The sequence below is a fragment of the Oreochromis aureus genome, linkage group 20 (assembly GCF_013358895.1).
Source record: "Oreochromis aureus strain Israel breed Guangdong linkage group 20, ZZ_aureus, whole genome shotgun sequence".
Classification (NCBI taxonomy): Eukaryota; Metazoa; Chordata; class Actinopteri; order Cichliformes; family Cichlidae; genus Oreochromis; species Oreochromis aureus.
This window is the reverse complement of record NC_052961.1, coordinates 32352710-32478821: the sequence shown is the minus strand read 5'-3', so window position 1 is coordinate 32478821 and position 126112 is coordinate 32352710. Positions and strand designations below refer to the sequence as shown.

At 40.4% G+C, this 126112-nt stretch overlaps 3 protein-coding genes and 2 long non-coding RNA genes across 7 annotated transcripts in view; all 5 read right to left on the bottom strand.

Annotated features, from left to right (window-relative positions):
* sdcbp2 (syndecan binding protein (syntenin) 2) overlaps positions 1-16994 on the bottom strand; it is a 24163-nt gene extending 7169 nt beyond the window's left edge. The window contains exons 1-5 of the mRNA XM_031728766.2: positions 16837-16994; positions 9571-9622; positions 8700-8796; positions 3100-3200; positions 2154-2318 (exon numbers count right to left, since the gene is read on the bottom strand). Of these exons, the coding sequence (XP_031584626.1) occupies positions 2154-2318; positions 3100-3200; positions 8700-8796; positions 9571-9621 (414 nt within the window). The 5' untranslated portion in view covers position 9622; positions 16837-16994. The remainder of the gene's footprint in view (positions 1-2153; positions 2319-3099; positions 3201-8699; positions 8797-9570; positions 9623-16836) is intronic.
* A 4325-nt stretch (positions 16995-21319) lies between these two features.
* Positions 21320-24011, bottom strand: LOC120435127. Of its 2 annotated transcripts, none has more exons than XR_005609540.1 (3): positions 23874-24011; positions 22957-23072; positions 21320-21963 (listed from the first exon to the last, which is right to left on the bottom strand). It is a non-coding gene; the product is annotated as an uncharacterized LOC120435127 (long non-coding RNA). The 2 variants fall into 2 exon arrangements; XR_005609539.1 differs by lacking the exon at positions 23874-24011 and adding an exon at positions 23472-23561.
* A 13188-nt stretch (positions 24012-37199) lies between these two features.
* Positions 37200-46600, bottom strand: fkbp1ab (FKBP prolyl isomerase 1Ab). The gene is made up of 5 exons (XM_031728767.2): positions 46439-46600; positions 46285-46332; positions 42900-43012; positions 40151-40314; positions 37200-38548 (listed from the first exon to the last, which is right to left on the bottom strand). Exons 1-4 carry the CDS (start codon positions 46473-46475, stop codon positions 40186-40188), a joined length of 327 nt encoding a protein of 108 aa, XP_031584627.1. The 5' UTR covers positions 46476-46600; the 3' UTR covers positions 37200-38548; positions 40151-40185.
* A 2708-nt stretch (positions 46601-49308) lies between these two features.
* Positions 49309-58928, bottom strand: nsfl1c (NSFL1 (p97) cofactor (p47)). 2 transcript variants are annotated; one of them, XM_031728768.2, is made up of 9 exons: positions 58772-58928; positions 57995-58095; positions 57796-57873; positions 55005-55170; positions 54783-54878; positions 52710-52819; positions 52457-52594; positions 50879-51049; positions 49309-50507 (listed from the first exon to the last, which is right to left on the bottom strand). In XM_031728768.2, exons 1-9 carry the CDS (start codon positions 58871-58873, stop codon positions 50345-50347), a joined length of 1125 nt encoding a protein of 374 aa, XP_031584628.1. In that variant the 5' UTR covers positions 58874-58928; the 3' UTR covers positions 49309-50344. The 2 variants fall into 2 exon arrangements, with proteins under 2 accessions (XP_031584628.1, XP_031584630.1); XM_031728770.2 differs by having other exon boundaries at positions 57796-57870.
* A 12305-nt stretch (positions 58929-71233) lies between these two features.
* Positions 71234-74314, bottom strand: LOC120435302. The gene is made up of 2 exons (XR_005609628.1): positions 74196-74314; positions 71234-71329 (listed from the first exon to the last, which is right to left on the bottom strand). It is a non-coding gene; the product is annotated as an uncharacterized LOC120435302 (long non-coding RNA).
* Between the last annotated feature and the right edge of the window lie 51798 nt (positions 74315-126112).

Here is a 126112-nt window from a genome sequence, read left to right as displayed (position 1 = left end):
GAGGAAGAGACAGAAAACAGATGCAGGTAGTGGAAAGAATACAAAGGAAGGTGACAAGGACACAGAAATGGGCCATAAAAAGGTAAACAGGATGTTTATGCTCTAACTATCCAATAAAAATATTTTGTTTGGTGCATATGCGATATAAAAATACATAATAATCTCTATTCTTAGGTCTCTTCTCTGGATTCTATGTTAACCTGAATGCAAAGCAGACTATACTCCTTGGTGCAGAAAGAAATCAAGAGTGGTTCATTTCAGGTCCACATTGATCCCCAACACACTTATTTCAGCTTACTTCACATAGGGCTCATTGTATCAGAACACAAAGTACATGATAACTTAACTACATTAGGAGCCTGTTAGCACTTTCAAACTACCCGAGCTGACACTCCATCTGTGGTTTGTTGCTGACTTTTTTTTTAGGTTTAGATATTCTAATAATTCACTCACAGCATCCCATCATGCCCATAAAAATGGTTGTCTTAAAAATGAAACAAGCACAAAAGCAGGTGGTTTCAATAGAGGCTTTATGAGCTTTATCAAAACACATAAATGCTCTGTCCAGTAGTAAGTTACTCATATGATTTCAGGTAGCACAGCCACACTTACAAAGTAAATGTGTAACTAGACCTTAAAAAGAAATACGAACCTATAATTTTTAAAGGAACTGTAACACCAGACTAAAAGAAATCAGCACAATAACAGTATTACCCAACAGACACAAGGCACCAGTATCCTGTATCATAGAGGTGATGTCAAAACAAGACTCATATGACAGCTTCATAAACACGCTCAGGGCAGATGACCGACACTATCATCTCTGTGTTACTCACTGACATGTTCAGTTATTTTTTATTTTTCTGATGCAAAGTATCACACAACCCTGCTCCATGGGACCCTGCAAGGTAAGAGCAATTCAAACATTTCCCTCTGCAATGCTGAAGAATTCTATGATTACCTCTTATCAATTCATATTACTTGGGCAGAGAACAAGACCTTGTTCCTTTGAGCCTATAATAATTATTTTCCATTCAATCATACAGTGTCAACACTGACCTTCAACCTGACCTAAAAAATCTTGATAAGCCTCACAATGTTCTCTCAGAGAAGCCTCCCCAGCTTCCAGGTTAAATCATTTCAACTGGGGTCTGTATTACAAAGCAAGCCCAACAAACCAAGGACATCTTTTCCCCATTTGGCCTCACTTACCCTAAAAAAGGGCACTTCAGCCAGGGTTTTCCAATCTGGCTATAAACATGTTCACATGAAAAAATAAATGCAGAAAAGGGTAGAAAAACAACAACAACAACAAAAATAGCCCACTGCAGAGTAGTCACATGGTAAAAGAGTAATTATTCATTTAAATATTTTATGTAGCTATTACTTGAAATTAAAAGTTAGCTAAAGTTATTATTTCAACCCATTTTCACTAGTAATGTTGCTAAGTTCACAAGTTTTATGGCTCCATGCAGATTTCTTTGGGTTGCTTAGAAATGGTTCTTTTCACAGTAAAGGTTGGAGACCCCTGATTTAGAGTGACTGCTGCCTACTCAGCACACACAAACACACACACACACACACACACACACACACTGCAGTATTTCTTTGTGAAGACATTGATTAGCATTAATCTATTGCTAAGCCTCTTACTTCCCAAGTTTAACAATCATCAAGAGCCAAACCCAAATCCTAGAGAGAATTCTTTAACATTCCCCTTCATGTCTGGATGGAATGCTGCAACTCATAGTCTGGCCTTCTGGCACAGCCACATTTCTGACACACAAACAAGCATTCACCAAGCGTTTCCTTACAGCTTTCCTCTATTCAAAACACTATTTATGAGTACCTGCATGTGGCACACTTAGGGGACATCTGCTATAAAAAATATTCAGAGTTACACTGTCCCTGAATAAGCTCTGCTCTAGTTTAAGTAGATCAAACAGCTGACAAACCACTAGTGATTTATTTGCTGAAAGGAAAGATGTTTCAGACAGAGTTTGACCCACATCACAACTGTGATTCTGTGCTTAAGAACGCAAGACGTTAGTGTGGATTTCCTCAGTCACTGGTATGGTGTCAAAGGGCTGTTAATGACGGTCAGCCTGTGCTGAATAATTCATGAACGAGTTGGCTTTTGGCTGTTGACTCACATTGTCGATGGCCCTGAGCCGGAGTCCAACCTTCTTGTCCTGGTCTTTGCAGAGGATGATCTCCCGCAGTCCTGGGCGGATTTCTGCCCTCCTGATGCCGACGTCTGCTCCGGTCACCGGCCGCACCATTCCTCCAACACCTGAGCCAGAGGGCAGTGCCACTTGCTGGTAAGGGCAAACAGCAAGGAAGGTGAAAAGGTTGAAAGACATGGGTTTAAAAAAAAAAAAAAGAACTAGCAGGGGTGATTTAAAACAGATTTAAGAGCAAGGCTACATTAATATTCAACTCAACATAAAAAGGAATGCTGCATCACATAGAGTGGGAGGATTCGGTTTCATCTCCTCCTCCACCAGAGAATGACACGCTTTAGGCTTTTCTTTCGAAAACTTCTGTCGTTAATATGCTTTGAAATTAATTTTTAAAAAGCAGGAAAATAACAGTGGAGGTGCAGAGAAGCAGCAAATGGCAAAGAACTCAGATGGTTAAATGCCAGATGACAAAACTAAGCGGAGTGTGTAGTCGTCCCCCCACTCCTACACACACACACACACACACACACACACACACACACACACACACACACACACACACACACACACAGTTGGAGGGGAGTGAAGAGCTCACACCCTCCCACACAGTGCTCCGGGCCTGCAATGAGTCATTCAGTAATGTGGAGCTCCAGGAACACAGTACTGTTGCACTCTCACAACTCCTACATCCAATAAAAGCAGGTTTTGAATCTTTAAACATTGCTGGTTTGATGTGAGATTAATTATGAAGTTTTAAATTAAATGTGACCTGAATTTAGTGTAAATAAAATGCCAAAATGGCTTCTTTTTTTTTAATCACAACTGTTAATAAATAAAAAGAAGTAACACATGCCATATATCCACACATATTGGGGTAGGATGAAGATCAAAACACACACACAGTTATAATGCTTACATTGTCAGCAACAGGCACCAGGGCCAAGTTCTTCTGCACTTCATCGCTGTTGAGAGCCAGCCCCATGTAGTCTCCCAGTTCCTCCAGATTTGGGTACAGGCCTGGGAGAACAGGCGGGACAGAGAAGGAGGTGAGTGGGTGAAAAACAAGGTCAAGAAGGAACTGAAATAAAGGGAGCAGTTGGAGGCAGACAAAGCAGGTAGAAGGAGGTTGATGTGGTTGGCAGGAAGGAAAAAACGAGCTTTCTACATAGTATGCTACCACTTAGCCACAGTATATAGAGAAATAGCATCTTGATCCATTGGTATGGCTGTGACCACACCTGTAAGACCACCAACACAAATCTGGTAATGTTGTGTGATAAAACTAACTCAAAATGAAGATGTCAGTGGTTCTGAAACATCCTAGCATTGGGACCTCATTTGGTCCTCATTTAGAGATTAATGTTCAATCAGTGGTCAGAAGTCTGTTTGGTATGATATGGATCTCACTTCTGAGAAACAAACAAACAAGAACATTGAGGGAAGATCGCTGTAATACAATCAATAAAAAGTTTTAGTGTCACACTCAAGATCATGTGTGCTTTGCTTTTAATAGGTATCGATCAGAAATCAATTAGTGAATTCTACATTGCCCAAAACGTGGCAGCAAGATCTAGGAGAACCAGGAAGAGTGAACATAATACCTCAATTTTGCTCTATCTTAGTGCTTTTAAAGCCCTTCAATTCCTGGACCCAGACTACACTATACTGGAATTGCCGTCCCTGTACCCACCAGTGTACAGCCTGCTAATTTCTCCCACTTCATGCTTCTCAGTTGCAGAATGATATGCCTGGCATACTCCAGCTCGCTTCATCTGTATCTTTTTTTAAAATCCCCTTTTAACGACTTCGGAGCAGACCTGCTTATAAATCATTTACACTTTTTTAGGTTATTTTATTGTTGACTGTTGAGTCCCACTATAATTTATTCTGGACACTGCACTTGACTCTTGCTGAGACACTGATAACTTATCCTTGAAGTTTAAATTTTTGCTTTTTGATCATTTTTTTTCTTTGATTTTCTTGTTTGTTTTCTTGTTTTGGTTTTTGCCAAAATGATTATAATGTGCACTGTGTTTTGTAGCACTGGTTTTGGTGAAATCCCATACAAATACATTTTAATATTTTTCTAATTTATGCAAAAAAAAAGTAAAGAAGGTAAAGAAGTGCTTACTGTACTTCTACCCCTAAACATAACAGTGAAGACAGGTTTTAATCTCCCTCCCGCTGTCACAGGTTTACAAACGATTTAAGTTTGTTTAGCCGACCACCTTCTTTCCAACACTTTATGTTTTATTCATGCCATCCATCACTACAAGGCCACAGCCTAGCTATTAAGCTTTCTGCTGAAAAAATTTGATAATGAGCGGCCTGTGTTGCTGTGCAGTACAACCATTCGGACATCAGCACTGAGCTCCGTGTTATGACATCAAGCCCTCTGTAACCTGCTATGGAAAGGTTTGCTTGCCGCTTGTATGTGTCCATTGTGTGTTCTTGTTTTGCCTATTTAAATATCCCAAAGATATAAAAATATAAACATGTCGTTTCATGCAAAGTGATGATACATGCCTGCCTGAATTTCTTTATTTTGGAAAAAGCTAAAGGAAGAATGTGTATGGTAGTATTCAGAGGAGGGAAATAGGTATCAGCCATGTGGCTAAACACCTATGAAAGTAAGAATGAAAGCCACTTAATTACAAGTTAATCCCCATGTATGATGTTCTTATGTACTTTGAAAGCACATACAACCACACCCAGAGTGGATTGCCAGCAAATTAAGTCATATGTCTATCTGTTCTGTAGCTAAAATTAATAGTAGATTAAACAGGAAAATAATGAACAACTGGTAGCTGGTGGTGTAATTCTTGAAGTAATTTACTCACTGCTGACATGTTACCCAGTTACCAGAAAAGCTACAGCTTCAATTAGGAAGTGATTAAAGAGATTTAAACTGTACTGTCTGTGTGGGGGCAAGAGCCTTTTCTTTTTATTAATGGTCTGTGACCAGTTGTGTTTGACCCTATAATTTATCAGGAAGGTCTGACAGGAACTCATTGCTTTTTTACCTTCTCTGTCAAAGGTTGTTGCTATTGGATTCTGACTTCTTGTTTTACAATCACAGAAACTTTGTTGAAAACCAGTGAGGTCGCTTTTCAGAGGACAAAAGTGGAAATGAAACAAACTAAGCAGTAGATAGGCGGTATGTGTTGAGTGCACCAGAGAGTATGACAGGACAGCAGGAGGGAGTAGTTTAATGATTCTGATCTATTAATAAATCACTGAGACATAATCTTAGTATCATATTCTTATGTTAACATGATTTGAATATGCCACTTTAATAAAATATACACTCCACCTACACACTCAGAAATCCCCCAAGGCACACTAATAAATGACAGGTCTGATCATGGTATGGAAGAGAAGCATAGAGACAGAGAAGCACTCACAACTCGTTGGTCAAGTCTTAAGCAAACAACAAAATATGCTAATTCAAAGTGCAATCCTACAATAGGTCCTAATTAAAATCACTGAATGTGTTCTGTTATATCAGAAAATGAGAATACTTTGTCATAACAGTTGGCCTGTCCTCTCTGCTTTCCTGGTCTATCTTCCTATGCTCTCTTTTTTTTATCTCTTTGGTTCACCTCTCCCACACATGCCTGCTCCACATGTTCCCACACAGCCAAGTATTAGGAATAATTTCTCCTTTTTTATTCAATTCTATGATGTTCCGTTGTTCTCTCAAATTAGCAAAGCAAAGAAAAGACTACTGGGGTGAAGTATCAACAGTAACAACCTGTGAGCTCTGTAAACAAGGATCTGAATTCAAATCTCCACACTCCCAAGGATGATTAGGATGAGGATGAAGGATGAGTCCTGTTTTACTATAACTAGAAATCTCCTGTCTCAGAGAGATGCTGAAAAACTATTTTACGAATTTATAACATCTAGGATTGACTACTGTAATAGGGATAGGGACTAGAAAGAGAGAGCATCCTGTTAAATCCAGAATCGAATTTAAAATCTGTCTCTTCACATATATAAGTGATTAAAAAATAATCAGTCTGATACTTGGTTATTTGAAAAGTAGAATGTGAGGCAGAGCCTTCAGCTTTCAGACTCCTCTTCTGTGGAATCAGCTTCCAATCTGGATTCGGGAGAAAGACACCATCCCTACCTTTAAGATTAGGCTTAGAACTTTCCTTTTTGCTAAAGCACATAGTAAGGGTTGGATTAGGTGACCCTGAACACTCCTTTAGTTATGCTGCAATAGGCCTAGGCCAGGGGTCGGCAACCCGCGGCTCCGGAGCCGCATGCGGCTCTTTAGTCCTTATAGTGCGACTCCGCGTGGTTTGGGAAAATAAATTAGAAGTATTTCGCTGAAGTGTATTTTATTTATGTTAGTTCTTTTAAACTTGTAGTTCTAAATTGGAAGATTATTGTGATATTGAAATATAAATATAAAATTATATTCTATTATTTTTTAAGATAAGATAAGATAAGATAAGATGGCCTTTATTAGTCCCACAGGTGGGAAATTTGTTAATGCTTTGTTAATTTCCTTGCTCAATATAAGCGTCACACTCGCGGAAGCCGGTATTCCCGCCGAAACACCGTGCATTTATCGAGACTTTCAACCCCAGGTAGGCCAATTATGGATCTTCGGATCCACATTATGTCAGCAGCTCCACCGTGAACTATGTTAAAGACAAACACTGCTCACGCCTCACAGACGACAGATGACAGCTTACAGTCCTGCGTAAACTGACTTCGCACAGCACCGATTAGCAGACGCTGTGAGCAGAGGTTCAGGATCAGAAATCTCATTGTAAACACATCACGGCAGACCCGACGATGTTTGCATGAACGCGCTTTTCAGCATCTCTTTATTGACCACTTTTCACACACGGTTGCTGTCGCGCATACAGCCGGCTGTAGCCGCAGCTCACAGCCCGACACACACCACCAACAACAACAGCAGAGAGCACAGACTTTAAGGCGGCGGGCGTGATTGCGGTGCCGCTCAGGTGCGTCCGCCTCCCCTGCAGCGGCGCTGCAGACCACGCCCGCCGCCGCGCATTAACCAGGTAAAATACATATTTAGGCAGAATTTTGCAAATATCTATTTTCATTTTCAGCAGCATAGTGCTTTTTGCCAATTATTTTTTAAAAGTCAGGTCAAGGCTCCAAAAGCCCAAAGGAGATATAAGGGAGGCGGCTCACAACAGTTTTTGTTTGCTACATGGATCATTTTAGTTCAGCTGGGTGTCTTTGCTTTTGTTATATTTCTTTAAGAGTTCAAAATGTGTTGATTACATAAATAAAATGTAATTTTCTCTGTAGCACTTCATGGATTTCATAAGCAGCACACCTTAGTTGTTCACACAAAGGTAGAAAACAATATATACAGTGTTATCTTCATTTTAGATGTCAAAAAGTATTTGCGGCTCCCAGTGTTTTCTTTTGCGTGGAAACCGGATCCAAGTGGCTCTTTGGGTGTAAAAGGTTGCAGACCCCTGGCCTAGGCTGTTTAGGGCTTCCCATGATGCACTGAGCACTTCTTCTTCACTCACCTCTTTTCATTCTCATTTAATAATTAGTTATTATTAATATTACTTACTATTAATATAAATATGCTTGCTCAAAAGAGGTCATCTGATTGTTGGGAGTTTCTGTCTATTATTGTACGGTCTTTTCCTTAGAATATAAAAAACCTTCAGGGGATTATTGTTGTGATTCCGTGGTATAGTAATAAAACTAAATTGAACTGAAATGTTTCTGTTCAGTTTGTTCAATCGAAATGACAAGACACCCTGATATTGTTATTGAACAAAATGAGTATATCTAACTAGGCTTATCTCCATCATACTGCCCCCTTTTCACCTCCTCCTCTTGCTCCCTCCTTTTCAACTCTGCCTCCTCCTCTCCCTTTTCCCTTCATGCCCTGTCCCAGTACTGCCAGAGCCAGTCTCCATGGTGACTCACAGACAGCTATGCTGAGGTAAAAACAAAAGACAGAAAAGCCCACAGGACTTTGCATCCAAGCAGAGAGAGAAGAAATTGAATGAGTGGGAGAATGGGATAAGGGGCAGTGAAAATAAGTGGTTTTCTCTAATCTCCAAAGGCCCTTTTGCCCACTTTTAATCTTTTGTGGGGTCGTCATTTCTCTTGCCTTGCTTCCACCTAAGTCCAACCCACTGCACAGTTCAGGCTTACATCCAGACAAAAACACAGAGAAACAAAAACAAATGCACAACAAAACAGAAACAAGTCACAAAAAGACAAATAATAGAATGTGTGAGGCCCCTTTACTCTAGTTATTTTCCTAAATAACTCCTAACACCACTCCCAGGCCTTTATCTTCCCGTTATACAACTGCAAGGTTCTTAACTAAAAGCTCAGAGACACAGGCCCCCCACACAGAGACACAAACACCAAGCAACAGAAACAAGAGAAAGAGAAACCAAAAGACAAAGAAAAAAAAGGTGGTGGTGAAGGTTTTTAGGTGACAAAACAAAAACACTTCTAAAGATTTTTAACAGTGTAAGTGACACTCACTTGATCCTGGCATCCCAGCAGTGGCAGCCTGGGGCTGGTAGGTTCCCTCGGTGATGGCTGGCATGGGTGTGGTAGTCTGGGCGAACTGGGCCTGGGCCTAAAAAGGAATCAAACACACAGTGATTTTTAAATACTGAATTAGAGATAACTGGGCTTAAACCAATACATAAGTCTTTTACTGCTGGTAAGGAGACTGACTGAAGGATTTCTTCACCTACAACAAATATCAAATGGCTTTGGTGTGCAAAAATTTCCGTTACTGCAAGTAGTTAATTTCCTGATTTCTTTCAATGTTCAAACTTGAACAACATAATTACTGGGCTATACAGCTCAGCTTGACCTCTGCGATTCCTGCTAACTTAAAAAAGTTAAAAAGAATTATTAATTTTTAGCCTACAACCTTAACAGAAATTTTGACCAGGGGTTCTTAAACTTTTACACTGCCCAGAACGTCTTCTGTGGCAGGCAGGTTTGATGCTGATATCACAAAGTTATTTAGCACTCAGTGATTGTGATGCCAAGTGAGTGTTATGTTTATTATTATATGTTTTCTGTTCTCTCTGATTCCAGTGCCAAGTTAAATTAAAGTCAGAGGCACAAAGGACAGGTTAAAGGTTGGTGAATATCCAAACCTCCTGAGGAGGGACAAGTTATACAAACCATTTTATTAAATTACCTCCAAAAGGGTCCCATTCACTGCTTTAGAAGCTGTGGTGACTAAAGCGAGTTTCCAAAGAGGCTCTACAACATCAGTAAGACTTCTAATTTTGAAAATGAAAACCACATTGGGACCATATTTGTATATTTTACATCACCTGTTACTTACAAAGCCAGCACCACATTTAATATAGATTCACTTCAAAACCCTTACCTTGATGACCTTGTCGACCTTAAGGTCCTCGAGTGATGGGTACAGGGACATGCTGTGGAGACAACACAAACGGCTGTGAGTGGAAATAACAAGATAACAACCCAACCAGATAAGCATCACCCGCTCCTGACGAAAACACTGTCTTCATGTTATCCATTACAATTCTCTAATGGAATTTGGATGCTAGTGTTTGAAACGAAGAGTAATAACACAGATTAAGAGTGAATGATGCACACAGTCAAACACTCAGAAAGCCAAAGTAAGAAATTCTGCTCTTCTGCACTTCACCACAGAGTAAAACTGTATTTCTGGCAACTTTCTGGGGCAACATGGCATGTGTGTGTGCATGGGCAATAGGAGGAAAATCCATGCTTTCTAAAATAATGAACTAAAACAACACTACAGATAGTTAGAAGCACATAAAATAGTAAATAATTGCATAATAACCAGCTGCTTTTCCATTGAGTCCCTCATCGTGTGGATGGTCTCCATATATTAACTCAAGTTCCCAGGGAGCGTGGCACACTCAGTGAGCTTTTTACATGTTTTAAAGACTTCTTTTAGCAACTAATTCAACTGTTGCTGTATATCGAGATGAAATAAATCAAATCAAATACATTTTCTTCACCCTCAGAAAATAACTGTTTAGCAACCTCACACTTTGTATTATCATATTGCCAAACCGTAAGCACATTAACACGGATTTAGAAATAGCATTTGGCCAGGCGGTGAATAAATCCAAGATAAGGTGACCTTTTGTCCAGACAGTCTAAGTCAGGGGTCCCCAATCCCAGTCCACGAGGGCCGGTGTCCCTGCAGGTTTTAGATCTCACCCTGGGTCAACACACCTGAATCACATGATTAGTTCATTACCAGGCCTCTGGAGAACTGCAAGACATGTTGAGAAGGTAATTTATCCATTTAAATCAGCTGTGATGGACCAAGGACACATCTAAAACCTGCAGGGACACCGGCCCTCATGGACTGGGATTGGGGACCCCTGGTCTAAGTACATGGAACAGTTTTCCATAGTTTAACATTAGCACCAAAGCTCCAGAAATGAAGAACCTGACAACTAATGGGCAGGTGAACACACAGGCACTGTCAATATATGTAAAGGAGCATAGAAAAAACAAGGTCACTTATTCCAATGTGTGTCACCTAGGGACACAGTTATCTTCTTCAGTCTTGTTCTAACACTGGATGAATGAAGGTGTGCACATGTGTGTGCTGACTTTGAACTCACATTACCGTAAATGACGTATTCTGGACAAAGTACAGATGACACAAGGTATTTTGGTAGAATGTGTACAGTGCACAAAAGTAGGACAATATATAAGAAAGTCTTTTAATCATCTCCTCTAAACTGTGCTAATGATGAAGGTCTCTGCTAAGGTTCAACAACATTGCACTGAATAACACTCAGGTCTGTAAATATAAATGAGTTGTGCAGAGCACAGGCTGCTTGCCACACAACATAATATTGAGTCAACAAGGGTGGAGGAAAAAAAACTTATGGAGAAACACATAAGCAGAGTATTAGCTCTCAGCATCCTACAATGGCAAAACCCATTATAATGCAACCTGGACTCCTTTGTGGTTTTAGTCTAAACAAAATTCAGGCCAGAAGACATCATGAACACAAACAAACAGCTGGGTGCAACAGGAAGAGGAAATGAGAGGTAGTAGACAGTCAACAGTCCAGCAGAACAGGCTAAGACATGCAGTGGCATGGTTACACATTACAAGGAAGCATGTCTGCATCTGGTATCTGTTACTGTAGAACCTGCTCGCTCATTTGCTTTGTAGTTTAGTTTTAGATAATAGAAAGCAACCAAATGATAATCAAACTATGTTTGTCTCGTCTTGTGTTGTTGTTTGGTAAATTTGTCTTATTTTTATTTCCTAATTTGTGAAGTACTTTGATCAAAACTGTTGTTTTTAAATGTGCTATATAAATACATTTTGATTTGATTTTGATTTGATTTTGTTATACAATAATGCTCATATTTTCCTGTACTCTGGCGCCTGGTAATCTGACACAACAGTAAGTTAAAGGATGCTTCTACAGGACAACACCTTATGTTAAAAAAAAAAAAAAAAAAAAAAAAAAAAAAAGTTAATGTAAAATAAACCACAGCGTCCTCTGGTTTTATGCTCAGGTTGCATGTTGACTCAATTACTTGCACTGTCACTGTACAGGAAGGTCCCGGCTTCAAACCAGCAGGTTTCTCTGGGTTCCCATGCTGATTCATCTCACCAGGACATCACAAAACAGATTCTCAAGAGTTTCCTGGTAAAGTTTCCTGCTGCTTTAATTTATTTTATCTATTTGTTCAATGTTTTATCCTTATTATTTTGTAAATTGTTATGTTTGTTGTTGTTATTGCTTGTGTACAGAGTCCTTGAGTGTTTTGAAAGGCGCTTTCTTAAATAAAATGTATCATCATTATCATTATTATTATTAAAGTAACTGGTCACCTTCACCGTATATCAACCAGACATTTTTGACCCATTCTTTTCAGTTTACTATTATTTCAACCTAAAAGCAAAAGATACTTGTATAAGTTAAAACCTGAGCATCTGTCCCAATGTTTCTTGTAATTGCTATTTTTCCTCAAAACAGATTTATATCTTCTTCTTAATAATATTAACATCATAATCTACTTTACTTGTTAGGCACAATTTTTCTCAAAGAGATTTTATCCAAAACCAATCATTCATTCTGTAATAATCAAACAATCTGCTAACAAGATTTCTTAATTGGAATTTGTGACAGACTCACTGCTGGAACTGTATGTTCAATAACTCTATTTATGGTCACCACTCAGCAGCCCATTCTGACCCTGGAAAACCCCACCTTTGTTAGTCTTACGTTTTTTAAATAATCCAGAGAACGCTGCAACAATTCCACTGTACTTGACCAAATGCCAAAAAAAAGAAAGAAACAAAAAACAAAAAACACACACTTACCCACACTTACATATACCCACACATTACCATGTGGGAATATATAATAGTGAAAAGCAGAGCTTCATAAACTTTATCTGCCCACTTCAGCAGCTGATTTGCTGCCACACACACCAAAAACATTGATCTAAAAAAGGACTATAGATGTCAATACCACAGCAATAGAAAAGCCTGTTTTCCATACAAAATCCATATCCTCATATTTACCTTAATTTCACTTCATATTTTATGCTTGGTCCACAAAACGCCTCCCACACTGGTTCAGCCCCAGTTGCATGAGGGCAAACGCAATCATGGATCTATATTGCAAACTTCATAATCTATCTCTTTTTAGTTGATAATTATCATTAGTAGCTGGAAAAGGTGAGCAGTAAAAAAAAAAAAAAAAAGTGTGGAAGGTGGAAGTAAGTCAGTTTTACTGAATATGTCCACTGTACCTGAACACTGAGGAAAAGCACAGATATCCTTTTTTGAAAATAATAATAATAATAATGGATTGCATTTATATAGCGCTTTTCAAGGCACCCAAAGCGCTTTACAATTCCACTATTCATTCACTCACTGGTAGAGGCAAGCTACAGTTGTAGCCACAGCTGCCCTGGGGCAGACTGACAGAAGCGAGGCTGCCATATCGCGCCATCGGCCCCTCTGGCCAACACCAGCAGGCGGTAGGGTAAAGTGTCTTGCCCAAGGACACAACAACCAGGACAGAGAGCCCGGGGATCAAACCAGCGAACTTCCGGTTACAGATGCGCTTCCCAACCCCCTGAGCCACGGTCCTTTTTCCTAATGAAGATTTCTTGGTTTCCATAACATCCACACTAAATACCCACTGCTCTCAACTACCAAAACACTATCTGGCTCTAGAAATTATTTTTATTTTATTAATGTGCAATGGCAGTTAATGGTTCATTGATGTTAAAAGGCCAACATTCACTACCTGGGGCTGCAGATCGCTGCACCCTTATCTCTCTCTCTCTCTCTCTTTATGAATGTGAGCCATAAATGAGCAGAGAGGAAAGTAAATACATGACAGCTGTGCTAAGCAGTGCTGTTCTGCAAACCTTTGACGTTAAATGAAAATGAATTAATAAAAAAATAAATAAAAAAGAGCGACTCTATGTAGGCTTTGTCAGAATAAACTGGAAAATAACCGAGCATTTGAAGAGATGTGTAACCATATTCTGCACCAGGATGTAGACGTTAGCATGGAAAAACCCAAGGCTATTGGTGCTAGCAGTGCTAATGTTAGCCAAACTCTGGACTTTCTACTTCTCTACAAGCTCATTTGTCACACCGTGACAGCTAACTGCGTGTCATGATCACAAGACATGTGGACACATATTTATCAAAACAAAACAGGAAATTGATGAGGAGGATAAAGGACAACTAGGACCAAACTAGGACCAAAACTGAAGCTGAATGGCAGAGTTCAGCAAGAAAGACAACAAAATGGAAAAACTAAATGGAGTCAAGTTAAAAAATAATGACTTGCTCTCCATCCTGCTAATGAACCCATCACAAACAACTTCCCAAAGAAAGCTTATCCACATACTACTGAGGCAAATATAGCCAATCAAAAAAGACTGGTGTTAGCAACTCGTAATACAGCACATGACTTATGGTTTAATGTCCATATGTCATATGATTCTTCTGAAATAAGGGTTACATTTTCAGTACCTGAAACTACTTTGCAGTACCTAAAATACTTAAATATATTTTCAGTATTTTTAAATACCAAACATTACATGGTAAATGCTTTGTAACTGGCTGTATGATGCATTACCAAATTATTGTACTAATATGTGCAATATATCACAATCCTGTGGCAAGACATGCAGTCAGACACTGAGCTTAACACCAGTGAATAAAACTTGAACTCAGCCCGTAAAGTAAGCAAATCACTTGACCACAATAACATCTCACTCTCTCAGCTACTCCAGCCAATACTCTATTCTCTTCCTCCCAGTCCTCACATACAAGTGCATCATTGTGCCAGTGGATACAGAGGCACATTTTTGTACCTTCTACTGTTTACTTTTCAGCTCTGTTTGTTTGCTCTCCTTATATCCCTCCTTCATATCTGCAGGTTTTAGGTATAAGGGAATAACCGTTCGGGGAAAAAAGGAGAGTTTGACCAACTTTTGCCATGACACAATCCCATCCTTGAGTCACTTCTGCATCTGCAGCTTAAAAGAAGTGGGCAGCTGATATTTTCATCCAGACCCTTTACTCCATCAAAAGCACCAAGCACATCAGCTAAAAGTAAAAGCATTTATACTGCAGGTTGTCTGTGGCTGGTTATAATCTAAGATTGTTAGATTATAACCCTTGTGAGGAGCATTTCCCCAGCCTGTATTGTGAAAGTGTCACAATTCACAAAACTTCTTTCTTTTTTTGACTCTGCTTTTTTGGGATCTTAAGATAATTTCGAAATAAAGAAACCCTGTGGGAAAAAAAGCCAAAGGGGAAATAGCTCAGACATTCATCTGAAACCTACGGGGCTGTGACTAGGCAACCATTTCAAAGAAAACTTACACAACACAAAAAGTCCATATCACATGACTTTAAAGCAAATCTTCATCTGCATACACTAGAATAAGACATGGCCAGGAACAAAGCTTATTATAATAATTCACAAAAAACACAACTCCAGGCAGGTAATAAAAAAACGTTTTAGTTAACAGAAATAATTTGAAGTAATTTGTTTTTTATTATTAACTTGTGGGCATGTAAAATTAACTATGTTTTTTGAAACTGGTCATAACTGAAAGTCAAGGGTCGTATATATTGTACACAGACTGCATATAAAAAACAGCTGTACCTTTGAAGTCTGAAAAGTGAAGCCAAATCAGGAGTGACTGAGACCTGAAATGTCTCTAATCGTCTGCAGGGGGAGATTCCTCACAATAAAAACAGACATTTAGTCGATGGTCGATCTAGTCCATGGAAAATGACCGTACTGCTGACCTAATCCATGACCTCAATAAACACTTTCCTATTTCCTGAATCCATGTTCTATATTGCTAGTTTTGAATAAAATACAACGTTTATTTTGGAAATTATGGTCCCCAAAAGAATCAAGAAGCTGGATAAAGCAGCGTATACTTTACAGAATGACTAAGCATGACAGTAGCAGCAGCCATCTTTTATATTATTTTACATTTATATTATTGTTATACCTAATATGAATTTGTTATGACTTGCACTTGACAAATATGCTCCCTCAACCCTTCACTTAATATGAATAAAAACAAAACTAATACAATACTAGTAAAAGTATATATATATATTTTTTTTAAAAGAGCACAAAACTAAAGAGCAGACCCACTGTGGAAACTAAGACAAATATTTAAAAAGAAAAGAAATGAAAACAAAAACAGACAAAATAGACAAAACAACAATAACTCTGTCCTGGGAGTGTGAAGCAGGATCGAATAGAAGAGTGCAAGCAAAGTCCAAGTTCCCCAAAAACTAAAATACTGAATTAAAGCACTTTTCATCACTTCTATTCAGCCTGATAATATGGAGCCAGCAAAGCAAAAAGCTTGGATGGATAGTGGAAAGAAAAGAGAAGGCCAACTTCAGTAAGCCTGAACGAATTGGTTCGATCTAAGAATGTGGTCTTCCTGGCAGCTTATTCCGGTCTACTGACATGGCTGGGAAAACGAGAGAGGGAGGGAGAAGGTTAAAAAAAAGGTTAAAAAAAAAAAAAAGCCCACACCCTTGCTAATGTGCCCTATTTATCTGTACCACGTTACATTACAGGACTTAAGATAGCTAGCATACCGTTATGCTTTAAGCTGTTGTTTTAACGCTATAACAACACAGGAACTGCATTTTTCAGACGACTGGACAGTAATATCAGGTTCGCCATTGCCATAATACTCTAATAATGGCTAAGCGTCTTTATGACTTTAATGAGGTCGTTCAGTTGCGTCTAAATCATATGACAATCATTAAGTTTTACGACACTAAAGTGTTGCGAATAACCGTTAGCTAACCTTACCGCACAGCCATTAAATATTAATGAGGTGCTTTAAGACGACGGGTACATTTTGGACAGTCATAACGCTGCTAAAAAAAATAGCTGAAATGAGAACACACTGGGAGGTGTGTATATCAAGAGAAAAGCAGCGGAGGAGCCGAGAAGCAGACCCCCTTTGTTCCGACATAAACAGCAGGAACGCAGAGAGCTAGCCGTAACGACGTTAGCTTGTAAGGTACACGAAGTCAGGATGTAACAGTTAATACTGGGAAGGCTTTGCTACAACAATTTGGTAAATGCCGTCTTACCTTTTAAATTTTTGGTTGAAAAGTCAGCTTAAACGCTCCTGAATTTCAGATAGCAGCGAACGCCTTTATCTTTCTTGCCTCTGCTTCGCTGTGGCTCTCCGCCGATCAAACCTGAAGGGGACTTCTGGAAAGTGATGTCACTCCTGGCTTCCTGGTCGTGCCAACCACGTCAATGAGTATTGACGTTGTAAGCCACGCCCAGTATCGGTCACATGAATATTAACTCACCAGGACCAAAATTATACGAAAACATTGTGATCATCGGTAATTATTAATAAGAAACAACAGTTCATTTTTGTTCTCTTTGGGGAGCATGAGTCTAAGACTTCTAACTCCAGCGCAATTCAGTATAAATGAATCCTACTGTACTGTGAAGAGGACATCCTGGGTTTAGCGAACAGACAACATGGACTTTTTCAGAGCGACGCGTCATTGCAGCTTATGGGAAAAAAAAGGAGGTTGATTATGTGATTATGTTGCAAACTGCTTCTTCAGTATGACACTCTTAACTTCAGGTTACAGGCATTTATTTCAAAACTAAACGTTCACTCGGAGTCCTTTGTAGTGGACAGTAGGTCTTACACATTATACTAATGTTGTCAAACAACTCAAGGATATTATACCAAGATCATATTATTGTTATTATAAGTTGAAACGCTTTATTATGCCATAGCAGTGTACTCATTGCCCTTGCATATCAGGACCTCTCCAACACTTGAGACTTTCAAAACACATCTAAAGACCCACTCTTATTCTCTGGCTTTTAAATCAAGATGACTTGTTCTTTCCATGATTCTATTTTCTCTTAATCTATATTCTATTTTATTTGGTATGTCTTCTGCTTTGACTATTTTATTGTACAGTACTTTTGTCAACAACTGTTGTTCTTAAAAGTGCTATATAAATAAATAAACTTGAAACTACTATCAAACTATAGCAACCCTACATGGGTCATTTGCCATTAATCAAAAAGTGGCAGAGATCTGGAAGAGAATATGTGATCTAAAATATGAGTTTTGGGCTTCAGTCTTCTCTGTTTAAGCACATCACCATGTGATCTTCATATCACAGATGTGCCCAAAGCAGCAGGACATGTTGGCATGTTAGATAATCACTCACAAAAGGGGTTAGGAGTCCACAGCTGGTGCAATCTTTCTGCTACTGCCAATTATTGATCTGATACCAAGTAACTGCAGGATCAATATTGCCAATAACACTTTTGATACTGATTGGTATCAATCGATTGATCCGCCCACCTCTAGCAGACTGTGGTAAAGTCAGACAATATTGTACAGAAATGAATGTTGTCAAATGAATGTTGCCAAACAACTTAAGGATATTATATCAAGATCATATTATTATTATTATAGGTTGGGATCAATTTGGGATCAATCCGCCCACCTCTATTAACTGATTTTCATTCATGTAAAATGACTGTAGGATTGACTGGTTTTGGACATGTTTCCGCTGTTCATGGAATTGTAACCTTTGGTTTTAATGCCTGCTTAATGAGAGGAATGTGGATGCATGCAGGTCCAGGTCTAAACATGCAATACTCAGATAGCATAAGGTTTTTGAATCAGGTTCTTGTGATAGCTCTTCTGCCTCGGTTAGCCCGCCTTGTCAGTCTGAATGGAGGCTTTTTAGCCCAGGGGCGGACCTAGAGAAATTTTCCTGGGGTGGCATGAAAATCAAATGGGGTGGCAAAATCAAAGCCTTTTTTTAAACACGTATGCAGGTGTTACATATGGTTAAAATGATTAAAATGCAGTAAGTCTACACATGTTTCATATAAATATTGTCTATAACTTAATTATTTTCTGTAGTTCAAATAATTAAACAATTCAGTTACATAACACATTTGAATTTAGATTTTATGTACTGTATAGCCTGTATGATAAATAAATATTTACCCAATAAGTATAAAATCCAGGAAGCTACACAACATGGGGGGTTCTTTACAAACACAAGTCTAACTTAGGTTTCACACTGTTAAATTTACACAAAATGTCAGCAATCTGCACTGTCATTAAACCTAATTTTTCATGATTTGTTGGGTTAATATTCTGAGGCCCAAAAAACAACTGGCCATTTTTGGCTACTTTTGATTTTACATTTGTATTTCACCTTCAAATTGTTTTTTTTTTTTTTTTTAAACCTTGCCTTGCTTGGTATCATTCTTTTCAGAACAAACTCACATGTCTGAATTTACAGTTACTTTTTCATTGACATACTGTATTAACTGATCTGAAATCACACAAAAACATAAAATCCTAGTAGGAGTTATATTTTCTTTTTACTGTAAAAACCGCAGACATGTTTAGTAAATTATTTTCATATCTTGAAATGCAAATATAAATGGTAAATTTTTAAAACTTATGGACAAATTTTGTAAACAATAAAATTATATATAACTATTCATCTAAAAATGCAGCCAATGCATCAGGCGCTTTGTTTTTTTGTTTTGTGTTTTATACAGCCATTTAAAAACACTACTTAACTAAAACGAGAGAACAATCAGGTGTCACAATAAGATGCCCCACAAATTATTTGTGCCAGTAAATAAAAAAATGTCCGCCACAAGACAGAGAAAAACAGCACAGGGAGAAACCTGCAGGCCTGACAGCAGGTGTATCACTCCCTCTGTTTTCCACCTGGAGACAGTGTTTACACTGCATTCTGCCTATGTGACATGCATTAGTGCCCTCACTGACACACAAAACGACGACTACACAACACACTAACCACACAAGTTAACACAACACACCAACTATACACTAAACGTCACAAATCTCTAACATCTGAAAACTCGCTCTCCCTCTCTCACTTGGTTGCTCGCTCTATCTCGCTGCCGTCACTTCCAAAACTTTCCCCTCTTCCTAACCAAATCCCACTGTTTGCCATTTTTCTTTTTTCTTTTATTGGTCAACATGATACATTTTTCTTTCTTTACTGTTTACGCGCTGTCATTAGAAAAGCTTTTATTTTTCAAACCATGACAATAGTATTTAGAAAAAAGCATGGCTTATACATATTTTTTTAATCATAACTCTGGATTTAGCAGCCTGTCATTAAAATTTAAAAACTGGTGTATACTTTGAAGTCCAAACTTTCAACACAAGCTAAAATAGAGACTCAGCATGGCTGCAGCTTGTTGCTATGTCAGCTTAAATCAGTCACGTCATTTGGAGGTGGGTGTGTCCGTGGACTCCAGAGGGTTAATAACACTCACCTTCATTCCATTTCCACAGTGCAACAACCAACCACCTGTGTGAAATTTGAAATGTCCATGGTGTTGATTCAAAATGTGCTCTTGCACAATCATAGGCATCGCTTACTACTGAAAACAAGAAAAAAAAAGCCGGTCCGCGCTATGTGCTGAATCATTTGTTAATGTTCAGTTTTAGAATTTATATTCAGTGTTTATTGTAGCTAGGCTCAAACTGTTAATGCTGCCTTATTTTAATAAACAACACTGCCATATGCAAAACTAGGGTGGCACTTGGAGTGGGAAGAGCTCATTTAAGGGTGGCACATCCCACCCTTCTTGATCTGCCCTTGGACAGGTCCTCTATAAAGTGAACACCGCGGAATCTGGTGCTCTTCACTCCGTCTACCGTGACACCAGCAATGCTGAGCAGGAGATGGACAGCCTCGGTCTTCCTAAAGTCAAAAATCAGCTTTTTTTGTTTTATCAACATTGAGACACAGATTCTTGTCCTGGCTTAGCATATGTGACAGCCGCTCCATGTCCTCCCTGTATGCTGCATCATCATCGTCCCTGATGAGTAGCACCACTGTGATGTCATCTGCAAACTTGATAATGTGGTTTGTGTTACATTCTCGGTCTACCAGTGATTGGAAAACAACAAGCGATGTGACACCCCCACTCACTCACCACCCAAGAAAGAGCAAAAACAGAGTACTTTTCAAAGTGCTATGCAGCCATTTATTTACATCGGCAGTGAGCAATGCCAAAAATAACAAACAACAAATCCCTAAACATTCCTAAGCGTCCCTAAAAAAGAAAAAAAAAATCCAACCAAAAGACAATTTACTTACCTGACCTTCTAAGTGAAAAACAGGAGAAAACTGAGTCAACAGTTAACAATTTATTAAGTTTTCAGACAAAGACACTAAGTAACACTTGGAAGCACAGACTGTTTGTTGGGTGGTGGAGGCTAGGAGAGAGGGGACCAGGGGGTTGTCATCAGTACTGGGGTGATCAACCAACTATTCAATCCCAGAACAGGAATGAATTCCATCCAATGACTCAGCAGGCGCTGGACTCCAGTAAGACACACCTAGGTGTCCACACCTGAGAGAGAGAAGAGAAACAAAAAACCCACAGCCATCCTTTGGTGGGAGGAGTCCCACATAAATCACAAACAATCACAACATTGACTCATCACATGTTGTAGCTGGAGGTGCAGTCGTGGGTCAGCAGCGTGAAGAGTAGCGGGCTCAGCACACATCCCCGGGGGGGGCTGTGCTCAGTGTGATGGTGTTGGATCTTATATTTCCAACCTGTACTGTCTGGGGTCCATCAGTAAGAAAGACCAGGATCCTGTTGCAGGTGGAGGTGTTAAGTCTGAGCAGGTCCAGCTTGCCGATCAGCTGCTGGGCAATGATGGTGTTGAATGCTAAGATGAAATCAGTGAACAGCATTCTTAGGTGGACGTTGCATTGATCCAGTTGTGATAGGGCTAGGTGGAGTGCCAATGAGATCGCATCGTCCATTGTCTTCGAACTGCGAGGCTGTAGCTGTCTTTGGTACAGGTATGATGGTGGTGGTTTTAAAGCACTTGGCACAACAGCTTGACTCAGGGAGATGTTAAAGATGCCCGCTAGGACATCAGTCAGCTGGTCAGCACAGGCTCCGAGCACACGTCCGGGTATATTGTCTGGTCCAGCAGCTTTGTGTGGGTAGACTTTAGTGAGAGTCCTTCTCACACTGGCCGTGGACAGGGACAGCACTTGGTTGTCTGGCGAGGGGGTGGCCCTCTATAGTCCGTCTTGCATCCCATTTAAAGAAGTGTGTGTTCACACTGCCCCTGGATGTCCTGGCCTCTGAGGTTAAGGTGTACGGCTCCTGGTTGTAAACTGACCAATTTAACATGGCAAAGGCTGTGGTGGAAAAAAGATAAGAGGCTGATTATAAAAATGATCCATGCATGCCTTATGACCTATACAGCATGTACAGATAACACAGCTAAATGGGTGTGAAATTGTAAAGTTACTTTTGAAATAAAGCTATTTAAAGTCAATTAACTGTGACTATAATAATAGCAATGTTAGCCAGCAAACAAAACGTTAGCACTAATTAACGTAAGCTGCTAGGTGATGTTACTGTTTCAAGTTCTCTCATTGTTTGACATGTAGGGCAGATATTTTGGTGACACTGAGATTAGCGAGACACTAAACAGCAGTGTAACATCAACGCTAGATTAGATGTTTTCTAATCCGATAAAATGACATTATTCCTGTTTATAGAAGATGTTTGCCGTCTGTTCGTTTGACTGACAGGAACAGGAAACAGTGGTTGGAAATTACTGTTGGTGTTACATGAGGGTAAAGGAGGGCTTTAAGCACCTGGGTAAAAACTGCACGCATGATGAAACAGTACAACAAGTACAAAATATTCTTCAGTTTTAATATGTGACCATACTGTGCAGACTGCTGATGAGTTACACCGTTACATTTCATTAATCATTGTTAAACTAAAGTGTTAAGCAGTTACTTTATCCTTTCACTTAAAATTTCCAGGAAAAACACTAACTTGGCTACTTTTGTGGTTATATTTGATATATGCTGGTTCACTACTTTTGCACTATAATGCTGCTGCTGACACCTTGGTTCACACTGACAATTAGAAAAAAGCTGATGGGAAAAGAAGGATGGAAAATGCCTGGAATTTAGTTACACTTGCAAATACTGCTGCCTCAAACTGCAAGCATCAATAAAATGTTACGGTATTGTTTTCTATATCTGTGGATATCATTATTGGTAGTTTTCTTGAAATAGAAGATCTTCATTAAAAAAAAATCGCTGATAACATCGATGAAGCTAGCGCCCAGCCCTACTGCACGTACTGCAAATATAAAACTGATATATACTTACATCATGAAGCAGTTGATGTCTGGTTTCCGACAAATGCAGTAAAGAGGTGCGTTCTCCCCCTCCATACCAGTGTTCTCAGGCACTGGTACATGGTCAGTGTCAGACACTTCACTGTCCTACAACATACCACATAGAACCACATTAGAAATGACATATATGTAGACATGCTAATTACCTGGCTAAATGGATGCAGTAACAAAATGTTACTCAGCTACTCTAGTTATTAGTTTCCAGTTGTGTGCAGTTGCTCCAGTCTTACTGACAGTATACTGTTTCAAACACCAGTGCCAACATTTTAGTTTTTAAATCTTAGTATGCTTCTGGACCAAGACTTGTGGCCTGTTGATCAGTAACTTATTGTCTGAAACATAAACATCATTCATTTTCTCCTACTTATTTTATTCAGGGTGCATTCCAGCTGTCATAGGGCAAAAGTACACCCTGGACAGGTCGCCAGGCTGTTGGACGGTTATTAGAGAGACCCAGACAACCACTCACACCTACAGCCAACTAACCTAACCCCGCGCATGCCTTTGGAGGAGTTCAACACCAGTCTGGCCGAATCACAGATAAGCAGGGTGTCTGGGCTGCAGAGCACAGCTGTGTCAGGGACTCTCTACATCAATGTAGCGTTAAGGATGCGGGCCAGGACACGTCGCATAAACAACTCTACTTCCGGTGGGAAAACTAATTAAAGGAAAAGTCGCACTAATAACACCTACCACTCACTTTTATAAGCATACACTATGACCACTTCCACGCAGTAACGTTGTAATAAATATAATCCCCGGTAAAGTCAGTTAGCGAACACTACTGGCATGTAATGCCAATGACGACCATTTCACAAACTGTAGAAAATGCTCAAAATGTTGTCGGCACCAAAAGTGAAGGGCTGACAGTTGAGTTTATATACGAACCGTAAGCGCTAATGTTGGTTAGCATCAGCCAGGGGCGATTCTAGGATAAGAGCTTTGGGGGTGCTGAGCACCCAGAGAGCTGCCCAGCCAGGCAAGATAAACTTTACACGTCACGATGAGACTTCTTCCCTGTCTCTGTGAGTCCCTGTATCCTTAAATGTCTCCAGTTGAAGCACCCCCAAAAATGGGCTAAAATCGCCCCTGGGTCTTACTAATACCTCCACCCATATCAATATTTAAGTAAGCTGAGGGCTGAGTGAGGCAGGAAGGACTTTACTCATAGTTGTAGAAGAGGAGTCAGACTCAGACTTGTTACTACCAGAGTACAAAGTGAGGGAGGGCCAAATAGTAATCATCAGCCAAAAAAGTGATTTTCCAATGTTTCTGTGTTTTTTATGTCTGATATCTTTGCTTATGTCCGTAAATACCCTGTAGTCAGCAGGATGTATCAAATAAAGAAATTACCTGTTTTGCAAGAGGCTTTATGACTCAGCATTTTTAAGCCTACTCTGTGTTCTACATCATAATCAATCCAGTCCTTTTTGGACACTTAAAATATCGTTTGTAGAATTTAAAATACTGTCTGTCATTCTGTCTGTCAATACATCTATGTAAAGGAGAGGTCAGAGGTCAAATGTGACAATGATGTTTTAAACTTCTATACAGTATGTTCTACATATTGATAATACACAACACACTTGTAAGAATCATAGTTTCTAAGTTATAAGGCACTTTTGTTGAATTTTGAACTAATTATTATTAAGCTGACTTTGAAGACCTCGGTTGGATGGGGAGTGTCAGTGCACAGCCATTTTAAGATCTCTGCAGAGGTTTTAAGTCTGGGATCTGGCTTGAACACTCAAGGATATTCACAGAGTGGTCCGGAAGCAACTGCTTTGTTATCTTGGCTGTGTGCTTTGGGTTTTTGTCCTGTTGGAAGATGAACCTTTGACCAAGTCTGACATCCAGAGCACTCTGGAGTAGATTATCATCAAGCATGTCTCTATATCAGAATCAGAATCAGAAAGGGTTTTACTGCCAAATGTTGAGCAGGTTTACAACATTAGGAAATTGCTGCGGTACTTAGTGCAAAACATACTGTCAGACAATGCTTAAATAAACATAAAAATAAAAATTAAAAGTGCTAAGTAGATATATATATACATGAATGCAGGTGGTGATCAGTGCAAAAATGGAATGATGCAGTGAACACAGTGTAGGGTCATGTGTTAGTGGTGCGAACAGTCATATGGTTATTGTTCATGAGTCCAATAAATTCCTGAATCAAACCCAACTAGTCTTCTAATTCCTGCTGAAGAAAAATATCCCCACAGCATGATGCTGCCACCAGCATGCTTTATTTTAGGGATGGTATTGGCCAGGTGATGAGCAGTGCCTGTTTCCTCCAGACATGACTCTTGGTGTTAAGGGCAAAGAGTCCAATCTTCTTTTCATCATTTTGTTTTATTTTTGTTTGGAACAAAATTCAAAATTGGGGCCTGTGGGGCCAGTCCTGAAGGTCCTTCAATGGCCTACCCAATTTGTGGAGGTTGTTGATGATCGACGACTGTCAAATCAGCAACCTTTCTTATGATTGTGGTTGGGTTACCATATAGGCCTTATTAATGGAGTGCTGCAGAAATGGATGTACTTCTGCAATGTTCTCTTTTGTCCACAGAGCATTACTGGAGCTCTATCAGACTGAGGATAAGGTTCTTGGTCACCTCCCTGACTAAAGCCGTTCTACCCCAATCGCTCAAGTTGGTAGGGAAGCCAGAAAGGTTCATGGTGGTTCCAAACTCCTTTCAGTCATGGATGATAGAAGCCACTGTGATCACTGTGACCTTCAGTGCTGCAGAAACTTTTCTATACTCTTCCCTAGATATGTACCTCGATCAGTCCAGTCTCAGAGCCAACTGTGGGACCTTATAATGATAGGTGTGTGCCTTTCCAAATCATGTCCACTCAGCTGTATTTACCACAGCTGGCTTCCCATCAAGTTGTAGAAACATTTGACAGATAATTAGTGGAAACAGCACCTGAGCTCAACTTTGAGTGTTATGGCAAAGTCTATGAATACTTCTGTTATATTTTTGTTTTTTCTTTGTAATAAATTTCCAAGAATGTCAAGCAAACCTTATTAATATCTGGGTAGGTTCTCAGTCATCCAGTTCATGGTAGTCTAATGAGCTTGGAAAAAGCCAATCACTTTCTTTCCAAGCTCCTTAAACCAAGCTTTTTAAACTTTATTATGTGGTTTTGTGTGTAGAACTTGGAGGGAAAAATTAATTTAATCCATTTTGAAAAAGGCTGTAACATGACAAAATGTGGAACAAGTGAAGGGCTGTGAATACTTTCCTGATAAACTGTCCCTGGAGTACATACTGGCCATGGATTGAACATAATTTCCCTGGTCGTTCATCTAGTAATTGGAAAGGCAGGGGTTTGATCCCTAGGTGCTCCAGTCTGCACCCAAGTCTGCAAGTATCCTTGGGCAAGATATGGGACCATGAGTTGCTGTTGGATGTGTTCATCAAACAGACTTTAAGACAAAGGCTAAAATGCAATGAATCTTTTAACTTTAAAAATGAAGGTGTAATGAGTTTTAAATCATTTTAAATTTTATTTAAATTTTAACCAACTTTGACTGGTGGGATTTGGCTTAAGTCACTTTGGTATTCCACAATAAATACCAATACTGATACTGCCGAACAGTTTTCCATATTGTTTGACAATCTCATGTCGTATTCTTCTGAGTTGCCTGCCTCAAATTACTTACTTTTGTACTTTGATTTTGCTTGTAAATCTGCACTGGATGTTGTTGCCCCATTGAGACTAAGACAATGTAAGTCCAAGACGAGGTTTTGGCTAACTGATTTCACTCGAGAAATTAGAAAACAATGTAGGAGATGTGAAAGACAGTGGAAAAAAGACAGGCTGCGTGTCTCTTTGGAAGCCTTAAAAAGTAGTTGGAAAAGTTATCAGAAGGCGGTTAAAGCCGACAAACATGCCTATCTTTCTCAACTTATTTCGGCCAACTCACACAATCCCCGTGTTTTATATACTACTATAAATTCTGTAATTAACATGGAGAGTTGTGACCTTCTGCCGGCCTCCAAGGCTATGTGCAATAAGTTTATCAACTTTTTTGTGAACAAGATTGCTAGCTTGAGAGCTCCAAAAGTATCTATTGCTGATTCAGTCCTGTGGTTCCCCAGATGATGTTGATGTTGTTACCCCCCGCTTTCTTCAAAAAGTATTTCCTACCATTGGACCTTACATTCTGAAAATTATCAGTATTAGTTTGTTAACCAGTCAAGTTCCTAGTGGGTTTAAACATGCAGTCATACATCCCTTACTTAAGAAACCTGGCCTAGATAGTTCTGTTATGTCGAATTTTAGACCTATCTCTAAGTTTCCCTTCCTAAGTAAGATCCTGGAGAGGATTGTACATACCCAGCTGATGAACTACCTGATTGATTCACAACTGTCTTTCAATCTGGTTTTAAGCCCTTTCACAGTACGGAGACAGCTCTTGTCAAAGTTATGAATGACATTCTTGTTGCAACTGATCGTGGTAAATATGCTGTGCTTGTCTTATTGGACATGACAGCTGCATTTGACACAGTTGATCACGATCTCCTGATTTCCCGCTTACACCACTGGGTGGGAATTTCAAATCTGGCAGTGTCATGGATAAAGTCATACCTTTCTGACAGGAGTTTTTGTGTTAAGCTGGGGTTGGCTGCATCTTCTGTGGCCCCTCTGCCTTGGGGTGTGCCCCAGGGAGCTATCCTTGGACCATTACTCTTTTCGCTGTATTTACTCCCTCTTGGTGCGATATTTCAAAAACATAAAGTATCTTTTCACTTGTATGCTGATGATTGTCAGCTTTATTTACCTTTTAGCCACCTGATTACTTCTCCCTGTCAATCTTTACTTGACTGTCTCAGTGACGTTAAACTGTGGATGGCAAATAACTTTTTAAATTTTAATGATCATAAAACTGAAGCAATTTTATTTGGCCCGTATCGCTCTATTGTTTCTCCAGATGCTGATTTCGGTGTTTTGACCTCCCATCTGAAAAGTTCAATCGTAAATCTTGGTGTGAATTTTGATTCCGCACTTACCTTTGATGGTCATGTAAATGGGGTGGTAAAATCGGCTTTTTATCACCTCAGACACCTATCGAAGGTCAAGCCTTTCCTTTCCAAATGCAATTTGGAAACTGTTATTCATGCCTTTATTACCTCACGTTTGGACTATTGCAATTCCCTTTTAATTGGGGTTGGGTTGGGCACCCTGTCACGCTTGCAACGGTCTGGCCCCTGTTTATTTATCCGATTTGTTGAAGCCTCATGTTCCTACTCGTTCGCTCCGTTTAGCTGATCAGTTGCTGTTGTCAGTCCTTAGGTTGCGGTTGAAACTCAGAGGAGATCGAGCATTCTCAATTGCTGCTCCGATGCTTTGAAACAACCTTCCCCTTCATATTAGAGAAGCGTGTTCAGTGCAGGTCTTTAAGTCCAGATTGAAAACCTATTTTTATTCCCTGACTTTTAACTCGGCAGGAAAATGACATCCCCCCCTATTATTTTATACTATGTTTTGCTTTTCTTTGTTTTTGTGTTGTTCAGCACTTTGGTCTGACTGGTGCGTTTTTAAAGTGCTATATAAATAAACGATGATAGTGATGTTGATGAAATAAATAATTAGCAAATGGTATGCATATTTACAAAGGCATACACTGTACACTCAGAGGAATGTAACCATAGTTATAAATGTGCAAAAGTATATGTCTTAGATTCTAGAGGCAAACCAAGTGACAAATGGGGAGACATTTTCTCTGGTTCAATGAACTCATCACAATCTTGAACGTTTGACTGTGAGCAGACAATATCATCAACACGTTCCCATTTATTTTGCAGTTTTCCAATAGGGCCATGCTTTAAAACTAAATGCACAAACTGATGTGTAGATGAACTCTTTTTAGTTTGAAAGATTCATGGTGAGCCAACACACATCAAACATCAGAGTACCATGTCTTCAACAGTGTGTAATGAATGCACAGTTTGTTATTATTTTGACTGGCTTTCTGTGCTGGAGCTACAGATCAGGTTATGCCATAGGTTAAAACACAGGGTCAGAAATATCTACAGTTATGACATGAATAAATCTACAGTGTACATAATATATATTGCACTTGTATTGTATATTAATCACTACTGTACTGGCTAAATAAAATCATTAGCAACATGTGTGAACAACCTTTGAGTAAGAAGTCATCTCACTTCTGCTTCCAGTGTTCATAACTATGCATCACAGTGTCAGAATGCAAAAGTCAGAATGAAGGTCCACCTCAGTACTTAAACACAGCCCATATTTATACATGGGGCACTGTAAAGATAAAAGAATGCACTAAAATGTTTATGATTTGTTATTGACTGGTTTGTCCTTGTTGGCAGCCTCTCAGCTGGTACTGTCACAATCTGGTTGTAGGACTCAGGCGCAGAGCGGTTAGATGTCTCCAAAAACAGTTTATTTACAGCACCAGTGCACAATATATACAGTGAAGGGGAATCCAAAACTCCAGGGAATCACAGGGTAGCTCTCTCACACTCACACATGTTCACAAGGCAGGGAGGTCACAGGTCCGAGGAGGAAGGTCTGAAGCAGAAGAGAAGGGAAGTCACAAACGAATCACGAATCTCAAATTATTAAGCACAGGTTCGCAGGAGCTGTGAGGAAGACTAACGTCTGTAGTACAATCATCCAGCGACGAGAGGCTCTGTGTTCCAGCCTCAAATAGTACTCCCGGTGATGACAGGTGATTGTTGTCAGGTGTGTGGGCCAAGGGCGGGAGCCCACAGTGAGCTCCGCCCAGGCAGAGAGAGAGAGAGAGAGAGAGAGAGAGAGAGAGAGAGAGAGAGAGAACCAACACAGCACATGTAGCCTTGTGGGGCCGGCCGGGCAGGCACGGAGACCATGACAGGTACAGATGGGGGCCCTGGGAATTGGATGATAGATTAGTATTGCAAATGTGCTTATACCAAGAGATAGTAACCATTTGAATTTATACCTAAAGTGATGCATGGGAAGGATAGAAGTTATAATTTAATGAGTGCCATATTTTAAGCACAAAGCAAATGTGCATCAGAGGGGTGTAGGGGAGATCAGTGGAGCTTAACGTCACAGTGCCATGAGGGCGGCTGTCTTTTTATCTGGTTAGATCACTGTGCACTGTAAAAAAATAAGATAAATAAATAAATAAAAATAAGGGGGCACAACATAAAAAGAAAACATTTTAGCAACAAGTAACAAGCTCCATGTTTGATCAACAAAGTGCTGGTCAAACATGGAGCTTCATGTTGTTATTTATTTGACACAATCTTCAAACAGATAAGTGGAAAAAACTTTTTATAGTTTAAATGAAGTTTGCTGAAATTATCTCCTGTCTCAGTTCAAGCTGGTCCAACTTTTCTCCCAGCTAAAATGTAAGTTTGCACATTTCTATTTTAAAATATTTTTATTACAAACAAATCTGCAGAAAGAAATAAAGAAGGGTATTTTAGCAGTAAACATTTATGAATACCAGTTAACACTGTATGTTAAATGATGGTGCCAGTAGAACAAAAGGTCCATAAAGACTGAAGTGTGTCTCTATTCATTTGCATATTCCATATTTTATACTGACACTTTACAGAAGACCAAACATCATAGCCAAAATGTGCTTAATAGTCAAATATGGACCCAAACATCTGGTGAGTCAGACTGATTTGTACACAGAGAACAGTGTGAGCTCTCAGCAGCTGACTTTAATAGGAAGGACAAACATGCCAGAGGAATTACCAAATGGAGGTCCCTCTAACAGTCCGCTATCCCCGTGTTGGTGTTATTCTAACAATATCTTGATTAATACTGTTCGAAGACCATCACTGCAACTGATCAATAACATTTTGTGACATCATGTGATGCTTTGTGACTCAGGGAAAGAGATGGAGCAATACTAAATGCTTAGCCTAAAACTCCAGGTCCTAGTCTCTGGATTCTCAGATACTTGTAGCTGTCCTCGATGTCTGCAGTATTGCCTTCTGGGAGTACATTCCCTCAGTTCTGACTACTTTCCCTCTCTTATTTACCATCTTGTGACATGAACATTCAGAGGTCATTGCTGTATATTCTAGTAGTGTGGATCAGTGAATTGACGTCTCGTTCACTCTTGACATACTATCACTAGTTAGTCACCAGTGATGGGAATAACGGCGTTACAAGTAACGGCGTTACTAACGGCGTTACTTTTTTTCAGTAACGAGTAATCTAACTAATTACTATTCCTATCGTTACAACGGCGTTACAGTTACTAACAAGGAAACGCGGTCCGTTACTATTTTTCAACAAACAGACGGTTGAAGCTGTGTTCAGCTTACCACATCTTATATCAGTCACACGGAAGTAGCTGTAAGTAATCTGGACGCTACAGCTTTAAGCAGCTGCGCGCTCCCGCGGACGGTAATCACGATCACTGTCTAGCACAACACCTGGAGCTAAGGAGGCAAAACAATCACATGAGTGCTGCTGTTTGACTGAGGAAGAATAAAGTAGTCGTGGTAAGTCAATCACATGACCACTTAAAGACAAAGCAACAAGGTGCCAGTTTTTAAATTGTGTTGACAGGCCACGTAAAACCAGAGTCATGATTAACAGTATATACGCAGCGTTTTTTCCTCAATAGTTTCGCCACGTTAGCGCTAGCAAGCACTCTCTGCTTATGAGCAAAAAAACAAAACAAAAAAAAGTTTTAGGAGTGACGGCGAGAGAGAGAGAGAGGGAGAGAGAGAAAGAGAAAGAGAGAGAGAGAAAGAGAGAGGGAGAGAGAGAAAGAGAAAGAGAGAGAGAGAAAGAGAGAGGGAGAGAGAGAAAGAGAGAGAGCAGGAAAAGAGAGAGCGAGTTTTGAGATGTGAGAGATTTGTGACGTTTAGCGTGTTTGGAGTGTGTAGTTAATGTGTTGTCTTGTGTAGTTAGTGTGTAGTGTTGTGGATAGTTTTGTGTTGTGTGTCAGAACAATGAGGCGACTGCTGTCTCCAGGTAGAAACAGCAGTGATACACCTGCTGCTGTCAGACCTGCAGGTATCAGGCTGTGATGTTCTCCTTTGTAGTGGACACAAAATATTTTTTTGGAGTGGCACAAATAATTTGTGTGGCATCTTATTGAAGAACAGCTGATTGTTCTGTAAATAGTTTGAAATGGTTATTTAAAAAAGGGGTAAAAAGTAAATAGATGCAAATAACTTTGTTGTTTGCAAAACTTGTGCATAGGATTTTAAAATTGACAATTAATATTTGCATTTGAAGTTATGAAATATGATTCATTAAACATGTTTATGGTTGTTACAGTAAAAACATAACTTTTTCTACTGTGATTTTATGTTTTTTGTCTGATTTTAGATCAATTCTGGTTATACAGTATGACAAAATGAGAACATAACTTTAAATTCAGACACGTGAGGTTGCGCTAAAAAGAATGATACCAAACAAGGCAAAGTAAATAGTTTTTAAAGGTAAAATGTGGAGAGAAAATCAAGAGTAGTTAAAGAAATGGCCAATTATACCCTGGACGCCAGAGGGTTAAATGTTCTTTGTTTTTTTTTTAAGTAACGCAATAGTTACTTTTCCAAGTAATTAATTACTTTTAGAATATTGTAACTCAGTTACTAACTCAGTTACTTTTTTGTAGAAGTAACTAGTAACTATAATTGAATTATTATTTCAAAGTAACTTGCCCAACACTGTTAGTCACACAACAATATATATCATATTCAGGTCAGACTTTGGGGAGCACTCCTCGTGAATCTTTAAAACTAAAAAGAGGACATTCTTTAGCGTATGCATGTAATTTTTAAGCATGACCCCAAACCATGAAAACTGCAAAGAAAATGGAAATGTGTTGGTGATATTGTGTGCTCACAGTCAACTGTTCTAGTGTATAAGGAGTTCATTCTCTACTTAGAAAATGTCCCATGTTCTTCCTGTTTGTCTCCTGTTTTGCTTCTGCAATTTAAGACCAATTTTTTTGTTACTGTGACTAAATTTTTCTGTGATGTAGTGTGTATATATGGTTGTAAATATTGAAAAGCAAGGTGACTTGAATGCCCCTTGAAAAAGTAGGTTGCTAGTACAGGTCTGCTGCTGACCCTGACTCTGGATCAGTATAAAGCATGATTCTTTTTATATAGTTTGTAAAAGATCGCTGATTTTTTTTTTTTTTTTTTTTTTGCTCTATACCAGGGGTCGGCAACCCGCGGATGCGGCTCTTTAGTCCTTATACTGCGGCTCCGCGTGGTTTGGGCAAATAAATTAGAAGTATTTAGCTGAAGTGTATTTTATTTATGTTAGTTCTTTTTAACTCGTAGTTCTAAATTGGAAGATTATTGTGATATTGAAATATAAAAATAAAATTATATTCTATTATTTTTTCATCGCTCAAAATAAGAGTCACACTCGCGGAAGCTTGGTGTACCACCCGAAACGCCGTGCATTTATCGAGACTTTCAACCCCAGGTAGGCCAATTATGGATCTTCGGATCCACATTATGTCAGCAGCTGTTCTCCACCGTGAACTATGTTAAAGACAAACACCGTTAACGCCTGACAGATGACAGCTTACAGTCCTGCGTAAACTGACTTCGTATAGCCCCGATTTGCGGACTCTGTGCGCAGAGGTTCAGGAGCATAAGTCCCATTGTAAACAAATCACGGCAGACCCGACGATGTTTCCATGAGCATGCTTTTGAGCATCTCTTTATTGACCACTTTTCACACACGGTTGCTGTACGCATACAGCCGGCTGTAGCTTTTCAGCTCACAGCCCGACATACACCACCAACAACAACAGCACAGATAGCGCAGACGTAAAGGCGGCGAGGCGTGATTGCGGGTGTCGCTCAGGTGCGTCCGCCTCCCCTGCAGCGGCGCTGCAAACCACGCCCGCCCGCCGCGCGCATTAACCAGGTAAAATACATATTTAGGCAGAATTTTGCAAATATCTATTTTTCATTTTCAGCAGCATAGTGCTTTTTTCCAAATTATTTTTAAGAGTCAGGTCAAGGCTCCAAAAGCCCAAAGGCGATATAAGGGAGGCGGCTGACAACAGTTTTTGTTTGCTACATGGATCATTTTAGTTCAGCTGGGTGTCTTTCCTTTTGTTATATGTCTTTAAGAGTTCAAAATGTGTTAATTACGTAAATAAAATGTAATTTTCTCTGTAGCACTTCATGGATTTCATAAGCAACACACCTTAGTTGTTCACACAAAGATAAAAAAAAACAATATATACAGTGTTATCTTCATTTTAGATGTCAAAAAGTATTTGCGGCTCCCAGTGTTTTCTTTTGCATGGAAACCAGGTCCAAGTGGCTCTTTGGGTGTAAAAGGTTGCAGACCCCTGCTCTATACCATTAGCATAATAAGGGCTAATTTACACTACAGAGTCCTACTCTCAAAAATGACATAGCTGTAACTCTGTCTGTGAAGCTGGATTTAATAAACAAGGGCTATAAAAGTCTTGAACATGTTTAGTGCCATCGTGTGCCAGCACAGAACTCTTGAGTGCATTGCAGCACCCAGCATACCTCCACTCTTGCCGGTCAGTTCGCCTTTGTTTTGGAGGACTAATCAGAGGAAGCGATGGAAGCTTCGTCGGCTTCATCTTCATCTTTTAGAGCTATCCCCGGCAGACTGTTCATTTCTCTGTGCACCTCGGATCTCTGGATGAGCAGGGGGAATTTTAAATTGATTGAAAATTGATTGATTTTAAAGTGATTTTTAAAATACATTTTTATTCCAGATGATCACTTCGAGCTTTTACAGCTCTTTCAAGATGATTATGATCAAAATTGGAAGAGATCAGCTCATGTATGGTATTTTTTTTTAACTTCCACTATTAAGTTTGACAAGGTCATCATTGTTGGGGACTTCACTATTCATGCAGCGGACCCATCAAATAGTATCACTAAGGAGTTCCTGAGCATTACAGACTCTTTTAACTTTGTTCAACATGTATCAGGGCCTACTCATATTGCTGAGCATACTTCGGACTTGAGTGCACTTATGGTGTTTCTCTTGACCAATTGAACATAAATGAAGCCGTTTTCAGTCACCATAAATCAGTCTCTTTTAATGTATCTTGCAATAATTCAGTTTCTTGACTTATATAATGAGTCAGTGAAAGAGGCTAAATACTCTTATTTCAATGATCTCATAAATTGTCATAATAATAATGCAATGTTATTCTTTCAGATTATCAACAGTATTGTTTGCCCTCCAACTCAGCCGTCTGATCATGATTGCAACATATTTCTCAATCACTTTGTAAATAAGTTGATGGACTTGAGATCCAAAACCTCCTCAAATGGCTCCCGTCATGAAGATGATCCTTGATGCCCTGGATCATCTACTTCTTTTTCTCCAATTACAATGAATGACTTAACTACAGTAATAGGTCAAATGAAATCCTTGTCATAATATCCTTAGATATATTACCTCCTTCTGTCCTGTCTGGGACTCACCAGCAATGGTCCCACATTGCTGTCTATCATTGACAGTTTACTGAGGCAAGGTTGTGTTCCATCGTATTTTAAACATGCCAAGGTAACTCTGAAGTAACAGAGATTCTGAATAAACACAATCTTCATGCAAGTTCTACTGTTAATTATTGGGCTATTTCAAAATTGCCAAGTAGAAGCAAATTATTAGAAAGTATTAGAAAGCAGTTGTAGAAAATTAGTTCTTGGGCAACACCATAGCGCGGTGATCAGTACTGTTGCCTCACAGCAAGAAGATCCTAAATTCAATTCCACCATCTGGCCGGGAGTTCAGCTGATGAGGCTTAAAAGACATATACTGCTGATTGTCATCGTCATAGAAATGATCAAAAATGTCATTAAAAGATTGAATAATGCCAGCTAGAGGAAGCATGTAGAAAGAAAATAATAATGGATCAAAAACTGAACTCTAACCGGCAGGTCAGGGAGGTGAACTTGTTTGTTCTAACAGTGAAGATCCTATCAGATAAGAAGAAACCCAGTCTAAGGAAAAACCAAAATACACAAGTCAAAACCTTAAGCCTATTAAGTAGGATTTTATGGTCAATAGTATCAAAGGCTGCACTGAGATCAAGCAAAATTATTACAGAACAATTCCCTGCATCAGAAGCCATTAAAAGAGCGTTATAGATCTTCAAGAAAGCAGTGTCATTGGAAAGCCAGACCGAAAAGAGTAAAGAATCTGTAATTTGCATAGTAAAGATGAGAACTGTCCATCCATTCTCTTCCGCTTATCCTTGTGAGGGTCATGGGGGGCTGAAGCCTATCCCAGCTACCATAGGGCAAGAGGCAGGGTCCAACCTGGAAAGGTCGCCAGTTTGTTGCAGGGCTAGCACATAGAGACAGACAACCATTCGCACCTATGGGCAATGTAGAATTACTTATTCACATAATCCCAAACCATGCAAACTCCACACAGATGTGAAATGTAAAATTGAGGTCAGAGGTGAAATGTGACATGATATTTAGATGCAGACTTAAACATGATATTTTGAATCCCCATATTCCAGTGTCATTTCATAAATGTTGCTAATTTCAGAAGTCCAAAGTAATGTGATATTTAGAGTCCTTTCTATATTCCCTATATGCCTTTATGTTGTCAATAACACTATAACCGGAAATGCAGAAGGGAAAAGGTTTACTCAATTTGAATTCAGGTGTTAATTCATTATCTGTCTTCAAAGATTTTAAGAACAGGTTAGAAGGTTAAGCCAACAATATGAAATGTATTCATTCAGTATTAATCAAACTGGTCTTTTTGCAGTGCAGTGACTCGTGCAGATTTTCCAGTCAGCTTGAAGCACCACATTTTAACCCCCCCCCCCAGTAAGCTCATAGATCCTGAGCAGCTTTTAAAGGTTCCAGACCAAAGGTTCCACCAAGTCGAATTCTAGGAGAGAGAAAAATATGCATAAAAGCTTTTATTTAAGATGAGCTTGTAGGCACTTGTGGTGAAATAGTTTCACAAGTTATTGATTTTTAAAGTGTTTATCTAATATTAATACACTTATTATGTAAGCTGTTCATCAGTTTAGTTGTCTAGGTTACCCCACGCTTGGCTTGCAGGTCAGTGAGCAGCAGTCAATAACCAGAGGCAGCCTCTGAAGCTATATGCTGTTGATCTTCAGCATGAAGATTGGTCTGCACTTTGTCGCGCCTCAAATGGTAATAAATCAAATACAGTGGAGTAGGAAAAACACCCCCCAAAAAAAAAACTTTCATAGGCATGTGGAGAGTACTTCTTTTATTTTAAATATGTCTTCATTGGTTTAGCCTGCATACAGTAATGCATCAGCACAGAACTACACAGTACATAGGTGGACTGCTGTCACACCAGTTGCAGCTTGGCCAATATGCAACATCAACAGTCAATATCAGACAGCCAGGCCAGCAAATCCTCTCATTTAAACTCCATTTAAAACTGCTACTTTTTTTTAGATACAAAAACCACTAGGACGCCTGTGTGTCAGCAACTTTTTTTTTATGACAACACAGACTTCAGTTAGGCAGTGTGGTACTTTACAGTGGCAAAAAAATAAAATATAACCCAAAAAAAAGAAGAGAATTTATCGTCACAGGTTGAACATCAGCCATGTTGATTCTTAGAGATAGAAAGTGAGCATCTGAAAAAATACACAATTATAATTGTTCCACAAAATAAATCAGGGAGGTCGCAATTTGATTGACACCCTCCCCTTGATTTCAAGCATTTCCATCCTATTTTTATAAGACAAAAATAACCAAACTTCCAATTGACACGTGTTCCCACAAATCCAGTTGTTGCCCTGTTCGACCTGTGTATGGCTTTAAATGGGGTTTAAAGACTTGGCAAGATGAGAAGGCAGTAATAACAAAATCAGATGCAAAGCTTTCAGCATGTACGCACTAAGTTTCCATCAGGCCTACAACATGCAGATAGGGTAAAGTAGTAACCGTGTATCTGGTGAGAATATTTAGGCACACATGAGAGCTATCTACAACTGTTACTTGTTCTCTTTTGTGCCAGCTTAAATTCGCAACTTCAATGAAAAAGTAAACACAGCGGCGTTTTACAGAAACTCAGTTCCTGTGTCGCACCGTTAAGGCCTTCCCTGACTTTCACAATAAGTAGCCATTAAGTTTAACCTTATGCCTATTTAACCCAATTTGAAGCTGGGCAGGGATAAAATGTGTGCTTTTCATATGTTTTTGTACTTTTTTTCCCCTTTACTTTTTTTTGGAATACAACAAGCTGTCAAACATATAACATCAGTATGGGTTTGACTTATAAAGATGAATGTTTCTGCTAGTGGTTCATTGGTATTGTACTTTTCAGGGTAACCATGCACAACACTTCTAAAAACACAAAGAAAAGCAATTCAATTAGCATTTTAAGATTAAGAACGTGGAGGTTTGTAAGGCTATGACCCATGGTTTTTCTAGGAGGAAGGATAGGATGGAAAAACAGAATCAACTCAGTCACAGAGACAAAATAACACAAACTGTCATAGTTTGATGAAATAAGTAGTGGAATATTGACTTGAGCCTCAAGTGCAGACTCTCCTAGCTTCTCTCCTGGTCGCCTGTGTAGGAAGTCCCCTGTGATGACAACATGAAGGAGAACATCTTGTTTAAAAACATTTTAGGATGTACAGATGGAGATACCTCTGACACTTTAGTTTGGATTGAGACTTAAGAGTCATCTTACCAAGCTTTAGTACTAATTAGTACATAGTAAGTGTTTAACAGCAGGATATACACTCAGGGCACTTTATGGAATAAGATAACCCCCCACAACAACCAGACAACCACCTATGGACAAGTATTTGGCAACTGGGAAGGAAAAACTCCCTTCAAACAGGATGAAACTTCCAGCCACGGCCAAGTCAGGGGTAAGGGTAAAAGGAAGGAGTGTAGGAAGTCAATTAAGCATAAATGCTAAATGGATGCTGTGAAAAATATTTGAATAGGTTCACTTCTTGGATCCAAACTAGATTTGACTGAGGTTGTACTTGGATGGAGTAAAGGATATATATGAACCTTACAAACAAGTATCAACTTCTAGGGTACAGAATTAAAGGGCAAAAACTGCATTTCCTCTAACGGCCAGTTTAAACTGGTTACAAACTGAGCTTTAGCTATAAAATTACAACCTGGTAATAACCTGGAGAAATGGTTTTGGTCTTTGTAGCTAATTTCCACATTAACAACACTTAGGATTAAGGGAGTGGCCCAAAGCTGTCTGCTGTCACATCCACTAAGCTGATTCACTGTCATTAAATTCTATTTCTTTGTATTAATTACACTATTTGTGGGGTATTTATGTCTTCATGTTATACCTGTAGAGTTTTAGGAGCTTGTAAACCAAGTGTTTGAGTGTCAGCTAAAAACTAAAGCTAAAAAAAACCCCCACCCACTGAAGTAGAAGAAAACAACGCTAACACTGAGGCTTTAAAAAACAGAGCCCAGAAAGAAAGTTAGAATGTAGCTATAACCAGCTAACAAGCTATCTTAGCTCAGTTTTCGACCCAGATTTAGCCAGTTGACATTCATGTGTGAACATGTTAGTACTGTAACGTAATGAAATGCTATAATAATAGGTAGTGAGTGAATTCAATACATGCTGCAGCTACAGTATCTCGTGTAATGTGAAATAATGAACTAGCTACTGAAGAAGCTAGCCAACTGTTATGCTATAATAATGTGTTAAAGTAGTTGTGTCCTGTCAGGACAAAAAGAAAAAAAATTAAAACAACAAAGGTGCAACAACAACAGCTCATCTGTGGTGAGAGGAAAGCTCTAGGACAGCCTGAACTTGTGAGTGTGCTACCAGTTATTTTCTCAATAACAACAACCCTTGTATTCTAGCCTTATGAGTTTATGGGGCTTTTGGATGGCTGATTTTTTATTTGAATAATAGCTATCCTGGTCTCCAGTCTGCATAACCAAGTATCCTTGGGCAACGTCAAGTTGCTCTCCAATGTGTTCGTCAGAGTACGAAAATGTGTGTTTAGATGGAAAGCACTTAAATGTAGGAAAAAGTGCTTGCGTGAATGTTTGTAAAGCACTCCAAGTGCTCAAGTAGAGTCGAAATGCATGATACGAGAACCAGTCCGTTTATCACTTGCTGTGCTGCCCTGTGTGTAATATGTAAGCTAGCTAAAATCTCTATCACACTGTGACTTTTTACAGACTACTTACGCAACATTAAAAAAAATAAAGGCAGCGGGTTTGTTTCACTCCAAACCCAGCAGCTCTACATCAAAGATGAGGGTGGCATTAGGTGGGATGATGCCCGGATGGCCTTTGTTTCCGTAAGCGTAGTCAGGCGAACAGGTCAGCTTGGCCCTCTGACCAACACTCATCTAGATGCAGGAGGATGAAGAGGAGGAGACAGAAACAGGACAAAGGCAACGGATTGTTATTGAGCACTTGTTCTGCTAGAAAATACAGTTAATTGGATCATAATGCAGTCTCTGCAGTGGAAGTTAGATAATAAGCCACAGGAGACAGTAAAAATATCTTGTTTACTAATGGTGCTTCAGTTTTCCTCAATCTTATCCACAGTGCATCTACTCTGACTGCTTTACTGCACAATAGCAAACGAATCTAAATGCCCTGTGGGTATATTAAAGATCACACTGAGCGCACAGAGAACTTGAAGTTACTACCATTAAAAATACAGGATGTCCACACAGGCTGCACGGCTGAGCGGGTGAGATATGGAGCTGTGTCCTTGCTGTGTTGGTGCACAGAGGAACAGAGTTAATGGAGAGCTTGGTAAGTGAAAACTCGATAATGGAACCATGTCAATAAATTTATGTGTTACAGAAGCAAAATACATCTTCTTTGAAACCATCCCAGTTACATTTGCCTCTAAATCATGACTGCTGAAGCTGCAGAGCTTTATGACTTTTCCCCCAGAATCTGATCCACTGGCATACAATACACTGCAGAACGTCCTCTGAGGACATCTGAATAAATTCACACAGCTTATAGACCAGCTTTAGATTCATTGCTTGATCATTATTTTATATGTGCTGTATTGGGGTTTCCGTATGGAGTGCTAGATACAAATTTAAGACTTTTTAAGACACATAATAAAATGTTTATTTCCTTTCCGCAATCAAGTCAGTCCATTGTAAAAACCAGTGGGAACAATAAGCTCAGCACTTATTTATAAAGCACATGAGCGGGTACATCGATATCACTGACATCACCACCTCATTTTAACCAGCTGAATTTCATAATTGACAGTAATATACGGAGCCCCTCTGATGACATGGTCCAAAAAAATAAATAAATTGTGGCCACAAAATACTACTTCGTGGGCACGAAATAGGTATAACGTGCGCATGAAATGCTAATTTGTGGGCACGAAACACTTGAGCGATAACCGTGATCCTTCCCAGGCCCTTGCAGTTGGTTGACAATAAAATCTATCCCGGCGTCCAGGTCGTACTTACGTCTGTAAAGCAACTGGGCTCTCAATATCCTGTTTAAATGTCTCTCCATAATAATGGTTCTTTGCAGTGCCAGGCTTTTCAAAATGCATTTGTAGCTCATTCCCAGCCTAAAATAAAACTCAATCATACTGTCTCTGTCCATGGTGTATAGGTTTAGCCTACTCTTATGCTTATGTCTCTACGCAGCTGTCCAGGAATTTTATCAATATGATGTGCGCACGTTATCTATTTCATTGCCACAAATGCGTAATTCGTTGCCACGTTATACCCAATTCGTGCCCACAAATAAGTATTTCGTGGGCACTTTATACTATTTCGAGGGCACGAAGTACGATTTTGTGGCCAGAATTTATTTATTTTTTTTGGACCACGTCATCAGAGGGGCTCTGTAGTAATACGACTAACTAGTTACATGACCTGGAACCAGACAAGTAGCAGAAACACAGCTTTATGCTGTTTGCTCTGGGTATGATGATGCTGTTTATAAACAGGTAAACGGGTAACAACGAACACGCGTGAACAAGCAAACTGCAAATAGTCTAAGCAGAAATCAAAAGACATTTTGCAAAATGCAATCTCAGTTGTCATTTTTTGCCCAGTAAGAATTTTACTTCACACTACCTCTTTTCATATCTCTGCTTTCATGGTGAGACTGTTTTATTTGTTTGTTTTTGTGTCCAGCCCATGCGCCGCTTAGTTAATCAGAGTCACTAAACTGTTGATTGAAATTCTACTTTGTTATTTTTTAGTCTTCAGACTAATTAGCAACAGTACGTCTACTTACCAAGCTAGCTAGCATATGGTGATAACTTGGCACTCCATCCTCGCCTGTAAATATGGTCACTTCTGGTTCCAAAAGAACTACAGAACCAGTGGAACACGTCAGCTTTGTTATTTCCATCTTCTCAGCAGAGTCGATGGTTGTTAATCTGACTGAAAATAGGCTGAATGAGCATGTATCCATGCTATAGTGAACCATCATCAACTGCAGTGAATTTTGTAGTTAAACTCCACCATCTTGGACTGCAGCTGGTGAAGTAAGCTTTCTTCTGTTGTACAGATTAGAACTGCAGCACATGAGCCAGTTTGGTGGCCTTCCAGCTTGCAGAAGATCTCCATTGCTTAGTAAGGAGTACGAACACCAGCTGCAGTCCAAGATAGTGGTGTTGGAATCTGTCCAACCACAGGACTAGATCCTTCCTACAAAGCAGCAGATGGATACTGAGGACTGCGACAACGGTAACCTACCCAGTGACTCAGCTAGTAGGGAAAATACATAATGGTTAGCAGCAAATTAACTTCCCAAATAAAAGTGAGAAGATTATGCCCTAGTAAACTGAAGGTGGGTATCACTGGAGGGATGAATATATAAAATTAAAACGTGCTAACCCACCATGTAAAGTCTATGATGGAAAAATGTAACGCTACTGATATTAACCTTTTTACTGCCTTCTCAGACCTTTTCCCAAAGTTCTCCAGCCTACCTGCACTACGCCCTCTTCCCAGCCTCGGATCACTTCCTGCTTGCCAATCTTAAACCGGAAAGGCTTGTCTCTGTCACGAGAGGAGTCAAACTTCCGTCCGTCTGTGAGAGAGCCTGCAAACAAGGAAACGGTAAGATGGAAGTACAGTGTGAGAGAGAAACAGAAACAGCTGCTGGTGGACGCCCTCATCCTGCTGTTGAAAAAGCCAGCCATTACCCCTGAACATGCACAATTACAGGACTAATCACTCACTGTTCAGGCCGGCTAATATCTAACGTGTACAAGTTGTTTCATAAAACCATCGGAAACAGTGATGTCTTCCAAGCTTCTCTGGCATCCATCATCTCTGCTGTGTTTATACGGAGCGCACAAATAAAGGGATTCTCAGCATCTCAGAAATAGAAGCTGCAGCTGTCTGCACAGTGGGTTTGAGTGTGAGTCAGGAAAACACAGGCATGGGTGCACAGAATAGCAGCCCTCCAATACCATTTCTGCCATCGTTATTACTGTTACCACCACTGTGAAAGGGTGTGTGTCTGTGTGTGTGGTTGCTTGATACAACATCGTACATGTCGATACGCAGATCAGGAGGCGAGGTGGCAAGATGCAGCCTGTAATCCCAGCGACACGGGGGGTGTCCTGTCCTCTTCTGGAAATCTAGATATCAGATTATCTGGCCTAGCTGAAAGGTCCCATTCGATCCAAGCACTGCAGTGCAAACAACCCAATAATGACTTTCTCACGCCGATCATTTCCTGGATGCAGAGCTGCTCCGAGACCCCAGACAGACCAAGTTTTGATCTTCATACAGATGTCTGCATTAAAAAAAGACTTGCTTGTGTAATGGAATATCCTGTTTCATGTCAAAATAACTTTGTAGGCTCGCAGGAAGGGAGACGGCTCAGAGAGGAAATCCTGCAGATTGTGGGTTATTAAAAAGGAGAGAATTCAGTCTCAAGCCTAAAAACAAGTTTTAAAAAATATGCTTTGCCTTGCAAAGCCCAAATGAGCTCTGACTTCATGTTACATAATCTCGAAGCAAAGAGGCTTGTGTTACAGGGCGAGTTATGTCTGTCTCACCAGGCAACAAGCTTTGCCAAACTAAAAACAGGTGCAGACAAATATGTAGTCTAGTATGCTGGGAAGTGCGCGACATGATCTACATTTTACTCTCTTTTAATACACTGCAAAGCATGCTAATGATATCTGTCAGTCTGTCCACTGCTTTTACGTCTCAACAGCAACACGAGGAAGGATTTCCATGAAGTAGCGTGCAATTTCCACAAGAAAACTCTCAATGATTTTGCTGATCCACGAACTTCATGCTCCACTATGAGTGGCTTGTAATAAATTAGCTGTTCATGTAGCACTGTCTGAGGGGAATTTTAATTTATGCAAAACTTTGGCAATAGAAAAGGCCACACATTTGATAGCACAACTTCTGTTAGCATGCAAACCTGCCACACAACAGATTGCTAAACCTCAACATACAGTGTTAGCATTGCATTGCTAGCGTTAGGGAGCTCAGATGGGAGAGGGGTCCAGAGGATAGGGCTGCCACATTGAAGGGCTCTGTCCTCAGAGGTATGAAGATTAGTGCGAGGGACAGACCCATAGCTGAAGATTGTAAGATCTGAGACAGCGTGCACGGGTGAAGGAGGTCAGACAGATACTGAGGGCCAGGATATGGAGGGATTCGCAAGTGAGAAGACGGATCTTGTAAGTGATGTGTGACTTGACTGAGACAGTATAAAAGATGGACACAGTCACTCATTGGTTAGTTAGTCACTTTTCTCTATCACCAGTGTTTTGAAACTTGCATCTGGGGGCTGCATCTGATTGTGAAACCCCATGCTTATTAGTTAATAACTCTATCCTTATTAGTCATAGACTCGTTAATATTAATAGGTCAAGTATACGTCATTAGTCAAATAAACGGCGCTACCAATTTGCTAATGTCCACAACTTGTAATGGATAAGTGTTCACACTCTGGATAATCCTTCTTTATCCACTACTGCCAACCAGTCCCTGAGGCTGGTACTGCTGGAGGTTTTTTCCTGTTAAAAGGGAGTTTTTCCTTCCCACTGTCGCCAAGTGCTTACTCATAAGGGTTTGTACTATTGTTGGGGTTTTTGTTCTAATATTAAAGGATCTTTGAATATAAAGTACCTTGAGGAAACTGCTGTTTTGATTTGGTGCTATATAACTAAAACTTAAATGAATTGAACCTTTTCCGTTTTCATCTGCACCCTGTGGCTTTGGATTATTAGTTAGACAACAAAACATTTTATGCTGCCATCAAAGTGGACTCCAGTGAACTGTAATAAGCTTCTTCCTTTTTTAAGCATTTTTGCTTAAAAAAAAAAGATAAGCTGACAACTGAGATATTAATTAACACAGAAAATAAGCCTTAGCTGCAGACTGTGCTGTACATCAGTCCTACAGCTGTATCCTGGTGGCACAAAGGAGGGGTTAAAAATAAAAGATATGACTAATATTGCTAACTCTTGTTCAGAGTGACTAAGTGACCAACATTCAGTGTCGTTCACATAACGTGCAATTCTCCAGAAAATAGTAGAGGATTGAGCCTGCTACTATTACAGTCAGCCAGACGGTTATAATCCGCTCAGCTAAACGCCACCAACCCCCCAACGACCCCAGAGAAACTCCAACAAAGACAGAAAAGCGCTGGAAATCAGACGGGATTTAAAACCGTGCTGTCTGGGTTCCTCTGGTCTGTCTGTCTGGTCCTCTGAGTGAACCCTGCGGCGGAATCAGTCTGCGTCCCCCCCTCCACCCCCTCTTTTGTTAATTCTCCAGACAAGACAAATGACCACATTCATTCAGTGATCTTCATGAGGCTGTAATGGAGCGGTCGGCCCCAGACTGAGGCGCGCATTATTTTACGCAGTGGTGAATCCAGAGCACCGTCCCCGGGACACACCACCACCTCCACCTGCTGTTGCTGATGCTGCTTTGCACGTTTTCACCTACCCAACACACCGAATGTGCGGGGAGTAGAAACGCGACGAAGGGGTTAAATTTCCACGCAGCTCGGTCGGTGACTGACAGTAATACCTCTTTGCCCTACTGAGAAATCACTGCCTGGAAAGGTCTGAGGCACAAAATATGTCTGCTGTGCACACTTTGTCCGGCTGCACGTTGCTCTCAATCCAACCCTCACAGCGTCCTTGCGAGGATTCTCATCATCTCCTGCGATACTTTCAGGATTATCACGCTGAGCTATTTTTCAGAACGGGTGTAGGAGACAGTTGCCCACAGCCGTCACTCCACTCGGACGGCCTTCCTGTGAACCCGCCGGTGTGCCTAACGTGTACCGTGTGTCCGTGCACGCACAGTTCAAGTTTGTCACGTCAAACTCACCGACATAATGCACCACGCACGTCTGTCCTTTTTTGGGGAAAGTCCGTCCTGTGGAGAAGCCAAAAGAGAGCTCAGTATAACATGCACATGACGCAATTAAGGCGCTGTTTCTATGGCTGCACCCAAGCACGTTAAAATGTACAGCAGGCTTTACCGTCACCGGGGGTGATGGTCTCGATTTCGACTCCCATTTCAGCGCTGTGCGTCCTGGAGCTGCTGCTGCTGCTGTCCCCGAACACGGCAACACTCCTCCCGCAGTCCGTCTGTCTGCGCGCTCCTCCGGCGGATGTTCCTCATCTCTCTCTCTCTCTCTCTCTCTCTCTCACACACACACACACACACACACACACACACACACACACACACACACACACACAAGGCGCCAATGGCTCACATCAACACTTCCGCCCACGACCACCAAAGTAAAACCCAATCTCAATCACTGGAACGGTCCCCTGGCGGCCACAGTGCTGGACCCGTTTTCATATTTAGATTAATGTTATTAGAATAAATCCGTTTTAAAGCGAATAATATATTGTTCGGATATTATTTTGTGATTTTAAAAAATCAAGATTAAAAAAAGGTTGCAAATAACATCAGTAACATATGTTTTAAATTGTCCACACCAATGTATCATAGTAAATTAAAACAAAAATGTTCAATGAACATTTAAAATTATGGGGAAAAATAAAATATAATAAAACGAAATACTAAACTAAATAAAAACAAACAAAAACATAAATGTCTTTATTTTTTGTTAATTTTGATCATTTGTCCAATACACAAGCATGAGCATGTACTGGGACCAAAGTTTAGTGAAAGTGGGACGTCAGAAGTGTGAGTTACATTAGGATGTAGCCTCCAGGATTGAAAAGCCATTTTACCACTGGCCAGCAGGGGCTGACTCCTAGTTGTATAGAAGTTATGAAAAAACTGTACTTTTGTTCTGTGACTTCAGTCAACACTTTCCTGATGACTTTATGCTGTCAGTCACTAGTTTGAAGTCTTTTTTAATACAGTATGATGTTCAATTTCACCCCCAACTAGTCACGAATGATGACCCCTCCTTCCCGAGTTCTGCCAGAGGTTTCTTCCCATTAAAAGGGAGTTTTTCTTCCCACTGTTGCCAAAGTGCTTGCACATAGGGGGTCAACTGTTTTCTTTCTATTATTATGTAGGGTTTTTACCTTACAATATAAAGCACCTTGAGATGACTTTTGTGATTTGGCGCTATAAAAATAAAATTGATTCCTTGGCAGTAGGCTCTAGGAAAGCCACTTTAAGTGAGGTTGACCCCTCTTGTTTCTGGATGTTGTGGATGGAGGAAATAGTGTGTTTGAGCATAAGCATATGCAAATTGCAATTCATAAGGGAAAAAACAACTCTCATCTCTCAGATTCATTGCCACATCTCAAGATTAGTCACAAAATACTCAGAAAAACAGGCCTTCAAAAAGGAAAAACAGATCATAGTGCACTGGGTTTACTCTGGGCCACTGTAGAGAACAAGGACACCAATAAGTGCTCCTTAAATGCAAAAGCACAACCTAACAAGAAATTTAAGAAGTTATGTGCCATTCATTTCTGATTGAAAGAGGAATCAGAACGGACCTGCTTCTTAGGTTTTGATTTCCCAACTTTCTCCATGGTTCATTAAACTGTAGCAAAGTAGTTGAGGCTGTTATGCTGAAGTCACTGTAAAAGAAATGCACGCCAACCAAGTCCATGTGGATGTGTGTGTGTGACCTCTGAGATACATTTTAATTCAGAATACAGTAAGTTTAAACTGTACGTGAGAACAGGAAAGGAAATATTTAAAGTGGAAGTGTTTTTTTTATTCATGAGAATGATTTTAGGTTTCTTAGATCTAAACACTAACCAGTGAGTCACTTTTTTAGTGTGAGACAAACAATAAAACACTATTAGAACAAAGGGGGCCCATCAGATCTGATCAATAGTCACATTTTACACAAAGCTTGACAGTTCCATAAATCCATCTAGCATGTGTTGCAGATTGCTCAGACCTCCCTCTTCCCACACAACACTCTTAGCTTTAAAAGGGGCACTAAGAGGATATCAAGCCAGAGACCCGACTGACAATCTCATGTCCAGCTGGGATCGTCTCCCTCCATTTTGGCATGCCCAAATCCAAGGAGGACCCCTAGATTAGAAACCACATCATCTGTCTTCCTCTCATTTATGAGGCTGTCTATTGATTTACATTTTAAAAAGTTCAACTTCACAGCAGAAATAATCATGTTAGCAGGCTGACAGAAACCAAGTCTCTACAGATATTTTCTTAGGAAGTCCTATAGAATAGGTAATGCCATTGTTTTGTTAAGGAAGGTAGCCAACTTTGAATAGCTGGCAGCTGTGTGGCAAGCTTTAACTCTCCTAATTAGAGTTGGACAAACAATAAAACCTGCTGCCAGATGCAGAGAATCTTTGTGTTTGCTTCAGTTTTGGTGAGTTCAATCCTAGTATTTGATAAGTCTGTTACTTAGTAGTTGTTAGCAGAGCTGTGTGTGTTTAATGTTGCATCCATGCAGTTCATTGATGCACCTTGCTAACCAAATATGCAAACATGCAATGGTAACTTAGGCTTCCAGCCTCTTGTCCAAATATGGTCACTCTTAAAAACAAACCAAATATTCTGACAGCCAAAACATCCAGAAGTCAAAGCGCGATGTAACTGTGACAACATCCTTCTTTTAGATACAGTCTGTGTGCCAGACTGACAATGGAAATGGGGGTATTTGGCAATAAGCTGTATACACACTGTTGCTGGGTCCATGTGTAATTTCTTTTGGGAAGTCTGACAAATGGAGGGATTTATACATTAGAAAACCAAAATGAAATGTGGTTACATCACTGATAATCTCATTGATGTAGTTTCCATAAATGTACCGCTAATGACAGAAGAAGTGAAATGCTAACAATATCTGGCATAATTATAATTCATGTTTTCTCACTTCATAAAAGCAGCAGATATCCCACTAACAATAACAAAAACACAAGACCATAATTTCTTTATACATCAACCATAAAATGGATTTATTTCACCAGAGGTCCAAACATATTTTTGTGTTGCCCCAGGATGCATAGAAGATGTCAGTGTATCTTAGGAATTCAACTTCCGCTATCACAAACCAGTGTTTACAATCTAAATGTTCTTTTGCTCGACCATTGGTTTAATAATAAAGCCATGTGTAATTGGTTTTCATATATCAAAATGCCTCTGTCTAACTGGGACAATCTTACAATCGGCGCGAAAAAGAAAGAAAAAATGAGGAGGAAGTGATGAAAGGAGTTGATTTTTAAAAAATAATTCCATCTTCATTTAAACAAATGGACAGGTGTGGTTGTGGAGGTGTGTAAAGAAGAGTAAGGCTACTGGTACAGGTTGGTTTGGAAAGAGAAAAATCCTTGATGTTTTGTTCCATCATCACCCATTTCTCTCCAACATGAATGTGTGGAGAGAAATGGAAACTTGTACAAAGCCACATCATCATGCTATAATAAACTGGCTTTGGTTATGTGGTTCTGGTCTGTGCTGTTGAGACAGAATCAAAGTGAGAATCTGTCACGGTGTGGATCTGCCAAAGCACCAGCTACTGACAGCTGATGGGCTGAGTTAAGGTCTATAGAAAAAGAAAAGATGGGTTAATGGAAAACAAACAAATCTATAGTGAACACCTTTATAACTAAACTGTCGTTCAGACTGCATCTTCAGGCTCTGACAGGCTCTTACATGAACTCTGTTCCAGTCTGGAAGATTTTTAGCTTTGTCCCCGTTACCGTCTTTCACAGACGGGGAGAGGGGGAGAATTTGGGGGGACAGGGCTGTGAAGCAGAGTGTTAAGTTTCACTTTAGAAAAACAAAACTGAGAAATTAGAAGTCCATACATAAGTCCGTTTTCTCTCCACCCTCGATAGGGCAGCAGGTTTCAAAGGGCTGCTCAGCCACGCCACAGCGAGAGGGAGGAGTGGAAGAGGGAGGAGGGCAGCTGGAGGAGGGGGACAGGGAGAGGGTTCAGGGGGTTGATCTTCCTCTCTCATCCTCACTTTAGCCGCTGGACGATTACAGCGTTGAGGAGGTTGGCCTGCTGCAGCGTCTGGCTCTCATCCGTCAGCTCCTTGTTGGGGAAGGTGGTCATCAGGACGAACTCTCTGGCAGCCATGGCGGGCCGGGCCGCCACCACAAAGTGTCGCAGGTCAGACACCCTGAGAGACACAAGGACACGGCAGGACAGGAAAAGAGGGTTACATGACAGGATGAAATCTGAATATGTTAGCTTCTACTCTTTAATACAGGACTGATTTCACCTTCTTCGATTATTTAGGCTGGTAGCCCTGACCAAGCTAAATGTTGTCCACAGACTCGTGTACCATAGTTTGTGCATCTGTTTCTTTCTCTCTTTTTCAAGAACATGGTTTGTGTTGGTGTAAAATCACAGTGTGTAGGGTTTATGAGACAGGGATTAACTGATTTACAACCCCCCCCAAACCTTGTGTCCCTAATAAGCCACTTGAAGCAACGCAATGTCTTCATATCCACATCCAGCAGAAACACGTGCAATTCAAAAAAAAATTACCTGTGGGTATGGTTGAACTTTTGGACCAGCCTGCCACCATCGGCCAGTCTGATCTGAATGTTAGTGACGGGCTGGGAGGGGTCGAGGTTCACTGAGGCACTGGCTTGGGCCTCGTTGGCAGCTTGGTCCTGCTGGGAGGTGGGCGGAGCTGAAATCAACTCTGGTGTGGCGCTGGAGAGAAAAGGGGAAAAAAACCCCAAACATGACCAAATTGAACAGGTTATGAATGAAAAAAATACACAATGTATACTTTTAAATACATGAATGTCAACATCTGAATAATAAAGCAGCTACTGATTTGGTTTGCAGTTATTTTCCAAACATTTGTCTGAAACACTTTAGTTTGGGTTTTGCTTTTCCATTTGCTGCTTGCTGTTCGATTTTACTGGGGTTTTATGCAATCAAACATTTAAATATTCAAATTACATGCTCCTGCAGTCCTGTGGACAGCAGACGATTTCATGGCCTGAGGAAAAAGTTTTCAGCTTTGAGATTTTGTATCATTTTCAGATAAACACCGGCCTATACATGGTACCACAACAATGTACCGGAAAACTGATAAAAGCATCAAATATCCCCATCCACAAATAAATAAAGAAGATAATCAAATAGTGAGGATTTTGATATATTACAGACTTCTTATTTTATGTTAAAAGCTCTCTTTAAATTTTACAACATTAGCAAATGACTCACTGAGTTGAAGTCAGACTCATCCACATAAACCAGATGAGTAAGATAAATATATTTTTTTAATGTTTTCACTTATCTTGGGCCATGCTATCATTTATTATTTCACTAATACATTACAATAAGGGTTTATGTTTGTTGGTTTCATTTTATAAAGTTAGTAAAGAACTGAACTGTTAGTTGACAGTCAGCCTGATATCGTCTTACAGGACCCCCAGTGTCTTCCACACAGTGAGGAGTGCAGCTTATTTATTAGTCTTCTGGGCTGGCCATAACCCCACCCGAATCTCATCTTGGAGAAAGTATCAGGATCATAATAAAGTATCATTTTAAACAAACATCATTTTCTAATGGACAACCACAGTACGATTTTTCCAAATAATAAAAATGAGCAAAATGTGAATACTTGTGTTTTGGTTTTTAGAAAACAACATTCCTCAAATAGGAAAACAAGTTAACATAAGACTATTTTAAAATTGTTATTTTTTAAGATTTCTCTAGTCTTGCTTTGAGCCTACATGTGACAGGACATGATCCGGATTACTAATCTTCCATTTTGCTCCAAGTATGAGTAAGTTGTATAAAAGTTTGACTGAATTATATGTTTGAAATATATGCACTTTATTAAATGTAAGAAAATTTATAGCAATTTTCCAATGTAATTACTGTCAACATGCATGACTTATGGAGGTTATTAGTAACCTTGGAGTTTCTATGACCCATAGAAACCAATAATTCATCCAGATGATTCATGATAACTTGAAAAACGAGGCAGACTGGTTCACTGACCTTTATATGAATGAAGCTTGCACTGAGCTCAGTCAGTGCTTTTTTAAAAACCATACAATAGAAACAATACGGCTACAATGTTAAATCAAACGTCATCCTCACCTCCCCAGCTTCTGTCCTTCACCTTCAAAGGCTTTGAATGCCATCTTAGGCTTGGTAAAGTCCTCATCTCTGTGGTCCTCCATGTCTAGGTTGACTTGGCCCCCTCGAGACCGTTGTCTCAGCTCAAGAGGAATCTCCCTGTGGGATGAGGATGAACGGATGAGTGTGGATCTAACATTCAGCAGAACATAACACGAGCCGAAAAGTAAATCACTGAAATTGCAAACAAATAATAGATTTCAGCTATTCTCACCCTCTTCTGATCGCTTCAAGGAAGTTGGCATTTCCAGGATCATCGTAGCTTCTGAGTTCACCGTTATCCAGACTGAAACCGGTCTTCCACAGCTTAAGCACCACATGTACCTAACACACAGACACACACACATACGCACATAGATACATACGCACATAGACACACAGGGATTATTCAATATGGATGCAATTTCCCCCACAGCCATTTTTTAAAGGAACAAAATTACCAAAGCAATACAATAATTCACTAAACTAACTACAAAGAGTCCAAATCCAGCTCGTGTTATAACTGCCACAGTTCCGACTTGCTTGAATTCTGCTGCACCCCACACTTCCTGCACGTGCTGAATGGCCCACTTGCCAAAATACACTGAGCAGAATCACTGGCTTTGAAGTTATCTGCTGCTGGCAGGTAATGGAGGCATGAACGGCTTCAACACCCACTTGACACTAGCACATTGACCTTGTCCTGTTCTTTTGTGGTCTGACAGTCGTGAGCCTTGAATCCCGGTGGAGCTTTTCTGTGTAGAGTTGCATGTTCTCCCTGTGCCTATGAGGGTTCTTCCCAGGTCCTCCAGCTTTCTCCACAGTTACAACAGGTGGCTGGTGTCTGTTACAGTGGTAATTCCTGAAACAGATAGTGGACCACCACCAGAGGTGAAGGTAGTCCATTCTGAGTTCAGAACAAGTTGCTTCTCCAACTAGACGAGTTCAAATATCTTAGCTTTTGGTTCGCCGGTGTGGCAAGTCGATTTTGATGTCACATCATGTGTCACGCGACACAGTCTTTGTGTTGTGTCGGCCATTAGTATTCCTCTTGACTTCTGTTACTTGGCGTATGTACGATCTTCTCAGTTTTTACCATGATTCTAACAATATTCCAGTACAGGAGCCCAGAGACATTCAGATATACAGAGGGAGAGGCTGGAGTTGTTTGAAAAACATGGCTTCTGGTTGTGACTTCTTCATCTCCTATTTCAGCACTTAGATGGCAATTTTGTCTGAGAGGCGACACCTATTGTTCAGGAGAATACTGTATTGTGTCTGTGAGACACGGTTGTGGCGCAGAGCAAAGCGACCATTACAGCAGGTACACTTTGAGACTGACAGACAGATTGGTGAGGGGTCGGCACTGAATGAGACGCTGTACCCACCCGTTGCTGTGAAGAGACCCGAGCTGTCCATTCACGATTCAATCTACGTTCCTAGCCTTAACTACAGTCACAAAGTCACAGAAACAAGCGTCAGAAATTAGTTTTCTTTAAAGGATGGCTGGGTGGAGCAGAGGCGCTGCTCCTCCACAAAGGAAAGGGAGCTAGCTGAGATGGTTCGGGCATCTGACTAGGATGCCTCCCAAAGGCCTCCTAGGTTAGGTGTACGATTTGCATTATTAACGCAGGACAGAACACAATGCAACTCTAAATATAGAGTTATTCTAAGAAATCTAGCGGTGCCTCTAAAATCAGCTCCATTTATTTCATACTGTTGGTGCTGCTGAAACATGCATTTGTATACTTTCAGGCAAACTGTGCTTTGCAGATTGCATTCAGGCTTGATACATAATTGCAGCATATTTGCCACAGAGTGCCTGTAATAGTGCAACATCCCTGCAGGATTTGTCTGGTATTAATGGCTAAAGAGACCTCTACTCTGCCTATATATTCTCTCAGATTTATGAGCTACTTTTAGAGCCAATATAGTTTTTGAAATACTCTCAGAACAACAAGTTAAGTGCATCATGCCTTTCAGCACTGGTATGCTTTGTGAGATGGCCGTGAGTGCAGTTTATATAACAAAGCAACAACAAAAAAAAAAATCTCAGCTTCCTACCTACAAAGTGTTATGTGACTCTACTCATGAGGACACTCTTTAGGATTTGATTAATGATTAGTTGGATTCCTGGAACAGGATTAATCACCCTTCATCTGTTACTGTCTTGTTTTATTGCTATAAACTAAGAGCCGCAAGCTTTGATTGACTGAAGTCTACCTTGGATCAGATTCAGAAACACAGGACAGGAAACAATGCAAGGACAGAATTACCCCCAAAAAGAAAGAAAAAAATCTACACTCACATCCTGCTGCCTGTTGGAAGCTTGCCTCTCACCAGCCACATAAGTTGACTCTTCCTCGGGGGCTGCTCCTAGCCTGTAACCTCCGCCAACAAACGCCTAGAATAACAAGTACAATCAGAACAGAGTAACTGATTTACAGACACAAAACAAATCTGCTAACAAGAGTAACATAGAAGACAAGGAGCCTGACATGAACAGCTGCTTACAGTAGCTATACTTCACCTTAGCCTTGCTGGGCTCTCCCGGTCCTCTCCCGCTGCGGTCCAAAGGCACAGCTCCATGTTCCTTTGCCCCCTTGAATAGATCCTCTACCACTTCATTGGAGCTCTTTTTCTTAGGAGGTCCCACAATCTGTTGCCCACTGCGCTCTGATCCTCCTGCAAAAAACCTGAGAGGGTGGGAACAGAGCTAGTTAGAAGTCTTTTATAAACAGAACAACAGACACTCTGGGGAAAAAGAGAGAGGGAGAAAGAGAGAGAGAGTGTGAGTGAGAGAGAGAGAGAACAATGTTCTACAGGGTCACATGTCACAGTGTGAGAGTGGGGATAATAAAGTCATAGTAGCAAAATAAAGATTGGTATGAAAAACAACAGTGTTTCTCTGCAAAAACTAAAATCCTTGTCCTTTTTGTCCAATAAAGACTGTTTACAGTGAGTCTCTTGTCCTGCTGATGGACAGCTGGCCGCAGTAATCCTTGTTCTGTGCTGTAGCCTTTATAAGCTTGGAACAGCAGCACAGGATCTGGTTAGAGTGGTCCTCCAGCTCTCAGTTGGGTGTCCAGAGCAAAGGTACTGTCCACTATTAAACTGACTACAGATGGTTCTGTTCTCTTGAATGACAAATAAACTAAGTCTATTGGTGTATGCATAGTATGTGTGTCTATGTGAATGTTATTATGATTTTTAGGAGTAAGCTTATTTGGGTAGACCAAAAAACACATTTAGCTATTTATCTTTACTTTTTCATCCACCTGAGAACATGAGGCAACTGACTGATTATTCAACAGTCTCCTGGCTTTTATTTTGAAAGTCCACTTGCTGCTAATCAGCTAGCTCTGGTCTTTCCTGTCTATCCTTTCCCTTACAAGCAGGCTAGTCAGGTAACTCCTACATCTTGGACTATAAAGTGTACATGGTTTTACTTAATAATTTGTAGGATCACAACAGGAAAGACAAGTTCATTTGAGGTATCAACCACGGTTAAAGCACTGATTTGTTGTCCCTTTCTTTCTGAAATAAAGGCAACATCAGTATCTTTCAGAAAGATCTCAACTGTGTATTGAAAACTGAATGAAGCCTTCATGATGGATCTACAGGAAAAAAAAAACAATTCTGAGACCAACTGAGAAGGAGGGAGAAAAGTGCTCAGATCAAGAAACACAATGAATGGACTACAGACCATTCAGTAACTGTATGAGTGAGAAAAGCTGCCATATGTTAGAACTTATTCAAGGGTGTTGGACAAGCTTCAGGTGACAACCTGATAGAGTGGAAAGTTGAAATCAAAACTAAAGGCAGGAACAATCTCAAATTTAAAGCACTTTTTTACTCAATGTGTCTTTTCATAGCTTTAAGGTTTTGATACATAATGAAGAAAATAGGCAAAAGAAAACAGAACATCTCTACTGAGTAGTCCTTTGCAGTGTATCAGCTGTTTGGACAACAAAGAAATAAGATGAGCATATAGTTGCACTGGAGACGGGTGTCTGGGTAGCCAACTATGTTCACATTGTTCTAGCAGTCAGACAGCAAGACAAACAATGTAACCAGACTTGAAAAATGCACAATCTACAGTGCTGCATTATATAATTCTTATGTATGTGAAAGTCTGTCGCCTGGATGGAAACAAACTTAAAAAGACATGACATGAAATGAAACTGACAAAAGGTGCACTGTGGAGGCAACAACAAGACAACAACAAAGAGGGAACGCTTTTGCAAACCACTGCTCTCTCCTTATCCCTCCTAACTGATTTTATTTTCTAAAGCCAGTGTCTCTGTCTAGTAGCATGTGACCGTACTGACAGCTCCTTTAGGTTGCACAGGTAGTCCCGCTCCTGCAGACAGACTTGTCAAGAAGTTATCAAGAAATATGGCACCATTTCTACAACAGGTACTGTCTCGCGCTACCATAGAGGCTAATACTACTAACAAAAAGGAAAACTACAGACAACAATTAACATCAGAGGTACAGAGAGAGCAATGGTCTATGGGCAGCTGCTGTAAAACCATTCACTGGTCTTGTTGTTGTCTGTATACTGCACCTGTTGTGACTGTCATTTGCACCAAAGTCAGTAAAATGGATTCACAATGGTTTACACTTCCTAACTGGATCAACTGATATCCCTGAAGTTTAACTGACTTTGATTAATACAGCGATGTGTGAATTTCCTTTCACTCATTTTGAGCTGTCTGAATGGTTAGGCAATCTGAATATATTCAGATAAAGGAACTCCCCCCTCGTCCAAACTATCCCAGAAGCCACTGTGCACTGAGAAACAGAACCAGAAGAAATGTTAATTATAAATTACATCATTACTGACTCTGGAATAAAATACTCTCTGTTCTTTAGCTCTGTTTGCTTGCTGGATGAAATGAAAACGGACTGTGAAGGTTATCAGTACCCCCACACGGTCCCTTAACAACCAGTCCACTGCACTGATCCAGCAGCAGAATCTGTTGACACAGCAGGAAAGCGACCAGCTCCCAGAGAATGAGGTGTTACCAAAAATAGTTTGGTGCATTCTGGAACCACACCAGCTAGGTGTGACTTTGTACCATCCATCCACAGCTCAAACAGACAGCAACATCTGTCACACCCATTCTGAAAGGCCTCCGGCACAAAAAGATATTTACCTCTTTTGCTCGTAATTATCTATTTGAGTATTATACTGAGACACACTGAAGCTTTTCTGTAACTCAACCTGAGAGAGCTGTGGTCTTATTTCCACACCTTTTAAATGAAATGTCACACTCACTAAAGATAATAAGCAGACAAAAGGGAAGTACACTTACCTTTGGCCTTCCTCTTCATCACTCTCATCCTCTGCTTCATGCATTAGATCTCTGAAGGAGGTCACTCTGGGCTGACTACTGGACGATAAAATTGTATAAATACATGTATAAGTGTCCTGTACTTGGATAAAAACTTCGCTCTTATAATTGTGCCATTACATTGTGATTAAAGCACTGACAGGCTGGATGGAGACTGTACCTGGGGCCTGCGGATCGGGACACCGAGGAGCCACCCTCAGGCTGGGGAAGTGTCACTATGTCATCATCGGCTCCGTCTTCAAAGAAGCTGGCAAGTGCAAGCTGAGGATGCAAAACGAGCATGCAAATGTGACAGCACGAAACAGATAGTAAGATAATATTGACGAGCTCCAGATGCTACTGGGTAACACGTCTGTCATGAGCTCGCGTCAAACATTCTCGAGGATTAAGCGATTTAGCCACAGTTTCACTGACTTATTTTCTCTTTCTCTTTGTACACTGATGACGCTGGTACAGTGAAGAAACTCTGACCATGTCTGTGTTATCTTACAGTATCAGACCACGCAAATACTGTGGATATGCACTTATTTCCCTAACCCCCCCACACACGTTATTCTCCCATGGAGCAGGGGCAGGTGGCTACTAATAATAACCATTTATTTAGCGTTGCATGCTAACCCTAGCTAGCATGGGTCAATGGGTTTACGGCAGACCAGCTTAGACAAAACTTAATGGACAATCTTCTTTATGATAACACAGCAGTAGTTACTGTAAGCGTGACGCTGTCAGCTGACAAACTGCACGCGTGAATTGTTGCTGATGATAAGAAGCAGTCCGGCCATTGTCAAAGGGTGACTTGCACAAATTGCCGGCAAAACCCGGCTAACGTTAGCCGTCGAGCTACTGGTCTGACACATGCCCGGTAACCGGAGTTTCCTTTATAGGGTCTTTTCTACAGTCCACCGCAGCTCCGTGGAAGACCGCAGAAAAGCCGTACCTGCAGATTCCAGCCGGCAGACTCCAGAAAAAAACGGGCCCTCTCCTCATCCACATCAGTAACAGCGACGAACTCCCTCACTGACTCCTCTTGGTTCGCCATTTTGATTCGCTCCTTCAATGACTCGTCCGCCTCCACCTGAGGAAACTAGCAACAGATGATGGTTCCTATCCTGTTACAAACCAGACAGGAAGCAAGTGGAGTTAAACACATCACCGTCAAAAAAGGTCCCATAAGGTTTCAAACTGTATTTTATTTTTTTCAACGAGTATCGACAGCTCTCATAATATGAACACAGTGTATTTTTTATAACAATTTCCTGCGTTGTTAACATGATTTTAACCACTTGGTGGCGACATATCCACAAGTTAAACTGAGCAGTAACTCATGAGCGTTACACTGTGTAATATTTGTTCCTGTGTATGGGGTGTTTTAAGTCATTACTTATTCCTCAAGGTAAAGAATATATAAATTATCCTTTTTAAACTTTGCTTCTGAACCAGGACAAAGACGTCTATAAATTTAACTGCATTGGATTATATATTTGCATTTGGTTCAGTTCCAACTGGGGACACAAATCCCTTTTGGGGTTACATCAGAAAGAGTATCTGGTGACCCCTTCTGACAAGCGAGTTGCTGGGAGAGAGAAAGAGAAAAGATCACCTCTTATTTTAAACAGACTATAACAATTTTCTAGCTTTTCTTCAGACACTGTCAAGGTTTTCATCTCATTCTGTCTCGTTAATCTGATTCCATTCCAACAAGCTCTGACACATCAATGTGGGAACTTCTAATGCCACCAGCAGATCATAATCTGCATCTTATACCATTTTTCAGCTCCTATCTCTAGTTTATATTTTTATGCAAGTGCTCCGTGAAACAAATGCTGGCTGAAGTGTCAAACACCCTCACCTCTGGCAGAGCTGCTCCAGGAAACATGTTCCTCTGATTCCAGTATGATAAGCAGATGGTGAGAATATTCCCATGGGTGATAGGCTACCTTTGTATTCCAATAAAGTGTCTGATTGCAGGCTGGTCAGATGGCACAAATCAATCCACATTCAGACAGATTTGGACCGTCTTAATTTTTTTTGGGGGGGGGGGCATGGGTTGGTGGGGTTGTTCGTGCCATGTGCTCTTGTTGTTTGATCTTCAAGGCTAATTAATCTGTAGCAAAGTGAGAAAACCATGTTGTCACATCTCCTGGTGAAGCACGACACCCACCATCCCCCAACAGACGCAGACAAAAGATGGAGATAAATAAAGGAAAAATACAGTGAGGAATTTTAAGAGGCTGTGATCATATAGTTTCCCCTTTGGATGTTTTTAGCTTCAGGCATTGCGTAATGAGGCAACAGCACCCAGATTCAAAGCAAGAGAGGGAATGATACAAGGAAGAGAGTGAAGTGTAAACCTGCAAACCGATGGAGGAAAAAACAAGAAAAATCACATGCACATGATGTATAAAGTGAAAAAGGAACAAGACCAGAAGTAGCTGTTATCATGTCCTAAAGCCTGTCACACACCAACATACAGAGTCGGCCTCAACCCATGTCACGGCTTGACATCAGTGAATTTCGCCTCAGGAAATCCTGAAGGCGTGAGTGTTGATTTATGTGTGTGTTTATGGTCCCATGAGATTGGAGGCTGATGTTGTCGAAGTGTAATGTTACAGTGAGCCTACAGTTGCAAAATGTTAGAAGTAGGTGGCAGACATTAGATGTCAGCTGAAGTTAACTGGAATGTCAATGGAAGGAAACAAGCGTCTGATAAACTGACGGACAGAAAACGTGACCTCCTCCCCTCCCGTGAATAGTAAATACATAGTGAAATGTAAATAGTGTTTTCACCTTTAAGGTTGGAAAATACAGGAAAATGTAGCTTTTTAATGTGTTTCTAATGACGTAAGAGATCATTTTTAAAGGCATGGTATTTGCCTAACCAAGTAGTTTTGGTGGTTAAACTTAACCAAATGGCAAGTTAAATGGGTCCAGATAAGGCTAACATCTCCTGGAGAAAATTTCAATGTGTTTGTGTGTGTTATGCCCCGTTAGTGCAGATGGTTTTAGGCTTTTATAGTGGAAAGATTATTTCAGCAACACTTGAGATTGTTAAGATAGTTAAGATGGAAAGTAAGAACACACAAGAAATATGACAAATATGTGTCATATTCCAAAATAGTAGTGAACTCTAAAGCAGTGCAGACAAACTCAAAGTTTTAGAGATTTATTAAATAATGACAAACAAATACTGGAGGAGATGTCAGCTATGAGAATACCTGGGGACAGTTAGGCTTATGAGGACTGGAACCACTGAGAGAGAGGAAGAGGCAGGTTGGCCCAGGTTAACCTATAGACAAGACTTCCACAGCGCTGTCCCAGAGGGTTTTGTTTAATTCAATTCAATTTAATTCAATTCAATTCAATTCAATTCAATTCAATTCAATTCAATTTTATTTGTACAGTCACCTCATGCTTTATATTATAAGGTAGACCCTACAATAATACATACAGATAAAAACCCAACAATAATATGACCCCCTATGAGTAAGCACTTTGGTGACAGAGGGAAGGAAAAACTCCCTTTTAACAGGAAGAAACCTAGAGCAGAATGAGGCTCAGGGAAGGGCGGGGCCATCTACTGCGACCGGTTGGGGACAGGATAAAAGACATGCTGTGGAAGAGAGCCAGAGATTAATAACAAGTATGGCTGATCTGGGGAGGATACTTGGAAGGGAAGCACTGGTCTGTTTTGTGCCAGAGCAGACAGGTGAGTAGATGCAGTAATTCTCTGGCGTAGGATTCCAAAGAGAATGGACCAGCTAGATGAGAACAGGTAAAATGGGCCACACAAGGAACACTGGGAGACAAGGACATTGAGACTTTACTTTGAAGGTCTGTGAAAAAACAAGAAAGTCACAGAGGAGCCTGATGACCGCTCTAAGGAGGCAGACAATCAGATAATAGACGCTGGAGCTGGAACTTAAGTGCTGAAAATGAGACTGACAAACAACAGTGTGGCAGCTGAAAAACGGGACTCCATCCTCAGGCACATCAACACCTGCTTAAGCCAACTTCCAACTTACTTGGGGAAAGTGGAATACCAAAACAGCAAATGGACCAGTGCAGGACCATGACAATATAATTGTTTAGCTAGAGGACTTTTTGGAGAAAATAAAAGATTTAGAGATTTGCTACCTGAAATGCATGCGTAATTTTTTTATAACGACTACAATTCAGTAGCCTACTCTCTACTTGTGTGTGGAATGGTAAATTCATGACCTTGCCTTAAAGGGGACATGAAACGCTACACATATAAAGGGTAATTTACACCACTGAGCCCTACTCTCAAAAACTGAAATAGATGTAGCTCTGTAAAGTTTTAAGAACATGTTGCACCATCTTTTGTCAGTAAGAAATGTGACGTAGTATGGTTGGTTGGTTGGTTGGTTGCAGTTAATAGACTTACGTTAGTTTATGTTAGCTAACTAGTGACAGAATCGGTAACTCAGGGGAAAATAAAGACACTAAAACTAAAAATCTGTTTAAGAGGATCACATTTGTGCTGACCCTGGCTGCAGCAATGAGTTTTATGTTAAGAAACTGAGGACACACTATCCACTTTCACTGCCTGTCTCTTTTACGCTCTGTCTCAGTGGCTGTTTGCTTTTTGGCTAGCTGCACTCAAAGGAGAAAATCCAGCTATTTGTTGTAATGTTCGGGTTTGGAAAGCACTTTATAAATGAGGACTGTGTAGAGGAGAGCTAAAGCAAATTCCTGCTAAAGAGACAGATGGAGAAAGTGGACAGTATATCCTCGGTTTCTTAACATAAAACTCAAACATAAAACTGTTGCAACCAGGGACACCACAGAAGTGATCCCTTGAGCTGATTTTTGGTTGTAGTTTCCTTACTTTCCTCTGAGTTATCGATTCTGTCACTAGTTAGCTAACATAAACTAATGTAAGGCTATTAACTGCAACCAACCAAACACATGTCGTCACGTTCTGTACTGAAAGAAGATGGTGCTGAACATGTTCTTCAAACTCTATTTCTTAAATCTGGCTTCACAGTCAGTTTTTGAGAGTAGGGCTCAGTGCTGTAAATTAGCTTTTACATATGTATCGTTTCATGTCCCTTTAAGTACAGAGGCAGAGCCAGGAGTCAGTTAGTTTAGTAGAAAATGCACCATAAGTAAAAAGCTTGATCAAAATTCAACAATATTCTAGCTCTAATCTAACATATATCAAATTTGTTGTTGGCCATTTCTCCTGTTCCCACTCTTTACGCTAACTGATGCTAACTCTCTCCTGGCTCCCACTCGGTATACAATGCATAGTTATAAAAGTGGTATCAGTTTTTTCATATTTTGTGCAAGAATGCTAAATATAGTATTTCTCTGAATTTAAAAGTATGCCTGTAGTTTTTTATGATATATTTAACATTTAAGTTAGATATGATTTCAGGTCCTATTGTAATAAAGTTACCATAGGATTATAGTTTCTGTTCATATATGTGCAATAGCATGATAATCTTAATATTGTATCTTTCAGTTTTTCTTATTAGAGGTAAAAACACCTTCCTATTATAGGACACAGTAATTTAATCTTGAACTGCCTTCAGGAGGTCAGTATCCAGCAGAGCATTGAGAAAATGACAGCTTGTAAAAGAAAGCTGCTGTCTGAGGTTTGTTAGTCCAAGCGTCAATAAACCTAGAGGCCCCTGAACTTCCCTCCACCTCCCTGCCACCCATTCTTGTAAATCATGTACAAGTTGCACAATCGCAATTACCAGTGGTGTCATGTCATAAAAGAACCACAGCATAGAACAACTCAAGACCTAGTGAAGGTCTACAATCTTCAGGAGAACACCAAATCATTTAAATGACGGCTACTTTTGAAGACTATGCCATAGAAATTCAAGGATTTATTATACTTACCACTTAACTCTTGACTGGTACTAACTTGTATCAGTACATATTTCAATAATTTGTTGTGTTCCTGCTCTTTATTCATCCTCCACCTGCTTTAGTATTGTCAAGCATAGCAATATATCTCGTTTGTCTTTAGGCAGGGAGTAGCTAATAGTAACAATTGCAGCCTAAAAGGTCAAGGCCTTGTGTTAACTGCCCTGTTAAAGGTCAGCAGAGTCACAAACAATTCATTCTGCAGAGAGGAATCCTGCAACAAAGGAAGCATATATGTGTAACAAGGTGATGGTGGGGATATGTCATAAAATAAATAAAAATCACTATAATTTCTAATCAAATTGGTAATTTTTGCTTCGATAGACACACATCATGTGTCATATGTTTTTATTGTAATCTGATATTATGTGTAACACATTTTCTAAAGAACATTTTTTAAAGTTTACTTTAAAAAATGTTCTAAAAACACTGGGATTCTGTATAAAATGTCAATAAAAACAAAATCTAAGGGTTAAAATCCACATTTTATTCACAATAAAGCAGGGAAAACATGTCAGTCTTTTCTATGTTCTATGGTGAATAAAATATTTGCACATTTGCAGATCATTGTATTCTGTTTTATTTACATTTCCACAGCATGCCAACCCTTTTGGAATCGAAGGCGTACCCATGTTATATTCTGTTATAACAAAGCGGAAGATTCTTGTATCCCTCTAAAAGTTAGTACACTTATATCGATGTCATCCCCAGCGGTGGTTTTTCATCTGTTGTAAGCACCAGTGCATTCACAGTGCCACACTGGTATTTCCCTTTGGGAGAATTTTTAATCCCACCAGACAGACGTCATAGAAGTCCAGGTGAAGTCACACCTAACAATGGCTGCCCTGAGGGTCTCTGTCAGCATGAGCTTTTCTTCCCACCTATCATGAGTCTAACCATAATTACAAACTGACAGAGCTATTTCTTAGAATCTGGCTAATACATTACTGGGATGTCACTGACATCATACACTAAAGTCACTGAGTGCTGGTGACTCAGGAACCATAGAAGTAGCACTTGTGGTTGTTACATGAACAAAAGTAGTGCTGCCACACAGACTGAACTACATACGTCACTTTAAAGCAAAGCATTCCAACTTAAGGTCCTGCATTCAAAAATGGAACGACAATTTCAGAATATTTGATGTCTTGCATCATTTACATACACATTTGCTACGTTTTGGTTTCCTTCTTCTATGACTTTGTTAGCACATAGAGGTGTGTGGTTTCCAGAGTCATCATGTGAGAGTGTAAACGAAAAGAAAAACAGTGGACATACTTGTTGCTACAATACTTCATGCTAAAAACTAACCAAAAGCCTTTATAGGCTAATTTTTCAACATCACCAACAGACATTTGATTTTAGCTGCAAATTATTGCAACAATAATTGTGCTCCAGCAGTGCTTACAACTTTTTATTAAGTCTCCCTAGAAAAAAGTCTGGTGTGCTCAGAAGATGTGTCCTTAATTTGTTCAAGTTTTGTCTATTTGTGTGTGTTTTGTCGTTGCATCGAGCTCTCGGGGGCCTTCTTTGGATTTCTGCTGGACAGACATGCACAGGAGACTAGCCTTGCTCAGTATGCGTTAGAAGATTGATAACATTTTTTCCACATCCACTTACAAGGTGCTAAATATTATGTAAGTGATTGCGTTAAAGGATTTATGGATTTTCACTACTTTAAAACCTTAAAGAGAAATTGCCAACGCGAACAAGATTTTCATTTTCCACCACTGAGTTTTCCCTTGAGTTTCATGGGCAGGGCGGATATCCACACATTATTATCTCCAGTTTTTTGTTGTCTTTTTTCTGTCTTTTGCTTCTGCCCATGAGGCTGTGTAGCCTGCACAAGATAAACAGTTTGGTATCAGCAGGAAGAAGGAAAGAGGAAGGGCCTTATTATCTCCGTAGCCATTATATTGTTACTTTTTCCTCTGTCTCCACGGGTGCATCTCTGCACGTGCAGATACTTGAAAACTGCCTGTCTGTGCGTCCAAAAGACCAAAACCAGAGCCAGCTCCATTTTTATCTCCATGGCAGCAGACAATCACCTGATACAGTTGGCAGAACCGGGTCTGCAGGGACGAGACAGAAGCCACTGACCTACATATGACAAGAAGTGTAAATTGCATTAGGTTAAAGGGTGTGCATATTGTAGCAGATCATAGAGTACATAAATCAGCGTACAGCAGCAGGGAGGTCACTCTGATAGAGGCTGTAGGCACTGCAATGCTGTGAAGGGGGCCACTAAAAGGGATACAGTCCATTCTCTTATTACCCCAGCATGCAGTCATAAATCTGGCTGCCGCTCTCTCCACTACCAGAGAGAGATTTACTACAGCCAGCATGCTTCCTCTGCCTCCTCCTCTGTTTTCTCTATTCTTTCTTTATTTTCAAACCTCTGTCTCTTTCTTTTTCCCTCTTCCCTTCCCTGACACCTTTTTCCTTCCTCAATTTCCTCTTTTTATTTTTTCTCCCCCACATCCCAGTGTCACCAAGGGTCAAACACCCGCTGCATCACATTGTAACTTGGGGACACACACTGACACAGCAGTGAGCACATTTTAATTAAACCCCATAGTGATTTACAGCTCACACAACAGCTGTAAAGCTGAAGGCAGCAACTGATGCAGAGTTAAAAAGAATATATATGTCGTTTATTAAATAGATTTTTTTAATGTTGTTTCTGGTGGATTCTCAGGTCAGATTCTAAATGTACTGAATGTAACTGGCTCAGGGGAATTAAGTGTCAAACAACTCTCTCTATACTGATGAAACAATGTTTTATAGCTCACATTCAGTACCTGCGTTCATGCAACCACCTTGAAATGTAAACACTTGTTGTAGAGGTAAAATCCTTCTCTAAAAATGATCATGCACCTGTCATCAGCATGTTTTTTAATGCTACTCTGAAAGATGGAGCCATAAGTGTTCACAAAGGTGCTACACTAAGCAATAGGTGATGCTACAGTGACTACATTGATTTCTTGATTTACGATTGAGATTATTTAGTACTATAAAGTAGTTATTCAGTTGTGATTATTTATACGATTGATGAATGGAAAATGGTTCAGCCAACATTTTGTTGTTCTGATGTCTGCTAAATGTTTTATTGTGCATGTTGTGCATCCATAGTAAAGTTACACTTCCCTTCGATGACAAAAATGTTGCAAAGGGTTTTTGAACATACCAAGGGACACTCTGCTCATATATGCACGCCTGCTGAAAAGCAAAATCTGGATATTTATTTGTGCTGTGTGTGTTTTATGTTTCACATCACATGTTTTCTCCAATCTCCAAATCCGTTATATACATTTGGCATCTGTGCACGTCTAAAGGACAACTTAGGAGGACACAAACTCTGGGGCATGTTGCTGGCTGACCTAATTACACTATCTGTTCATGTGGAGACACAGTGTGTTTATATTTTGAGGATGTGGATAGCTTTCCGTTTTGCATGCGTTAGGAGCAACCAAGATAAAATGGTCTGTGTTCCCAAGTTCTGGGACTGCAGAAACTGACAAGACGCAGTATTCTGTGTAGTGCACAGTATTCTGGTGGCATGCACATTTAGTTTACATTGTTTCATCAATAATTTATGTAAGTTGCTGGGGGTGGAGCTGGTTTAAAGGTACGGCAAGTATTTTTTTTTTGTACTCATAAATATATATTGATTACTGTGTAATTATATCTTCCAACAAATTGATGGATTAATGAACGTAGAATTAAACTATTAAATATACACAGGAAGAGGCACTGTTTTGTGGAAGCACCATGTTGCAGCCATCCTGATGTCTATCTTGAATGGATATCCCTGTTGTGCCTAATCATGTTTTATGTATCTTGCTAGAGACTGGCCACATACAAAGTATGCCTTTAAATTTCTTGATTACAAACAGCTATTTTAAATTACATATGACCAATTAAGATTTGCACATGGATATTTTCATCATCTTTTTCTCATTATGTCTATCTCTTCTGCTTCTTCATCTCTCTCCTCCCTCATTTCCTCCTCATCCTCTTCTTCCTCACCTCAAATTTGATCTCCTGTACTGAAGTCAGGGCTCTAGTACACAGAAACGTTCATAAACACGCTTATTAATTCCCAATATTGTCGCAATTGCTTCTTGTCAGTAGATTAGACCCTCCTATCTCCGGACTGCTGACAACAAGCTGGCCAAACAACAACAGCAACAGCTGGTTATAAGCTAACATTATGGCAACTAATGTTAGGCTCTGGTATTCATGCAGAGAGGAGAAAGGAGTGTAAGGAGTCTGAGGACATGTACAAAACCAGCAGGGACAAGCTAATGGTGAACAGGAGAAAACAGACCATCTGGAGGAGTAGATAGCACTGAGGGCCAAAGTAAAGAGCCAACAACATTAGACTTTTTTTCACTCACATATGAAACAGCTGGCAGTTAAAATGTAAGGAAGATAATGTGAGTCACAAACAACGTTTTAGAGTGTTTCAGCTGCATGCTGAGTGCAGACCCACACCTCATCAGTTCATAAAGCTCAGTCAGCTGAACCACCTGATCCATCGCCTTTGGAGCTTGATCCCCGTCTCCAAGTTGGTCTCAGAGTACGTCAGTTAGCACTTCATTGTGTCACTATGTCACAATGCTTTTTTTTCAGGTGTTTGCTTGCATAAACATACATTTATATGAGCTCTATAAGTCAACATCATCATCTATATAAATTGATAAAAGTGTGTTCAAGGTTCTGTATTATTCCATTTGCATTCTAATGTCCATTGGTGTATGGGATTGTTATTTATTTATATTTATATTATTATATGCAATTTATTATTATTAGTAGTAGTAGTAGTAGTACATGTGTTACTGTAGGGGTGTCCAACTCCAGGCTTCAAGGGCCGGTGTCCTGCAGGTTTTAAATATCACCCTGGGTCAGCACACCTGAATCAAATGATGAGTTCATTATCAAGGCTCTGGAGAACTTCAAGACATGTTGAGGAGGTAATTTAGCCATTCAAATCCGCTGTGTTTGATCATGGACACATTTAAAACCTGCAGGACACCGGCCCTTGAAGCCTGGAGTTGAAGCCTTGGTTTACTGCTATGTCCTTCCCAGGGAAGGAGAAACAAGTGAGAGTGAGTTCTATACACTCAGTGTGATGATGGAATGAAGAGTTTAGGGCGGAGCCAAAGTTTAGGCACTGCCCTCACAGCTCTGAGCCATCCACCCAAAGTGCTAATTACGCACTCGTTCTGATAACATCTCCCCCTATCATTCCAAATAAACAAACTCTTGTAGAAGCTTTTTGTCAGCATTAAATTTACTGCAATTTTTCTTCCTTGAAGTAGAAAAAAGCCCACATTTCTGAAAATGACACTTGTACCTGCACGTCCTTTGACAGCTCGGAAAAATGATAATTCTTCTTTTGCTTTGTCATATTTTGAGTTGCACATGGGTGAGTGGTGGAAAAGGACATCACTAGCTGGTTGCACACTCTGTGTTTGTATTTGAAAGTAAAAAAAATGAGGGAACCATCAAAAAAGACTCAGCAAAACATAATAGACCCCAAGTGGGTCTACAGTATTATGACGCACTTGGAAAACATTCAACTGTCATGCATGATATTCAGTTTTTTGATTTTTTTTCCACACTCCAACACCGTCTGCTCCATAACTGAGATATAGGTGTATTGTTCCTTTAATGCCAAGAACAAAAAAGGAATAAGTAAGTCAGTAAATTTCAAAATTAAAAAAAAGAAAAGATCTTGAGCATCTTTTTTTCATTCAAATTTTCTTGTTTTCTTGTTTGTTTATTTCTTTTTTTTAACTAAACCTGAAGGCATCATGTGGTTTTAGTTGCTTTAAAAGGAAACTTGAAATAAACAATATTTTAATGTTTATCTGTGCATTTTGGATGCAGGCACTTAATAGTAGTAAATGTATTGAGGGCTGCATGTACCCATATAAACAGACCTTAATGTGTGCATCCACAGTGGAATTTAAAAGGAAGTCAATGAGCCGGTGTAATCATTGGTGCAATAAAGCCCCAGGAGCTGTGTGTTGCTGTTAAAGGCTACTGCACCTAAATCAATGTAGGTTAGAAAAAGAAAAGAAAACAGCCTATAAATGAACCTTAAACCGTCAGACTCTTTGTGTGCATTTTATTACCACACCAGACCCTTTAAATGTCCAACACTAACACTGTGCACACTAGTACACACTCTGTTTGGGGTAATACTACATGACATTCCACTAAATGCCTCCTAGACAATCCTCCTTTCTGCAGCTTTTCGGCATTTTTATTGGTGGTGAACAAGACGAGACACCAGGGTCACCGTGGTAACCACACACTCAGCTGGATGCAGGAGCTCATCTGGCTGCATACGGACAGCAATGTCGTGCCCAGGAGGAAACTGCCCCAGATCTCAGTTGACATTTGTCAGCCTTCAGTGTCTGCGTGTCTAAGTTAGTGTACAGTGGATGTGTTTGTGGTAGGGGGAGGGGCAGGTGACTATGGTCTAGTTTATTCATGTTCATTCATGACATGGATCAAATGATAGAACGCATTAAGATTTTTTATGATTTTTTATGATACATCATAGTTTGCTTCTGCATGAACACATTAATGTTCTGACATGTTTAGATAAAACTGTTCTTTGTCAGTTTTATCTAAAGCTGTATATACTACATTACATGTGGAATGAAGATGAAGGATAAATTACTCATTTTATGCCCAAATGAGGTATTCTAGCATGCAACACAGATGCTATGAAGTGTCCTCTTTTTCATCAGAATTAAAGATTCTCTCTTTTTTTCTTGTGTTGTTTCATCTTCTCAGATTTTTTTGGAGGGGGATGGGGAGGGTGGATTTCTGTTTCAGTCATCATGCTTTGAACAGACCTAGTTCCTCTCAGTCTATGCATGTGCTTATGCAAGCCACTGACACTGCATTGTTACACAGCGAGAGAAAAAAGGCAAAAAACAAACCACAGAGTTGGAAAGAGACAGAATGATGAATGATTATGTACAGATACATGGCTAGTTACAAACGATTGTCCTTGATGAATATTTGGTGAGCCAAATGATGAAATCAATTAACACTTTAGCAGCTACGCTTTCAAGATGATATAAAAAACAAACCCAATCTCTGTGACTTCAATTACACATAAAGGTCAGTTTACATATCATTTAAGTATCATGTGAATACAGGAGAGGAGTGTCTTCTCTGATGCTCCTGCAGTAGCTCTGTAAAGTCTGTGATAATCAGCGCTGGGAGTAAATGAGCACACTGTTACTGTTGTGTGTGTTACATGTTACACCATATCCCTGTTGCTTTTGCTGCACCAAAGGAAAAAAAAGAAAAGAAGATGATTCTACAGAATCAGAGGTGGTGTATGAAACATTAAGGGCCAAGGAGGAAAGACATTAGCTAGGATGTTAGAGAAGCAATTGCTGCTGCACATCAGTCTGGGAATGGTTATAAATACATTTTCAAGATCCAGGCGAAAGGAAGAACAGGTAAATAATAATAATAATAATAACTTTATTTATAAAGCGCTTTCAAACAAAGTGCTGTACATGAGTGTGGAGGGTGGATTTTCCATTTGCAGGTAGGATTTCTGAAAGGAGGTGAAAAAAGAAAATCAGCGACAAGGGACTGACTAGAACACTGAGGAGTTTCTGAGACAGAGGGATAAGGAATGTAAGTACACGAAGCAGGTTTCTTCCTGTTAAAAGGGAGTTTTTTCCTTCCTACTGTCGCCAAAGTATTGTAGGGTCTACCGTACAACATAAAACACCTTGAGGCGACTGTTGTTTTGATTTGGTGCTGTATAAATAAAACTGAATTGACTTGAATGTAGCTTGAAGCAATGAGCCAAAACAAGAATTGTTAAGCCTAGACTTGTGTCTACACAGGTAGGTGTACAACCCAGCAGGGGGTGGATGGAGAGACAGTCTTTAAATACACAGAGTGTGATGAGCCAGTTATGAGTCTGAATTTGCACCTCTTACTGACTTTTATGTGGTGTCTAGAGCTCAGCAAAGGACAAAACATCGTCTCTCTGAAATAAGGATAAAAAAATAAAGAGTGGTGGCAGTAATAAAAACCTCCAGTCGTTATCTTGGCGAGCACATGTTCTGTAAACAAAGCCTTGAGCTCTTTCAAACAGCTCAAATTACAAACAGTGAGCTTTAAGCAATATTTTATTTTGGCTCACAGTTGCAAACCTGTAAAGTTAAAACTAATTCATGGTAATATCTAAGGAGCAAAGCAAACATAGCATTCAATATATTACAACACAGCATTTCAGGATCTTCATTAGGTTGCCAAAGGAGCCTGAATAAAAGTGTATTGTGTCACAGATGTGACTTAGATATTAGTTAGAAGGTTGACCTCCCATCACTGGTGACATGTCATCATGCTTTGATTTCAGGCACACACAGGTGTGCCCTTTCAGGAAAATCAGCTTCAGGGCAGAGCTTCCCTTTAAACAGCCCCTCGTAAAGAAATGTTTTGTGTGTGAGGCGCAAACCAGTAGGAAAAGGCTGAGTTAAAGGACGAGTGGCTAGTTTCAGACAGACATGAATCAAGGGCCTGCACCAAGACCCAGTGTAAGAAAAATAAGGATGATTTTGAACCAATTGATGATAAAAATTGATTGACATTTTAGATAGTTGTGAATCAGCTTCTTAAAGTCCTCACAGTATCATATCACCCAAAAAGAGCACTTTACTCTCAGATTGCTGGATTACTTGTGGTTCCTAGAGTTTCTAAAAGTGGTAGTCCTAGGTCTCTGAGCTTTTATTCTGAGTTTTGTTTTTGGACTTCAGGGGGATGTTCTTCGTACCTCGCTTACTACATCCAAGATCAAATGACACATCCAAGATCAAATCATCGCGCTAACCGTGAGCTCGCTAATCCGGTTGTCCGAACGCACCTGTTGTTGACGATTAGTATAGCTGGCTGAAGTAATCTGAGATCACTGGGTGGCTTAAAAGGGGCTACGCATCGATAGTAGAAACATTGATCGGCAACCCTGTGATTGGTCGGCGAAGATGTCGAAGGAGCGCGCGCAGTATCTCACGGCAGCAGACCAAGAACTCTTGATTGAGGGATATCAGGAGTTTCAGAGTTTAATTACAACGCAGGGGAACACTGCAAAGGCTGCAAAAGCAAGGAGAGAGGGCTGGCAGAAAGTTGCTGACAAATTAAACTCGTAAGTGATCCATGATATTACATTATATCATGTGATATTATTTCATTCCACATTATATTATATTACATCATATCCTCTTTCACATTAGAGCCACAACAGGACCCACTAGAACATGGGAAAAAGTAAAAGTGAAATATAAGAATATTCTACAGAATGGTAATATTTATCACTTATATTGCTTTTAGTCTATGACAAGAGACCCTGGAATAATCTGTTTGTTTATAACAGCAACCAAGAAAAGGGCAGAGCAAATAAAGACAGGTGGTGGTCCTGCACCCCTCGTCACACCCCCTTTTTGTACTGTGACATTTATTGACATTGTGGGTTTTATGTGTGTGGTTTGAATAACACTCCATCACTTTTACCTGTTCCCATGCAAGGGGTGACTGAAGCATGCACAGTAAGTCGGGAGTAAGTATATATACAGTACAGTAAGTATATATATATATATATATATATTTGAGAGAGAGAGAGAGAGAGAGAGAGAGAGAGAAAGTAAATAATAACCTCACGGGAGAATCGATATCTCTCTATGAGCACACCGTCGCGCCGAGCTAAAGGATCCCGTCTATCCCGCAATATACGCTAAATTCTGTAAACTCTCCTTATCAATCTTGCACCTTCCTTGCTCGCGTACAAACGGACAGGACATGGCTGCGACAGACTTCCCAAATCCACCTTCGCTTTTTAGCCGTGGTCTCTCATCTTGATTGCACGTAGTAATTTACTATTACTACTCTAAAATATGAACTACATCTGACATGATCTACTACATGTAATAGAATGATTAATAGTACATTTCCTTTTTTTCGGAAATGACCTGTATGTATCTGTATGAAATCAATAAAAGAATCAAATACATTATCTTTAGTTACATTGATAATATTTATTTATGGTAAAACAGTGGCGAAATATCGCTCTTGCTTTCATATAACTGCAGCGGACATACCTGAGAGGCCGCGATCTAATCCTGTTTACATAAAGTAAACCTGCTCCCGAGCAGGCTTACTTTTACGGCTCTGTTGCTATGACAGCAAGCCCCAGATGAGCTTCGGAGAACCGAACGATCCAAGATCACGCCAAATCGTCAACATTCAAATCCGGCTAACTTACTTAGCGAGGTACGAAGAACAGGCCCCTGATTTATTCTTTTAGATTTAAGACATATTTATCTTCTAGCTCTGTATTTGGCTTGAGTTTAGTAGTTCCTAGAGCTTCATAGTTTTGTTATTTATATTTTAAATTCTTGGTTTATTGCATTAGTTACCTGTTTATGTCCAGTCAGTCCCAGTCTCGTCTCTCTGACCTGTCTTCAGCGTCTTATGTGGTAATCAGTCTTGTTTCTGTGGTTGTCTGGTTTCCCTGGGCGTTTATCAATATGCGTACTTGTGCGTACTTGCGTTCTCGTGTACTCGTGATACGTCATCAGTCGGAGACCAAGTACTGTTCCAATTCGAAGTACGCATCAAGCCGAGAACGCGAAAAAGTCCCGGATGTGTTCTCGATCCGCCCGTTTTATCGAGCATGCATCGGTGTGGACTTGGGACAGCTATATATCCCAGAATGCATTTCGTCCAAAACTCAACAGCGGACTCCCGGCACATCGTTTTCACCCCCCCCGCTCGCGGACTTCTCACTACTCAGGTTAAAGAAACCCCAGCAGCTGTCTATAGTATTGAGTGTCCACTAGAATAGAAATAAAAGCGTTCTAACATCTCACCTGCTTGTTTTTATTAAGGTATGTACACGTATGTACATGTACACTATTTTTATTAATAGAGGTTTCACTACTGAGGTTAAAAATGATATATAAGTCACTTAGATCATTTCTAAATGTTAATGTTTGGTTTATTTCAGTGTTTTATTTGTTCCTGAGTAAACCGGTTTGGCTGTGATTACAGTTAAGCTTCATAACATGTTACTCACAGTTAAATTAGGAGGGGACGGCAGTAAAACCTCCGGACCTGTGACATCATCACGTACGCAGGTGTTCCAATTGTACATATCGCGAGTCCGTGCTCGTGTTCTCGGCGGGTACGTACTCACCGAGAACGCGAGTACGTACTCGCGTACTTGGGCATTGATAAACGGCCATTGTTTCATCCTTTGGTCTCCCCAGTCAGTCATGTCTCCTTGTCTATTTATCTCAGGTTCATATGTTTTAGTCTGGGTCTCAGTCCTACTGACTTCCTGTTTTATTCTGACAGTCCCTCATCCTGTGTGCATAACGTTCAGTTTTTGTTTCCCTGTCTCATCAGATTCTGGGGCCTGTTCTTCGTACCTCGCTTACTACATCCAAGATCAAATGACACATCCAAGATCAAATCATCGCGCTAACTTTGAGCTCGCTAATCCGGTTCTCCGAACGCACCTGTTGTTGACGATTAGTATAGCTGGATGAAGTAATCTGAGATCACTGGGTGGCTTAAAAGGGGCTACGCATCGATAGTAGAAACATTGATCGGCAACCCTGTGATTGGTCGGCGAAGATGTCGAAGGAGCGCGCGCAGTATCTCACGGCAGCAGAGCAAGAACTCTTGATTGAGGGATATCAGGAGTTTCAGAGTTTAATTACAACGCAGGGGAACACTGCAAAGGCTGCAAAAGCAAGGAGAGACGGCTGGCAGAAAGTTGCTGACAAATTAAACTCGTAAGTGATCCATGATATTACATTATATCATGTGATATTATTTCATTCCACATTATATTATATTACATCATATCCTCTTTCACATTAGAGCCACAACAGGACCCACTAGAACATGGGAAAAAGTAAAAGTGAAATATAAGAATATTCTACAGAATGGTAATATTTATCACTTATATTGCTTTTAGTCTATGACAAGAGACCCTGGAATAATCTGTTTGTTTATAACAGCAACCAAGAAAAGGGCAGAGCAAATAAAGACAGGTGGTGGTCCTGCACCCCTCGTCACACCCCTTTTGTACTGTGACATTTATTGACATTGTGGGTTTTTATGTGTGTAGTTTGAATAACACTCCATCACTTTTACCTGTTCCCATGCAAGGGGTGACTGAAGCATGCACAGTAAGTCGGGAGTAAGTATATACAGTACAGTAAGTATATATATATATATATATATATATATATATATATATATATATATATATTTGGAGAGAGAGAGAGAGAGAGAGAGAGAGAAAGTAAATAATAACCTCACGGAGAATCGATATCTCTCTATGAGCACACCGTCACGCCGAGCTAAAGGATCCCGTCTATCCCGCAATATACGCTAAATTCTGTAAACTCTCCTTATCAATCTTGCACCTTCCTTGCTCGCGTACAAACGGACAGGACATGGCTGCGACAGACTTCCCAAATCCACCTTCGCTTTTTTAGCCGTGGTCTCTCATCTTGATTGCACGTAGTAATTTACTATTACTACTCTAAAATATGAATTACATCTGACATGATCTACTACATGTAATAGAATGATTAATAGTACATTTCCCTTTTTTTCGAAATGACCTGTATGTATCTGTATGAAATCAATAAAAGAATCAAATACATTATCTTTAGTTACATTGATAATATTTATTTATGGTAAAACAGTGGCGAAATATCGCTCTTGCTTTCATATAACTGCAGCGGACATACCTGAGAGGCCGCGATCTAATCCTGTTTACATAAAGTAAACCTGCTCCCGAGCAGGTTTACTTTTATGGCTCTGTTGCTATGACAGCAAGCCCCAGATGAGCTTCGGAGAACCGAACGATCCAAGATCACGCCAAATCGTCAACATTCAAATCCGGCTAACTTGCTTAGCGAGGTACGAAGAACAGGCCCCTGTTCGGCTGTGTTCCCAGGTGTGTTCACTCTACCATAATCTCCTGCTGTGTATATATTGTCATGGTGTGTGTAATTTGTGTCAGTCTTTTTTGCCTCTGGTTTGTTCCAGCCTGGCTTTGTTTTTGTTGTCTTTGCTGTTTTGCCAGCACAAATAAACACTGTAATTTCAAATTTACTTCTGTCTGTCATGAGTCCTGCATTCTAAGTCCACCCGCTGCTGCCACACATCCCAGTTCATCACACTAAAAGTAGAATGGGAGACAGAGGCTTCAGTTTTCAGGCCATTGTTCGGTGGAAACAGCTCTGGGTTTGGATTCAGGAGACAGACACCCTCTCTACTGTTAAGATTAGACTTAAAACTTTCCTTTTTGATAAAGCACATAGTTAGGGCTGGATTAGTTTACCCTGAACCCTCCTTTAGTTATGATGGAATAGACCAAGGCTGTTGGGTGCTTACAATGATGCACTCAGTGTTTCTTCTTCACTAAGTTCTTTTCACTCACTATATATCTTTGTAAACCACTCTGGATTTCATTATTACTTATTATTAATCTCTGGCCCTCTTCCAAAATGTAGCTTTTGTCCTGCCTCCCTGCTCCCATTCATAACCGTTCATAGCAGATGGTTGCTCCTACCTGAGCCTGGCTCTGCTGGAGGTTTCTTCCTGTAAAAAAGGATGTTTTCCTTCCTACTGCCACCAAGTGCTTGCTCATAGGGGAACATCTAATTGTCTTTGGTTTATTCTCTATTCATTTAGCACCACAGAGTGACTGTTGTGATCTGGAAGCATAAAACTTAGTTTAATTCAGTTGAATACTACCATCTCATAGCAAGAAGGCTCTGAGTTGTTGAAGGTGTTGTTGAATGGAAGAGGATAACTATTTTATTGTCATTCAGAACATATACCAGTTGGTGCACATCAGAATGACTTTTTGGCATTAACTTGCCATTGGATTAATACAACATAAATAAATCTCAAATATATATACGTGTAAGAATATAAGAAAAATGTGTCTATATACACACACAGAGGAAAGAGGAAAAAAGTGTCCTTTCACTTTTACTAATAAGTGCAATTTAAATTTATCTTGCAGTCTTCATTACCTTAGGTGCTTTCCTGTAGAATCGTCTGCCATGTAGTTTATAGTGCATTTCATTCTTCCAATAAAGTTGTGCTTTGAATTTTGTATATTTTCACTCTGTGTCAAAACTGGTGGTTCAGCCCTCTAAAAAGTCGCAGCTGAGCCTTTTGTTCTATTTTCATTCAAATTAAGGGCTTTGTACATGGCAGTGTTATTCAAATGCTTACATGTATGCCAGGTCAAAAATAGCAGTGAGACACAGCATTATTTGAGCTATTCACTTCTCATCCTTATTCAAATCAGTTTTAAGCAGGGAGAAGCAGGCTGAGAAAAGCCGGCCAAAGTTGTGCTGCAGACACTTGGTGTCAGTTACAGAGTCGGCCAGCACAGAGAAAGCGATACCTGGCCTGTGTGTGGCGATAACAAGGAGACAGAGGCACGGCCCCAATCGCATATGAAAGGGATTTTGGAGGTTGAGTCGAGGTTCTTTCTCCCCGGAGTCCCCTCCACCCTCTGCCACGCACACATGTATACACACACCAGGCATCACACACTTCTTCCCTGTCTTTCACTCTCTTTCATACATACACATGTAGCTCCTGGCTGCCTCCTCCTCCTCTCTGATTCTCATGAAGACAAAACAAGTCCTTGGATCCTACGACACAATTGCTGCCGTGCTATCTTTGTACGTTTCCCTGCTGTCTCCTACTCTTTTTCTCTCAAGCTGCCTATCATCCCTCTCCCGTTCTCCTCTCCCATATATATGCTCTTTCTCAGCTTTTTATCTTTTTCGATTTCATTAAACAAGTCCATGACAGTTCCTATCTTGTTTCAGTGTCATTCTCAATAACTTAAATTTAGTCTTTTCTATGTGACAACTTCTTCTACCGAGCTTGATCCCCACCTCCTCTTTTCCCTCGCCCCTGTTTCTCCTGGTGGGGTTTCCTCCAGGTCTTCCAGAGATCTGCATTATCAGACAGGAAGTAGTTGTGAGTGGCTTCCTGTCCTACATACTCAAGCCAGCATAATGGTGCCAAAGCAAAAAGGAAAAGTCAGACTGTTTATGAAATATTCAGTGGATACAGCCAAGAGCTTGTTTGAGCATAACATCAATTTTTAATTGAGGGCCTCAGGAGGCATTCTTTACTATATTTTGCTGTGCCTTATTTGGGTCTTAATGGTTTTATGTGTGTATTTATACTAGTATAATAATTTTCCATTTTATATCATAACCTGTTAAAATATTTTGAATTTTCAACAACAGGCTGTTAAACTCTGAACACGACTTCTTGCAAAAGAACATAGATTTATACAGGCTTTCTAAATCTAGATTATGAGTTATATTAGTAATTTGTTTTGCATTAGTAATGAATGCTGTTGTATTGCAGCCTTTAGGATTAATTTAATTTTATAAATGAGTTACACTGGTGCTAAAGAGAAACCACAGACTCCATAAATGGTAAGATGACCTAGCTTTACAAAGGGCTTTAAAAACAAAAAATCTGCAACAAACCTGCTTTCTAGGCTGAATGAAGATCTTCTAAATTAGTGAGATGCCATTTCCTCTCCAGCTTATCTACATTAAGGTGCACATTTGAGAGTTATACCAGCATTTCTGATTTGACTTTCTTTTTCAGTAGAGCCACTATATCTCATGTCAAATGGGATGAGGATGTAATACTATAAACAAGATAATAGAGTAGAGTTCAGATAGCTGCTCTGCATTGTGTTGGCACAAGGAATTGAAGAAGAGAACTCTGGAGGAATTATATCCTTAAACTTGGTTGCAGCATTTTCAGAAAAAACATCTACTGTAATGAAATATATTTTCCACTCTTATCTCTATGTTAATTAAAGTACTCTTACTGTGTCATGTGGATAAATGTGCACATTCTTTTTCCAGTAAATTGCAACCACTGCACATTAAGCCATCCAACCAAATGACCACTTAAGCACTCATTCTGATAACATCTCTCCCTATTATGTCAAATAAACAAACATTGTTAGAAGCAACTATCACAGCAGGCAAAAAAACATTGCATTAGATTGAGAACAACTTTCAGCTGACTGCCAGCAGCAAATCTTAGTAAATCACATTTGAGTGATTAATTTTAATGTTCCTCTCCTGAAAGGGAAACTCCTACAAATACGTATGCCATAACACCAGCCACAAAAATACCCAACTTTCCCAACACAAACCTGACATGAAAAATTGGTCTGACATGGAAAATGTGAGACTGAAAACAACTAAACTGAAGCTGGTATTTTTGCACTGTATTATTCACCAGAATGTGTTGTGTAAGTCAGTGCTAAACATTAACCATGTGGTTGATGTTCTAACTGAAATAGTTAAGAGCACTGAGTGACAAACAGATTGTTGCACTTCTGATTCATTCAGTTCAGTTCCAGTTGTGTCACTGCTGGAATTGTATTTTTCTCTCAAGAGAAAAACCATCCATAGACATGCTCCAAAGATGTCTTTGGCGCTACCTTCATATGTGAACAAATAGTCTCCAGATGCAAATCCTCTCCGTGACCTCCTTCACATTTCCACCTCAGACACTGCATCTGATTTTAATTTTCATTTCATTTGCCTCAGGAGGCATTCTTTACTATATTTTGCTGTGCCTTATTTGGGTCTTAATGGTTTTATGTGTGTATTTATACTAGTATAATTACTCCGTGTTTTCTTAACTGCACAGAGTATGGTTTGAGGGATACTAAATTAAATATTTCTGCATTCACCTCCAAATTTACTGAGAGTTAGTGTCATTTTAATGAAGGTGGGTAACAATATTGTGTAAAACATCTTTTTAGGCTCAAAGAGCCTCAAAGAGCCTCTACAGAGGTCTTGTAAGAGGAACCAAGAACACTCACATCCAAGATTTTGGATATTTTCCAACAGTCCTTTTTTGATAAGTTCATTTTATTTTTGTATTTTTTTTTATAAATAATGTTTGTAACTGATTAAAGTGACCCAGATGTTTCTGTGTGACAGTGATAATAGGAGCTGTTTGAACATTTTAGTTGTTTTCAGTCTCACATTTTCCATGTCAGACCAATTTTTCATGTCAGGTTTGTGTTGGGAAAGTTGGGTATTTTTGTGGCTGGTGTTATGGCATACGTATTTGTAGGAGTTTGCCTTTCAGGACAGGAACAGACACTGCATCTGATTTTAATTTTCATTTCATTTGTTGAAGGCTAAAACAGGCTGGATTTTTCTCACTAAACAAGAAAAAGAACTAAAACAATGCAGATGACATAATTAGGCTACAAGCAAAATAACAATAACATGTTGTTTCTAGTTAAAAGTCTTTGAAATTTTGCAAAACTTACATTTTGTTAATTGTTTCGGGGAATATTGATTAAATAGTGAGAGAATGTTGGTGTTTTAGTTGTGTCTATTTCACATTTTCATTGCCTAAATGTGACATCTAGTCTTAGGAGCAGGAGTTGATAAGGAGATAAAATTAATATTGAGCAGAATTGAGTTCAGTTTATTGGTGCAGACCTACAGAACAGTCTCAGTTTCTCATGTAGCCCTTTGAAAAAATGAAATGCCCACCCCTACTGTAGAGGATCACAGGATGTGAGAGGCAGGTACACCACTTTGGACTCTAGGAAGAAAAAAAGAAGGGGGGAAACCCACAGGGAGAGAAAGAAAGCTTCATATAAAATAACCCTTCACAACCAGCTGATCTGATCCACCAAGTTGCTGGAAAGGAGAGGCCATCTGTGAGTCGAACCTCAGATCCAGGAGGAACAATACATTTTTCATCACGGTCGCTGAAAATTGGACCAGCTTTGGACGCCTTGAGGATATTTGAAGGTGTGTGGGAGTTTGCCCAACCAGCTTACATGTGTTTTGTGGATTTGGAGAAGGTCAGTATGAGGTTTCTAGCCCGTTGCTATGAACCATTCGGTCTGGGTGTTTGGCTTCATCAGGTGGTGGCCTCCAGCTCTCACTGGAGCTACACCTCTTATGTCTCTCGACTGGTCTGGGAACACCTTGGTTTTACTCAGGATGAACCACTGGAAGAACCAGGCTCAGGGAAGGACAGTCATTATTCATGACTAGTTGGGGGTTGGAACAGGGAGGCAGGACAAAAGATACACTGTGGAAGAGAGCCAGAAGTCAATAATTACTAATGATTAAATGCTGAGAGTTGTATATACATAGAGAGTGAGAAGAGGGGAGTAAAGAAAAAAACACTCAGTGCATGATGGGAATCCCCCAGCAGCCCAGACCTATTACAGCACAACTAAGGGAGGATTCAAGATTGGTTGGTTGGTTTGGTAATTTATTTCAAACATGTAAACAATATACAGGTACATTTAGAAAAGAAAATAAGAGAGAGAAAAAATACTATACAAAAAAATCAATACATTTCAATATAGCTACCGTTCTGATTAATTTGTTGAAAGGGAGTGGGATCACCTGATCCAGCCCCAACTATAAACTTTATCTAAAAATAAGGTTTTAAGATTAATCTTAAAAGTAGTGTTTCTGTCTCCTGAATCCAAACTGAGAGCTGGTTTAGAAGAAGGGGGGCCTAAAAGCTGAAGACTCTGCCTCCCAGTCATTTCTCCCAGTGAAATGAAACTAATATGGGAGAAATATGCTCTCGCCTGCATTTCCTCTTCTTCATACTGTAATAGTTGTATTTATGTCTAGTTGTTAGGCTTGTTGTTATGAAAAGGTTAAGAGGAACTGCATTTTTCAGCTATCTACACATGCTTACATTATATCGATGCCCATAAATGTATACATTGCATATGTTTATCCTTTAAGTCCATCTCCCTGCATTTCATATGACCTGGTTCAGTGATTTTTGCACTGAGATCTGGGTGCTACCACAATGCTGATCACATACAGCTCATTGCAGACACATATGGAGGACTGGTGCCACAGTATACTGTTGATTCTTGTGATTTGATCATTTGGATAGCCTCCATCATCCAGTTCTTGCAAAAACAGATTTACACCTGCCCCACTGGCAAGCGGCTCAATATACCAAAAACATGAACAAGCCTATTTGGGCTTGTTCACATTTGTCAACCATAAACAGACAGAAAAACACAGTGCACTGATACCAAGACAGAAAGACATATCTGTGTGTTAATCAGAGTGAATGACAGTTAAAAATGGGAAGTAAAAGAGCAAACACAGGGAGAAAACCGGGGAGGAGGATCTAACTGTGTACAAAAACAGGAAGCTTTTAGGGTTTTCAGAAGTTGCACAAACGTTGCATCTGTTGTGTGTTTTCTGTCTGGCATCAGAGATGCTGAGTGATTTAGGTCTGATAAGACACCCTCAGGTACACTCCCTGTTAGCTGGAGGGGTTGTTTTTCTGTATGGGTGCATGTGTGAGTGTGCAGCGTAGAGCTCGCACGCTCTTGTTCTGTGTGCGCTCGGTTCTCGCTCCCTTCAGCTGACGTCTAAGCGATTGCAACAGGTGACTCAGCCTCGGAGTCATTTGTGGGAAAGTGTGTGTGTGTGTGCGAGTGTGTTGGAGCGTAAAGTGTTTTTTGAGAGGGTGGGGGGTGGGAGGAGGGTGGAACTGGAGAGGATTTAAAGTAGTTGACAGCACAGTTAGGATGAAAAGATGAAAAGCGAAAGCTTATAATAACATCTATAACAAGAGCAATTTAGCTTCATCGTCTGTATTACACTTTGAGCTTTTCTGGAGCCACTTTGGCCTATTTTTATAGGTCACAATGTAGACTCACAGCCCACAATGCTACCTTGAAGACAGGACATCTGACGTCTCTATCATTCCAGTTCTGTGATTAAAAGTGACTTGCCCATTCTTATCCCGAGCATGTTAATTAATGTTGCTTTCTCAAACTGCTGGTGTGGCCTTGATGCACTGGGTTACGTCATCAGTGAGACAGGGCTGTCACTCCCAACTCGTCTTTTTTAAACAAGGTTAATTGCAACCCCTGAACCTCAATGGTCTAACCCTAACCATGCTCCCTGAATATCACTGAAAATATAATTTAGAATGCCTACATCCAAAAAAGTACCTTTTAGTACTGAAACCTAAAATAATACTATTTAGCACCCAAATCCTAACCAGCTACAGTACCATACAAAAGACTCGAGGACCCCTCATGTATTTATATTTGGCTTCAAAGGAGCCGAACTTTCTTAAATTTTTATATGGTCCTGAGCAATAGACACTGGACATTAGGTACTTTTTAACATTCAGTGCAGTCCTTGTCCCTGACCATTTTCAAAGAAATGTTTTCTTCTTCTTCTTTTTTTATTAAGACACTTAATACTGACCTATGAATCATTCAAGCACAAAAAGGGACCTAACTGGGAACTAGTGTTGTGTCTACATATAACAGACAACTTAGCAAAGAACCAATTTTTTTAGGCATATTTCAACCCCATGTGCAGTAAATCCTTAACAAAATTGAGGAACTGCACAAGTAGAGGACAAAAGAAGAAGTGTCAAGCATAAGAAACGTTTACAGTAGATGAACAAAATGTGAACAAGAGATGCTGAGGCTGAACCAGACCTCTGACCTCAATACTGAAGTTTGTTTTCCTATGAAAAACCAGAGACAAGACAAGCTTCAGAGACAACATCGAGGTAAAAAGACAAGGCAGAAAGCAGATGTTTGGCTCCAAAACAAACGGCTACTTGTCCTTCAAGGTTTTAGTGACGTGGAGGCGGCAGAAAGAACAAGGCCTTGCAGTGTGGAGAAGATGACAACATGGCTGTCATAACATCCATTAAGTGTTTAGCTCCCTTTAGCCTGGAGGTGACCATAAGAGAACCCTGTCTCGAACCCAGACACACACATATATACACAGAAAGCAGTCAGCCACACACACACACCCACACATACAGACATGCACACCGTCTCCAGTGAAATTCCACACTAGGCCTGTGTGCTGCCTCAGGTTACACTGTGGTCTATGAACAGCAGCCGTTCAACTGATAAGGTGTCTTAGAAAAACAAGTCAGCGATAGAAATGTTCCTGCTGGAGTGTTTTAATAAGCAGAGAGAAGAAATTTTTTGTTTTTAATACATTCAGTTTTGAACTAATGCTTCAGGGGTGAAAAAATTTCCACGACTACACGTGCGGACACAAGTGGAGATTCAGGCCAAACTTTGTATTCATCATTGGCACACCGGCTCCTGTCAGCTGCTTTCACTTTAGCCCCCTTCCTTGGTTTGCTTCAGATTTTTGTGTATTTTTTGAATAGAACAAAAAAACAAAAAAGCATTCCTTCTGGTGAGGATTTTGCAAACATGGAGACACTGCGAGGTCATGCACTTATGTCAAAACTTAATGTTAACATTTTTGCTACTGCCATCTTGTTTTTTTGGTGCTAGAAATAATAACATTTGGAAAAGAGGTTACTTAGTAATCAGCAAACACTAACAAGCTGCATCCATAATCTGTATAGCTGCAATGCACACACAAATACATATATGTGTCATTTAGTGATAGGCAACAGAGTGATGATACACTGGAACTTCACTAAACAAAACTGAAGGACAGACTTCTTAGATGGGCTGCATCACACAGCAAGTCATGTGCTTCAGAGGGCACCAACAGCACAAACACAGTCGAGAGGTCAGGTGACTCCAGCTAGCAGACAGCTATCAGCTACAGTCACCTCTGTCAACACTAATGTAGTGTCACGTCAGATTTAACAAAATCCAAACGGGTTCAGTCTTCATACAGTTGGTGTGAACTTGCTTTTGAATGCAGTAAAGTCGGGTACTTTAACAAGGGAGTCTACTTTTGGAGGCCACCTCTAAAGAACATTAAAAGAACTGCAGTTTTTGACACTTTCTATAGCTTCATTTTCCAGACCTGGAGGTTCCTGCTCGTGTGGAATATGCCCGCTTGTCCCTGCTTGTCATCTCTGGCTCATATGCAAATTAGTAGCTGTCCACGAGTGCAATCAGTGCTTTAGTCTTTCAATGATATTTCAGCAATTTTCATCTCTTACTGTTCGTAATACCTGGCTTACATGTGGTGAAAGATCGAGCTTACACATAGAGTAACTACCCTTCAGCATTCACATGGAGTTACACTTGTGTGAGTGAGCACATAGGGACCAAATGAATATTAGCCAGCTCTGAGGCTGTTGCATCTTAAACAAAATGTCATCTCCTTCTAACTGAGATGTCATTTTTTTTTTATTTTTAAGTGGCATTTCAACTGTTTTTATTTTTACCATTATTTCCAGTAATCAGCTTTCAGTGGTTACATGTCAGCCAGTGTTTCAGCCGCATTCATCTTAATCTTTAACTGACAGTTGCCTGTATTGCTTTATTCTCACAATCTAACCTCTTTTAGCTATTCTGTGTCAGCTGAAACTTAGGTTTCAGCTTACTTAGGTAATATTGCTACCTGATCCTTGTATGCATGTTCCTACCTCTGCTAAATTATTTTTATTCTCAGTAGGGATGAAAATTAGTTTCCCGCTATGAAGTTTATCCCTGCATCCTACGAAAGTCTATAGTAAAAACAATTCTGCAAAGACAAGTGGGCCAAAATTCCTCCACAGCGATGTCAGAGACTTATTGTCAGTTATGCAGACACTTGATTGCAGTTCTGGCTGCCAAGGGTGGTGCAACCAGTTATTAGGGTTAGGAGATAATTCCTTTTTCACACCAGCCCAGGTACGTTTGGAATCACTTTTTTCCCTAATAAATGAAATCAGAATTTAAAAACTACCCTTTGCATTTACTGGATCTATGTTTGTCTAATATTAAAATTTGTTTGATGATCTCAAACATTTAAGTAGGAAAAATATGCAAAAAAAAGAAAAAAAAAGAGCAAAAAATTGCATTTACCTTTTTTTTAAAGCACTGTGTAGGCCCATGTTACATGATCCATTAGGGCTGCTTGCCAACCCACAGACAGTATAAAGGTGGAATTTTGCATTACTAAAGAAAATCGTTAGCTGAAATGCTAATTGACAAATCTAATTGACGAATCACTGATCTAAAGTTAATACTAAATCCTACCACAGTACTGCAAACTGTCCAGTTATCCTGCACTCACTGTCCAGTACAAACCTTGAACAACATGGTATTATCATCTTTTGTTTTTAAAATAATTTCAGAATATGAAATATCCAGATACAACATCTGATTTAGTAGCATTTGGTTGTGTTTTGGGCAAGAGAACATTTTTAAAAACTAACAGTTGTTTTGGGCTTGTAGTTCTTCTCTCATGAGCTTTACTTATTTCATTGCTTCAAATAGTCAAAACATGTTACACACAGTGAGATGTTAACCTAATCCCTCTGTTTACCATAAACTCTTCACTAGCAGCCTGCTGGATGTTAGGCTGTGTTTACAATACCAGTGAAAAAGGAAATGGCTACAAGTAATTTTTAAATAGAAAACAACAACCAAACAAACGTAAACTCACTATCTGTGGCTGCTGGACAGACATCACATGCTATGTCACATGCTAAGTATTATAGCTGAGCTGGCCTTAGCGTTTTTCAGCGATCCAGTGATTCAGTGAAGCATAAAGTCATCATATGCTTCCATGTTTTCAAACACAACCAAACCCATTAAGGAACACTTGGGCAACACTACAACAATGACTCAGCAACAATGTAATGAGTCATGACAGGCTGATTTGTAACTTTGACGCTGGCGGTGTGAACACAGCACAAGAGTCCCACTCTGTCTGTGTCACAGAGACTGTCTCTCAGCCTCATCTGACCTCCTTGCTTCCTGCTTCCTTACTTGACAAAGAATCAAAGCAGACAATGACATGGTGTAACTATAGAGCATGGTTACATTTCATTCATTCCAATCTGAGTATTACCAAATTCTTCACAAGAACTCTCATTTCTTTAGCAGAGACTTGCATGTATGCTCATAAAGAGCCAGTGCTTATCTCTAAAATCAATCAGGCCTTTACATGCTTACGCTGGCATGTGTAATATTTTAGGTGAGTTTTTACCGGTTCAGTCAGGAAACAGAGTATGTGAAGAAGCACTGATGTAAAATAGTTTATACAGAAACTGAGACGTCACACATCTCATGCTCGCTCACAGAGAAGAATGTGGGAAAAGTACCACTGATGACTCACAGGACATTCCACAATATACCTGTGTGGAAATGCTGCTGTGAATCAATGGACAGTGTTTGGGGTTTACATTAAGCCATATAAACCATGTGGTGAAGGAGTTAACAGTTGAAAGCAGCACCTTCTGTGGAGGCTGCTGCCTGATACATTTCAACTTTAAATTACATTTTGCAACCAGTTCCTGAGTCGCAGATGTTCACAAGGTGTAATTCAAATCAGAGCAGCTCGAGTCATTTTTCAAAGCAGTCCAGTGGTGGAATTTGAAATATCATATACATTTATCAATGTTTTTATGTGGACACCAAACTGGCTGAGAAGTTTCTGAGCTGAGCTTGTGCCTGCTAGAAGTCTTGGTTCAATTTCCGAGCTCTAAGTAGCTTTGGTTTTGCTGCAGCAGGAAGCTATTATGTATAATATTACAAAAAAACGTTTTACTTAGATTTAGACAAAGTTATAGACCAGTGTGCACAGTGCCACTGGTTCACTGGTTGACTAGCTGACAGCTGGTGGATGTCCTCTATGACCCTATTTTTATTCTGCAGTTGCTGGTGTCTCTGTAATAAGGATAAAATAGGCTACATCACTAGCCTTACATATAATGTATTATATATAATGTGTGTTTTTCTCTGACTTTTTCCACCCAATTTTGAACTCACCCAATGTAGTGCCAACTGCTTGGTCTAGTATTCAAGTGCAAATTTATGGAACATATCTGTGTAGCTCATGAGGTAGAGCAGGTCATTTACTAATCAGAAGGTTGGGCTGCATGCCAAAGTATTCTCAGACAAAATTCTAACGCCAAGTTTCTATCTGACGCATTCATCGGTGTGAGAACGTTAGAAAGTGCTTGGGTGAATGAGGCAAGTCGAGTGCTCAACTTGAGTAGAAACGAGTTACTTATAAACCAGACCATTTTCTGAGAACTGGCTTAGAAAAGGCACACCATTTTGAAGCATTTTGAAGTTTAAAATTTGTAAACTGGCATTTCTACTTCGTTTTTTTTTATAATAGCAGGTATCCCAGTGTACTCGTAAAACCAGCTCCAAGTCCAGATAAATGGGGAGGGTTGTGTCAGGAAGGGCATTTAATGTAAAATTTCTGCCAAATCAGACAAGCAGATCATCATGAAAGAGATTTACTTATCAGATCAGACAGCTACTGTTCCCAAAGATTAAGGAAGGGGAGAGGGGGAAGGTATGTTAGGAAGCAGTGTGACAGAAGGAACGGGAAGAGTGTGGAGGTGAGAGTAGAAACTTTCAATGTGGGGACTTTGACTGGTGGAGGAAGAAAGCTGGCTGATATGATGGAGAGAAGGAAGGTAGATATTTTGTTTGTGCAGGACACCAGAAGGAAGGGAAGCAAGGTCAGCAGCACAGCCAGTGGATCTAAGTGGTTCTACCATGGTGGAGATAAGGAAGAGAAATGGAGTAGGGGTAATCTTGATGGAAGAGCATGTGAATAGTGTGAAGGTGAAGAGAGTATGAGACAGGATCATGAGCGTGAAACTTGAAATCAAAGGGGTGATGTTGAATGCTGTCAGTGCATGGCCCGTAGGTTGGATGTCAGTTGGAAGAGAAAGAGGAATTCTGAAGTAAGATGGATGAGCCGGTAGAGTATGTCCACAGGGGTGAGAGACGGTGATTGAAGCAGACTTTAACAGACATGTGCAGAAGATGAAGGGAACAAAGGTGATGAGCAGATGTTGGGTAGGTAGGATTTTAGGGGGAGAAATGCAGAAGGACCGTTGGTAGTAAACTTTGAGAAAAGGATGGAAATGGCTGTGATGTGTACATACTTTTTTTTCCAATGGAAAACAGGAAGTTAAGATGTTTTAATGTGCTGAAAATATTTTCAGGTAATAAGGCTGGTATGCAAAGTTCACTCAGTGTGCTGTGACCAGTTTATTTAATTTAATCACCCCTCCATCCCTTTTAGTTGACTACAGCACTAGAAGACAGTCAAGCTATTAGAAATAGATTTTTTTTCTTTCTGATTAGACAAATAACTAAAACACAGCCAAAAGGACAGCATATGCTGCACTTACAGCAGGTGAATAACCGATATTTGTATCTTTACTTTCCCCAGTGACAGGTAGTGTAAAGGATTACAGTGGCGCGTCAATCGGTGACAGCCAGTGGAGGGTGGAGAACTGCTGCAGCGTTCCATGACTGTGTGCTACTGAATAAGAGGACACGGATTAGACGACTGCAGGTTGAGTACTTGTAAGAGGATTGGTCATGTGTCCTTTAGTCTGTGGGGGAAACAAACAGATGAACAATAAACCAGCTGTAAGCCAGGAGTCAACAACAGTTTATCATAATCTGCCTTCATCTCTTCTTCGACCATCAAATTCTACTTATCTGTTTTCCTTCTGTACCCTTTGCCCTTACATTACACTAAAAGAGTTTTGCAAAGAATATATAATCGTTGATTTATCATAACATATGTTCTATCGCTCTTTGTTCTCTGTAACCTCCGTGGTCTACATCTCCTGTCTCCTAAATCTCCCTCTTTGCACTACCCAATACTCCTTTTAACCCCTGTACCCCCCACCCACCCCCACAGTTCTCTGGTGTACCCAGCAGACAATATGAAAGAGGTTTACTATAATCATTACTCTAATCACCCTTTCCCCTCTGAGTACCCCCATTTCTCTTCAGTATAATGAGGAAAATTGTAGGTCATCAGGCAGAAGCCTTTGTAAGCTGAACTGCTCAAGATAGGCATTCACGAATAGAATCCCTTGAGTTAAATCCATAACATAAAAAGCACCACTATCGAGGTTTTAAACTAGAGAAATGGCAGTGTTTGCAGAGTGTGATAATAACATGACAACATCTTGAAGGGTAGACTTATTTGTTCTGCTTTCCATATTCTCATTAAAATGCAAAAATAAAAAAAAAACAGAGAGAGAGAGAGAAAGAAACACAGTGCTTTCTTCATTGTATTAAACAATGTCTCAAAAATAAAAATATACCAAAGACTGAGGGAATAAAAACAGACAAAATGCACACCAGACAGAGACGTGTAATAGGGCACAGCTGAACTAAATTAGATACTATCAAAGGTGGGGGAAAGTACAAAGGGGGCAAGTAAAACTAGAAATCCACTGGAGAAACTAGCTTTCAACATAAAGCAGGAAGCAAACTGAATGGGAGACCAAATATAAACTGCCAAAGACAAAAACACTGAGGCAAAGACAGATGATGGGGTGGAAACACCTTCATGGACACAAAGAACATGAAGGAAGAAAAAGGAAAAAGAGAAAGAATAAAAGATTTATAAAAGAAACCATGGACAATTAGAAAAACAGACAGGGCTGGAATAGGTTTGATTAGATATCACTAATCAAAAATAAAGAGGTGCAAAATGACCACTAAGACACAAAAAAACCCCCCAAACAAAACAAGTTCAGATGATCAAAATAACACCAAACGGTATCATCATTCACAGTGTGACTGAAAACTAACTTAAAGAAACACAAAACAGCTGAACAGGGATTCAAAATGACCAAAAAGAGACACAAAACAGTCACAGAGACGTAATCACACACAGCATAAAAAAGATTTCAGTAGTTTGTGAAATCTGGTCTGAAAACCTCGAGATGACCTGTCCCATATCTTTGTTGTTTTAAAACTAGATGTGATGAGAGAGGGGTGGTTCTTACAGTGAAACTCCGCACTCATTGGTTAATGGCTCGTCCATCACAAGTCATTAGCCAGTGAACATAATATGGATAATCCTCCTTTAATGTCCAAAATGTATAAAATTAACCTTGTGTTTTATTTAGTATAACCCGAAATGAGTGACTGAGCCTGTAAAGACATCAAGAAATTGTCTTTACAGGCTCAGTCACTCATTTCGGGGGGGGGGCTGTTTACCCATAGACTCCAGCAAGCATTTGAACAATGAATAACTGTTGGCTGCAGTCTTTTCTCAAAGTCTGAAAAATAGTTTCAATGTTACCGACTTCAGTTTGAGTTACTTACAGTTAGGTCCATATATTTGGATATTGACACGTTTGTTTTGTTTTTTAACCTGTTTGCTAAAACATATTGCAGTTATAGTTTTGTAATGGACACGGACATGTGTCCACTTTCATTTGCAGGTATCCACATTTAAATTGGATGAAGGGTTTAGGAGTTTCAGCTCCTTAGCATGTGCCACCCTCTTTTTAAAGGGATCAAAGGTAATTGGGCAATTGACTCAAAGGCTATTTCATGGGCAAGTGTGGGCAATTCCTTTGTTATGTCATTATCAATTAAGCAGATAACTTCAGGCTGTCATGGCCAGCAAAGGGTTTTTAACGAAGTACTAGAAATGAACATTTTATTTTCATTTTTTTTTAACTTGGCCAATTACTTTTGAGCCCCTGAAATGAAAGGAATGTGTTAAAAATGCTTTAGTTCCTCATGTTTATATCCAATCATTTTGTTCAACCCTCTCAATTAAAGCTGAAAGCCTGCACCTCCACTGCATCTAAGATGTTTCATTTAAACCATACAGAACCAAAATGAGAAAAACACTGTCCCTGTCCAAATATTTATGGATCTAACTGTATTAAATGTTACCTCATTGTTAGCCTTCCTACTAGGAGAATGCTTGTGTTTAAGAATTTCTCATTAAAACAAATAAATAAGAAGACATACCTCAGTGGCAACTTAAACTCACAACATTTTCCAGTCCACCAGTTGCTATTTTCACTTGTCTATGCTAATAGCCTGCCTTAGCTGCATAGGCTAATAAAGTTGCTAGAGTTAAGAGTCAACTAGCCGACTCGGTCCAGACTTCAACAATCCACCTACTACATTTCTTTAACACATGCACAGGTTTAATGGTTAGTTAAATGCCAGAGCTAGTATTACACCTGCTTCGAAGCTTTATGCTATGTTAAGCTAAGCTGATCAACTCCTGCCTGTAATGCCATGTTTAACAAATAGACATGCAAATGGAATCAGTGTTTTAATGTCATTTTTGCCAGTAAAAATATGGATCTCCATTTTTAATATCAAACAATTGCTTTACAGACAAAAAAAAATGTAATAATGAGCAAAAATTATTCAAATTTCTATTCCAATTCCATATACTTGTAAGCATTTGAAGTGACAGCTACTAAATGAAAGTGGGTCTCATCTTGTCAACAAATCAAGCTTTTCTGTAATTCAAAGTAGATGTAGATGAGCGGGTGCTATGCTGCTGTCCCCACAGACTCTGTTGATGTTGAAAGCTGCAGAGCTTCTGTCTGGACTTGGAATTTCATCTTGTAGCATCTTTCTTTCACTACTCACAACTGCTACACCCTCACACAGACATATACAGTACATTAAAGCCTCCCCCCATCTGACATGTTATGCATTAGCAGATATGTTTCTTCGCTTCGCTTATTCTGTTCAAACTATTGTTCAAACTTCTTTTCATTTTCACAACCTTCAATTTCTGGAAAACTGTTTGGGCTAAACCCTTTGACTGATAAAATCACAGTCCTCCAAAGGCTTGACGTTCTATTTTTATGTAGCACAAAGAAATTCACATTCTCATAAAATCCTTCCACGTGGGACACGTCCTTTTTCTCTGTGATCCCCTCTTGTTTGACCCTCTTTGCCTGAGCCCCCACTCCTTTCCCATGCTAATGTCCTTCCTTTCACACCCACAGTTTTATCTCTCTGCCTTCTTTTTGCCACTTTTGAAGATGATGTAATAATATTCAAGAATCTTTTTTTTTTACCTGAGCAGTGCATGCATTCTTTTTTATTTGCTCTTTCCTTTGCCTTGTCTGTTGCTCAGTTTATCCTTTACATTAGAAAATTGTTGTTTTATTTGTGTTGCTTATTTGTTAATCTATTCATTTTCTATTGTGTTAGAGGGGAAATAGTCTAAGCAAAGATGTCCTCTTCCTAGCCATCTCCTTCAGTTCATTTAGAGGAATACCAGGGGTCACCCAGAAGGATGGAAAAACCATTTTTCCTGACTCCTTATGATATAGAGGTTGGGTTTTGTGTGGGTGCTTTTTTTTGCCTCCCACTGTCCAAACACATGCACATTGAGAAAATCAGAGATCATGTGAGATAAATCCCTCGCACACAGAATGTGATTTGTGTTGTAAAGTTGTAAAGTTTAAATATTTAAACAGTGTATCTAAATGCCAGTTCACTGCATTTCAGTCACAGCAGCGGATATTCCCCATGGTTATTGAGAGTTATATTTACATTCTTCACCACCCACCAAGCATCTTAAAATATTGCTCCATTATACCATGTAGGAAGGCTGTCAGATATTTTGAAAGTAGAAACACAGAGCTTGCTTACCACGCAAAGAAATCATAATAAAATGGAGAAAAAGTATCATTACAGTACATGTATGTAGCTGCAGACAGCACAGTCAACATATGGGAAAACATCCCAGCTACTGGTGTAATGGTATCTGAATTCATGACAATCCAGTACATGACGTGTAGTTTAGGATGTGATTTTTTATATTTTTGTCTTGGTTCAACAAGTCCTGTTAGCCAGTTCTTGATAAATTTCTGTTTATGACAACATAGCACACTGGGTAAGCAGTGCTTCTCTTGCTTGCCACCCCTAATAATTCTTTGTGTATTAGTTGCTGCACCAGTTCTCTGCTTAAACTGTAGTGATCAATCCCCTGACAATCTCAACAGTGTTGGATGGAAGAAATGCCAAACTGTGTGTCCAAAACTGAGGCACATAGCAAACTTTGATACTGGATAGCACTGTACATACACTGTAAAAAGAAAATAGGTGAACCAACTTAATTGAATTATTTCAATTGGTAACACCTAATTTAATTAAGTTCTTTGAAATGAAGTTAATACATTAGATAACACAACTGATTTATCTAATGTATTAACTTCATTTCAAAGAACTTAATTAAATTAGGTGTTACCAATTGAAATAATTCAATTAAGTTGGTTCTTTTTTCAGTGTAGCAAGGGCTATACTAAATATTTGATGGTTTATAATGTTTTTATTACAACATGCTGACGTCAGCCTGTTTTTATTACAATATAATGACATCAGCCTAAAGGTCAAGGTCAGTTGCTTAGCCAATCAAGGTACCTAGGTACTAATGTCCCCCAAGGTCTAGTTGAGTTTCACTAAGGTAAATCAGCTCAAGTTGTTATTGGTATTTACAGACAGACAATCGGAACTGATTACATTCTCCTTCCCTTGTGGACAAGAATAAGTAGTTAACTAATAAATATTTTCAACATTATTTTTTAGAGGATCCATCACTCACTTTCAGCTCTATATTTTGATTCTTGAGTCTGAAATAAGCTGTTTCAGCCCCTAATTCCTTAGAAACGAAGGTTTGAAATCTAAAAGTAAACAAAAACTGTCTGAAACTAGATATTTAATCTGAAGCTTGAGTTTTGGCTCACAGGGGCACTGACCTCATTACTTGAGACCTTGGAGACATTTACTTATGAGAATTCACTGAGATGTGGTTATTCTACTGCTACACCTACCATTTTTCAGATGGCCAGTCACCCCAGTGAATGAAGAAAATACTAAAAAATACAAAGAAATAATATACTGAGTTTCATAGAAGCACATTCCCACCCCACTATCTTTTCCAAGTGCCTTTAATGCTTTCATTTTCCACCACTTTCATGCATCAGCTAAACAGCTGAAATGTGAGCTGCAATGTCTGCTCACATCCAAGATTTTTTATTAACCAGTACTATTTGAGGCGTCTACTTTTCACATGAGAATTTTTTTCATGAGCAACCAAATTTGCCATTTTCTGCTTTTTTGATCCCCTCAGCCACATGTAAGGCCATGTGGGAAAATCACACTAATGGGGTACATACTTGTCTCTCTACCAGTGAATTCTGCAGAAAACCCACATGCATTTAGTCAGTTAATATGCCAAATCCGAACAACCAGTTTCTGTTCTAAAGTCATGGGAGAGCTCGATCTTGCTAAGGGGATGCACTGTGTATTAACAACTATATTAGTGTGTCACAGTCCCTCAGCATGCATGCACAGTCAGGTCAAAGAATGTAAACAATGTTCATCAGCTGCTGCTACAGTTGCTACTCTTTTCTAAAAGCTGGTGCATCTATAATTCATCCACACATGCATCCACACACACCCATGCATGTCTGAAGAAACACTTCCACACCTATCCAGACACACAGACTAACACCGAGGGCCAGGGTTACAACAAAACTGCTTACGGCATCTCTGTTTACATATTTCATGAGTTCGCTGTGCAAGAGTGTGTCTTAAAGAGAAATGCTGCTAAATTATGAGCCCAAAGGTGGCATGTTTCAGAGGTCACATGCTGAAGAAAAAAAAGGTGAGAGAAAGAAACAGCCAAAAAGCCATGCATATATTATGTTGTCTGATTGACAGTAAGATACTGAAAATCTCATGGGACCTTACCTCGTCGGATGTAAAAGCTTCTCAGGTCTGGCACTTAACAAGACAGTTATCCTCACATGCAAGAACCCCTGCTGTTTCATAGCATTAGACACACATGCACACTTTTAGCCCCCCTTAAAAGCCACAGTTAAGGGAAAAAAGGAAAGAGCCTCAAAATTTTGACACCTTTTGCCAACAGGACACATCGATCAGACAAAAAGAGATATAGTGGGGGGCAAGGTAACATTCAGTCATTCCACCTCGTCTTCACAGGAGGTAGCTGTGCGATCGAATGCTATGGCACATGACCACTTAGGTTAAAGGCATACCCATATTCTGTCTATCCTCTTTTCTTGCCATGTTTTAATCCCCATTTTACCTTCAAATCTGCCCCAAATAAATCCCCAAAAAGTGGCAGGGGAAAAAAGAATCCCATTACAGCATTTTTCAAGCAGCCACATTTTGATGGTGTTTCCCGAATAAACCAGAATCTTGCACTCAGGCCACAGCCAAAACACCTTAATAATGCACTGTTTTAGCCCCCTTCCCCATATCCATGCACATACAATACACACAAACTTTCTTTCCTGTCTTGCAAAAATTCCTTGGCTCATTCTGGCGACCTAGTTTACAGCCCTCGCCTCTGAGCCACAGAGACTTGGTTCCTTTTGAAGATGCATTGAGCAGCACAGCATGACAAGCCCATTATAGAGCCGGAGGAGGAGAAACCGCTCAATTACCAACTGGCAAATCTGAAGGGAAAAGCAATGTGCACTATTCACTTAGCCATATCAGTTTTTATGACTTAATAATAAATATTCTCAAGTGCTAGGTTACACACAATGAGTACAGTATTTTCTCTCAGCGAACGACAAGCTCACACAATATTCACCAATCTCACTGGTTCGGATCATGTTACACATATCATCCAGTGTGGAAACACTAGCTGATTTATCTGCTTCTGTGTCAGATAAATGCACTGATGTCATTGTGTTATTGCATTTTAAGTCTCACTATCAACACTCATAAACACACCTACACACTGTCTGTCAATTTCCCCGGCGCCTGATATGTTGCAAAAGTCAGCATTTGAGAGTAACAAATATGATATGATGAGTGCCAGAGTGGTTAACCACACGCTATTGTGTCTAATTTTAAACCCACAAATATGCAATCAATGCTACCACAGATACAGTGGCGTTAGGAGCAACTTCATTGCATAGTAGAACTGCTCTGGCTTTATTCAGCACATATTAGACAATAAGCATTCAAAAATCATTTTTCTTTATAACCTTACAGAAACAATCACAATCTAACAGTCATTATTCCTTTGGAGAATTACTTTTGGAAGTAAAAAGAAGCTTCAAGTCTTCGGGTTGTCGCTTGGTCACATCAAAACATGACACAACAAAATTACAGGCACATCACAGTTGGTTCTAGATGGCTGCTAGTGGCCAAACTAGTTTAAGTGTGTTAGCTAAATACTAACAGACTTGGGAGCTGCAAATTTTATTATCATGAATTATTTTACTAGAAGCTTCGGCAAGTATTAAATAAACACTCACATTTAAAGTCAAGTTTGCTAGCCTCATTGTGTTTGACTGCCGGTTTCTGTCCTCAGTGATGTAAAAGTAAGGATTATGTGTGATTATGCCAGATTTTTAGACAGAGGCTCTCATTGGTTGGTCTGAGTGATGTAAATTTCATCATCAGAGAGTGTGTGCAGAGGTCTATGTGGATGTCCGCATGCCTGCCTATTGTTTGTGACCGTGCGGATTTATTCACAGATAATTTACATCACAATGCACCAGTGGACTTCAAAGAAGTACAACATGAATGACTACTCAGCTGTCGGGTCTCCAGCTGTCGCTGTCTGTGTCTACAATCGGAGTATAATTAAGGCACGAGACCTGCATGTTTTGGAGACAAGAAGATAATACTCTGTTGACACATATGAATACTTTTTAGTGTGTGTCAGTTTTCTATTACTTTCTTTATCCCCTGATTGCAGCACTTGGGAGAACAATTTTAAAACAACAACAAAAAACTTATATATTCTGATAGCATAGGTCAAGACGATGATGACTTAGACCTTAGAGAATTAACCAAAGTGTTCATTGTGGCACAGTTATTGTTGTAAACTAGGACATCCTAACCAAAAGCATGGATTCCTAAACCAAACCAAGTAGGTCGAAGTACCTAAACTTAACCAGTAATAGAATCTAAAATGAAACACAATCAATCTTGTTACAGTCCACCTGGAGATGGGCACATACTCCAATGCTTTTTTGTCTTAGGGCATATTAGTGCCACAGAGTCCACCAAACACTCTTAGATAAACAATCCTTCAAAGAACTGTTTGGGGTTTTTTGTAATGTTGTGGGAAATCACAAAGCTGGTCTTGACTACCCCCCCAACGCCCACACCTCCAGTTGTGTAAAGCTTGGTCCTTGTTGCTTTTGCAGCTCTGCATCAATCCAGTTCTTGTTTTTTTCTGCGTGTTTAGACACGTAATAGCAATTCCAGTTTTAATCCTTAAAGGTAGAAATCTGCTCTAAAACCAAACACATGACATTACGTCTGACTTCAGTAAATAAATAGTTAGAAATTAATGTCTTGTTAAAAACTCTACATTCTACATCAGTTTTTATTTTCGTCATGTGAGGTAAAATCGTTTGTGGCTAGCAAACAAGCATCTCTCATAAAAGTGTGTTCCAACATTCACGGGGAAGCTGTATTCGCTTCCACACAGGTATGTTTTTTTTTTTTTAAAGTAGTCTCCTTCAAAATAAAAGCAACAAAGTTGTACTGTAAGCCATTCTCTGATGGACGATTTATCAAAGATTGTTTGGTCGCTGAATTGGGACAAACTGTAAGGTTTATATTTATTTACATCTCACGAAGGTCGCTCAGAGGAAACAAACAGGCCTCATGTGGCCTGCAGAACATGCAGTGGCTAGGTCTAGTGAAGGGACATGCACTGCAGTGGTTATTAACCAGAAAGGACATAATGATAACCTTTGGCCTGAAAAACTGATGATAGCAAACATAAATTGCTTCCACACTTGAGCACACACCCGTACAAGTGCAATGAAGAAATTCACTGAAGCACACAGTATTTTAGATGCAGCCACCCTGCACTGATGAAACTGCAAGCATACACACACGCACATAGAGTTAAGCCCCTGCACATGCAGATCTAAATGCACGCATACACACATGAGATGAAGACTCATTCTCAAACACACACATACACATACACAAATCCATTGTACAACAATAGTGAAATATTAATCTGGGTTCACAGGCGGACTCTTCCTCAGTTAGATGAGTGGATAGATGAGCCGACGAGACAAGAAACAACATTCAACAGTAACCTACATATCATGCTGGTTCACCGGGTTACTTCACATTAAATCGCTCCAGTTATTTTACTGTCTTCCACAGCTCTGTGATAATTTAGCAGCAGTCTTTTGGCTGTGTAATGCTGACTTGGAAGAAGAAAAGAAGCATTAAAATAGAATAAAAACCTGTGTGACAAACTGCTATGACAGCTTCTTTTTAATCAGTTTGTAATGCCGGGGAACTGACATTTGATGAAACTGAATCCTGAATATCTGGAGCCACTGCGGTGTGTGTTACTGCAGCTCTAGGTCACCACGCACAGCTTGGATGTGAAACCGTACATGATAGGATGCTGCTGCTCGTACTATGTTTGATTCACCACAAAATCCCTCATTCTCTGCTTCAAATGCTCCATCATCATCAAAGCATTTTGTTGTGTGTTTCTGGACCATCAGAGATATTTTTATACATGTGTAATAAAAGGGTTTAGGGTCCAGGTGCGTTGGGCATATGCGTTTGATGTAAGACACATGAAATTAGACTGCAGGAGAAAAAGCTAATGTTTTTGTGCGACATTCTGCACGCTTAAGTGAAACAAAAGAGATTTAGCTTCATTGTGCAGCTGAGTATAAGCTGTGCAGCCTCATGCAGGCAGTTTTACAGACATAAACTCACATATAGTCAAAAGTGGGTTAGCTTGTGCATGTGTAACGAGAAGAGGGTTTTTGCTTTGTTTTTCATCAAAGGATGAAAACACAGCTGAAAAGAAGGAAATAAAAAGCTGTCACTGTTTGTGTGTGTGTGTGTGTGCATTATTTACACAGTTTGAACACCCTGAGCGTGTTTCTGTCGCTGTGTGCGTCTATGCTCCAGGCTCTTCCTGTCTGGCTTTTTTGGTCCCAGCTGTTCTCAGATAGAGGGAACAATTCAAGCTTGCTGGATTACAAATCCTGGTCAGTTTGTGAAATCGCAGTTTGATCCTTGAGATGTTTCCAGTCACTTTACTGTCTCGGCAGGGAAACGGCGCCCGGATCAACTTGAATATTTTTACTCACTGGGAAAAGCTCCACTGGGAGGGACATTGCTTAAAGTTGAGATGAAGCCATCAAGCTGGTTTTATCAGCACGAGTGGTTTTTGTTATCCACATCACATATAAAATTTTGCATTTTAATACAGACGCAACATGTTTAAGTAGGATTTTCTAATCCACAACGTCATAGCTGGCATAAACACACTTGGCAAAGAAGACTTGGCTGGCGATCCTCTTTATTAAATGCTTTCCCATAGTTGAGTCCAAATGACAGCTGCACATGGCCGATTTACTGTATTGCTGAATACCAGCTGTGATCCAACGGTCAAAGACAGCTGGCATGCACATATACATTTCCTGTGGCCATGAAGGCCCCCATAGCCAATCACTATAATGATTCTAGTAGCACAAAAGGAGCCCGTGGAGGCACACGTGTCAAACACTGGCACAGATATCCCAAACAACAACCCTGCTCAAGTAACGCATTATCACTCCCAGCTCGTCACAAACTGATGCTTAGTCAGGAACCCCACTCGTCATATTTTTACATAAGGGGCTGACTTGTTTAGCATCATTTTCTGACTCACAAGAACACTCCTTTATCACTAATGAGGAAGTCCCTAATTGCCAAGACTATTGAAGACCTTGCAAAAAACTTACATAATAAACATGAGCAGTACTCAATATTGTTGTTCCACGACATTTTAAAGTCTGTGAAGACTCATAGAGGAGTTCGGTGCCTACTGAAGATAGCATTCTGAGTAAATCCCATGCATATAAACACAATATTAAAAACCTCTGACCTCGAAGTGAAGAACGCTGATCATCTTGTAGAGTGGAATCCAATAAAACTTTGGAACTTGGCATTCATATAAATGTTGGATTATATTTAAATACATCGTAAATATTATGAAGAACATTAGTGTTTTAATATGTGAAATATAAGTTATGAATATAAATTATTTTGGTATGAAGTAATCTAAAACACTTTATATATTTATTTACTACCAGTCAAAAGTTTTAGAACAGAGCAATATTTCCAGCTTTTTATTGAAAATTATGCAATTTAATGTCTAATTGCATACTGAAATGAAAGCATAGTACAACTAAGCAATTGGAGTTTTATTCTTTCTACAATAGAAATCAAATATTCTTCAGAAAGTTCTTCCCATATCTGTTTGCAGAAGTTCCCAGAAACATGTGGCACTTGTAGGTTGCTTTGCTTTCAATCTTCTGTCTAGTTCATCCCAAACAAGTTCGATGGGGTTTAAGTCTGGAGACTGTGCTGCCACTCCACGTTTTCAAGCTTGCAATCTTGTTCTTTTTTCCTCAGGTAGTTCTGACATAGCTTGGATTTATGTTTTGGGTCATTATCTTGCTGTAGGATGAACCCCTGACCAACTAGGCGCATATCAGAGGGTACTGCATGGTGCTGCAGAATGCTGTGGTAGCCTTTTTGGTTCAGGGTGCCTCTCACTCTCTACAAGTTACTGACCCTGGATCCAGTTAAACAGCCCCAGACCATCACACTTCCTCCTCCATGTTTGACAGTTGATGCCACAGACTGTGGAACCATCCTTTCACCTACTCGACGACCTACAAAGATCCTATGTGATGGAGCAAAGATTTAAAATTTGATTCATCAGTCCATAAAACCTGTCTTAAGTAATCCAATGGCAGTGTGGCCAAGGCAAGCCTCTTTGTCTTATTCTGACGTCTTAGCAATTGCTTTCTTGCTGCAACTTGTCCTGTCAAACCTGCAGCTCGAAGTCTTCTCTTCGCAATTGAAACAGAGACTTGCTTACTATTAAGCTGTGCTTAAAGCTGTTGTCCTGTGAGCCACCTATCACACAAGCTGTTAACTCTCAGAAACTTGTCCTCTGATTCAGTCGTGCCTTTGCGTCTGCAGGAGGTCAGACCTCTTCCTTTCAGTGTTTTCCCCAGTTTCTGAGTGGCTTTTGATGGTGAAGGAAACTGTACTCATTGACACTTTGACTTTTTTTTTTTGCAATTTCCCTGTAGGAAAGACCTACATTTTTAAATGTTAGGATGGTCTTACTCTTTTCCATTGTTAATTGCCATTTTCTCACCATTTTTGTAGCAACACACTACTTTCTGCAGTACAATACTGTTCAAGTGATGCTCATGAGAGTATGGTACAACAGTGTGTTCCAACACGGCTTTTATGCAGACAGAGGGGGTTGTAAGTAATCCAGAAAAGCTGGAACACCTGTAGGAATTAGTAGCACCAGCTTTCAAGATTGATCAACCTCCATTGCTGTCACAATCTGGCAGAAGCAGACTGTGTGGTGTGAGGAGGGGGACCCAAGTGTGGAAACATGAAAACAAAACTCTAACTTAAAAGAAGGCTAGCCATTTATTAAGGCTGGATTAAACAGTACAAAATAAAAGGCAAAGGTGAAACTAAAGCTAAACTAGGTGAGCTTAAGCTAAACATAAAAAAAACCTTGAACGTGAACATCTACATGGAAACCTGGCATGAGTAACCCGAAACATGAAGAGGTGGGAAAAAATACATAGACCTGAAAACATGGCATGGCATGACGTAGCAGGAAAGCAGGCAAAGCAGGACAATTGGACAAGGAATGAAAGGAACTCAGAGATTAAATACACAACACAGGGGGAAGTGGAAACACATAGGGAAATAGCTGATACGAATGAACATAATAAAGCCACAGGGCAAAGTGAAACTAAACACACTGAACATGGAAACACTGGACTCTTTGAAATAAAACAGGAAACATAATGGGATGCAGACTTGACAACACGAGCTTGACAACATAGGACACGCAGACAAAGACATTGTTGAAACACAGCGAGGGAGACTTAAACACAAGGGGCAAAGACACAAAGGGAGTCAAATAAACAAAGAACTATAACTGCACAACCTAGGAGCTTAAAGTAACTAAATAAACTTAAACATAAACTATAAACATCAAGTATAAGTAAACTCAAAGCGCTGGGTCAAATGACCCAGGACCGTGACAGTTGCTGAAGAACAGCTTTAAATTGTTACCCCATTTTGTGTTTCTTTTTTGTATAATTTTGAAATGTACATAAATTTTTCACCACTTACCTTTGTATGATTTCAAGCTATTCATTAGACTTGAATGACTTGAACTGCAATAAATACATTAAAAAATTCGGGCGTTCTAAAACTTTTGACCAATAGTTTATATATATATAAAAAAGAAAAAGATTCAGCCCACAGGCGGTCTTTGTCCTTCAAGCTTAGGTACTGAGAGGCCTGGGAGCTTGTTCCTATTCCTGCTGTTCCTAGGTCTATGCACTTCTGGACAGAGATCTCTGGTGTCATATCTGGGGTCAACTGGAGCCACTTGTCCAGTTTGAAGATCACTGCCCTGATTGCTCTGATTACCATGGAGAACGCTATTGGCTTCACCTTCCACATCATGTCAAGCTCCTCTTTCGGACCTTTGTATGTCTTGAGATTTTCGTGAGCTTCTCATAATCCTTCTTCCTGATGTTGCTTTCACTTGGTATAGCTACATCTTGTCACATATGGTTGTGTAGCAGGCATGGATGGACCCAAATGCAGGACTGGGTGATAACAAGAATGACTTAAATGAGGCAGCTTTATTGCTGTAGTTTGAAAACTCAAAAAACAGAACATTTAACCATACTTCAAGTGCTGGCCATATAGCCTTACCCTTGAATCTAGAATACTTTAGTATACAGAGCTGTTCCACTCCTTTAATTGAAATACAAGCTAATATCATCACCTCTCCACCACTGTGCTTGACAAGTGGTATGAGGTGTTTGAATTTCTTCAAACATGGTGCTGTGCATCGAGGCTAAACATCTCCTCTTTGGTCTTATCTATAATGTGGCTAAAGTTGTCTGGACTTGTCTGTGGCTTGTCTGTGGCTCAGCATAATAAACTCAAAAACTGAGTCAAATACCTAGGACCATGACACATCTCCCACTGCAGCCTTCTTCTTCTGCTTGTCCACAACTACTATGCCCAATTGGTTAGCCTGCTAGCACCTTGCACCCAGCTGTTATGTGCTGGAGAGGCATTTGCACAGCCTGTAGTGGCTGTGCTCTATCACTCTTGTTCTTAGAGCATGTTCCTGTGCTGCCATGATTAGTGCCATTGTACTGTCTTTCAGTCCAGTTTTGTCCAGCCATTGAAAAACTTTTTCGATATCAGTCACTTTTTCTATCTTTTTTTTTTCTATCTTTTCCTTCTTTTCGCTTAGGGTGCTGAGCTTGAAGTGAAACCCTCCATGCATGGCAAGGAGCTATCTAGTCTTGATGTCAGTGGCTTCTATTTCCTCCTTTGGCCAGTGTAGTAACCCAGCAGGGTATCTGATAGTCTGGCGAGGTGTTGATAGCCTTGATCTTGTTCTTACTCTTCACCTGACTCCTCAGGACATCCCTTACTCTTTGCAGGTATTTGGTGCTTGTGGCTTTCCTAGCAGCCTCTTCATTGTTCCCATTTTCCTGTGGGATCCCAAGGTACTTGTAGCTAGCCCCAATGGCTGCAATGGTAGTGCAATCCCCTCAGTTCTGATTACTTTCCCACTGTTAGTTAAAATCTGACTACACTTATGCAGTCTTAAAGACATTTGCTGTAGATCCTAGTGGTGTGGATCAATGTCTTGTTCACTCCAGCTCGACATCATCCATGTAGAGGAGGTGACTGACAATTCCTCTATTCTATAGTCCCTAATCGTAGCCAGTGTAGATAATGAGGAGAGGTAAGTGACGGAAGTGACGGGAAAAAGGTAAGCGACCCATGTTGTAGGTGACGTCAGACGCCGGAGATTTGGCGGAAAAAAAGCGAATGGTAGCGTAGAATTTAACTAAGTTTCTTTAAGCTTCAGTATTGCCAAATAAACTAATCAATTGTCATATAACTAACAACATCTGTCCTATCACCTCTAACACCCTGGAGGACAACGGGGAGAGTTTAGACACTCTCCAAGACTACATCGACCGGTGCTTCCAAGATTTAGTCATGAAGAAGGCTAAGAGTGCATCTTCCCCGGCCAAAATTGAGACACCGTCATCGAAGAGATGTCGCCCGGCAGACTCCCCCGGCACAACATCGCCTGCCGGCAAAGACATTGCAGACATCCTGGAGTCAATCGACAAGCGATTGTCCAGTTTCGATGCGAGGCTGTCCCTGGTGGAGATTTTACACCGGGAATTTAAATCTCTGAGAGAATCCCTGGAATTCACCCAGCAGCAGGTGGAAACGCTTGCCGCTGAAAATGCCACGCTACGGGAGTCGGTCAAATCTCTCACCGATAATGTGACCCAGTTAAACATAGAAAATAAAAAAATTAAAGAATCCGTTATCGATCTACAAGCCCGTAGCATGCGAGACAACCTTGTGTTTTCTGGGATTCCAGAATCTGCCGGAGAGGACGCGGAAGCAATGGTGAAAAGCTTCATTAAAACCCACCTGAAGCTGCCGGAGGACACCGTAAAGAACATCGCCTTCGAAAGAGTGCATCGCTTGGGGGCCGTGAGGTCGCCGACCGGGAGACCACGTCCAATTGTGGCCAAATTCGGCCAATTCAAACAGAAGGAACAGGTGAAGCGTCGCGGCAGGGAGCTGAAAGGAACGGACTTCAGCGTGAACAACCAGTTCCCCAAAGAAATCCTGGAACGACGCAGGGTCCTGTTCCCAGTGCGACGTAGCTTCATCCAGAGAGGCTCCCGCGCTGTCATCGCCGTGGACCGGCTCTACGTGGACGGACAGCTCTACCGCGACCCCGGCACCACTCCGTGGTTGTATTGACTGCACTCCAGATAAGAACCCTCTACACTCTTTTCTTATTCATTCACACTATCTCCTTTAACATGTGTTTAACCTTGTAATATCAGTATGACCATAGCCGATATAACACCGTCACCCTCCGTCATTGCTTTAATTGGAACGTTTCCGTTTCTTTTCTTTTTTTTGTTGTCGCTCACCATTCTTGTGGTTTCTTTCTTTCTCTTTTCTTTCACTGCTGTGATCACCTACTTCCCCACTCACCTACAAACAACACCCTCTATTTCTGCATATTCACACACCACGATCACGCAAACACATGTGCTCAACGGCAGCACATTTACACCAGCCTCACAGCGCACACAGACTTATAGGACACACACGCAAGCCACGCTTGTTCATATTAGTTAATATACACACACATAGTCAGACTTATGGAGCCTCTCACCACACATTTTTTTTCTCTTTCTATTTACAAACAAGTGATGTTTCCACATTCTCTTCACCCGTCTAAACGAAACACCCAGCATACATCATTAGACATACACACACAATTATGGGCACACTAAGGTTTGTCACATGGAATGTAAATGGAGCTGGCACCAGAGAAAAAAGGTTAAAGATATTTAACCAGCTTAAAAAACTACAGGCAGATGTTGTTTTATTACAAGAGACTCACAGGCCTGTCACAGGTTTAAACGAACTTAAAACACCTGAGTTTCCTAATGTGTTTGCAGCCTGTTATAATTCTAGACCAGGGGTCGGCAACCCGCGGCTCTTTAGTCTTTATTTTGCGGGTCCGGGTGGTTTGGGAAAATAAATTAGAAGTATTTAGCTGAAGTGTATTTTATTTGTGTTTAGTTCTTTTTTTAACTTGTAGTTCTAAATTGGAAGATTATTGTGATTTTGAAATGTAAAAATAAAATTATATCTTATTATTTTTTCATCACTCAAAATAAGCGTCACACTCATGAAGCCGTGTACCCCAAACGCCATACATTTATCGAGACTTTCGACCCCAGGTAGGCCAATTATGGATCTGGATCCACATTATGTCGGCAGCTGTTCTCCACCGTGAACTATGTTAAAAACAAACACCGCTGACGCCTCACAGATGACAGCTTACAGTCCTGCGTAAAGATGAAAGCCCCGATTTGCAGACGCTGTGCGCAGAGGTTCGGGACCATAAGTCTTATTGTAAACATATCACGGCAGACTCGGCGATGTTTGCATGAACATGCTTTTCAGCATCTCTTTATTGACCACTTTTCACATGGTTGCTGTACGCATACAGCCGGCTGTAGCTTTTCAGCTCACAGCCCGACAACACAACAGCAGAGAGAGCACAGACTTTAAGGCAGCGAGGCGTGACTGCGGGTGCCGCTCAGGTGCGTCCGCCTCCCCTGCAGCGGCACTGCAGACCACGCCCCGCCACACACATTAACCAGGTAAAACACATATTTAGGCAGAATTTTGCAAATATCTATTTTTTTTCAGCAGCATGGTGCTTTTTTGCCAATTACTTTTTAAAAGTCAGGTCAAGGCTCCAAAAGCCCAAAGGCGATATAAGGGTGGCGGCTCACAACAGTTTTTGTTTGCTACATGGATCATTTTAGTTCAGCTGGGTGTCTTTCCTTTTGTTATATTTCTTTAAGAGTTTAAAATGTGTTATTTACTTAAATAAAATGTAATTTTCTCTGTAGCACTTCATGGATTTCATAAGCAACACACCTTAGTTGCTCTGTGGATTCTTTTAAAAAGCAGTTAAAAACTTTTCTGTTCAAACAAGCCTTTTGTTGATCTACGTATTTTATATTCTTTACATTATTTACATTTGATCTTTTACATTGTGTATAATGTCTATTGATTGTATTGTTTATTTTAATCTTTGTGTACAGCGCTTTGTGACTGCCTGTCTGTGAAAAGCGCTTAATAAATAAACTTTACTTACTTACTTTAGTTGTTCACACAAAGCATAAAGGTAAAAAAAAACCAATATATACAGTGTTATCTTCATTTTAGATTTCAAAAAGTATTTGCGGCTCCCAGTGTTTTCTTTTGCGTGGAAACCGAGTGGCTCTTTGGGTGTTAAAGGTTGCTGACCCGTGTTCTAGACAAAGGGGAGTAGCAATTTTAATACATAAAAATGTTAATTTTACAGTACTCGATACAGTTATAGATCCAGAGGGTAGATTCCTTATTATTAAATTATCAATATTTAACAAAAAGCTATGTATTGTAAGTATATATGGTCCAAATGTTGATGAACCCTCATTCTTCCATGGATTTTTTAGTGCACTCTCTGAACACCTTGATTGCACACTTATTCTTGGAGGCAACCTCAACCTTGGACTAAATGAAGAAATGGATAGGCTCAATACAGCAGGAACTCAGCGCAATTGGCAGTCCACAAATATAATCAAACAGTATATGAGCGACTATGGCCTTTGCAATGTATGGCGCTCCCTTCACCCTAACAGTAAGGAATATTCTTTCTTCTCACATGTTCATCACTCCTACTCTCATCTGGATTATTTCCTAGTCAGCAGCTCACTGCTGAGTGATATTTCAGACACTGAGGCGTGCTTTGCCTCCGTGCTAGGGCTCTGGCTGGGCCTTGGGGGCTTAGGTCCTTTTTGGTGTGTCGCCGAGGTTGTGGGAGGGTGGGTGCACGGGGGCTCAGCCCTGGCGCAGGGGGCCTCTGGCGCATCGGCCTAACTAGGGGGCTCTTCTACTGACAGGGAGTTTATTCCATCCTTGCAGGAGTCCACTCTGCAGGTGGGGGAGAGTCATAAGAGAGGTGGAGAATAAACTTAACCTGGGTGTCTACTGTCTTTTGCAGTCTGGGAGATGATTGAATGTTAGGGTGGGTACAGTTTCCTCTGCGGTGGGGTCGGGTGGATTGCCCCGGGTCCTGTGGGACTGGGCGGTCCTGCTGCTGTAGGCCCCAATCTGGATGGGCCTGGGCTCCCTTGCCTTAGGTGGGTGCCAAAGGACGGGGGTGTCTTGCTCCTCCCTTCTTTTCCTCCCCATCCCCGGCTGCCTCCCTCCTCCCGCTCCAACACACCCACCCACACAAGTAGGGCCTTGGGGTGCGGGTGTGTCACCAGGGTGCAGGGGAGGCATCACCCCCCCGTCCCCTTCTGGCCACCTGTGCCTCAATTTTATTCCACAACTTAGACATCCACATTACTCACACTCTCATAACACATATATAGAGAGCACGTTAACGGCATCCAGTGGACGGTCTGTGTATTCAACCCCACCTCTGGCGCCGGTGCCCACCTCTCAATTTTAAATCCATGTAGACATTGAGGATTCTCGGGAGGGGCCGTGCTAACACCTGCTGCTCTCTGGCAGCAGCACCATGCCCTCCCGTGTTTTAAATGCACCTTAGAACAACACGCAGCAACACTACACATGAGCGAGAGGAGGGAGGTTTGGGGTCTTCACACACCCCTGTTCTCTGCTGGCCATCGGGGCGGGGGGGCTGGGAGGAGGTGTTGGCCGTCCGATTGGGATCTGGGATGCGGGGCCTCCCTGCTGCTGCAGAGCCTGGGGCGGTCTGCTTGCCTCCACCCTGGGGGAAAGGGTAACATCTCCTGGGTCTAGGTGCCGTTTCCCCCTCCAGGGGCGAGGCTACCTGGACCTGGGGTATAGAGTTTGTTTGGGGAGTGTGATTGTGTGTACAGTGTCCATGTATGTCTGTCCCTGTGTTGGGTGAGTGCTGAGTATTTGTATATGTGTGCATGAGGGTGGGAATGCATGTTTGTGTCTGTGTGTGCCTGTTTGTCTGTGTTTATATGTCAGGTCGGGTCTTACACTCCAGCTCTCTGGGAACTCCCAGCCCCTCCAAAGGCCTATCTCCCCTCACCACACTCCCTGCCGGTAACTGATGCCCTCAGGGGTCGGTGCGTTGGTGGTTCTTGGTGTCCGGGGCTGGGCGCTCAGGTATGTACCAGCTCACTCCCGGTGACTACTTGGCGGGGCCTGGTGCCTGTTGCTCGGTCAGGCCTCTTCCGGGGCAAAGGGGGCCCTCGGGCCTCCGGTCTCTGGGCCTGCGGCTCGGTTCACTCTGGCACAGCTGGCTGCCAGCAGAGCCGGCGGGCACGCCAGTGCAGCCCCCTCTGGCTTCTGCTCCGTGGCTACTAGGTGACCCATCATCTGGAGCTCTCCTCAGCTCTTCCCAGGAGGGTGGCAAGGATTCCCCTCCGGTGGTACTCCTTGGGCTCTCGCACTCTGGGGCCTCTGGATGTCTGGAGCCTGGATCTCCTCCATGCCTGCTTCATGCCCTGGAGGACAGGGCTGTGGCTCTCTACATCCTCTAGCAGATCGTTACATGGGGAAACAAGCGCGCTGATCCACACAGGTGTGCACACGGGTGTTCACTGTTCATAGACATAAACTACACCTTTATTGGCTGCTATTTCCAAGCACAATGTGCGCTGTCGGTCCTGCTTGCTACACAACAACATTCAATATTTAGTATTTACTGCTGTTTACACTTAGCTAGATTAACGTGATGGTGTTGTGTTTAGTATGTTGCTCTGTTTTTTTTTGTTGTTGCTTGTTTTCTCTTCTTTTTCTCTCAACAGGTGATCCAGGAGATTCTTTTTCTCTTTTTAAGTGCCCTTTCTCACTGTCCCTCTTCCCTTCTGTTTTTCTTTTCCTTCATCTTTCTTTCTCCCTTTCCTATCCCTCAGTCATGTCTGTCCCGTCTGTAACAACTGAAAATAAAATAAATTAAATAATAACAACAAAGGTTGATCAAATGGACCAATACGGCAAGGCCGTGATGATCCATTTGGCAAAGTAAATCCATTGGGTATCCTTGTTGGTCTTCAGACAACAATTCTGATGGCTAAAGAACCAAATGGGACAGGCAAAAAAAAAAAAAAAAAAGATAATGATCTGGCTGAGGGGGTTCAGGCCTATATAGAACAGCAGTGGGGATAGACCATCTCCTTGGTAAATCCTGTACTTGATGGAAACTTGTGTAATTGGCTTGAAGGTGGCCTGTTGTTTGCCACATCCCCACTAAATTCCTGATGAAGGTTCTTAGGGTCTTGTTGATCTTGTACTTCTAGGCATTCTAGGACATGTGGCATTGAGTTGTAGGTTTTCTTGTACTCAATCCAGGGAGCACATAGTTTAGTCAGTCTGGTTTTACTGTCTTGAGCAACTGCTCTATCTACTAGGCGCTTATGTTTTACCTCTCTGTCAGTTCCTTTTTGGGTCTGCTCATGTATTATCATCTTAGCTGCTATGATGCCTGACAGGAGCGTCCAAGTAGTGCTGAGGCAGGTTTTTGGTCTGAAGTTGGATGGGACTGGTCCCTTCTAGCGATCCTTCAAGACTGTCCAGCCTTTGGTTAGCCATTCTGGGTGTGTCTCGTCCATTAGCAGCTGGTTCATTTGTGCTGCCAGACACTGATGGAGCTTCTTTAGCCAGTAGGCATGAATCATGTCAGGACTTAGTGCTGTCCAACTCTTCATGCTTGAGACTCTTTCATGGATTTTCAGGGAGGTTTCTATGGTCTGCAATTAGCTCCACTAGCCGCTGACCATTGTTGTTATGAGTTGTGTCCTTCTCCCATATGCTCTTTCAGTATTGCTCTGTCTCCAGCCCTGGTAGGGGTGTTTTCAGATTGTTCATCTGCCACTGGGAGTAGACCTTGGATGGTTCAGTCGAAAACAGTTGGTTTATTCTCCTGTCTGTGAAGGTTCTCAATCATCGAAGTCTAAGGAGCTTGGAAAGAAAAGCATCTGGACTTCTTTAAGTTTCTTGAAGTCGCATTTCTTTCCAAGCTCCTTAGACTATTCTTCTGCCATCCACTACTCTTTCCTATCAAGCTCCATTGATGGGTCAAGTTGAGTTTCCAGCCCTGGGCACAGCAGTGTGCATTCATGCCAAATGTGGCCACACTAAATATGACTATATACTGTGGAAAGGGACTTATTATGCTCCAGACACATATATTTATTCTTTGAGTGGTAAATGAATTAGATCTCATACAGTGCTTTTTTAAAAATCTACTGGAGCTGTCACGGATTGCCGGGGCAAGCCGTGTGGAAATTAATTAGGACCAGGCAGCGGCAGCTCAAGTGCAGGTGAGAATTTATTAACAGTGATACGAATAAACAGGAAAGGCAGGTGACGCTAACAGGTAAACCTAAACTGGGAAAACTAACAAAACAAACCAGAAACGAAGATGCAGGGAGGTCCGGGGAAATCACACAAGGAGAGACGCAGGGAGATCGAGGGGAAACAACACAGACGAACCAGCAATCACTAAGACAAAAGACACGACTAAAATACACTCAGAGAACACAGGGAGATTACACACAGGTGGGGAACACAGCTGGGAGAGATAAACCTGACGAGACAAGGGAGTCAAACTGAAAACACTCACATCAGACGCAGACCTTCACAATAAAACAGGAAACACATACACACAAAGACACAGACTAGGAAACGCGGAGTTAACACAGGAGTAGACGGCAGAACAGAACACTAAACAGGAGGAAGAACAGAACCAAAATAACACTAATAGAAAACACAAAACGCTGGGTCAAAAGGACCCAGGATCATGACAGGAGCATTTAAAGTAGTTTATACAACATACCTCATTCACTCAAGGACTGTTTTCTACATCTAAGTACTTTCTTTTTTTTCCTAATCAATCTAAGTACTTTCTGTCTAACAATTACAATACGATGATGCATTGGGGGCAACTTGGGGTTTAGTTAATAATTCTAAATTGGGCTTAGGTGAGAATGAGTGGTTGTCTGTTTCTTCGTGTTAGCCCTGCAGGGGTCTAGTGACCAAGATGTACCTTGCTTGTCACACAGGAGACCTGAACAGTCGAAGTAACAGCAAGGTGGAAAATTAACTATAATGCAGTTGTGTTTTCGATCAGTCAAAAACTGGGATTTTTCATTCAGTCAGAGGTTAGGTAAACATTAAGCCTCTGGAGATCACCCTACTTTCTCTTTGCCTCACACACACTTGCCAGGCACATTTGTGTGCGTTTGCCAGTTTTTCAGAGGCGGGTACACTCCATGCATCCGCTGATTACTGCTGAGGGGAAAAGGAAGAGAGATTTTGTTTTGGCTGCAGGAAAAAGTTCTGTCCAATTACTTTTTAAAAAAAATATATTTGTCACAGTGCTTTTAAGCTTTGCAATGACGTATATTCAAATTAAAGTTTCCCTGCTTGCACTTCGCCCTTTTCTTTGAATGTTCTTTTAGGAGTAATAGTTATTTGGAAATTCTGTCCTCCCTCTAAGGCACTGTCTGCTGTACGAAAGAGAATTTACATGAGAGCAAAATGACTGCAAAGGATCCAAATCCACGTCTGTTTGGTGTTTGCATGTTGTCGTGTTAAAGCTCAGCAGATTTGTTCACAAATTACTTGGCTGAGTCTGAGACCTCAGGTCAGTCCAAATTCTTGTCAGAATGTCAGCACATACAATCCAAGAGGCATGAGTCATAAAAATGCCAGGGCAAGGATAACATTGACAGAAAGAGAAAGATTAAACAGATAACAGAGGAAAAAAGACAAAATACTGGCATCAAGACATTTTTTTTTAAACTGTAATGAAACAATCAAGGCATTTAAATGGGTACTTTTCATGTTCAATACCCAAAATTTGACCTTTTCTATTTGGTTTCCTCACTACCTTTACAGCTCCATTGGAAAAAATTAGGTATTTTTCAGGTTGTGCTTTGTTTCCTTTGACTCTGGCAAGGTGTTTCAGACTGTTTTCAAACTTTCCACATCTGTCTCCGCCATGTCCAGCCAAGACTCCTAATGCTCCAGCCACATAATCCTTGTTTACTTATGACGATCTCCATCCAGACAACCATATGAGTATTTGAAAAAATCTAATTCTGACATGCCTGTAAATATATCTCACATGACGTTTACACTTGGCAGGTGTGCTTGTGGAACAGTGGTGGTAAAAACTAGATACATTGTTACTACAACATTGCTGGCCCTGTAGAGGAACACGTGTAGATCAACAAAGTTCACGTAACCATTAGGTTTTTATGGCAGCCCAAAGCAGAACCATATAGCTACTAGGCTACTGATGGCTACTGATTATCAGCAAGTGTGAGCAAGTTTGCTAGTCTAGAGCATTCAGGTATCGGGAGGAAATATATGAGCAAATATATGAGAAAGAAGCAATTGTTTCTGCCAGTCAATCTGGGAAGAGTTAAAGGCCATTTCCAAACAACTTGAAGGCCATCATTCTACATTGAGAAAGATTATCCACAAGTGGAGAGCACTCTAGATACTACTTCCCAGGAGTAGATCTCCCAACAAATTCACCTTAGACTGTGTGATACTCACAGAAACTGCAAAAAACCCAGGAGCTACATATCAGATTCTACACGGACCAGTTAGCACGTTAAATATTAAGGTTCATGCGAATGAACTTGAAAACATGAAACACCTCATACCAGCTGCCAAGCCCGGTGGGTGGTGGAGAGGTGATGATTTGAGCTTGTATTACAACCGCAGGACCGGAACGCCTCTGTATACCAAAATAATCTAGAGTCAAATGTAAGGCAGCTGAAGTGTGATTGAAACTGGGTCATCTAACAGGTCAATGTTCACAAAGAGCAGCAAATCTACAACAGAATGACAGAAAAGAAAAGAATCGTGCTGTTCCAATGGGCCAATCAAATCTCAGACCTGCACGGTGTCAACGCGTTAGCGTGGTTAGCTCGTTAACGCGTTAGCGCCATCCAGACCCACGCACGGGGCAATCCGCGATAACTCGCTAACGGAGATTTGCCACGTTAATGTGGTTATGGCATTAACGTCCTTTTAACAAGATTAACGCTGACACCACTATAAACAGGGGTGCACATAAGTGGTCCGCAGGTGCGCATTCGCTGTCAAAATAAAAGACACGCGCCAGATAATAAGTTGCAGCGCGCGTTTGCGTACATATAAAAGGCACTCTTTTTGTCCACTAGAGTGGGATTTTCACGGCATATTCTGCACCACATCTCTGTGCGTTCATCATTTGTTTGAAGCCAGCTCACCTCCTGCAACCACTTTTCCGAGAATACGCGCTTCTTTTGCAGTTCGGACTCCTTCTGACATTTCTTTGGAGGTGGAGGAACACCAAAGTAATTGCATAAAGGAGCTTGCTTCTTCGACATCTTTAAGAGTTCTAAACAAATGTCTGTCCTCCTCCAGAAAATCTTATGTACGCAAACGCGTGTTGCAACTTCTTATCTGGTGGGCGTCTTTTATTTTGACAGTGCATGCGCACCTGCAGACCACTTATGTGCACCCCTGACTATAAATAAAATTAGAACCTACTAGACTAGACTAGATTATTTTGTAATTATGTCCCATAATGTACTTTCCTTTTCACAGCTGCACTTCTTGAATGAATGTAACAGGATATAAGGGTAAAGATACCATCACACTAAATCCGAAAGGCTACAATTGTGAGACTAAGACCAATTTATTTATAATCACTTATGTGGGCAATGAAATATAAACCAATACTGGTAAATATAGTAATTAATTTTTTGACTGCCCATATCTTTTAGGCTTTTACACAGCACTTGATAAGCAAGCTTAATTACTGGCATCTTCCCTTTGCACTCACTTAAATGTGGATCGTGTACAGACATGAGTGTGTATTTCAAATGTGGCTTTGCTCCTCAGCAACTCTGTGCTGTCCCGTCTGAGTGTGTCTTGTGTGTGTTATAAACTGCTGATCTTTGCTGCGGTCTGTAAGTGCGTCAGTATTATGAAATATCCAAAATCCACCTCATTTAATCACACGCATCCTAATCACACTCTTAATCACACCATGCTCTCTAGATCAGCCTCCCACGTCTTCTGTTTCTAGTAGGAAAACATGGGAGTAAAATTCTGCCTGTCAGTAAACACTTGGAATCCTATCTTGCACAATGCAGATACACTGTAACAACACTATGGATGATTCTTACCTCACCTCAGTAGAAAAGTGCTTTTATTTTTAACCTATTACTGTAGTTATTCATGGTTAAAATGGGCTAAACTATGTGGGAAAATTGTGTATTTTAAACCTAATAGTGAAAATGACCACAACAGCACCAATTCATCTCTAGTCGGAAAAATGAAAACTTTGACTTACTGATGGCATTAGGTGAAGGGCACTCATTCTTTACTGTCTTTAGAAAATATCTTTAGTGATCATAGGTGATTTCAGGATGGCCAAAAATAACTGTCAACACAGACAAAAGTTTATTTGTGTCATACTGCTGACAGAAAAGTTTTACAGGAACAAACAGCACTCTACTCTTTGATGGAGCTCTCCGAGAATCTAAGCAGCACCAGAGAATCTGCAAGGAGAGCTCATCTTACTAATTAATACATAAAAGAATATGACTCTTAGTTACACAAACAAATAGAAAAATATAGTACATAACGAGGACAGAGGAGTGGTGCAGGGAGCATTGTTCAATTCAGTCAATTTTGTTTATGTACAGCGCCAAGTCACAACAACAATTGCCTTAAGGACCCTGCCCTGTCAGGTAGACCCTACAATAATACAACAATATTGTTGTGATGGTATCATGAGAGAAATTGTGGAAAGTAAGTTTAGTCTTAGTGGTCAAACTGAGGGGTGACAGTTTCACTCAGGGGGCACAGTGAGGCCAATCAGAAGCAATTTATTGAAAGTCTTGAATTTTAACCCCTTGAATCTAAGCTGTCATCGGTGGTGAGCTCAGCTCCTACTCCAGTCCTATGCAATCAAAATATGAAATTTTTATTTTTATTAAATTGTTCTCCCAAATTGTGATAAAAATTCTAACTATTCATTTACATTTTATGGTTTGACCAGGGTTACAGTTAGAGTTACAAAAGATGACATGACACGTACAACCCCCAAAAACTCTCAAAAACACTGGGACACTGTGTAAATTTTAAATAAAAGCAGACTGCAATCATTTGCAAATTTCATAAATGCCTATTTGACAGTGTCCCTCTGAGTGGCCTGTGGTGGGTGCTCCAGGAGTATGGGGTATTTGGCCCATTCGATCCTTATACAACCGTTACAAGAGCTTGGTCTGCATAGCCGGCAATAAGTCGGACTCGTTCTGGTGGGTGATGGGCTCTGCCAGGGCTGCCCTTTGTCACCAATTCTGTTCATAATTTCTATGCATAGCCAAGTGGTGGAAGTCTTTCACTTGGATGGTCTCAGTATCTCATCTCTGCTTTTTGCAGATGATGTGGTTCTGTTGGCTTCATCAGGTGATGGTCTACAGCTCGCACTGGAATGGTTCGCAGCCGAGTGTGAAGTGGTGGGAATGAGAATCAGCATCTCCAAATACGAGGCCATGAAAAAGGTGGAGTGCCCACTCCGGGTCAGGGACGAGTTCCTGCCCCAAGTGGAAGAGTTTAAGTATCTCAGGGTCTTATTCACAAGTGACAGGAGAAGGGAGCGGGAGATCGACAGACAGATTGGTGCTGCCCCTGCAATGATGTGGACACTGCATCGGTCTGTAGAGGTGAAGAGAGAGCTGAGTGTAAAAGCGAGGCTCTCAATTCAGTCAATCTACATCCCTACCCTCACCCTATGGTCATGAGCTGTGGGTAGTGACCAAAAGAATGACATTGCGCATACAAGTGGCAGAAACGTGGCTGGCCTCTCCCTTACAGATAGGGTGAGAAGTTCATCCATCCGGGAGGGGCTCAGAGTAGAGCCGCTGCTCCTTCATATCGAAAGGAGCCAGTTGAGGTGGTTTGGGCATCTGACAAGGATGTCTCCTGGGTGCCTGCTGGGTGAGGTGTTCTAGGGATGTCCCACCGGGAGGAGGTCACGGTGCAGACCCAGGAGACACTGGAGATATTATATCTTGGCTGGCCTGGGAGCGCCTTGGTGTTCCCCCAGATAAGCTGGAGGAGGTGGCTGGGGAGAGGGAGGTCTGGGCTTCTCTGCTGCTATAAGCTGCTGCCCCTGCGTCCCAGATGGATGGATGGCGTATTTTATACAGAGTAGAACATATAAAACAAATCAAATGTTTAAACTGAAAGTCCAAAGACAAAGGCCTAAATTGCACCATTTATTTTGTAGATTCTTAGTCATCCAGGTCATGGTAGACTTAGGAGCTTAAAAAAGGCAACTGGAGTTCATAAAAAGTTCAACTAAATCAGATGCTTGGAAGAGAGGAGTAGCATCTACAGCAAACATAAAGAAGTCCAGTCACCTTCTTTTTAAGCTTCTCAGTCTACCATTTTAAGAAAAATATTTGTTCACTTGAAATGTGATGACAGCAACATGCTTCCAGAAAGCTAGGACAGGACCATGTTTACCAATATGTAGCATCCAGTCTTCTTTTAGCAACAGTTCATAAACATTTGGGAACTGAGGGGACCAGTTGCTGGTCTTCTTTGCAGTCATTTTCATTCCATAATGCTCCAAATGTTCTCAGTTGGTGAAAGGTCAACTAAGAACATCATTATCTATAGACAGACATAGATATAACATTGTCTTGATGAAATATTTCTGAGATAGTCTGGATGGAAGCATATGTTGCTCTAAAGCCTGTACATGCTTTTCAGCATTGATGGTGCCTTTTGAGATGTTTAAGCTGCTGATTTCAGAAGCACTAATGCACTCCCATACCATCAGAGAACATTGCACTGAATAACAAACTCCTGTTTAGCCTGCTGACAGGCACAGCACACATGTTTTCAGAAAAGAATTAAAATGTTCTTTTGTCTGATCACAGAGCAGTTTTATACTTTACTTTAGTCCATGTTAAATATGTTTGGCTCAGACAAGACTGCAGTGTTTCTGGACTATGTTCACATATGGTTTCTTCTTTGCATGGTGGAGCTTTAAACTGCATTTGTGGTTGCCACAGTGAACTGTGTTCACAGGCAGATTTCTGAAATTTAATGCAGTGCCACCTCAAGGTCCAAAGATCAGTATTGATTTTCAGCCTTATCATTTGAGTACAGATTCTCCAGATTCTCATAAACTCTTGATGATGTCATGTACAGCAGATAATGAAATATTCAAGGTCGACACAATTTTATGTTAAGGATCATTATTCTGAAATGTTTCCACAATTTGTAGACATATGTCCAGATTTCTGAACCTCTGTCCATCTTTACTTGTAAGAAACTCTGCCTGACTAACTGTTTAGTCATGTTAATGACATGTTAATGACAACCTAACTATTACTAGAGATGGCACGATACCACTTTTTTATGTCCGATACCGATACCGATATCATAAATTTGGATATCTGCCGATACCGATATGAATCCGATATAGTGTGTTTTTTAATCAATAAAACTGTTTTTTTAATATCTTGCTGCATTTTGTATAAGTTCATCCTCAAGTTTAAATAAACAACAACACTAAAGCTATTCTGTTATACCTGTATGTAAAAAATACACTGCACCCAAAATATTTCATAGTTCAGCAATACTGATCAATCCAATAAACTTAAACCTGCACCATCCTCCCTATTCTGGTATTTTAAAGAGTACTTAGCAGAAATATTAAGCAACCTAACTAATAGGGTTGCAAACTCCCAGCAAAAAAAAAATAGGGAACCACCCCCCACCCTCCACCTCATGATGCTTAATCAATGTAATCAACTTTAATTTGATGCAGGGTGAAAAAAAATGCACAGAAATAAATTATTTTTCAAGATTAATTAAATAGATTCAACAGAATTGCAGAATTCACAGATCGTACCTTCCCAAAGGAAAAAGTAGTATAGCTTACTAGGGTATATTAGACCTAACAGTTACTATATACAGTAATGGACTTCTATGCATTTTACATCAGATTAAAACTTTGGGTGTAAGATTCAGATAATTATTTATTAAAAGCTAGACATTTTAAATGAGAATAAGAAAGAAAAGTATGTCTTTGTGCCCCCTTTTCCCTGTTAATGCCCTATCGGCCCCCCTGGCTAAACTTTGCTAGATCCGCCCCTGCACAGTTACCAGCCGTCAGCTAGAAAAGGATCCTGGTCTAGAAAGTAATATTAAATAAATTCTAACAACAGCTTATCAAGCTTAAACGTGCTGCTGTTGTTCCGCCACTGGTTTCCTCTTTCTGGTGCAAAGTGGACCAAAAACAAAGAAGAGAGACAGACTCGTGACAGAAAAGCCGATCAGCTGATCATTAAGCAGTTTCACGATTGAAGTAGCAACAGGAGAGAGAGAGAGAGGCAGTCGCTCCATATATGGGTTGTTAAGCTTAACATGGGAATGCTTTACAAACATTCAGAGATGAACTTACACACTTGCTTTACTTCTCTCTGGGATAACTTTCTCGGAGATGAAATGCTGGTTTGGTAGCGAGGCTACAAATACACACAGCCGCTCTATCAAGTGACACATACTGCTCCGACATGCTACGGTTATGAGCCGAGTTACACCGTGTCACAAGTTTTGTGAGGTGCTTTTTTGATATTTAATGGATCGGATTACATTTTTTATTTCTCGCCGATATCCGATCCAGTAATTTACGTCAGTATCGGACCGATACCGATATGTAATATCGGATCGGTCCATCTCTAACTATTACTATATCTTTTTCTTGAAATAGCTTTAGTTATGTCCGCAGTTATGTCAAAATCAAACAGGCGGTGGTAGCAAACGCAATGGCACTGCAACCATATAACAAGGAATTGTGGTGTCTAGATACATTATATTTACAATACAGTTTTCATTTCTACCATATTTCTCTAGCGAAGCTCTCAATCACTACAAAATCCTTCATCATTCTAGTTCATAAAACATTTTTTAAACCATTTCTTTCAAAATAACACCTGCTGCTGTTTTTGTTAGCACTAATGCTGTTCAAATACTTCTGGCTTATGTCCATACCACCCTGAGCACAGCTGATCTCATAAGCTACGCATGGTCAGGTCTGGTTAGTAGTTGGCTGGGAGACAGCCTGTGAATACTAGATGCTGTAAGCTTGGGTGGCAGTGGTCAGCACCATTGCCTCACAGCAAGAAGGTTCCTAGTTCAAACCCTTGCTGGGGCCTTTCTGTGTGGAGTGTTTGCATGTTCTCCCTGTGCCTGTGTAGGTTTCTTCATGCTACTCCAGCTTCTGCTCAAAGGCATGCATGTTATGCTAACTGGTCACGAATGTGATGTAGATAAAAATGCATGGTTGTATTTTAAGAATGTAACGTTGTCTAAAGTGCTTTGTGCAGTCAGTGAGACTAGAAATGTGCTATTTATACATTACATTACACATACTACATGTTTATGAAACACAAGCAGCCTCATATGAGCAACATTGTGACTATCACAGTAACTATGACTAAACACACTAAAACTGCTGCTGCTAAATTTAAATTCTGGATCATTAATCTTGGTCACTACATGGTAAAAAGGTTCGGTGCAGCCCAGTCAGCAGGATTACAAATCAGCAGGTAATGAAAAGTACAATGATGAATTCTTGTCAGTTGAAATTCAACATTCAATTAAATCTTTTTCATATGGCACCAAATCACATCAGCAGTCGCCTCAAGGCGCTTTATATTGTTATTATTATATATAATAATAATAACACTGCACCCCCTTACTAAGGTTTTTCTACCGAATATATCACATTACAAATAAGTGTAAATCTACGCAGAAAAAAAAGGTTGCTAATCTTTTACTTTAATTCTATTTCTAACTAATTCTAATTATTTTTGAGCACAACATAAAAAATATCACCTTGTGATTATTTATTTGCTCCATAGAGCCAACAAAGGACTCCCAATCTGCATATTAAGTATTTTTCTTTGTGACTGATATAAACAGCCACCCAATCCTGGTCTGTAATCAATGCAGACTACTGTACATGGCACCATAGACAGTATAAAAGATGGACAACCGAATGCTGGTTTAGCTCAGTGGGATGAGCCATATGAGCAGAGAGCAGTAGGCCTGAGTTTGAGTCTGACCTGCGGCCCTTTGCTGCATGCCTTCTCACCTCTCTCTCTTCCTCCTTTACTGTCTCTATTGAATAATAACTAAAAAAATAAAAAATGATGAACAGCCAGTTGCAGTAGATCACTGCCACTCCCTGAGCCTGGTTCTGCTCAGAGTTTTTCCTTCCCACTGTCACCAAGTGTTTGCTTGCTTTGTCAATGCTCTCTGTGATTAGGAAGCATCCAGAGGCTAATATGATTTAGATGAACAGATAAATGCTCCGAGTCTTTAGACAGAGCATGGAAATTTGGGAGATGGGTGTCGAGAGATAAGGGAAACAGCGCAGCACTCTGCAACAACATGTAAAGCTAACACAGACAGCCCAGTTTTGCTTTCCCACGGGATGTACAGTAGGTCCCACTGAAAAACACACACACACACAAATATAGTCAAAAACACAGAGATCCCATCTGCCCCAGCGTTTTAATCAGCTTATCACTCCCGGGGCCATTCAGAACGACTATATCAAGCTCTGACATACATTAGCAGTACTTCAGGGATCAAGCGATATACAATCCTCACTGCAATACTCCTCACATCACACACGCACCCACACAAGTCCAGCACAGTCATGTATTCATTTGGCCTTAAGTATGCGTGCAATGAAAACATGGATCCCAAAAGAATTGAAAACATCATCTGTGTGTAAGCGCCACAAAAATCATCAAACATGCTAACACACTCACACAAATACAAACTCTGTGCGTGTGTTTGTATTCTGACAGAGTGCCAAAGCCCAGCTGATCTCTCAGTAAATATGGACATATGGTCAGCCAGTGTGGGGAGAGAGGTAGCATGAGGATGACACAGAGATGGTTCTTGGTGTGTTTTCATTTGTCCATGGGGAGACCACAGCAGGGGGAGACATCTTATCCTCTCGAGACATGTGTTGCTCTCCCACAGCTGAAGCTCTTAGCCTTTTTTGACTCTTTACATCAGCCCATACCACCAAACCCTACCTCACCCACAGAAACAGGTCAGAGGTTTCCGCTCTTGGTTACGTAACTACTCTATTATGGAATGAAAACAAGGGAATTGTTGTGCCAGACTGAGGGGCTTGTTATGTAAGGCCCAGAAGATGTGATGCAAGATGATCAACTTGGAATACATCCTGGCAGCTGAAGTCAACCTGTGATCTCTGCCTTTCTTTCTCTATATTTGTCAAAACCCAGGGCTGCTGACCTGCTGTCCTTTTTATTAAAGAAAATTACTCAGTGTAGTTAACTTTTCAGATCTTTTATCTATCTCTTCTCGTAAAAAAGTGCAAACACAGTGACAACTAATTTTGAAAAATAAAGTAAAACAGACTTAGAGTCAATGATGGGACTCACATGTGACCTAAAAGTCAATTTAGCAGAAGAACAGATTAAAGTTACAGAAGTGACTTGGTTCTCCTTTCACGGTGCTATAATGGCACCAAATAGGGAAATTAGCAGCATTAGCTTGACAATCTGACCAACTGCTAATATCCTTGTGAATGTAGTGGGCAGAAAAGCATGCTCAATCACATTACTCTCTGTTGATTTGATCAAAATTTGGCTAAAATTAGCACTGAATTTGGATGACAAATGCATTACTACATGCCAGTAACATCCACCTCCCAGTAATCCTGTCCCTGCTCTTCAGAAGATCCATCCATCCATCCATCTTCTTCCGGTTATCCAGGGCCGGGTCGCGGGGGCAGCAGCCTAAGCAGAGAAGCCCAGACCTCGCTCTCCCAGCCACCTCCTCCAGCTTGTCCAGGGGATCACCAAGGCGTTCCCAGGCCAGCAGAGAAATATAACCTCTCCAGCGTGTCCTGGGTCTGCCCCGGGGCCTCCTCTCGGTGGGACATGCGCGGAACACCTCGCCAAGGAGGCGCCCACGAGGCATCCTTGTCAGATTCCCAAACCACCTAAACTGGGTCCTTTCAATGTGGAGGGGTCCTGGGTGAGGGACCAGACGAAGAGCGACTCAGAAGACCCCTATGAGCAGAACACCAGGGGAGCAGCTCACCCTGCATGGGATAGGGTTACCGGGGCCCCGCCATGGAGCCAGGCCCAGGGAGGGCGCACCACCAGCATTGTGAGCAGGGCAGCGGCCAGGAGAGGAGGCCCTGGCAGACCGATCCCCGGCTAGCAACACTGGCAATTGTAACATCGAATGTCACCTCTTCAGAAGATGATGTATGTATTGGAACTGTGGCATCTATAAACCAAGTTGTATTTTGCTAATATTACATCACTGCAACTACTATTAGCTAATAGTGTAATTACCAACAAAGTAGCTGGGCAAACCATAACCTAGCAAGCATAACTAGCTAAAATAACTAACATTATTGGGATGGAAGAAGCATTTGTGCAGCATGTGCCATAAATGTAGCATTACTTCAGTGTTTATAGGCATTCTGTAACATTAGGAACATCATTAATTAAGGCTATCAGCTATCTTATATTTTATTTCAGATGTTTATTCATATGAAATAATTACATTTTACCTGATGGTGTCAACTAAGCCTGTCATACAATATCAGCAGCAATGGGTCAATGGGTTTGTTTTTCATTTTGAAGAGCTGGTTGTTGAAAACTAACAATGTGCTGACCAAATGTTGACTAAGTTAGCCTCGGGCTAGTTTTCTCTAATTTAGCATGAATGATCACCTGGATTCAAGAATGAACCGATCAGAATTTGTTGTTCAAGGGTCAAAGTCACTTTAATTTCAGACTTGCCCCATTCTTATTTCAGAAAATAAGATAATAAGAACATCTGATACAACCGAACACTTATGTAATGAAGACTCAAATAATAACAGAATTTCAAGCAGATGTCAAACAAGCGTTGACATTATATCCAATGATTAAGTTCCCAAAGTTCTGCAAAAACGCTTCTGGTCATTCAGCCAGAAAAATAGATAAATAAAGGTTTTGTATGATTGCATTTCATGTTTGGTTGGTGCTCACCTTTCTTCTACACTATAATGACACACGGATATAAACTGTAACATGACTAGTTGTCGGAAACGTTACCCGATTCCTTGGTAGTAACATTTTCATTGCAAATTAACTTACTGCGATTTAAAGGGATACCCAGCTGTTTTGACCAAGTTACCATATGCACACAAGTCCATTCAATTCTCGCACAAGTCTTTTCCCCAATTTTCTTTCTCGTTATTTAGCTCCATCCACCGGCTTTCTCTGTGGTGCTCTTCCATCTCTGAGCCTTTGACTTTTGCGATCCGTTGGTCGGTTAGATTTTCTGCTGCTCTCCTTCCAGCTCAAAGTTTGCTGGCTGTTCATCAGAGCTGCTTGGAAAATGAAGCAGGCTGCTGTCATGATGCCCAAACCCAGGTTCCAGGCAGCAATATTTATCATTTGCAACAAAGTTCCCGACTTCATCATACTTCAACTCTCTAGCCACCCACACACTAAAAACCGGTCAAGAGATTGTCAATCAAAGCTATGTTTTGACAGACATAATGAATGAGACCATGCCAGGGTTTGAAAGGACAGTGGTTTCGGGCATGAAACAAGAACCTCAGTCCAGCTGTTTGAAAATGCCATAAAACAGACAAGAAACCAGAACTGCTCATCTGAAGTGGTGTTTGATCTGAGGAGTTGGTCTGAAGGGGTGATGAAATTATAGTTTACAGCGAACTGGATCCCAGACTGTTCAAAACCCCAGGATGGTTGAGTTAAAACTAAATGTTATTACTTACAAAAC

Excerpts from the sequence above, each read along its gene's own strand:
- fkbp1ab (XM_031728767.2), bottom strand. The coding sequence starts at position 46,475 with ATGGGAGTCGAAATCGAGACCATCACCCCCGGTGACG. Across the intron at positions 46,333-46,438 it reads GACCATCACCCCCGGTGACG|GACGGACTTTCCCCAAAAAA; the intron begins GTAAAGCCTGCT and ends GCTTCTCCACAG. Across the intron at positions 43,013-46,284 it reads GTGCGTGGTGCATTATGTCG|GCTCTCTCACAGACGGACGG; the intron begins GTGAGTTTGACG and ends CCTTGTTTGCAG.
- nsfl1c (XM_031728768.2), bottom strand. The coding sequence starts at position 58,873 with ATGGCGAACCAAGAGGAGTCAGTGAGGGAGTTCGTCGCTGTTACTGAT. Across the intron at positions 54,879-55,004 it reads GAGAGCCCAGCAAGGCTAAG|GCGTTTGTTGGCGGAGGTTA; the intron begins GTGAAGTATAGC and ends TTGTTATTCTAG. Across the intron at positions 52,595-52,709 it reads CTTGAAGCGATCAGAAGAGG|GGAGATTCCTCTTGAGCTGA; the intron begins GTGAGAATAGCT and ends CTCATCCCACAG.